At 37.9% G+C, this 144,179-nt stretch overlaps 1 pseudogene; it reads right to left on the bottom strand.

Moving 5' to 3' along the window:
• Positions 1 to 48,757: 48,757 nt before the first annotated feature.
• On the bottom strand, positions 48,758 to 140,534 carry LOC122428653 (annotated as a pseudogene).
• Between the last annotated feature and the right edge of the window lie 3,645 nt (positions 140,535 to 144,179).

Genomic DNA, 144,179 nt, shown 5'->3' with positions numbered 1-144,179 from the left:
ATCACAACAATGTATTTAAAATTTACATCAAACCTGCACAGTAGTTATTATCCTCATTTTACATAGGAGTGAATGAGACACAAGGGTTAACTCACTTGTGTGGGACTACATAAGTACTGTGTTCACACTTGGATTGGAATCTTACATATTTAGAAGGCAGAGATCATTGTCAAAATTCTGGTAGATCTCCTGGGCCATTTTTATAGTGCTTTACCTACAGTAGCTACTAAAACACTATTTTCTGATTGATTGGTTTTAAGCACTGACTTAAAACTGTCCAGGTTATCACAAGTAATGTTCTACAGTATCAACCAAAATTAATATTTAATGCTGTCTAACTGGGCATGCAGTAGACTGGCACTAGACCAATGCAATCAGTGATGATAAGGAAAATAATTCCTGAGGCAGAAGATAAATACTTGTATGGATGCATGATCAGGTATATGTACTTTAGAAATAAGCAATGATTTTGGCCAAGACAGTGTCTTTCTTTGAAATGCTAATGAGCTGGGGAGAAGAGACATTAAGTAAAGAAACATGCAAGAATATAAGAGCATTCTCTTCAGATCTCAAGAGCCAGATCCAAGCACATATGAAATAAAGGAGTTAGACAAAATAGTTATGAGCATGAATAATGTAAAAATATTTTAAAAGTAGGAGAACATGGACATGCACCAATCAGTACTGACAAAAAAAGCTTTAAAATGGAAAATAATGATTTACAACACCCATGGACAACTGGTCCAGCCATCCACATTCATGTTGCCTGAGCATTGGTCCTGGTTATGTGGTACGAACTAGCTAAAACACTTTTTCAATATATGCCTCTCTCATCCTCAGAATGGTTCAACTCTAGTCTCCTGAGATTTTCAGGTTTCTGGAATTATCATACTCTGCAACCAGGCTGTGTAGACCATGGTGATTCATTCAGTAGACATTTATTGATTACCTACTCTGTGATGTGCATTGTACTGGGCACTAAATAGAGAAAGACACATTAGACATCATCTTGCCAGGGAATGAACATTCTCACTGACTCTTTACCAAAAGTTGTCCCTGGTGAAATTCAAGGAACTGTTTTACCATGAAAGGATGAAGATAACATGCTTTCCTATGAAGTCTATGTCTCATTTGGCTTCTCTCCAGAAGCAGATCCTAAGGCAAGGATTATGTACAAACTTAGCTTGCTTGATTAACAGGTACCTCTGTTGCTCAGATGGTAAAGAATCTGTCTGCAATGCAGGAGACCTGGGTTTGATTCCTGGGTTGGGAAGATCCCCTGGAGAAGGAAATGGCAACCCACTCCAGAATTCTTACCTAGAAAATTCCATGGACAGAGGAGCCTGGTGGGCTACAGTCAATGCGGTCTCGAAGAGTCGGACACAACTTAGCAACTAAACCATCACCACCACCTGTTGGCAATGTAAGGAGTCAAAACTAGTAGCCTAGCAGTAAACCCCTCTTAGACACTGCAGGCAAAATCGACTTCTATTACCTGCAAACAAAAAATTTTAACTAATTTATGGCCATTCTCAGACATGTTTGAGGAACATCATTTTTGTATATAACTTTCCTCATACAGGGTTTCATAGCTGGCACCAGTGGTAAAGACCCTGCCTGCCAATGCAGGAAACACAAGAGAAACAGGTTTGATCCCTGGGTTGAGAAGATCCTCTGGAGGAGGAAATGGCAACCCACTCTAGTATTCTTGCCTGGAGAATCCCATGGACAGAGTAGCCTGGAGGGCTATGATCCATGGGGTCAGAGTCAAACATGACTGAAGTGACTTAGCATGCATGCATGCACACATTCTTCATACAAGAAGGGGATGGAGAAGAGATAGCGGGAAGGCAACCAATGAAAGTGCATTATTAATATTGGATGACTAAAATTTAACACCTTAACAAACTTGGAATCACCCTGGCCAGTTATGCCTCCATGTTCATCAGTTATTAGTTAAGGGCTGCCTCTGCAACAAATTCCCAAGGGCAGACCTGCACCAAGATGCTAATGACATTACTTAGGAATCATAGGCTGTCTTCTATTGAAATGTAAAGAGGATTCAAATAGGTGATACCACAACAACATTTATTGCAGGATTTTATCTAAAAGTTATGGACCTCATGAAATTAGCATGACGACCACTGTCAAAAAATAAATATTGGAGATTCACTTTTATTAAGACAATATGCTAGTAACTGAGAGACAAGAGATGGCTCAAAGTAGTAATTCTATTTCCTTCTATTCTACATTATTTAATGTTAGCCCCCATATGACATTTTTTTGCCCTCCAGAAATTTATTCCATGAGAATTTATTATACTGCATTATACAGTTTATAATTTTTAATTTCAGGCAGCAGAAATTAATTCTATTCTATTATATCCAGAAAGTAATAAAGGGTTTATTGATTGTTTAGTAGTGTTGAATTTTGCCTTCCCAAAAGATCACCAGAAAAATGTGTTGATCAAGCAAAGCTAAGTTTATTAGACTACTGCACTAGAGGAGGTCAATATTTACAGGTTTTTTAAAAAATTGAACTTAATTTCAATTAACTTATCAAGATTCACTTCAAGACCCTGCCCTTTTAAGTCCACCAAAGTTAAACTTTTATGTCATAAATGTTAGCAGGGACCCAACAGTTCCCCACCATGTATCACCTACCCTAAGACCCAGACTCCAAACCCTGTAAATATCTTATCCTAGAATTTGACTTCTTAAGATGCTTCAAAGACTCAGTAAGGTATTGCTCTCCCTTCGTTTGTGCTCTGCTTAGTCACTCAGTTATGTCTGACTCTTTGCGATCCCACAGACTATAGCCCGCCAGCTTCCTCTATCCGTTGGGATTCTCCAGACAAAAATACTGGAGTGGATTGCCACGCCCTCTTCCAGGAGATCTTCCCAACCCAAGGATCGGACGCTGGTCTCCTGCATTGCAGGAGGATTCTTTACCATCTGAGCCACCAGGAAAGACTTTAGCCTAGTAGGTTAATAAACTTAGCTTCATTTGTCAGCATATTTGTTGTTGTTGTTGTTGTTTTTTTTTTTTTTTGCTTGTTTGTTTTTTAGAGTGTGTTACTTGATAGTTGATTTAAGGGGTACCACAAAACAACAGGGACACTTTCATGAAATTGAGAACCCTTGGTTGAGAGCTGAGTTGTATATATCTTATTCTTCAAAGACATATAATTTCAACAGATACTTTTTAAAGCAGCATGACATTTTTGCACTTCTACAACACAAGAAAAAGAAGACCATCAGCCTTAGATACTGTGACTGTCAGGCACACAAGTCCAGCTGATTCAAGAAGCCAATCATACAGAGGTTTTCAGACCACGATGTATATAATAATATCAGAGGGGCTTGTTTAAAATGCTGATAAAAGCCCAATTCCAAAGGCTTATTCAAAGGTCTTATTCAAAGGCTTATTCAGCTGGAATCAGACATCTCCATATCAAATGAGCTGGCAAGTGATTCTAAGTCAAGAAGATTTTGACCTAATTCTTAGAATCCACAGTAATATTCAAAATTCAGTCACCTAAAATCATTATTATCACTGGTCAGTTCCCTCAACAGATAATTCTTGGAAAATTCAACTTTCTTTTGACTATTTTGTATTTGTCTGGTTTTCTTTTTGTTTCTCATCTTTTTGATACCTTAAGGATTTCAAATACAATGGAGGAAGGAAGGGAGGGAAAGAGAGACAGAAACAAAAAGAAAGAATTAGAGGTGGAGAAAGATTCATCTTCAGTTCAGTTTAATTCAGTCACTCAGTTGTGTCCAACTCTCTGCGGCCCCATGGACTCCAGTACACCAGGCGTTTCTGTCCATCACCAACTCCTGAAGCCTGCTCAAACTCAAGTCCATTGAGTCGGTGATGGACTCCAACCATCTCATCCTCTGTCATCCCCTTCTCCTCCTGCCTTCAATCTTTCCCAGCATCAGGGTCTTTTCTAATGAGTCAGTTCTTTGCATCAGATGGCCAAAGAATTGGAGCTTCAGGTTCAGCATCAGTCCTTCCAACGAATATTCAGGGTTGATTTCCTTTAGGATTGATGGGTTTGACCTCCTTGCAGTCTAAGGGACTCTCAAGAGTCTTCTCCAACACCATAGTTCAAAAGCATCAATTCTTTGGCAGTCAGTTTTCTCTCACATCAACTCTCACATCCATACATGACTACTGGAAAAACTATAGCTTTGACTATACGGACTTTTGTTGTCAAAGTAATATCTCTGTTTTTTAATATGCTGTGTAGGTTTGTCACCGATTTTCTTCCAAGGAGAAAGTGTCTTTTAATTTCATGGTTGCAGTCACCATCTGCAGTGATTTTGGAGCCCAAGAAATTAAAGTCTGCCACTCTTTCCATTGTTTCCCCATCTATTTGCCATGAAGTGATGGGGCTGGATGCCATGATCTTCATTTTTTAAATGCTGAGTTTTAAGCCAGCTTTTTCATTCTTCTGTTTCACTTTCATCAAGAGGCTCTTCAGTTCCTCTTCGTTTTCTGCCATTAAGGTGGTGTCATCTGCATATCTGAGATTACTGATATTTCTCCCAGCAATCTTGATCCCAGCTTGTGCTTCATCCCCAGGCCAGCATTTTGCATGATGTAGTCTGAATACAAGTTAAATAAACAGGGTGACAATATACAGCCTTGACCTACTCCTTTCCCAACTTGGAACCAGTCCACTGCTCCTTGTCCGATTCTAGCTATTGTTTCTTGACCTGCATACAGATCTCTCAGGAGGCAGGTAAGGTGGTCTGATTTTCCCATCTCTTGAAGAATTTTTCAGTTTTGCGATCCACACAGTCAAAGACTTTGGCATAGTCAATAAAGCAGAAGTGATGTTTTTCTGAAACTCTCTTGCTTTCCTGATGATCCAATGGATGTTGGCAATTTGATCTCTGGTTCCTCTGCCTTTTCTAGATACAGCTTGAACATCTGGAAGTTCACAGTTCACATACTATTGAAGCCTTGCTTGAACAATTTTGAGCATTAATTTGCTAGCATGTGAGATGAGTGCAGTTGTGTGGTAGTTTGAATATTCTTTGGTATTGCCTTTCTTTGGGATTGGAATGGAAGCTGGCCTTTTCCAGTCCTGTGGCCAGTGTTGAGATTTCCAATTTGCTGGCATATTGAGTGCAGCACTTTCACAGCATCATCTTTCAGGATTTGAAATAGCTCAACTGGAATTCAATCACCTCCACTAGGTTTGTTCGTAGTGATGCTTTCTAAGGCCCACTTGACTTCACATTCCGGGATATTTGGCTCTAGGCAAATGATCACACCATCGTGGTTATATGTGTCATTAATATCTTGTTTGTATAGATCTTCTGTGCATTTTTGCCACCTTTTCTTAATATCTTCTGCTTTTGTTAGGTCCACACTGTTTCTGTCCTTTATTGTGCCCACCTTTGCATAAAAAGTTCCCTTGGTATCTCTAATTTTCTTGAAGAGATCTCTAGTCTTTCCCATTCTATTGTTTTCCTCTATTTCTTTGCATCAATCACTGAGATTCATCTTACCTAATTTTACTTTTCTGTTATCACATATTCTGTATTTTACAAATTATAGTGACTTATTTTCATCTTGTATATTGAACTTTTGTGTTTGTATTGAAAACATTTAAACCAGACTTTGAAAAACACTTCCTTAAAATTATAGTTTTTCTAGCAATATAAATTTACTAGTAATATGTAAAAAATGAATTGTAATCAATTGTCCAGAAATGATACTCAATTATATTTGAAAGATGTAGTAAATTTATTAGGTATTTATTTGGTTTTAGGAAATGTATTCTGTTAACTAGCTTATTATTAAGGATGTCAGCAATCACTTTTCCTTTTGCATCACAAAACTTCTGATTTTGTTCAAGAAATAAAGAAAAATTGATTCCCTATCCTAGACATACACTGAGGGCTAAAAAGATAGTACAGAGGAGAGAAAACATGAAGAAGCATTGCAAGTTATTGAACAGGAATCCTTCCTTCTTGAATCTGCCTGAGGCTAACTCTGAAAGCCCTGTTTGAACTCGACTTTTCAAAGGAGTTCTTCTGGACAAATGATAAGAGATGGTGAAATAACTCCAGGAACATTGTAATCAATGTTTTATTTATATCTATATGACTAAAGCATCTGTTAACAACTTTTTTCTTGCAGAGCCAGTGCCTTATGTAGCTCATCCAATGCAAAGAAGAAAAATGAAAATATTTATACATCAAAGATAACACCTTTCTTGCAAAGCAACATGCTTCCCCAAACAGTTTTTAACCCCCGTGGATGAGATTTTATTGTTAAATTTATTGGACACCAGTTTTTCTGGGAGCATGTTCTATTTTATTCATTTAGCAGGAACTGTACTAAACTTGCAACGCAACTTTTTGCATTTTGGTTGTATTAGGTGATTGGTTTAAAATATATATACTTTCTAGCTTTTATAATGTGTAAGCCAGATAAACTGTTAATGCTTTAGAACTCTCTAGGCTGTATAAATGATGGCGATTTCTGTGTTATCCCTGATAAAGTTGAGGATACAAAAAACAGTTTTAATCCTTTTTATACCTTGACTGTCTGTCTGTGAAACAAGTTCAGAGAATGGCTATATGGCAGGAACAGCCACTGGACTAATTTTCAAAGCCAGGTCACATTACTTGGTCACATATTTTGTATTTATTTAAAATGTAAAATAACTAAATAAGCTGATACAGATTAAGTGACTGTTACACATAATGAAAAGGAGCTTTTTTATAGCCTGAATTCAAGCCAGGTAAAACTTCCGTTTGTTAGCATTGTGGCTGTTCAGTGTCAACATTTAGGAAAATTCTAATCTTTCATTAAAAATAAACCAGTACTTTTTATGCTAGAAGTGACAATGATAAATATAGCTAGAGACAATATTTTAATTGCACCTTTAAGTGTTCTGTCACCTAGATCTAATGTCTTCACTTCAGCTTTATGCTTTGGATTATATTCACCAGATGCATTTCTTCTTCTAATTACAATCAGGATGTGTCTATATGAAGTGGAAAATGTGAGCAATTATTTAGATTGTCCAAAAAAATAAAAGCAAGTTCAGCTGAAGATATGCAGTAAGTGGTGTAGAATATTTGAGATGAGGATTCTATTAAATCACTCCCAGCTCTCTGTCTTACTTCTATAAATAGTTTCTCTCCATTTTTATTTTCTTCCAGTTTATGGATTTGTCAATCTGGCTGCAGATCCTCTTTAAATCATCTTGAGGCATTTTTCTTATAAACTAATGATAGCAGGATTATCTGTTTTCAGACCCTACCCTCAGAAAAGTGAAGACTTCTATGAGTGTTTGGTGGCAAGAATGCCCTGTATAACTTGTTAGCAATGTTTATAGAAATAAAGCATCACTCAAAGGAACCAGCTTCTCTTTGCAATATGAAAATATTAGTCAGTCAGTCGTGTCTGACTCTGCAACCCTATGGACTGTATATGGGATTCTCCAGGCAAGAATACTCGAGTAGGTAGCCATTCCCTTCTCCAGGGATCTTCCCAACCCAGAGATCGAACCCAAGTCTCCTGCATTGAAGGAAGATTCTTTATGTCTGAGCCACCAGGGAATATAAATGAACAGTATTTAGAGGTATTCTTTATGAGAAGGCAGTATGAAGGCAAATAACTCCTTCTACCCACACCACCCTCACCACATTCCAGATTACCCACCCAGTGTCTCATTCCTTCAGGGCTCGGGGAGGTAATTGATTTGTTAACTTCAGTCAGCTTTACTCCTCACTTCCTGGTGTTTTGTTTTAAGCCAGTGTTTGCAACATAATATCACTGGGAGCTTTTAGAAAACACGTCTCTTGTTGAGATAGATCCCATCTCAAACTTACTGAATCAGAGTCTGCATTTTAATAAGATTCTCAGACCTTTGGAAGGACATTAACACTTGAGAAAATCTGAGTTAGATCTCGTTAAGCCATAGTCTGACTCAGTTCAGTTCAGTCGCTCAGTCGTGTCTGACTCTTTGCAACCCCATGAACCCCAGCACGCCAGGCCTCCCTGTCTATCACCAACTCCCAGAGTTTACCCAAACTCATGTCCATTGAGTCAGTGATGCCATCTAACCATTTCATCCTCTGTTGCCCCCTTCTCCTCCTGCCTTTAATCTTTCTCAACATCAGGGTCTTTTCATGAGTCAACTCTTCACATCAGGTGGCCAAAATATTGGAGTCTCAGCTTCAACATCAGTCCTACCAATGAACACCCAGGACCGATTTCCTTTAGGATGGACTGGTTGGATCTCCTTGCAGTCCAAGGTACTCTCAAGAGTCTTCTCCAACACCTCAGTTCAAAAGCATCAATTCTTCTGTGTGCAGCTTTCCTTATAGTCCAACTCTCATATCCACACATGACTACTGGAAAAACCATAGCCTTGACTAGACGGACCCTTGTGGACAAAGTAATGTCTCTGCTTTTTAATATGCTGTCTAGGTTGGTCATAACTTTCCTTCCAAGGAGTAAGTGTCTTTTAATTTCATGGTTGCAATCACCATCTGCAGTCATTGTGGAGTCCAGAAAAATAAAGTCAGCCACTGTTTCCCCATCTATTTGCCATGAAGTGATGGGAGGATGCCATGATCTTAGTTTTCTAAATGTTGAGCTTTAAGCCAACTTTTTTCACTGTCCTCTTTCACTTTCATCAAGAGGCTCTTTAGTTCTTCTTTGCTTTCTGCCATAAGCATGGTGTCATATGCATATTTAAGGTTATTGATATTTCTCCCAGCAATCTTGATTGCAGCTTGTGTTTCATCCAGCCCAGCATTTCTCATGATGTACTCTACTGTCCTCTATTTAAAACACACTGTAACTGGAAATACAGAGAAAGGACCTCTGTTACTCAGGTACATTTCTGTAATTCCACATGAAATCTGGGTTCACGTTTCCTGATCCACTACTGTGTTGCAACAGCATGTGGATATTTTAAGTGTTTTCCACTGACATGGACAACTTCTTACTCCAAATACCTGGTTCTACAATGATGAGAATTTGAGATGCAAGTAAGGACACAGGCAGGCAAGGCTTTTGAAGTTGTTCCTTAAATCATATCATATAAGCAATAACAGAATCTACCTACATTTGAGGAAAATCTTGTTCATATTTGCGTTTTGTGCAAAGGAAATAAATCAATCATAACAGCCAATGTTCTACTATTGTGGACTGGTCTTGACAGTGCATGCCAAGATAATTTCTCTGCCTAGATTTTAATAAAAAGTACCCTAGGTTTCCCCATTTTCCGTTGATTCTGAAATTCTTGATATTATCCTCTGAGTTCCTGCTGCTGCTGCTGCTAAGTCGCTTCAGTTGTGTCCGACTCTGTGCGACCCCATAGACAGCTGCCCACCAGGCTCTGCCATGACCACACATAAATTTGATCCTCAGAAGACCATTAGTTCTTTTTACTTTATGAAAATGATGAGGAATTACTCATTCCAGCAATGAAAATAATTCTTCCAAGAGCAATTCACTTTGACTTTGCCAAAGTTGAATAAAGACAGGCAACTCTATAGTCCTCTTCACCATTATTCTGCCTGAGAGAAGTTCTTTTCCTTCCCTTTCTCTCTTTTCATTGTCACAGTCCATGTTCTTATCTTTTCTAAAGTAGACTATTGCTATTTTCTCCTAATATGTCTCTGTAACTCTGATTGCAAGCCATCCTCTTCACTTCCCACACTTTTTAAAATATACATCTGATCATGTCACATTCTGTTCCAAAATTTTTCAATGGCTCTCACATTGTCTGCTCAGTTATAATCAGACCTGATGGTAAGTCATGCAAGGGTTTGCTTGTCCAGGCCATTGTCTTTCTGTGTAGTCTTGTGTCCCTTCTCACCCTTTCTGCATAAACACCAGAACTAAGTTTATCTTATAATTCTCTTTAACTTGGATTCCTTTGCCTAGAATGCTCTCAAACTTTTTTGATTTTAAGTACTTACTCATTCATCAAGTTTCAATTCAAATACTGTTTCTGCAAAGCCATTCTTTGTATGTTTCAGAAATATTAAATTATCTTCCTATTATACTTTATGTATCTTTATATGAGAGCATATTTCTGTAACTGCCCCCAAACTGGACTATAAACACCCTGAAAGCAAGGAAAATCTTTTTTCATTATTTAGTTCCAGTTTCTGGCAAAAGGAATAATTGTAGAGCTTAATAAATATTACAGACTGATTGCATGGAGGCATTTATATGTAGTCAATAGCATATACTGTGTATAGAGATAACTCTATATTTGATGCTGTGCAGGCCATATAAACTTATTAAACATAAACCTATTTAGTGTCTGTCATCATTGGTCTGGGCATTTAGGAAACAAATATAATCTGAGATACATATAATAATTTCTGGAGAGATATATCCTAAATTGCCTACATTGTTTTGAAAATAAGACTTCATTAAACCATATTCTGATTAATGTGCCCTAATTAATCTGAACCAAAATTAAGAACATATAGCACAGGGAATTCTACTCAATACTCTGTAATAATCTAAGATCCTGAAAATGAATATATTAGAATGTGTATATATGTATAGTTGAATCACTTTGTGGTACACTTGAAGCTAACACATTGTAAATCAAATATATTCCAATAAAAATTAAATTAAAAAAAGAATGTAAAAGAGAGTTCTTTCAATTCTGTTATCTTTTGGTAGTTTATCCATGCTCACACCTCAAGTTGTATGAATGAAGATTCTGATTAATTCCATCTCAGTGCAATCTCAGATACTGCTTTTGTAAGAGGCTTTCAAGTGATGCCCATCCTACTGGTCTATAGACTACATTTTTAAGCAAGGATTTAAGGTTTAAAGACAATCCTGAACCCTCCTAGGAATGAACCCTTCTCATATTTCCAAAGCTCCAGAGTATTCTCACTGTGTTCTTCAGATCCATGGATCAGAGTGCAGTAAAGATGGAACAAAGCTGACTGTATGAGGTGCTGTGTTAGGGAGGTGAAGAGACAGTGCTTTCAAAGAAGTTTTTGGGTCCATCCACCCCTGAGCAGGTGCAAGGAGGCAAAGAAGAAAGGGCAGCTGAATGATAATGAAAGTTGCTTCAGAAAGTTGCAGGAGCAGCATTCTAGAAATTAAAGCTGGATACAACTTAGCCTAAGCAACAGACAAAATAAGTACCTCTGGATAGCAACAAACTTATTTTAAATAGACATGTCATTGCCCACCTTCTGCAGGACAATATTTTACATATATTCTTCTGCATTTCTTGCAACACTGACAATAATGCCCTCCCTAAAATAGAGGTTAAATATACTTTGGCCACCTGATGTGAAGAGCTGACTCTTTAGAAAAGATCCTGATATTGGAAAAGATTCAGGGCAGGAGGAAGAGAGGGCAACAAAGGATGAGATGGTTAGATAGCATCACAGACTCAAAGGACATAACTTTGAGCAAACTTTGGGAGACTGTGAAGGACAGGGAAGCCTGCCGTGCTGCAGTCCGTGGGTTCGCAAAAAGTCGGACTTGACTTAGCAACTGAACAAGAAATATGTGGAATGAATGAGTGAATGGATTTTTTTTCATTTTATAAGATAATCAAAATCTTTCAGGGTTGAAGTGTTTTGATTGACTTATTAGCTGTGGAAGATAGTCTAGACATTATTCAAATGCTGTTGATAAGCACTGTGTTATGCTGGCTTATAAGAAAATTCAAGAAAAGTACACATCACATAAACTGCCTTTTAACTGAGTGGGATGGCTGACATTTAAGCACTGTGGTTTTTATGTTCTGTGCGGTTTGTCTGCCACAGTCTAACTGAAGTTTAACACTTAATAATGGTAAGTACATGAACTGGGGTAGAATTTGCATTTATATTTCATATGGTTTGTTACCCAAATAAAATTGAGTGGCTACATTTTTCTATTTTTTTTGTTGCCTTATTTTGTTAATCATTCCAGACACATTTGTTCCATTCCATAAAAGTGAGCAGCTTACCTTCCACCTTTGTGAAATCACTGTTAATCATTCTGTAATGTCTGCATTATCCCATTTAAACTGTTCCCCTGTGGTTTTACAATTCCTTCTGCTCACTAATCCAGCAGGAGGAATGATGTGCCAACAAGCAAATATACAGAAACAAATAGATTTTCCTTGTGAGTTGTAAGCCTGTCAGCAAGATTAGAGTTTCTCAAATTGTTATTTAAGAGTCAAATTATTGATACAGCATCTGAGCCAATGGACTTGAAATTTGTCCAGGTGGTGATATAAGCCTGATAGAAGATAGATGATCATTTTATATTCATGATTCATACCCACTTCCTGCACCCAACCTTAATCTTGACTAATAAGATATTAATATTAAAACTTGATCATGGTTAAAGAATAATTGCAAACATATCAGACATATAATGGAAAGAGAAAATGCATATAATTTTCTAAGGCCTACATCCCTCTAACTACCCAAACTCATCTCAGATGACAAAGGATTGCACACCTCTGTGTAACTGCTTCATGAACAAATGCATCAATAAATATTGCCAAATAGCTGCATGGAGTATAGAAATACCTAATCAGTTAGCTGGATATTTCTGAAATGATGCATCTGGATGTTTGGTATCACATAAGCAAAATAGCTGGTTATTTAACTAGAATTTATGATTCTATGTGAGTGTTTCATATTTTGTTCACAAAAATCTGAATATGTATTGTGGACCAAAATATGATCTGGTTTTTGGAATGATATAGCTGTAACAATATGTATCATGCCACTTTTATTTTATAAATAAATGTGACAATTTACTCAATTAGTAAATTAAAGATAAGAGCATTCAGGTCTACACTGACACATAGATGCTAATACAGTAATTCAGTTCAGTTCAGTTCAGTTGCTCAGTCGTGTCCGACTCTTTGTGACCCCATGAACAGCAGCATGCCAGGCCTCCCTGTCCATCACCAACTCCTGGAGTTTACTCAAACTCATGTCCATTGAGTCAGTGATGCCATCCAGCCATCTCATCCTCTGTTGTCCCCTCTCCTCTCACCTTTAATCTTTCCCAACATCAGGGTCTTTTCCAGTCAGTCAACTCTTGGTGTCAGGTGGCCAAAGTATTGGAGCTTCAGCTTCAATATCAGTCCTTCCAATGAATATTCAGGACTGATTTCCTTTAGGATGGACTGGTTGGATCTCCTTGCAGTCCAAGGGACTCTCAAGAGTCTTCTGCAACACCACAGTTCAAAAGCATCAATTCTTCAGCGCTCAGCTTTCTTTATAGTCCAGCTCTCACATCCATACATGACTACTGGAAAAACCATAGCCTTGACTAGATCAGTAATGTCTGATAACAATTCCCTGGGGCTAGGGAAGAAGGAAGAACAAGAACCCTGAATAGGGATATATCCCATTTGTTCAGTTTCTTCCTAATAATCATCTGAGATATAAAAAATATGAAAAAAGTGTTCAAGGATAGTAATAAGAAGCTGACTAAATTCCAAGAGTATCAATACTATACTTAAATTCTGAAATGAAACCTGTCTCCGTCAGTTAAGACAAATTTTTCATCTCAATAAAGCTTACTTTCTTTTTGCCACAATTTCAAACTCTCCTTTTCTGTTTTGTGTGTCTATGGTCCTTACAGTGATGTCATGCTATAATTATCCTCAAGTGTGGGTATGAAAGGAAAATATTCCCCTACCTTCTTCTCAATGCTTTGTGGAAAGTCACAGGAGGATGTCAAAGATTATCATGTATATTATGCCATGCCTCTGTCATTTACAATCATCGGAGATATTGATCCAAACATGAAATATGCCACTGTTAATTTTCACTGCCAGTGTATATTGAATATGGAGATAGGATACACACGTAAACTGAAGTTCTCTCAATCTCTGATGGTATCCTGAATTCTCATGTTCCTTTTCAGCCTACAGCACCACTGGCATATTCATACACCTGTTCTTATATCTGTTGAAGTCTTTTATAGACAACCCTTTTCTAGGATTTACACCTCATTATAAAAATCAAATTTCTTGACTGTCAGAAAGAAATGGAGTGTGGCAAGCTGGGAACTAGTTCTCTGACATACTGAGATGGCAGATCAGCCTGGAGGTGGAACTCCCAAAACAGAAAGTTGGAATTATAGATACCACCTACATTCATTCATAAATAGAAGAAATAATGACAGTACAGTACAGTGATTTTTCAAGTCATGGTGCAAAAGATCCTAAGTAGTATTTTAATTTTAAAAAATGATGTATGATTAAAGATATCAAAATTCACTAGGATTCATTTCCCTCTTGAAACATAAATTAATTTCACATTTACCTTATTGGGAAAAAAAGTATTAATGAGTTAATAAAATGAGATACCATGGTTCAACTCTTCAGGAGAATCTGCCAAGTTTCTTTAAAGCTCTACTTCTAATCATGATAACACAGTTAGTTTCATTATATAAACTTTAATCTGCCCTTTTGTCAATTTGAAAAGATATGTAACATAGGCATAACATGTAACTGTGATTTTTAACTAATTATGAATTAAAGTTTCTAAGAACATTTACATAAATTGGGCTCAGTTAAAAGAACTACAAATTTGACTTACACCTTCATAAATCATGTCCTCTGCATTCATTATTTATTAAGGTGCTCATTTTTTAAAAGAACCGACGGATTCTACTGTTATTCATCTCCTTCCACTCTCCATTCTCTCACCATGAGCATTTAACATGCTGCTTTCTCATGAACAGTAAATGTATGTAATGAATTTCTGTGTCGATTAGAGTATGTGTGTGTGTTTCTTTCTTATTAATGAGAAAGAGTATGGAGTGTCCATTCCTGGAGAGCTTCAAGAAGCAGCTTGTTATCTATGATGCATTATTCCCCTCAGGATCCTGGGCCAGATGATCTCTTGAAGTCAGGTTTTGATCTATAATTAAATGATCAGTGAGCCAGCTTCAGGTCACCCTATACTATTTAGTACATACAACCACTGCTCAAGAGTACTAAATGGTGTCCCTGGGCTCTGAAAAAAATTAATGTACAACCCGTAGGGTCCAAATTACTGCCAGGGAGTGATTTAGGTAATGGGAAATAAATTCCATTAATATCTAGTTAGGTGGTTAATCAGAAAGTAAAATAAAAATAATAAAAAGTAAGGAGCTAAATATGTTTTCTCATTTTGTCCTCCATGAACAGAAAATAATAACTGTTAGGTGTGCTCCTTGTAAAATCTTTAATAAATTTTAAAGTAGTACTCAAGACTTCCCTTGGGTTCTTCATCTCTAAACTAAATATGCCCTATTCCTTTAATATTTACACATAAGATCTGTTTTCACACCTTTAATAGCCTTTATTGCTCTTTTCAATTTCATTTCAGTTTACCCACATCTTTATCAATGTGATGACCCATAATATTAATCCAATGAAGAATTAGAAGGTGCTATAAGAAGTGCTTGTTTTTGCTTATATTTTTAAATATTACCTTAATCTCAGGGAAAACACCAATGTTATAAAAGCAGATCTGTAGTTTTTGCAATGACCTATTGCAACCATGAGTAGCAGTTATGATAATCAGTTATGACAGTCCTAAAATATCCCTGGTTTTTGTGTCAAGCTTATGAACCAAAACTGTTTAAAGACAATAGTTTTGGCAACAGAACACTTCATTAACCACAGGAAGGTAAGAAGATGTATGCAGGCATATTAGATAACCTACTGTAGTATAAATACATATAACAAGCATACACTCTTCCAGACCAATAGCAACTATTGATGCCCAGATAAGCTCAAAGTCTTATGCCCCTGGCTTACTGTGTTCAATCTTTTTCCAAATGAGAGCATTAAAGTTGAATGTATCACTTGATACAGCTACTTTGAAAGATAGTTCACCAAAATATGGACTCTAGGAACTCTGTCATCGGTAAGAAGAGAGAGAAGGAAGAACAGTTAGTGAAGAACAAAAGCAGATGGCCCTGTCCTTCTTCCTAGTTCATGTCTCTTTACTACTGCGGTACACTGTCACCTATTTCACAATGTGATTATATCCTATTGAGACCCCATACTTCCAATCACTTCAATAGTTCCTTTAGGTTTTGAAGTTACCATCTTCCTCCAAGTGAGAAAGGATTTGAAGAAAGGTGGTCAGTGAGGAGAAAACGACAAATTATCAGGCCTACCTCCATAATTCTGTGCAGATCAACAGCTTTGTGCACGTGAGGACAGTTCATTCTTCTTAGAATACTATTAGAGAACACTTTGGATTTCCCTGATGACTCAGTTGGTAAAGAATCTGCCTGCAATGCAGGAGATCCGGGTTCAGTCCTTGGGTCAGGAAGATCTCCTGGAGAAGGGAATGGCAACCCACTTCACTATTCTTGCCTGGGAAATTCCATGGACAGAGGAGCCTGGTATGTTACAGTCCATGGGGTTGCAAGAGTTGGACATGACTTAGCGACTAAATCACCATCAGAGAACACTTTGGAGAACATCTTATTGTAAAAAAAAAGAGCAGATAAAATCAGTCCTAACCCTATGAAGAAGGTGACTCAGGTGATAGGTGAAAAATCAGAGGGATTGATCTTCATTCAGGGGCAAGAGTTGTGGTCAGTGCATTGTGGTTAGATGTCATTGAGGAAAGATTCAAATGTACATATGTACTTAGGTCAAATAGAATACAAGGTTAATATTTGAGAGACTTATAAAAAGAATTGGGACTGTTGGTAACAGGCTTAATTTCCACAGTAAAATCAGTAAAGTCAACATAAGTATCATTGACAATATTAGACATATACACCGAGATATAGAATAATCAAATTGTTGAAGAAAAAGAGATTTTTGAAGCAACAAGAAAGAAATAACTCAATGTGTATAAGAGATCTTCATTAGATTAGCAGCTAACTTCTTCTCAGAAGCCATTAAGGCCAGAAAGCCATGAATTGACATATTCAAAGTGCAAAAGAAAAATACTATCAACCAAGAATTCTATATCCAACAAAACTACCCTTTAAAAGTAAGACATTCCCACTTTCTGTTTGATGCAGGGAGCTCAACTCAGTGCTCTGTAACAACCTGGAGGTATGGGGTGGAGTGAGGGTGGGAGGGAGGCTCAAGAGGGAGGTGACATATGTTTACCTATGACTGATCCATGTTGATGTATGGCATGTAAAGCAATTATCCTCCAGTTAGAAATAATTTTAAAAACAAGACATTCCCAATAACTAAAACCTGAGATAATTTACAACTGCCAGAGGAAATACCACAGGGAATGCTTCAGACTGAAATCAAAGCATGCTAGACAGTAACTTTGATCCATGTAAAACAATAGAGGAAAAAAAAAAGCTCATAAAAGCTCATTTTAAAAACTCATACAAAGGGATAGGAAGGCTGTGGATTGAAGTTCTTTATATATTCCCTTTTTTGTTAATAACCATAAAGAAATTAAACTGGATTAAAATGGCAAAATGTTCTTAGAACAATTCCCACAAATGCCAATTTGGATTCTTGGGGCTCTAACGAAGAGTTGACTCATTGGAAAAGACCCTGATGCTGGGAGGGATTGGAGGCAGGAGGAGAAGGGGACGACAGAGGATGAGATGGCTGGATGGCATCACCGACTCAATGGGCATGAGTCTGAGCAAACTGCGGGAGTTTGTGATGGACAGGGAGGCATGGCGTGCTGCAGTTCATGGGGTCGCAAAGAGTCGGACACGACTGAGCGACTGAACTGAACTGCACTGTCTGAACCTTTAGTAGCTTGTTACAATGCATAACAGGTTTCCCTGGTAGCTCAGCTGATAAAAAAATCTGCCTGCAATGCAGGAGACCACGGTTCGATTCCCGGCTTGGGAAGATCCCCTGGAGAATGGATAGGCTGCCCACTCCAGTATTCTTGAACTTCCCTGGTGGCTCAGACAGTAGAGAATCCACTTGCAGCGTGAGAGACCTGGGTTCAATCCCTGGGTTGGCAAGATTCCCCAGAGGAGGGCAGTATTCTTGCCCGGAGAATCCTCATGGACAGAGGAGCCTGGTGGGCCAGAGTCCATGGGGTTGCAAAGAGTCAGACAGGACTGAGCAACTAAGCATGCACACACAGTGTACAACACAGCAGTCTACAAGAGATATACTTTAGGTTCCAAGACAAAAATATATCAAAATGAAAGGATGGAAAAAGATGTACTATGTGAACAGCGTTGGCTGTTTTTTTTTTTTTTTTTTACTTTATTTTTTTGGGCTCCAAAATCACTGCAGATGGTGACTGCAGCCATGAAATTAAAATACACTTACTCCTTGGAAGGAAAGTTATGACCAACCTAGATAGCATATTAAAAAGCAGAGACATTACTTTGCCAACAAAGGTCTGTCTGGTCAAGGCTATGGTTTTTCCAGTGGTCATGTATGGATGTGAGAGTTGGACTGTGAAGAAAGCTGAGCGCTGAAGAATTGATGCTTTTGAACTGTGGTGTTGGAGAAGACTCTTGAGAGTCCCTTGGACTGCAAGGAGATCCAACAAGTCCATCCTGAAGGAGATCAGTCCTGGGTGTTCATTGGAAGGACTGATGCTGAAGCTGAAACTCCAGTACTTTGGCCACCTCATGCGAAGAGTTGACTCATTGGAAAAGACCCTGATGCTTGGAGGGATTGGGGGCAGGAGGAGAAGGGGATGACGGAGGATGAGATGGCTGGCTGGCATCACCGACTCGATGGGCATGAGTTTGAGTAGACTCCGGGAGTTTGTGATGGACAGGGAGGCCTGGCAAGCTGCATTCATGGGATCACAGAGAGTTGGACATGACTGAGCGACTGAACTGAACTGATGTGAACAGCAAGCAAAAGAAAGTCAGAGTAGCTATACTAATAGATTCTTTTTATCTTGTCTATCAGACAAGATAGACTTTATTTTGAGACCATTCAAAGTAAAGGAGAAGAAGCATGAGATATGTTTCCTAAGTCACTGACTGTCTCACACCAGGGTAGTGGCTAAGAGAGTGAAGAGCATCTGTCACCAGTTTCTACCTCTTCATTATTGTCCCCTCTGTTTCTGTGGCTTGGGGAAGCAAGAATTTCATAAAAAGCTAAAATTGATTACAAATCCTATCTAACATATAGGTGTTTTATTTGGGTTTATCTTTATTAAAATTCTATTATATGTGAAAATAGAGTCATACTTTTATTAAATAACATATACAAAAAAGAACACAAAATGCAAATGTAAGCTCAACTGATTTTCATAAATTTAAGCACCCTTATATAACCAGAATCTAAATCAATAAATGGAACATTAATAACATCTCAGAGCAACCACTTTTGTTTCCTCTTCTAGGTACATTCTCCTTCAAAGGATCACCATCCAAACTTCTGACACTATAGATAAGTTTGTTCTGTTTGCAAACATTACCGAATGTAATCAGACAGTGTATACATTTTTGTGTATGGCTTCTTACACTTAACGCCATATTTATGCAGGACATCAATACTGTGGTTATAATTGTAGTTTACTCAGTCATTCTGTAGTATTGGATTTCACTGGATGCCACTGGGATAGGATATATCCATGTTCAACTTTAATAAGAATAGTCAAATATTTTCCAAACTTGTTGTATGAATGGACTCTCCCTCCAGCAATATATGAGAGTTTATTAACTCTATATTCACATCAATATTTGATATTGTGTGTTTTTTACTTTAGCTATTCTGGTGAGCATGCAATTGTATTAATTGTGATTTTAATTTTCATTTTTCTAAAAACTAAAAATGCTTAATATTTTACCATACATTTATTGGTCATTTTGACATCCTCTTTTCTGGATACCTGCTTATTTTTTTTGTTTGGCTTTTCTGTATTTTTCTTATTGATTCACAAGTATTTTCTCCCAATCTACAGATTGATATTCTCTAAATGGTATTGTTTGATGGACATTCTTAAGAGTTTAATAATTTTTCTTTTATGATTATTGATTCTGAAGCCGTATTTAGGAAATATTTCCCTATTTTAGGAAAATGAAGATATTTTTCTATGCTTCTTCCAAAAGATTTATTATTTTCCCTTTTACATGCAGATCTGTAGTTATTCTAGAGTTGACTTTTATGTGTAGTGAGAGATATGAGTTGAGATATGTGCATTTTCCTATGGAAGGATAGTCAATTGACCCAGGACCATTTATTAAAATAACCACCCTTTCCCACTGCCCTCTGGGACTACCTTCATTGTGATTTTAGAGGACTATTATCTTTTTGAACTGTTAATGAGAATTCTGATGATGTTATCCAGTATGTATGGATGCACAGAAAGCCATGAATCCAGTTCCTAGACATAAAAGATGTTGATACTATTATTTCTACTATTCTTTAGTGACTTATAGTCTAGCCATGCTTAATACATGTCTTGTTCTCATGCTTCTTTTTTCTTCTTTGATCAATAACAGTTCCTTAATAAATAATATCATTCATAGATTTAAGAAAGTAGAAAATACAAAAAATAATAGAGAAGAAAACAAGAATGACCCATAACCCTATCAACCAAAAGAAAATCACTACACATTTTTGATGTTTTCTTCTTATTTTTTTCTAATAAATTTATTCTTCATATTTAATAAAGTTACTAAGTACATGAAGAACCCTAGGTTCAAATGGTAAAGAATCTGCCTGCAGTGTGGGAGATCTGGGTTTGGTCCCTGGATCAGGAAGATCCCCTGGAGAAAGATTTGGCAACCCACTCTGGTGTTCTTGCCAGGAGAATTCCATGGATAGAGGAATTTGGTGGGCCACAGTCCAGGGGGTCTCAAAGAGTTGGACATGACTGAACAACAATCACACAAAAGTGTATAAAAGCACAGGGATTTATACTAACAACATAGAAGATTACATCTTACTTATCAAAATATATTTTCATTGTTTGCTGTTGTTATCCCTAAGTCATGTCTGACTCTTTTGCAACCCCATGGACTGTAGCCCATCAGGCTCCTATGTCTGTGGGATTTCCCAGGCAAGAATACTGGCGTGGGTTGCCATTTCTTTCTCCAGGGAATCTTCCCAACCCAGGGATCAAGCTTGTGTCTCCTGCATTTTCAGGCGTGTTCTTTACTGATGAGCCCCCAGGGAAGTCCTCAAAATATATATTCACTTAAAAATGCAAAACGGAAACAAGATGATGTAAGACTCATCATTCTTTCTTCCTCCCTTACTAAATACAGGTTAAAACTCTGAAAATAATCCAACAGGGAACCCTGAAAGGTAAAAAGAAGCTAGACTAGCTAGAGACCCCAGGAATGAATAGACAACACAGAGGCCTAGGATTTTCTCACATCCTCCTGCTCCTTACTGCTCCAGCAGAAGGTAAACTAGATCTAGCTTCTGCTGATCCCTAACCTAAGAGATGAATATGGTTCAGGTAAGTTGATTCCTTCTCCAGATTGAAAAAGTGTACCACCAAAAACAATTCACCTGGAGAATTGTTCTCTGCCCCTATAGCTAAGACTCTCCTCTACCCTCAAGCTCAAAGTTGCAAGGCAATCTTCTCAAGCAAGGATTGAGTGGGATTCCTGCCAACAATAGGAGACACATGGAACTTTCTCAATCCCATGAGCAAGAGTCTCTCTTCTCTCCCCTAAAGACTGTGGGTGGTTGATATGGCAGCTGGTATCAAAAGGAATCATGAGGATACCAAATGGCACTTAGCAAATCAAAGAGATTAAATAGACTAAAAACACTCTGAAAACTAAATTGCAGTGCAACTATAACCCACAAAATGTAGGTCTTGAGCTACATGGTAAATCTGAGAATAAGACATAAGATAAAGAAAACCACATATGACAGCAGACATGATAAGGATGGCTGATAAAGCAGAAAACTTCATTAGGACCCAGAATACCCCAAAATAATAGTCAAAATGTCCAGGATACATTTGAAAATCACTTGCCATAACAAAAAACAGAAAAATCACAACTTGAATGAGAAAAGACATCAGATGACAACACTAAGATAAATAGGATCCTGGAATTATCTGACATGGATTTTACCATAACCATCATAAAAATGCTTCTATGAGCAATTATGAATGCCCTCGAAACAGCAGGAAAAAAGCAAAATTTCATCAAAAATTAAAAAGACCAAATGGAAATTGTGGAAATGAAAAATACAATAACAAATTAAAAATTCAGTGGAGGGGCTCAACAACAGAATGAATATGACAAAGGAAAAATTCAGTAAACTTGAGGATAGAATAAGTTAACCTGAACAACAGACAAAACAGACCACACACATACACACATGTATAAATCCTCATAAATTTGTGGGAAAATAATAAAAGATCAAATATTTATGTCATCAGAGTCCCAGAAGAAGAGGAGAAAGAGAATGGAGCTGAAGAAATATTTGAAGAAATAATGGTTAAAATCTTCCTAAATTTGGTGGAAGAAATAAACTATACATTCAAGAAGCTGAGCAAATTTCAAATATTAAGAGAATAAACTCGAAAAGGTCTATACCAAGATACATTAAAATTAAAGTTATATTTATTTTTGACAAAACCTTGAAAGCAAACACAGAAAAAGTAGCCAAACAACATATTATTTATGGGGAGACTACAGATATTTTTATCATTTGAAACCATAGAAGCTAGGAGGAAGTTAAATGACATTTTTCAATTACTTAAAGAAAGGAACTGTTAACCTCAACTATGTCCCTTCAGTATGAAGAGAAAATAAAGTCATTTTCAGACAAAGGAGATTTAAGAGAATTTGTTAATTAGCAGAAGTACCTTTAAAGGATGTCTAAAGAGATTTCTAAATAGAATGAAAATGACAAGATGAGATTAGGAATTCCAGAAGAGAAAGATAAACAAAGCAAAGGGCAAAAATATGGTAAGACTATTTTCCTCAGCATAATTTTTAAAAATAACCTTTGATCACTGAGGCAAAGAACCTATATTCAATATATAAAGAGAAAATATTCAAGATACTTGTATTTTCAAAGTTGGAGGATTAAGAGACTGAAATGAAAACAATATTTCTACACCTCACTGGAAGTAGTAAAACGTGAAGACTAGTACACTCTTGATAGCTTATATATGTATATTATAACATCTAGAACAACCATTAAGGAAACTATATAAAGACATACGCTCAAAGTCATTAAAAATCAAAGTGATATCCTAAAAAATGGTCAAGTAACTCACAGAAGGCAAGAAAAGAGAGAGAGATGGAAAACAGAGAGAAACAAAAACAGCAAACAAGTAATATGGAAGGCTTAAGCCTTATCATATCAAAAATTACCTGTTGTATAATTGATCCCAATATAGCAATTAGAAGAAAGAGTTGGCGGAGCAGAGAGAAAAGCATGACCCCAAAAATGTTGTCTATAAGAAATTCACTCCTGAAACAACCTAGGTAGGTTGAAAGTAAAAGGATAGAAAAGATATGCCATGCAGACATGAGTTTAAAATAAAGATTTAGGGAGAGTTCTTTATGTGCTTATTAACATACTCAACAGTGTTCAAATAATCTAATATATTGTGGGGCTCAGACTTTGTGTAACTGATTGATGATTACAGATTTGCAGACTTTTTTTTAGTTCTTCCTGAACCAAATTACTCAAGTAGTAAGTCCAGATCTTATCAATATTAAACAGAAGAGTAATAACTAGAAAATCATCTAGATGAACATACTGATAAGAAATTGCTGGCAGGGGGTTACTGGTCCAAAGAGCAGCCAAAGCTAAAGGAAACACGTATGCAAGATCAGTTAGGTAAATAAGAGCTCAGCTTCATATTTTGCATTTGAAAAAGAGCTTTGATGCATTACAAAACTAGCAAGAGAGGAGAGACAAGCAGGAAGATAATTTTCATCCTCAGTTCTGTGGTGCGGCTTGTGGCTCTACTCTTTTCAATATCTGTTCGTTTCCATCAACATATGCCTGCATAAAAATTCAGGACATTATCATTTGAAAGGCTATAAAGTTGTCCACACAATGAAATTCACCTTCCCACTTGTAGTTTGACAGCTAGGTTGGTAAGTTAGATCCAAATAAAATTAGCCTTCAGTAAGATGCTTTCGGGCTTTCCAGGTGGCGCTAGTGGTCAAGAACCCGCCTGCCAATGCAGGAGACCTAAGAGACGTGGGTTGGATCCCTGGGTTGGGAAGATTCCCCTGGAGGAAGGCATAGCAACCCACTTCAGTGTTCTTGCTGGGAGAATCCCATGGACAGAGGAGTCTGGCGGGGTACAGTCTATAGGGTGGCAAAGAGTTGGACAGCACTGAAGTGACTTAGCTCCACATGTACACGTGCAAGATGCTTTCACATTACTGTAATAAACTTCCTGGTACATAAGATGGGCTTCCCTGGTGGCTCAGACGGTAAAGCATCTGCCTGCAATGCGGGAGACCTGGGTTTGATCCCTGGGTTGGGAAGATCCCGTGCAGAAGGAAATGGCAACCCACTCCAGTACTCTTGTCTGGAAAATTCCATGGAGAGAGGAGCGGGGTAGGCTACAGTTCATGGGATTGCAAAGAGTTGGACATGACTGAGCAATTTCAATTCACATAAGATATCCTTTGGAGGACAAGAAGCTTCACCCAAATGGACCTGCAAAAACTGTTGACTGAATTTTCCAGCATGCAATCCACTGAAGTGCTGGAAATCTTGGAGAGAAAAATAAATGTGTCCCTTACCTTCTCCTTTTCTCCCCTAGACCACTGTAGAAAAATGAAGCTTTTCTCTAAGCATAAGTGGAAATATTCTAGACTTTCTATATTTCAGTCCATTCTAGGATGTCCTATGGGATCTAGAACTCATGACAGATACATTGAACCTACAGAGAAATCCAGGGATTGCCCCCAATTCACTCATAAACTCCTATATGAAAACTGCCATAGATCAAATGGATCAGGACTAAGCCTTCCATAATTTTATAAGAGGAGGCACAAGAAAGCTTGACATGACATCAAAGTGGAAGTACGACCCTCCCACAACCCTCCTGTAATCTTTCATGACCAATCATCAATCTCACTGGAAATAACTAATTTAGACATTTAGTCTGAGAGCAATCTTTTTTCTCTCACTTATATTCTTTCCCTAATCAATGCAGTAAAGGGACAAGCTCTTTGAACAGGGTGATAAGCTAAACTGATTTCATATGTCTAACTCTGGATTGTGCTATGACCTTGTGGGGGGGATGGGAGAGAGGATGATGGAGTTGGATCATCTTTCCCAGTACTTAAAATTTTCTTCTTTCAATTCTGTACAGCTCAATTCAATTTTATAAACATTAATTGGGCATTTGACATGCCAATTCACAGTCAATAAACTAGAAGACAGAAGTAGGTGTCAGTCTCATAAAGGAGTATATTGAAAACAATATCACAAGATATATCCCTCTCTCCTCTTCCTTCCTTGTTTTCTTTTTCCCTTCCTTTCCTTCCTTCCTTCTTTCTTTTTTTCCAGACCCCCCAGCTTTACTGAGATATGATGGACATTGTGTAAGTTTAAGATATACAGTGTAATTTGATACTGGTAGCTCAGATGGTAAAGAATCTGCCTGCAATGCACAAGATCTGGGTTTGATCCCTGGGTCAGGAAGATCCCTTGGAGAAGGGATAGGCTACCCACTCCAGTATTCTTGCCTGGAGAATTACATGGACAGAGGAGCCTGGTGGGCTACAGTCTATGGGATCCCAAAGAGTCAGGCACGACTGAGTGACTTAACACACCCACACACATATATGTGAAAGACTTACCCCAACAGGGTTGGTAAATACATACACTATCTCTCAAAACTACCATTATGTGTGTGTGAGTTTGGTGAGAACATTTCTTCCTGAGGCATGGTCTTCTCAAAGAGACATTAGCAAATTCAAGTAAATGTTGATTTCCACCAATATCTTTTCTCTAGCATCTTCTCTAGCACTCACCAGTTGACACCAATGCCCTCTTACAATAGGCATCATAAAAGCAGCCACTCCCTTTGCAGAGATCTGGAGAGCAAGGAGGACTTTTCTCAAGGTCACCTTGTACTTTCCTGATGCAGACAAAGCAAACACTAGCACCTCTGTTCTTGGATAAAGGCATCTCTCATACTGCAGTTTTCTGTCACCAACTATAATGCACTACTGGTGATTTTCATCTACTTCTATATGAAAACATGATAGAATGCCCCTCTTCCCTGGGTTATTTCCATAGCTGCTGTATTTATTATATTAATGTTTATCACTTGGATGTCATTTAATGAATGTCGGCAGAGGAGAGGGAGGAGACAGAATGTTCACTGAAAGAAGCTGTGCCATTAATTCAAATGGATGGTAAAGACAAGCACACAGATTCACATGGCCATATGGGGGCTGTTTTAGAGCATTGAAGCAGTTAATTTTGTTTTAAAGACACAAGCTTAGATAAAATAGATCTTTTGGACTTTGTTGAGAATTGAAATTATAAAGCATGCAAGGCTTCAGATCAAAACGCTGTATTATTCTCCCTCCCCACTTTATCTGAGGAGCGTAATGTCCTTACAATGGGCCACTTCTTGAACTCTTTCCAATTTCAGATATTTCCTATCTCTTTTAATACCTCATTGCTTTTGCATCAATTACAGCCTGACCTAAAAGCTGCACTGGAAGTGGAAGTGATATATAGTGGAATCCATTTAAATGAATTTCTGATGAAAGAATAAAACTGTTAAAAGAATAAATTTACTGCACACAAATTTATACAAATCCCATATATGCTGTGAAATCCTCTTAAATGAAAAACTGATGAAAGATTAAAACGTTAAATGAATTAAAATCCACCATGCTGGTGAAATATAATGATGATTTGACCTACTAAATGAATGGTTGAAATGAAGATATAAATTTGAAGTGCTCCAATGTATGTCAATTTTAAATGTGTAGTGAGCCAGTATAAGACAAAAATATGGCTCTCACTATTAAAGGAACACATTCTTTGTTGAACTAGACATCATTTAGAAACACCTGTGTTGGTTCTTTGCATGACTAAAAAAAAAAACAGGGTAAATATCCTATTTCTTGCAGAAGGTAACATTATACATTAAACTCTCTCTCTCTTTCCTAATATCTTATCACTTTATCTCAAGTTATATTTCAGTTTACATAAAGTATGTAAGGGGTCAATAAGAATTGGACCCTCCCATGGCCTTGTCTACCATTCAGTATGGGCCCTTACAAAAACAGAACTTATATCTCACTCATAGAATAAACATTAGCCAAAAGCTAATATTAGGATATAAATTTTCAGTGAGACACAGAGTTAGCCAAGCAATTCCTACTAAGAATTGCTACTCTACCCATCTAATTCCAAATTTGATACTAAAAAAGCTTTTTTGTAAAGTTCCTAGCAGTTAAAATAAGTTTGCAAACTTATTTCTTGCCTGGAAGAATTATAGGTCCCAACTCAGTTTAGGTCACAGGTGATATATGTTTTGTTGGTAATAATCTTAAAACTTACTCAAACCTTGATCACTCAAAAATCATATTCTCTAGTTAGGTACAATTGGAAAGTTTTGATTATTGCCGGGAAAAAAATAAATTACCCTATGAAAAATTCACCCAGAAGTCTTTTGACCTACGTTCAGATTATGTTACAGACACTTGCAGTTAGAATCCATGGCCAGGAAGGGGTCATTATGGCAACAGGCATCTCTGGTAGTGCCCAAATTTCTGGGCATACAGCCAAATACATGTGACCATTATTTCAAATGCAGCTCCTGACCATCAAATGATATATAACCTGTCTTAAAGGATTAAAAGGAATAGTGCTTTTATATCAATTAGGTCTGGCCAATCCTGAACCTACATCTAGGGAGAATAGAAAGTTGCTTGTAGGAAGGTTTTGAATTTTTCGCCAACTCTAGATATTCTTGAGTAGGGAATTATCCCAAGCTTTGGTAGAATGCCTAAGGAGGACAGAATCCCGGGTATGGTTGCAAATGATCTGGGATGGTCTGTGGTGGCAGTTCAAACAGGCTTGAAGTAAATGTCGTGGCCACTGCAGCATCATTTAATTTACTGCATCTAAATGGCCAGGTATTTTCCCTTAGTAGATAATCTTGATGTAATTTTCTGCTGCATTAGTTACTACACCAGCTTGTAAAATACCTCAAGAGAGGGAGCAAGTCTCGGTTATCTTTGCAATTCTATGGAAACCCAAAACTCTCCATAAATGTCTGTTTACTTAAATGGAAACTATACAGAACAAGTTTACTCTGGTTGAAGTCATAAGTAAACAAGACTTGGGGCTTTAGCACCCCCTGGGGGATGCCATAGTTGACTCCCCTTTATATTTTCTCATTATTTCCTGAATATTTATGGATGGTCTCTTATGAGGTGCTCCATACAGTACTAGAAATGGAATACCTGTCCTCAAGGAGCTTTCTGTCAGAAATGCTGACAGGCCCTGACTAACTATTGTCCAGGAACTGTTTAGACAGCAGCAGTTACTACCAGGGCCTGTAGGAGGCACATAGATCAGTAGTCAGTTCAGTTCAGTCCTTCAGCTGTGTCCTACTCTGCCACCCCATTGACTGCTGCACTCCAGGCTTCCCTGCCCATCACCAACTCCCGGAGCTTGCTCAAACTCATGCCCATCGAGATCTTCCAACTCCAGGGATCAAAACTGTCTCCTGCATCACCTGCATTGGTAGGGAGATTCTTTACCACTGAGTCACTTGCGAAGCACCCATAAAGGGGTGTTTAAAATGGGTGACCTAACCTACCAACCTACTTTATTTTGTGGTTTCATATGTTCTAACATTTAGGTTTGTTGGTCCATTAACAATCATTTTCATTTTTCAGGTAAATAATTAGAATATTTAGTTTTACCAAGTGTTTGATACCTTTTGAAAGGCTGACACCTTTTGAATAGCTGAAGAATATCCATAACTTTGGATTTCCCTGGTGGCTCAGTGTTAGAGAAGTGTTCTACCGAAGTGAACCAGATATTCGTAACTTCCATCACTTCACATCGTACCAAGTAGAGAGTCCACCTACCAAGCAGGAGGTGCAGGTTCTATCCCTGGGTCGGGAAGATCCCCTGGAGAAGGAAATGGCAGCCCATTCCGACATTCTTGCCCGGGAAAATCCCATGGGCAGAGGAGCCTGGAGTGCTACAGTCCCCAGAATTGTGAAAGAATTGGACATGACTTAGTAACTAAACAACAACAATGCATAGCTTATTCTTATGATTTCTTTTTGTCCATGTGTCTACCACATAGGTCAGGTGTTTCATATAAAAATTCAATACTTGATATTATCATAATGTCATCTGAGGACTTAAAGACTTCAAGTACTTATTACAGTCAAAGTGAAAAAGTATTGACTTAATTAAACTAAATAAAGCATAGTGGAAGTGTATTAAATTACTAAAGATAAAAAAATCTATATTATTTACATTGTAAGTAAATATATTTAAAAAACCGTTGTTTTTTAGGTCTTCATTGAAATGAGTATTTATTTTCACTCAATTTTATTGAAAATCTAGAAGTTAATTAGAACTATAGGCTAATAAAATAACATATAAGAGACATGAAAATCAACATAAAAGACAATTAGGAAAATCATTTTTTATTATTTTGAAGACTTCCTTTTCTTAAGTCATTCTTTCTTTACTTCTACTTTGAATATACTGGGAATTGGAAAACCATGCAAATCTTAATTCCACATTACAGATCGAACTGTCAAACTTCCATTTGTGTATGCGCTTCATCCTTTCTACACTGAGACTTGGTATAAAGTGAAGTGATAGAAGTTCCAAATACCTGGTTCACTTGATGGCGACTCAGACTTCTCTGTTTCTGTGAGCTCTCTGCTGATCCATCTTGGAACCATTTACTGTGAAGTCCCTAAAAGGCAGAGTTTCCTAAGGAGTTAATCTTTGACCACCTTTGTCAGAATCACCTGGAGGGCTTCAGTTCAGTTCAGTTCAGTTGCTCAGTTGTGTCCAACTCTCTGCGACCTCATGGACTGCAGCACGCCAGGCTTCCCTGTCCATCACCACCTCCCTGAGCCTGTTCAAACTCATAACCATCGTGTCAGTGATGCCATCCAACCATCTCATCCTGTGTCATCCCCTTCTCCTCCTGCCTTCCATCTTTCCCAGCATCAGGGTCTCTTCCAATGAGTGGGTTCTTCAAATGAGTCAGTTCTTCATATTAGGTGGCCAAAGTATTGGAGTTTCAGCTTCAGCATCAGTCCTTCCAATGAATATTCAGGACTAATTTCCTTTAGGATTGACTGGCTGGATCTCCTAGCAGTGCAAGGGACTCTCAAGAGTCTTCTCCAACATCACAGTTCAGAAGCACTGATTCTTCGGCACTCAGCTTTCTTCATAGTCCAACTCTCACATCCATACATGACTACTAGAAAAACCATAGCTTTGACTAGATGGATCTTTGTTGGTAAAGTAATGCCTCTGCTTTTTAATATGCTATCTAGGTTGGTCATAGCTTTTCTTCTGAGGACAAAGCATCTTTTAATTTCATGGCTGCAGTCACCATATGCAGTGATTTTGGAGCCCAAAAAAATTAAGTCTCTCTGTGTTTCCATTGTTTCCCTATTTGTCATGAAATGATGGGACCAGATGCCATGATCTTACTTTTCTGAATGTTGAGTTTTAAGCCAACTTTTTCACTCTCCTCTTTCACTTTCATCAAGAAGCTCTTTAGTTCTTCCTCACTTTCTGCCATAAGTGTGGTGTCATCTGCATATCTGAGGTTATTGATATTTCTCCCAGCAATCTTGATTCCAGCTTGTGCTTCATCCAGCCCAGTGTTTTTCATGATGTACTCTGCATATAAGTTAAGTAAGCAGGGTGACAATATACAGCCTTGACGTACTCCTTTTCCTATTTGGAACCAGTCTGTTGTTCCATGTCCAGTTCTAACTGTTGCTTCTTGATCTAAATACAGATTGCTCAGGAGGCAGATCAGGTGGCTTGGTATTCCCATCTCTTGAAGAATTTTCCACAGTTTATTGTGACCCACACAGCCAAAGGCTTTGGCGTAGTCAATAAAGCAGAAATTGATATTTTTCTGGAACTCTCTTGCTTTCTTGATGATCCAACAGATGTTGGCAATTTGATCTCTGGTTCCTCTGACTTTTCTAAAACCAGCTTGAACATCTGGAAGTTCATGGTTCACATACTGTTAAAGCCTCGCTTGGAGAATTTTGAGCTTTATTTTGCTAGCATGTGAGAAGAGTGCAATTGTGTGGTAATTTGAGCATTCTTTGGCATTGCCTTTCTCTAGCATTGGAATGAAAACTGACATTTTCTAGTCCTGTGGCCACTGCTGAGTTTTCCAAATTTGCTGGCATAATGACTGCAGCACTTTCACAGCATCATCTTTTAGGATTTGCAATAGCTCAACTGGAATTCCATCACCTCCACTAGCTTTGTTCATAGTGATGCTTCCTAAGGCCCACTTGACTTCACATTCCAGGATGTTTGGCTCTAGGTGAGTGATCACACCATCATGGTAGCTTTACAAAATGTGTCATCCGTGTCCCATACCAGGTCTATCAGGTCAGCACTGGGGAAACACCTGGAAAACTAAGTCTTAACAGCAGCAACAAAAATGTTATTTTTGTGTACACTTCAGTTTTCAATGGCAAAACTTGATAGAAGGTAAATCTCCAAATCACAGAGCCTGGAAGAAGAGTCCAGAAATTCAATTCCCTTGTTGGTCAGGATTGTGACTGGGAATAATAGAAAGATGGAAAAAGGAAAAAAAAAAATATATATATATATATATAAAATATATATATATCTCTGATAGCAGAGAAGCCTAGTGTGCTGCAGTCCTTGGGGTCACAAAGAGTCAGGCACGACTTAGCAACTGAACCATGAAAACAACAATCCCTGGTAGCATCTAGAGAGATTGGAAGGGATTATAATGGTGATCAGAAAGAAGATTCTTTCCCAACTAAGATGCAGCTGCACGCAGGAAGAATTACAGTTCTTTAAAATACAAGACAGAGTCAACATCCTGTGAGAAATCATTAGCAGAAAATAGAACAGGGACTGGAGTTCTGAAATCACACATGCGCTGGGTCAGATACAGTGTAGGAAGTGAAAGTGTTGATCTTTCAGTAGTGTCTGACTCTTTGTGACCCCATGGACTGGAGCCTGTCAGGCTCCTCTGTCCGTGGGATTCTCCAGGCAAGAATACTGGGATGGGTTGCCATTCCCTTCTCCAGGGGATCTTCCCAACCCAGGGACTGAACCCAGGTCTCCCGCATTGCAAGCAGATTCTTTACCATCTGAAATACCTGGGGGAAGCCCATACAATGTAGGGTACAATGTAGGTCCTCAATAAATTTTTGTTAGATGGATGGATGGAAATTCTGTCTCCTTTTTAGTGTCTCCCACACTGGGAATGACAACTGTAGAGATTTCAGGAAAATGGGACTTGATGTGTTTCCATCACAAAGATATCCTGCAAGTTGAATTGCAAATTCCTATTAGATTATAGTTATCAATATGACAACCACACTGACTCATAAGATGTTTTCCTAGATACCTATAGGAAACAGATAAAGTAATATGGATGCTCTGTGCCAGGACCAATCTAAAGCAGGTTTTCCCAGTATAAATAGACAATTGTGATTAATTCCTGCTTTATTTGACAGTAAATATTGACAGAATTGATCAGATAGGCATCCTTTCACCTGTGGCTTCATCCTGAACTTGATACATAGGTCAAGAGTTTGGGGATTTAAAACAAGCAGCAGATAATTTCCCTGACAAAGTGTTAAAAGTTAAAAGCTCTTGGCCTAAGATTCAGAGGACAAGATTGTAGTACTAATTCTGCTATTAATTCACTGTGAGAACTTGAACAGGTTATTGTATGCTGATTTGCAAAAAAAGAAAATTAGACTATTATTCCAAAGGCTTATGCCAGTCATAATTGGTAATATGGTGAAGAGTAGTTAACAATTGGATTTCTATGGGGGAAAGGGTCCTTATATTAGCATTTTCAAATTTATACGGAATGAATACTCCCATTGTAACTGATTTCAGTCTATCAATATGATGCCACAAAATGCAGAGTTGGAAATAGATGCACACAATATTACAAGCAGAAAGGAGGCAATATTATATTGTAACATCATAATATTTTATACTGTTATCTTTCAATCTGGACATTTATTTTTTAAGCTTTTTTGCTCTTCTTCAAAAACTTGAGATTCCCAGAAGTGAATTTCAAAGGATTTGTGTCAACACTTTAAGGCTCTTGATTGTTGTTCTATTCCCTAAGTTGTATCTGACTTTTTGCAACCCCATGGACTGCAGCACACCAGGCTTGCCTGTCCTTCGCTATCTCCCAGAGTTTGCTCAACTCATGGGTTTGCTCCTGGAGTTTTCTCAAACTCATGACAATATTTATTAAGGCTCTTGATAAATATTGCTGAATTATGTTTAGAAATATTGTAACAATTTATATATCCACAAGCTGTGAGGAATGAATATTTTGCCATATGATTGCCAACTTGTTGTTTAGTTGCAAAGTCACGTCCAACTCTTGTATGATCCCAAGAGACCATAACCTACCAGGCTCCTCTGTCCATGGCATTTTTCAGGCAAGAGTACTGGAGTGGGTTGCCATTTCCATCTCCAGGGGAATCTTCCTGACCAGGGATCAAACCTGCATCTTCTGCATTGGCAGGATAATTCTTTTACCACTGAGCTACCTGAAAGTGAAAATGAAAGTGAAGTTGCTCAGTCGTGTCTGACTCTTTGAGATCCCACGGACTGTAGCCCACCAGGCTGCTCCATCCATGGGATACTCCAGGAAAGAATACTGGAGTGGATTGTCATTCCCTTCTCCAGGGGATCTTCTGGATCCAGGGCTTGAACCCAGGTTGACCGCATTACAGGCAGACTCTTTACCATCTGAGCCACCTGGGAAATCCCATATTACATATATTTGTTGTATTTCAATTGCTCAGTCATGTCTGACTCTTTGTGACTCCATGAACTGCAGCACGCCAGGCTTCCCTATCCTCACCATCTCCCAGAGCTTGCTCAAACTCATGTCCATTGAGTCGGTGATGCTATCCAATCATTTAGTCCTCTATATATTAATATATATTTGGTCTCTAAGTTGTGTCCAACTCTTTGCAACCCCTGCAGCACATCAGGTTTGCTCAAAATCATGTATATTGAGTCAGTGATGCTATATATATAAACTCCAATACTTTGGTCACCTGATGCAAAGAGCCAACTCATCAGAAAAGAACCTCATGCTGGGAAAGACTGAAGGCAAAAGCAGAAGAGGTGGCAGAGGATGAAATGCTTAGATAGGATCACCAACTCAATGGACATGAATTTGGGCAGACTCCAGGAGATAGACAGAGGAGCCTGGCAAGCTGTAGTCCATGGGGTGGCAAAGATTCAGACATGACTTAGCGGCTGAACAACAATTGTACATACCACATCTTCTTTATCCATTGATCCATTAGTGGACACAGGTTATTTCTATATCTTGGCTGTTAAAAATAGTACTGCAGGAAGCAGAAAAAGAGACACAGAAGTACAGAACAGACTTTTGAACTCTGTGGGAGAAGGTGAGGGTGGGATGTTTCGAAAGAACAGCATGTATGTTATCTGTGGTGGAACAGATCACCAGCCCAGGTGGGATGCATGAGACAAGTGCTCGGGCCTGGTGCACTGGGAAGACCCAGAGGAGTCGGGTGGAGAGGGAGGTTGGAGGGGGGATCGGGATGGGGAATACGTGTAAATCTATGGCTGATTCATATCAATGTATGACAAAACCCACTGAAAAAATAAATAAATAAATAAAGGGAAAAAAAAATAGTACTGCAGGGAGCACGGGGGTGCATATATCTTTTGACTTAATGTTTTTTTTTCTTCAGATCAATAACCAGAGATGTAATTGCTGGATCATATAGTAGTTCTTTTTTTAAAAAAATTTTGAGGAAACTACACACTGTTTTCCATAGTGGTTGCACCAATTTAAATTCCCACCAATAGTGTCCAAGATTTGTCTTTTTCCCATGCCCTGGCTAAAATGTGTTATTTCTTGTTTTTTGATAAAACTGTAATTTGTATTATACTTTTTAAAATTTACTCTGTGGACAATTTTCCCTTGTATTTGCCAACTTTTCTGGGTTTTATTTTACATTTAATTATTTAAACCACTTGAATTTACTTTGACACATAGTGTATGAAAATGTACCCCCAAATTTTGCCAATTTCTACCTATCTCTTTTGAAATATCTCTCTCCTCCCAAACTAATTTATGACATCATCTTCAGCAAATGTTAAATTTTAATATATTTAGGCATCTGTTTTTGTCCATATAGGCTTTTCTATTAAACTGTCTACTCTCACATCAGTACTTTCTTATTGTAATATATGCCATATTATAAACAATTTCAATATCTATTAGGTAAGTTCTAGAGTTAAAAGGTCCATAGTTAAAAGGAGATTTCAAAGAACTAAACTTCTTAAGGAGTAATTGATCCTGAAATGTATTTACAAAACTCGCTTATTCCATTGGGGACGTGGTGGTACTGATGTGGTGGTGATGGTGATGATGGTAGGTAATCAATTTTATTTTCATTAGACAAATGTCTATATTCCACAGTCTTCTGCTTGGTAGCAGTTATCTGCAATTTACAGAGTTGTTAGAACTCAATGAAACTCAATGAAACCTACAAAAATGCTATAGAATCGAGTGACCCGAAAGAATGTGTTTAGGCAACACTTAGTTTTCAGCCCATTTCAGTCTTTCATACTTTTTCCTATAGTCTCTATGGTAGGCAGAATAATGGCCTACTCCCCAGAGCTAATGAATATGTTGCTTTGCATGGTAAAAGAGACTATGCAGATAAGACTACAATGTGGATCTTGAGATTGGGAGATTGTCCTGGATTCTACCGGCAGGTTCAATGTAAACACAAGGATCTTTATAATAAAAGAGAGAGGTAGGAGAATCTGAATCAGAGAAGGAGATGTGATGGTGGAAGCAGAGGTCCAATCGATGCAGTTGTTGGCTCTAAAAATGATAGAAGGAGGCCATGAGCTAACAAATGAAAGAGGCCTCTGGTTGTTGTTTGGTTGCTCAGTCATGCCTGACTTTTTGTGATTCCATGGACTGTAGCCTGCCAGGTTCCTCCGTCCATGGGAATCTCAGGCAAGAACACTGGAGTGTGTTGCCACTTCTTTCTCTGGGGATCTTCCAGACCCAGGGGTTTAACTCATATCTCCTACATTATAGGCGGACACTTGACCTCTGAGCTTCCAGGGAAGGTAGTTCTAGAGACCCAAAGAAGGCCTCTAGAAGCTGGAAGGGGGAAGAAACAGATTCTCCCCCAGGACATCCAGTAGAAAGGCTGTCTGCTGACATCTTGCTTTTAGTTTTATGAGACCCATTTCTGACTTTCAATCTTAGAACTATAGGATAATAAATTTGTGTTATTTTAAGCCACTAAGTTTATGATAGTATTTTTATAGAAGCAATAAGACATTGATACACTCTCCAATCATCTTCCACTTTAAGATCACAATAATCTCAAAGAAGGATTATTCTTCATCACAAAAAAGACTGGTCCCACTATTTTTGACCTGATAATTTACGTAGGTGCAGCAAGAATGTTAATGAACCTCTGAGATTATTTTGCAAATCTACAGTTACACAATATCAAACAACAGTACCTTATAAAGTTGAGAGAATTCTTCTACTCTGAGGGTCTCCAAATTTTTAAGACACCTGCCCTGTAAGGAAGAGACCATCATATCACCTATAAGACCAAAACTTTGTGAGCCCATATTCCTGGGAGAGTTTTGTAGTCAAGGGTTCTATAGTAAAATCAAGTTCTGAAAAATGACTTGTCATTTTTGACTAAACTACATTATTTTTTAAAATGACAGTTTGGACAAGGTATTTGTTACAAAGTTGGTTTATCCAATTGTAATCTGGTAAAATAAAGGGCAAAGTCTTACTGAACTTAGACATATAACTATATCACCATCAGAAGTGAAGACACTTCAGAGCTTTGGAATTCTAGAAAGTCGGTGAGAATCAACTATCATTTAAAAATGTTTCATTTTACTTTATAAAAACAGCATTTACTAAATTGTTGTGGGTTACAAAATAGCTTTTAAAAAAGAATGGACTTCTTCATCTACCCAGAAAATAGAAAAATAAAACAACAATATTGCAAAAAATTACTACAATAAAAATTCCATATTGGTTCACCTTGATCTATTTAATTAATTCTTGATACACTGGATCCTGGGCTACCAGTTTCATGAAGCCATCTACTTTTCAGCTAAAAACCGTCATGAAAAGCCACAGCAGTCCTCTGATAGATTCTGAGAGCAAACTTTTTCTGTAAGATCTCAGATAGTAAATATTTTAAGATTTGCAAGCCAGATGTTCTCTGTTGCAACTGTTTAGTTCCACAGTTGTAGCACAAAATTGGCCAGAGGGAACACGTAAATAACTGGGCATGACTATGTTTCAATAAAATTTTATTTACAAAAGCAAGCAGTGGGTATTTTTGGTGAGCAGGTCATAGATCACTGACTCTTGCTATAAAAAATGTAAGATCATCCTTGATATGTGAACACTTTGAAGTACAGGCCTTTTCCTTGAGGCTCTGAAACTCTCTTTTGTTGAAGACACAAGCTCTTCCTTGTTTTTTTTAATAGCAAAGCCCCCATGCGTGCATCAGAATAAAATAAGTACTACCTAAAGATGACAGAGAATTGAAGTCTGAGAATTACTAATAATTTCCAAATGTGAAAATTTGATGAGGTTTCTGATATAAATAATGCAATTGAGAGCAGTAGATGATTGTTTCTGTGACATGAAAAATAAAGATAATAAAGCCATTCCAAAAAACACTTCGAGTAATGATTAAGTCTATTTTCAAAGATGTCTTTGAATGTTGTATCTGCTTTATAAAAATGGAAGAGCAATTTTAAGAGAAGAAATCTTGAGATACAGTATACAACAATTCTGAGAGATAATATACATGATATACCAAGAATATGGGCTTCCCTAGGGGCCCAGACAGTAAACAATCTGCCTGCCAATGCAGGAGACCCAGGTTCGATCCCTGAGTCAGGAAGATGCCCTGGAGAAGGGAATGGCTACCCACTCCAGTATTCTTGCCTGGAGAATTCCATGGACAGAGGAGCCTGGTGGGCTACAGTCCATGGAATTGAAAAGAGTTGGATATGACTGAGTGACAAACACTTTCACCTTTCACCAAGAATACAGCAAGAATATAAAGTAAGGAGATTCAGCAAGTCTGGAATAGGGCCTCAACATGTGTGATACCCCTTGGCCATGTCTTATGTTCATCTACAGTTGAGAACAGCTGGCCTAGAAGATGCTAACTTTTGTTGGGTGTGGGATTTGATTTTCAAGCTGCTGAGATATCCTGTGAATGGTTTAATGGATTCTGGCAGAAGACGCGAGACTCCTTGGTCAGAGACACAAGACTTTATTACTCATGTCACAGAAAACAGCATGAGCATAAAAAGTCACATGAGTCTCCTTTGTCCCAACGTCCCACAGCGGTGACAGAAAGAGCCCAGAGGGATGCTATACATGCAGAGGATTTATGTCACAGCCAGAAGAACACTGAATTTGGGGAAATCCATTTTCTTCAGAGCAAGTAGTAAGCAGGCTAATCTTGTCTCAGAGAAGAGGAACTCATTCCTCAATGTTACTCATGAGAGCACAGCCCCAAGGAGGACCCAAGTGACAGAGCAGTCAAGGCCTTGAAAGCTTTATGTTTACAGAAACCCACACAAGACCACAAGCGACCTATGTCTCTTTCAACAGATTTAAATGGAAAAAGGAAGGCTGTGGGGCAATAGCTAAAATTGTGACAGATGATGTTGTATTGTGGCTTAACATGATCACAGAAAACATTCTAGGACTCATAAATATACAAGACAAATTATTCCATAAGATTTTTGATCAGTGTTTCACCAGAGGTAAAACTATATTATGGTAATCAAGGCATTGACAAATCTCTAGGGATTTGATATAAAGCACACAATGTCTGTAATATGTATATAAGCAACATTTACCTTTACAAAGTTAACCTAGTATCTCTTCTAATCTGAAAACTTTCCCCATGCAGCTCTTAGTAATAGCATATCAAACAGAACTAATTAGTTCTAGCATCTTTTTCTATAAGCTGAAGAACAAATCTGTGTGATTTTTCAGGGACCTGGGAAATTCCAAAGATAGTTTTGGAGTAAAAGGAATGCTGAAAATTTCATTTTGCTTTTTTCTGTATTTAAGACATGAATTTGGGAAGGTTAAAATCAAAACATTTTAAGAGGAGACTTGGAGCATGATTAAAATAAGATCATGAATGCCTGAGAAATAATACTTAGTTACCTATTTAAGTAAAGCAACAATAAAATATTTAAATATACATGTGGAAAGTAACATGATTGTAGAAACCTTAATTCTTTCATAGATGAGGAACCTTTGTTCTTTTTTTTTGTTTTGCATAATAAGGAAATTGAGTCAACAAAAAGCAAATTATTCTGATAAAATATAGAATTTTTTCTATCAAGTGGATTACTGAGAGGAAGATCAATTGTATTTCCACCGGGAAAAATTCATTTGTATGTCTGTGGACAAGAATCATTTACATTGCTATTAGTTATCTGTAGTGAAAAGAATTGTAAATAGCTCAAGGACAACAAAAGGACAGAGAATTGGTGGAATCATAGAATAAGATAACCCAGGAGGATATACTTATATACAATCTTCTTAGCCCATTGTAAAGTCTTTCATAATTTCTTCTTATATCCATAAGAGGAAGTTTTAAAATGATTATTATAACTTTGCTGCATTTTAAAGGACAAGATGATCTAGAAACTATAAAAAAAATATTTACAAAGGAGTATCTGAGTAAGAAACTATGACATTTCTGAGAAACAGAAATCAAAACTCTCAGTGAGTGATAAGGTCCCATTTCTGCAAGTGAAATTCATCTTGTACTCTTCTCAAAATGCATTATACTTATGATTTGTTTCAATTTAGCTTTAGGAAGAATAATTAAAGTTATATTACCTAAAGAAACCTAAAACTGTAGATCACACAAATAATCTAAACATGTGAGTTTGAATGAAACATATTTGATTATCATATCATGATAGAAATGCTAGCTGCTCTAACAAACACTCGTATCTCAGTGTTAGTAAGTTTTATTTCCTGCTCATAGAAAATTCCTGTGCATTGGACAACTTTCCTGACAGTCTTTTTCAACCGATGATCCAGACATCTGAGTTCCTTCCACTGTGTGGTTCTGTCATTTGGGATCTTTCACTTTCAGACACACACAGCAAGTAAATGAAGAATGTCATTGGAGATTTTAGGCACTAAACCTGGGGTTGACTCTCAACACTTTCACTCATATTGTCTTTGTCTGAACTAGGCACCCAGCCCTAACTCAATGGCAGAGAATGCAGAAAAATGGATTCATACTGTGTGCATAGAAAAAGAAACAGGTGCAGAGGAATCGGGTGGAGAGGGAGGTGGGAGGGGGGATCGGGATGGGGAATACGTGTAAATCTATGGCTGATTCATATCAATGTATGACAAAACCCACTGAAATAATTAGCCTCAATAATTGTGAAGTAATTAGCCTCCAACTAATAAAAAAAAAGAAAAGAAAAAAAAGAAAAAGAAAAAGAAACAGGTTTCTGAGCAGTTACCACTCACTTCCACAGTCACTGAGACTGATTTAATTAATTTTCAGCTAGAAACAATTCCTTACAAACTACAGTAGTTCATTTGTCATTTTTTAATTCTTTTAATTTTTTATCTCTATTATTTTAGAGTCAGGGGAAAATTGCCCAACTCCCTGACCCCCCTGTTACTCTGAAGATCCCGTCTAGAAGACTATTAACAGAACCAAAGTTACATGGCATTCAGAAGAGGACAGTCACATGAAAATAAACAAGCAATGGAGCCTATAGGGGTATCAACGTGTTTTTCAATGCTTCGTGCATCATCAGCTATTTATGTCAATATTTTGCATTTCATCAGCACTTTGTCTGACAGCTCCATTTGTTCCTTTTTCATACTTCTTCGGGGGTAAACAGCACATGTAATAGTTCCGTTTTAGAACAGCACATTAATCTTCCCTTGTTAAGGGAAGACTTGTCCTCACACTTATCATCACACCTCTCCTGTGATGTGACATCATCTCCTCATTTGCTGAGATAAATTCCAAAGAGCAAAAAATCACACAGGCCTTTGAATTTCTACATTGGTCTACTTGATTTGCAGCACAACTTAGAAATAGATGGGGAGGGAAACTACTCATCGATTTTTTTTCTTGGGGCTTTTACATTTTCTACAGAGTCTGTACTCAATGTTGAGAGATGCTAAGAGACTTAAGCTAAGTTTTGTGGATTGCCCAAAAGGTTAAATCAAGCTGTGCAAGGAAAGCTAAACATTCACCTATCTATAACACATAGACTGATGTAAGTTTTATTTTCCCATCAGCATCCGTAGAGCGTCTGTCCTCTGGAGCACTGAGTAATAACATCCATAAGCTGATGACTGCGTTCAAAACAAGTCTGGAAGCTTTCTTTACAGAGAACAAATCATAAAAGTTGTGATTCGTTTGTAAAATAACATGAGAAAAGTCCTGTCCAAAAGATAATGCAGAGAGACTGCACATTAATAGTGTTTGTGGTCCAGAAGGGGCATTCAGCAGCCATGCTTCACTCTAAGTTAAGCACTATCATTAATTTCCTACCAGATTCTATTCGGACCTTTAATTTGCTATGGTGACTCTGAAAATTTCAGCTCTGTTCCACCTCTCACCCTTCCTGTTTGTGAGCTCAGCTTGGAATCTGACTACTCTAAAATGTAGGGGGAAGTTGCTAGGTTTGGTGTTGTAATGAATCATTATGAAAGATACTGCAACTGAAAAATATATAGTGAATTAAATCAAGTGATATGGTTTCCAAATAAGACGGCAATATAATGGTGACATAAGATAGAATAAAAATCATTTATGTATTTACTGACTACCTTTTACCAATAAAACATTATGAGGTATAAAGATTTATAAGAATAGAAAGTTAGAAAAAAACCCCTAAATGTCCACAAATAGGAGAATAAATAAATTGCACTGTGTTCAAACTGTGAAGTATTATATAACACAGAAAAGGAGTAAGCTATAACCACACCTATCAACATGAAGGATTCTCATAAACATAAATGTTGAGAGAAAAGACCAGTGAACAAAGAATACACTGGTGTGAGATTATTTACATAAATTTGTAAAAGGTACAAAAGAGAATATATATTGCCTAGGAGTATATGTGTTGGACTTGAGAGTTTCTTGGACAGCAAAGAGATCAAACAAGTCAATCCTAAAGGAAATCAATCCTGAATATTCATTGGAAGGACTGATGCTGAAACTGAAGCTCCAACACTTTGGCCACCTGATACAAAGAGCCAACTCATTGGAAAAGACCCTGATGCTGGGAAAGATAGAAGGCCAAAAGGAGAAGGGGGCAGCAGAGCATGGGATGGTTGGATGGCATCACTGACTCATTGGACATGAGTTTGAGCAAGCTCCAGGAGATAATGAAGAACAGGGAAGCTTCGTGTGCTGCAGTCCACGGGGTTGCAAAGAGTTGGACACAACTTAGGGACTGAACAATATATGTTGGAAGCACATTGAAAGATAAACACCAGTGGTTCCCTCTAGAGTCGGGAAAGAAGTGAATCATGATCAGAGAAGGGGACACAGAGGACTGCAGACACACAGGTAGTGTTGCATTTGTTAAGCTATGTGACTGGCAAACGTGCTCATTTTATTTTCCTTTATACTTTTCTGTGTAGTAAAATTTGCAAAATAAAATTTAATAAAAACATGTGAAGTGATTCTTCTCCTGAAAAATCTAGTGTGATAATAAGAAACGTTTATTAATCCCCCAGTTCTTGACACAGATTTTCTAAAACCCTTGGAATTTCCTGAGTGATAGAGATAATACGATCATATTTTGTTATTCACAAAGGCGTTTTTCAAGCATATGTGAGCTTGTGCTAATAAGGTGACTCTTGGATGGGGGCTGGTTGCCAGAGGGACCAACTATGTGATTAGAGGAATGGAACTTTCAACCCCATCACACCCCTCTCATCCACACAGGACATAAGGAGATTGGATTCAAACACCTATGGCCAGTGATTTAGTCTATCATGCCTAGATAATGGAACCTCCATAAGACTCTTAAATCATGGGGGTCAAAGAAACTTCAAGTGGGGTCCTAGGAGTGGAGCACCCTCAGAGAGGGCAGAGAGGTTCTGTTCCTCTTCCCCTCTTCCTATCCTACACATTTCTCCCATTTGATTCTTCCTGAGTTGTATCCTTTATAACAAACTGTTAATAGTAATTGGCTGTTTTCCTGAGTTCTGTGAGGCTGGCAAGTAAATTATTGAACTTGAAGAGGGAGTTGTGGGAACTCCCTGGTCTTATACCTGATTGATTGTTGGTCAGAATTATAGATGGAAACCTGAGACTTACTAGCCCAGTCACGAGGGACTGAGCCCTTAACCAATGGGACCTGTGCTAACTCTGTGCGGTTAGTGTCCGAACTGAGCTGAATTCTAAGACACTCAGTTGTATTCAGGGAATCAGAGAATTGTTTTGGGGGTAAAAGAAAAAACCCCATATATTTGGTGTCAGAAGTTTTGTGAGTAGAAATGCCATCACATCTAGCTATGGAGAATAAACTTGCACATAAAAAAGCAGATGGTGATACGATAATCACAAATGTATATACTCCAAGTGAGTTTTAGCAATAGCATTTCTGAATTCTTCAGGGAAATTTTCATGAAGAGGGTAGAAAGTCTTATTATCAAAGAGAAAGAATGAAGTCGGAAGAGAACTAAAAAGAATGGGATACATGTCCATACAGCCATAATGTATATCCTCCCACTAGGATGCCATCCCCATGAGTGTAGGACTGTCTGTTGTATTTGGTGCTGAATGCCCAGTCCCAAATATATCCTATGTCATCTCCATATGGAATGGCTTTTATGGAAGGAAGACTGGCATTTCCTAACACACAGGACACTAGACATAGAGAACACACACACATATTGACCAGTTAGTCATGCACTTTATACAGTGGCCATCAACCCCATAGAACTCTTTCCTCCAGAGAAGACATACAGTAGATATTTTTGGGTATAACATGTAAAGCTGATATATCAACAGTGCATTAGAAAAGACACTTGAGCGTATATCTAAGAAAGCAAATATTTTGATCATTTAAAATGAACTTTGAGGGACTTCCTTGGTGGCCTATTGGTAAAGAATCTACCTTCCCATGTGGGTTCAACCCCTGGTTGAGGAATTGAGGTTTCAGATGCTGAGGAACAACAAAGCCCATTGTCACAACTAGAGAAACCTGTACGCTGCAACCAAGACCCTGTACACCACAGCAAAGACCTAGAATAGCCCAAAGGAAAAAAAGAACTTTGATTCTAGGACACTCAGTTGTGTCCATGGAATCAGAGAATTGGTTTTGGGGTAAAAGAAAAAACCACACATATGTAGTCAGAAGTTTTGTGAGTAGATACACTATCGTATCTAGCTATAGAGAAAACACATTTGCACATAAAAAAGTAGATGACAATATAATATTACAAATGTTTATGTTCCAAATGAGTCTGCTACAGGAAACAAAAATTATTCAGAATGACAAAATAGACATAGCAAAATCTAGACCATTGATGTCAAAAGTACTGAATTGAGAAATAGTGAGCCTAAAATAAGTATTTCTTTATAGTTCACATTTACTTTTAAATTTAAAATTTTTTATTTTATTTTAAAATAAATTCATTTTATTTTAAATAAATGATTTATAAATTAAAGATTTATAAATCTTAAGATTTGTAAATTAAGATTATTTTAAATTTAAACTATTAAATAAATAATTTAAATAAAATTTTATTCTAAAATATTTATTTTACTTTCAGTATTATATTAGTTTCAGGTGTATTGTTTACATATGTTCCTAGGGAGGAGTGGAGAGACAACAGAAACAGAAAATATTGATATATTTCTATGTAATGTAAAGAAATAAGCAGGCCTCAGAGTCATTTGAAGGCTCTACATCACAAAATGAAATAAAAGGCAAGAGGTCTAAAGTGATTTGGTCAAGATATGTGTCTATAGGGGGCCTAGGAAACCAGAAGGTTTGAGTCATTAAATCAAAAACTGCAAATTTAATAAAACTTATTTGTGGACTGTCTTTTCCATCTCATCTAGCTATTACTCTGGCAATAAACAGCCTCAAAACCACGTACACTTTAGAATTAAATGTATAAGATGTATCAAAGCACCTAGAACAGTCTACCATATACTAAACTTAATAAATACCAATGACTGATAAAATAGTAAGTACATTAATACTTTTGGTTTTAGATATCTAAAAATTTTTATTCTATTCATGAAAGCTCCTTCAGTGTTACCATCTGTTCTAACCATGACTTCATATTCCCTATCATGAAATCCTACCCACTTACCCAGTATCCCAGCAATGGTTTCTTGTACCAGAATGCTAATACCAAAGAAATTGAAGCATGCACAATGAAGGCCATTTCTACAGTGATGAGTAAACAGTATTTATGCAATTTGCCCAATGCTCAGCTCCCCAGGGTATATTCCTTGGCCTCTGTTGGTCCCACTATCTGCTGCCCTACTCCTGCTTACATCATCTCCATCAGTTGGAGTTGGGATGGAGGATGGTGAAGGAAGAAACACAATTGTAAGAAACCTTCAGCCTACCACTATGGCTTCACATTACCAGTCTGAGTAGTTGACTTCTGTTTATTTGCTTCAGTCATTGTTAAGAAATACTCATAAAAGAATCCAGGAGATCTAAGGCATAGTTCAAATTCTGCCACTTTCTGAATAACCTTAGGACTAGTTACTTAACTTCTGTGGCTGCAATAATATGTTCTAAATAGAAAATCTTTCATATCTCTTCCAGTTCTAAATTCTGATTAATCCCGTATTTCCCAAGATACTCAAGAATAAGCTATAAATAGGAAGGGGCAGGTCTCCCCACCACCATTATCCCATTGCTATTTCCAACATGCACTATTGCCTTGTATTTTTTTAATGAAATCTTCCTACAAAGCCAATGATTCCTCCATCTTCATGTCCCCAACCTCTAGAAATATTTGAATAAGCATATGGTATAACAAGAATTTTGGTGCTGGAGAAGACTCTTGCAAGTCCCTTGGACTGCAAGGAGATCAAAGCAGTCAATCCTAAAAGAAATCAACCTTAAATATACTTTGGCCAGCTGATGCAAAGAGCTGACTCATTGGAAAGTGAATCTTACCCTGATCCTGGGAAAGACTGAGGGCAATAGGAGAAGGAGCAACAGAGGATGAATGGTTAGATAGCATCACTGACTCAGGGCACATGAATTTGAGCCAACTCTGGGAGATGGTGAGGGACAGAGGAGCCTGGCATGCTGCAGTCCATGGGGGTCACAAAGAGTTGGACATGACTTAGCAACTGAACAACAGGATAACAAGATTCGTGGACCTGAAAGATCTGGATCCAACCTCTGATTTTACCACTTATTACCAGTTTTACTCTCAAAATAATAGCAGTTAATGGATTGCAGTTATATTGGAGACTTTCGTCTTTAATTTCACTAACTTTAGAGAAGAACAAACACATTCTGAGAGATTAATGATGGGAATCTTGTGGATTTTTTTCAATACTTCAAAACCAATGGTTAAGAAAAAAATTTTAGTACCAAAAGATACTCTTTAAATAAAAGCCAACACGCAACTTCAATATATGACCAGATCACAATGACACCAGAAGCTCAAGTATCACACTAGACCTCTCTATACCTTCCAGCCTAGCCCCAAGGCTTACCGACTCAGTCCGAGAACTTGCAAAGACCCTCCTCAAAGTGGCCATCAGCATCACTTGGGATCAGAGTTGAAGAGCAGAATCTCAGATCCCACCCCAGGCTTACTGAATAGAAGCTACCACGTGATGTGTGTGGTCTGTGTGTGTAATAAATGTGATAAATACTGATCTAGAATACAATTTAGAAAACACTGAATTACCCCATGGTATCCCCCTAATTAAAGTCTCTGGCTTAGCTTTCTTATTGCCTACCTCATTGTTGAGACCCTGAGTGTGAACTCATTTTGAGAGTACACAATTTGTAAACAGAAAGTACTTTCATTAGTTCAAGATCCTAGAAGTTTCTGCTACCTCCCTGTTTGTGTTCCAGCTAAAATCTCCTCAAAATTCCCATTGAAAAGAATAAGTTTACATGATAAACCTATACCCATACCTTAATAGATATCCCACAGGGAAAAGCCCTTATTTGATTGAATTACAGAAATGAAGTGAAGTGTAAAGGCGCTCTCCTGTCCAACTCTTTGCAACCCCATAGACTATAGTGGAGTGGATAGCCTATCCCTTCTGCAGCGGATCTTCCTGACCCAGGAATTGAACCGGGGTCTCCAACTTCTGCTGACCTAAGCCACATTCATTGATTGAAATATTTTATTGCATACTGTTTTCACTGTATACCAGCTGGGCTGAATTTGATAAGTTAACAAGTACACTATCTAGTTAACGTACCTAAATTCCCTTTCCAATTAGTATGTCCTACCTCAAATATTTAAAGTCATGAAGTAAAACCATTTTTTAAAACTCAATATAGCTAAACAAAGGTCTTCCCTTGTGGCCCAGCTGGTAAAGAATCACCTGCAATGTGGGAGACCTGGATTTGATTCCTGGGTTGTGAAGATCCCCTGGAGAAGGGAAAGGCTATCCGCTCCAGTATTCTGACCTAGAAAATTCCATGGACTGTATAGTTCATGGGGTCGCAAACAGCTGGAATGACTAAGCGACTTTCACTTCACTTCACTTCATAGCTAAACAAAATATAGAAAAAGAGGTGATTAATAACTAAGGGACACAAATAAATACATTGAACGACTGAATATAAAACTAAAGAAATAGACTACAAATAGGTTGACTATATCCATTTCTTAATATCATTCTCTTATCTCTTGTATTTAAATACTTGTTTTTATCTGAAAATTCACTTCAAAAAGGTTACTCCTTAATGTTAGACTTTTCCAGCTGATAATGTGATATGCAGCAATATTGTTATTTTGACATTTCCAAAAAGCTCAAAAATCATGCAGTTAACTTGGCTTATCACAAGGAGATTTGACCCATTATGCTATTCTTGAATGTATTTTCCCCAGTCAATTAATTTAAGGAGAGAACCCACTTATATAACTGAGTTATGAAATGGTCGAATGATTTCATGATTCCCGTTTCATTCTCTGATTTTTTTTTAACTTTATGTAAGCTTCATCATTAGAATACTTAAAAACAAAGAGCATTAGAAGGTGGATGGCTTTCTGTCTCTTTTGCTTTCTCTCCCTCTTTTGCTGTCTCTATCAATAAAACCCTCCAGATATATGCACCTACTGGGAGGAAAAGGAAGAGAGGATAACTGATCCCCTATCAGTATTGAATTTTCCTGGTTAATACAAAATACATGATTTCCAATCACCTGTACGTATTATATTGAATCATGTAGTTACAGAACTAGATCATTGCACTTACACATCCCATAATCACACCCTGTTTTCTCTCAAACCTATTTTCATTTCCTTCCTCTTTTTTATATTATTATTATTAATATTAGTTTTGAGCAGTTCAGCCTTTATTAAGGTCGGGCCCCGGGTCACGTGGAGCTGGTGTACTTGGTCACAGCCTTGGCACCCTTGGACATGGCACACTTGGCCGGCTCCCCAAGCAGCCGCAGATGCACGGCTGTCTGGACTCCCGGGACGTGAGTGTGGTTCGGCCGAGTACTGGGCCAGCCCGGCGCTCTCGCCCGCCAGCCGCTCAAACACATCATTCACGAACGAGTTCATGATGCTCATGGCCTTGAAGGAGATGCCGATTTGGGGTGCACCTGCTTCAGCCCCTTGTAGATGTACATCTAGTAGGTTTCTTTGCACCGGCTGGGCCTTCTGGACTTCTTGTCCCCAGGACTCCTGCCCCGGGCCCCCTGCTACAGCTGTCCATGTCCGCTTATCCTCCTGCTCCTCCTGGCGGCCTATATTTTTATTATTGTTGTTTGCTTAATGTTTCTTACTCTCTCTTTTACAGTACTCTATAGCAAACACCTCTTCCAACAACACAAGAGAAGACTCTACACATGGACATCACCAGATGGTCAACACCAAAATCAGATTGATTATATTCTTTGCAGCCAAACATGGAGAAGCTCTATACAGTCAGCAAAAACAAGACCTGGAGCTGACTGTGGCCCAGATCATGAACTCCTTATTGCCAAATTCAGACTTAAATTGAAGAAAGTGGGGAAAACCACTAGACCATTCAGGTATGACCTAAATCAAATCCCTTATGAATATACAGTGGAAGTGAGAAATAGATTTAAGGGACTAGATCTGACAGACAGAGAGCCTGATGAACTATGGACGGAGGTCCGTGACATTGTACAGGAGACAGGGATCGAGACCATCCCCATGGAAAAGAAATGCAAAAAAGGCAAAATGGTTGTCTGAGGAGGCCTTACAAATAGCTGTGAAAAGAAGAGAAGTGAAAAGCAAAAGAGAAAAGGAAAGATATTCCCATTTGAATGCAGAGTTCCAAAGAATAGCCAGGAGAGATAAGAAAGCCTTCCTCAGTGATCATGCAAAAAAATAGAGGAAAAACAACAGAATGGGTAAAAGAGTAGAGATCTTCTTCAAGAAAATTAGAGATACCAAGGGAATATTTCATGCAAAGATGGGCTCAATAAAGGACAGAAATGGTATGGACCTAACAGAAGCAGAAGATATTAAGAAGAGGTGGCAAGAATACACAGAAGAACTGTACAAAAAAGATCTTCACAACCCAGATAATCACGAAGGTGTGATCACTCACCTAGAGCCAGACATCCTGGAATGTGAAGTCAAGTGGGCCTTAGAAAGCACCACTATGAACAAAGCTAGTGGATGTGATGGAATTCCAGTTGAGCTATTTCAAATCCTGAAAGATGATGCTGTGAAAGTGCTGCACTCAATATGCCAGCAAATTTGGAAAACTCAGCTGTGGCCACAGGACCGGAAAAAGTCAGTTTTCCTTTCAATCCCTAAGAAAGGCAATCCCAAAGAATGTTCAAACTACCGCACAATTGCACTCATCTCACACGCTAGTAAGTTAATGCTCAAAATTCTCCAAGCCAGGCTTCAGCAATACGTGAACCAAGAACTTCCAGATGTTCAAGCTGGTTTTAGAAAAGACAGAGGAACCAGAGATCAAATTGCCAATATCCACTGGATCATCGAAAAAGCAAGTGAGTTTCAGAAAAACATCTATTTCTGCTTTATTGACTATGCCAAAGCCTTCGACTGTGTGGATCACAATAAACTCTGGAAAATTCTGAAAGAGATGGGAATACCAGACCACCTGACCTGCCTCTTGAGAAACTTGTATGCAGGTCAGGAAGCAACAGTTAGAACTGGACATGGAACAATAGACTGGTTCCAAATAGGAAAAAAGAGTAGGTCAAGGCTGTATATTGTCTCCCTGCTTATTTAACTTATATGCAGAGTACATCATGAGAAACGCTGGGCTGGAAGAAGCACAAGCTGGAATCAAGATTGCCAGGAGAAACATCAATAACCTCAGATATGCAGATGACACCACCCTTATGGCAGAAAGTGAAGAGGAACTAAAGAGCCTCTTGACGAAAGTGAAAGAGGAGAGTGAAAAAGTTGGCTTAAAGCTCAACATTCAGAAAACTAAGATCATGGCATCTGGTCCCATCACCTCATGGGAAATAGATGGGGAGACAGTGGAAACAGTGTCAGACTTTATTTTTCTGGGCTCCAAAATCACTGCAGATGATGACTGCAGCCATGAAATTAAAAGACACTTACTCCTTGGAGGGAAAGTTATGACCAACCTAGATAGCATATTAAAAAGCAGAGACATTACTTTGCCAACAAAGGTCCATCTAGTCAAGGCTATGGTTTTTCCAGTGGTCATGTATGGATGTGAGAGTTGGACTGTGAAGAAAGCTGAACGCCGAAAAATTGATGCTTTTGAACTGTGGTGTTGGAGAAGACTCTTGAGAGTCCCTTGGACTGCAAGGACATCCAACCAGTCTATCCTAAAGGAGATAAGTCCTGGGTGTTCATTGGAAGGACTGATGCTGAAGCTGAAACTCCAGTACTTTGGCCACCTCATGTGAAGAGTTGACTCATTGGGAAAGACCCTGATGCTGGGAGGGATTGGAGGCAGGAGGAGAAGGGGACGACAGAGGATGAGTTGGCTGGATGGCATCACCGACTCGATGGGCATGAGTTTGAGTAAACTCCGGGAGTTTGTGATGGACAGGGAGGCCTGGCATGCTGCGGTTCATGGGGTCGCAAAGAATCAGACACGACTGAGCAACTGAACTGAACTGAGAATTAAAAAAAAAAAAATTTCAGTAAAGTAGCATTAAAGGTTGTGAATTTAAAATGCTGGAGGTGAGCAGAGACAAAGGTAAGTTGTTCGAGCAATATTGTGTAGAACTAACTTTAAATACCTATATACTTATACATACGCATTGTACAGAAGAAGCAAGGAATGAAATATTCACTTTTATTTTGTCCTTAAAGTTCATATTAATCAAAACTGCACAAAACTTCTTTTCTATAATTAAGAACCATGAAAAGAGAATTTATTCTTAAAATCTTAAGTGCAATATCTTTTTTCTTCTTCTATAGATACTTTATCCAAATAATTAACCCAATACCCAAATTTAATCCAAAATATCCAAATAATAGATATTTAGTCTATTATGTTAAATGGCTAACATCATCAAACTCAGAGGGAACAAGACCAAAAAATAAATAAATAAAAGAAAACAGACCTTCATAGGCATCCATAATTTAAGTTCCTCTTGGCCTCAGGGTATCAAAATGCCCTTCCAAGTAGATAACACTGGGTGACTCTGCCACCTATAGTCAGCACAGCTTGAAGAAAAAAATAATGCTGAAGTGTTCCATTTGCTTGAGTTTTAAAAAGTCTTAATTGGAGATATTAAGGATCTATCTGTGCTCCAGAACTTGAAACCTAGAGCAACTTGAGGCTGTTTGAAACTAAACTGAGTGGTCTAGTTGGAGGAATGCAAAATCAGCTCAAGAAAGCTGCTGAATTTGTCATTAATGGTTTCCTAATCATATTACTTGAAATTTTGAGGAAAAAAAATAGACATGCTATGTCTATGTTCAATGAGAAATACAAAATGTATATAAAGAACAAAAATAAAAATCACCCATAATCCACCACCAGAGATAACCACTGTTAATATGTTGGTATATTTCCATCATTCTTTTTACTATGCATCTATTTATGGATATATGGGTACATGTACATACTTATGCATAGTATATGTGTGTTAGAATTAATATGCATAGGTACTAATGTAAGTATCTAACTTAACAAAGTTGGGATGATTCTATGTACATAATACTACAACCTTTTATATTCAAAATTGTAAACATCTCTCATATCATAAAATAGTCTCCAAAATTGGTTCTTAATAGTTACATTATATCACTGTATATATATTTTTAACTATTTAGGCAATTAAACATTCTTTTTTTCCCAAACTTTTTGATTACCTTTTAAGGATTTAATTTTAAATGTAAGATCAAAGAGTATATACATTCTTAGGTTAGAAGGGCATGGATATCTTTTTAAGAACTTCATAAATCATCCAAAATTCTAAGAAACATTAAATAATTATTGAAGAGAAAATGTTCATGAAGTTAAGCAACTAAGTATATTAACAAATAGTTATTATATACATTCTTTAATTGAACTAGGAGTCAAGGCAAATTCATAAATCAGTGTAATAGTTGAGAATGGGCTTGAAGCCATCTTGTATGGGTTTAATTTCACTCTGCTACTTGTAGTTGGACATTATATTCGACTGCATACCTGCTGTAACAGCATACCACAGGATATTCTGGGTGTTTTAAGCAACAGAAATGTATTTTCTCACAATTCTAGTGGCCGGAAGCCCAGGATCATGCTGCCAGCAGGGGTGGTTTCTGGTGAGCTCTCTCCATGGCTTGCTGTGTTCTCACAGATCTTTTTTCTGTGCACATACATCCCCTGGGCTCTCCTCCTCATCTTATAAGGACATCAGTCCTATTGGATGAGGCACCCGCCCTTGTGACCTCATCTAGCCTTATTTATCTCCTTAAAGAAACTATCTCCAAATACAGTCATGTTGAGGTTTAGGCACCAACATGCGAATTTAGGGGGAATACAATTCAGTCCGTGACAGGTATGTTTGGCCAATTTACTTGGTGGTTGCATATATGGATTACCTCACTTGTAAAATAAAGATAGTAACACTTTATTGTCTATGATCAAATGAAAAGCATTATTAGAGATAAAACTAAGATCATGGCATCCAGTCCAATCACTTCATGGCAAATAGATTGGGAACAATGGAAACAGTGAGAGACTTTATTCTCCTGGGCTCCAAAATCACTGCAGATGGTGACTGCAGCCATGAAATTAAAAGACGCTTGCTCCTTGAAAGAAAAGCTATGACCAACCTTGACAGCATATTAAAAAGCAGAGATATTACTTGGCTGACAAAGGTCTGTCTACTCAAAGCTATGGTTTTTCCAGTAGTAATGTATGGATGTGAGATCTGAATCATAAAGACAGCTGAAAGTCAACGAATTATGATTTTGAACTGTGGTGTTGGAGAAGACCCTTGAGAGTCCTTTGGATAGCAAGGGGATCCTACCAGTCCATCCTAAAGGACATCAGTCCTGAATATTCATTGGAAGGATTGATGCTGAAGCTGAAGCTCCAATACTTTGGCCACCTGATACAAAGTACTGACTCATTAGAAAAGACCTTGATGCTGTGAAAGATTGAAGGCAGGAGGAGAAGGGGACGACAGAGGATGAGATGGCTGGATGGCATCACTGACATGATAGACATGAGTTTGAGCAAGCTCCAGGAGTTGATGATGGTCAGCGAAGCCTGCCGTGCTGCGGTCCATGGGGTTGCAAAGAGTCAGACATGACTGAGTGACTGAACTGAACTAATAGATAAAACATTCAAGGACAGTGCTTTGAAAACAATATTTAACAAATAAATAGTATCACATTAAAAATTTAGGGCTTACATACTCACTGAATACATTAATCATGTATTCTTAAAAATAGCTTCTATTACAGAATGTCTAAGTTGGATGTCCTATTAGCCTTAATAATTATTAGGAGGAATTAGTAGTTAATAGAAAAGAAATACAAACATTAAGAAAAATCCAAGATCAGGATTATACAATGAATTGGCAGCGTGATTAATAGTAAAAATAAATATTTCAAGAAAAGGTATATCCTGTCAACTCCTTTGAAATTAAGATAATTTTCAAAAAGAAGATTGTCATCTTTTTGATGAATATTTATTAAGTATAGTTGGTGAAAACACAAACTTAAGAAAAGAAACAAGATATATCATTTGAAAGATTTTGTTTTTATTTAAAAATTTTTAAACTGTCTTCCATAACAAAATAAATCTCCAATACAACCATTCCCAAAATATTTAGTAAGCTGCTAAATTAAGTAAAGTTAGTAAAGAATTTAGAAAATTCTAAATTTTCTAAAGAATTTTCTAAAGAACTAATAAAGAATGGGAAAAACTAATGCCAAGAGAGTAACAGCATTCATCTTGCCTCTTTAAAAGAGTTTACTTGAAAATTGAGCAACACATAAGAATTTACTGAGTTATGTTTTGTGATTGGTAAGCCAGGTACCATTGAAAATGCAAAATAAGTTATGACACATAAGCAGAAAATTAAGACAATACAGATATGCACACAGTACCTTGGAGTGTAGCTGAAGGACATATAATTCAGAATGGCAGGAGGAGGCTGACCAAGAATGCCAGTGTCAGAGTGGTTATGTAGAAGAAATGACATTAAACTGAAGATTAATAGCAGATGGCTGTCCATGAAGGCAGATAAAAGGGGAAAACCAGCCAGGGAAGGGAAGTCTCCAAGTAAATAGACCACAGGACCAAAGACACAAACATGAGGAAAATGTTGTAGAAAATTACAAGTAATTCAGTGTTGCTGAACCAGAATTCCAGGAAATGATTGTAAGTAATGAAGCTGGATAGGTAAGATCATGAATAACTTGTATATATTATCAAAGGAGTTTGAAATTTAGTCTGTAGATAATGAAGAACAGCCTTATTTAGTGTTATTGACATCTTAAATAGTTTTCCATCAGTTCTTTAGAGGATGGGCTTGAAGGTGAAAAATTAGAGTCAGGAAGACGAGTAAGGAGATCATTTCAATCCCTGGGTTGTGAAGATCCTCTGGAGGAGGAAACGGCAACCCACTCCAATATTCTTGCCTAGAGAATCCCATGGACAGAGGAGCCTGGTGGGCTACAGTCCATGGGATCACAAAGAGTCAGACACGACTGAGCGACTAACACTTACCACTTTCTTTCCACTTTGATGGTCTAGTCAGAATTGAGGTAGTAGAGAAAAAAGGAAGGAGCAGAAAATGGCAAGAAGTACTTAGGCATTAAAATTATCAGAACCTATGACTGTGTAGATACAGAACTGTGGAAGAGGATGGTGATTAAACAGGAAGTTTAGAAAAAGGAGGAATTTTGAGAGAAGCTGACACATTCAGTTTCTGAAATAGTAGCATCAAGAAGATGATGAGTGGTTGACAGAAAACTGAATATATGAATCTACAGCATGAGGATTAAGGCTGGGGTGTATGGGTTGAAATAAGAGAGAGGACAAGGTTTCCCACTGAGTATTTGAAATGACGAATGATTCAGGGATAGAATCCTGAGAAACACTGACTTTAAAAGATGAGTCATATGGAAGAAGTCCATGGAAGACGGGAAAAGAGGAGAACCAGCAAAATACTGGGTTAGAAAAGACAAGTATGCAAAAGAATCAGAACAGCCTGGGACCCCTGAGGAATGCCCATGGAATATGCCAAATAGAAAGTTATTTGTGATCTTAGAAATGCCAGTGTGTATATTGTGTGTGCACGTGTGTGTGCTAAGTTGCTTCAGTCATGTGAGACTCTTTGTGACCCTATGGATTGTAGCCCACCAGGATCCTCTGTCCATGGGATTCTCCAGGCCAGAATATTGGAGTGGGTTGCCATGCCCTTCTCCGGGGGATCTTCCTGACCCAGGAATCAAACTTGCATGTCTTATGTCTCCTGCATTGGCAAGTGAGTATTTTACCACTAGCGCCACCTGGAGGGACTGGAAAACCAGCGGATTGTAGTGAGTTCTTTGAGTTAAGTGACAGATCACAGAAAAGATGTTAGAATCTCTCTTGGGTTACATAGGCAGGAAGTACCGTCCCAACATCTGAATGATACCCTATGGGATGAAGTGAACGCAAGACAGAAGTGCCCGAAGTAAGGAATGTGCAGAGAAGTCTGACCCAGATGTGGAATTATGGTTCAAGGGTAGGATTCTAATGAGAAGAAAGGATTTCAAGTGCAGAACCAGTGACTGGAAGAAGCATTATCATTACAACTTGAAAACAAAGGAATCACAAGCAGAACTCGCTGTAAGATTGACATTTAACATTGTGTTCTTCCCTGGTGATTCAGTTGGTAAAGAGCCTGCTTGCAATGTGGGAGACTCAAGTTCAATCCCTGGGTCGGGAAGATCCTTTGGAGAAGGGAATGGCAACCCACTCCACTATTCTTGCCTAGATAAATCCATGGACAGAGGAGCCTGGTGGGCTACAGTCCATGGGGTCACAAAGAGTCGGACATGACTGATAGTTCCTGCATGTTACTCAAAAAAGACCCCTTACATATCCCGATTAAAGGTAGATCAAGTTACTGAGATTGTGTGGGACTAGAATATGAAGGCAAGATCAAGCGGCTGTAACAGAAGAAGCGTGTGGGGGATAAGGACTCAGAGAAGCATTAGAAAGGAATTGACAGGAGAGAAACATGATGAAAATCTTCACTCTGGCAAAGATATGCAAGAACACCGTAACTAAATTGCAAGAATACATAAGTCAAAAAAGTAACTTATCCAGAAAAATAAGAAATGGACAAACTAAGAAAGATTAGCACTTCAGAAGTCAAAGATAGGTGACAGCTTTCATCTCTAGCACACACAAATGACCCCATAAAGATTTGCTGAATGAAGAACTAAATGGATAAACAAAATAAGGGGGGAAATTAATTTTTTTACTGTGGATATTGGCAGCAGTTTTGTTTTGTTCTACTTTAAATTAAGGTGGCTACATGATATCTATTTTTCATCTGAAATTTTCACTTTTTAAACTATACATGTATTATGCCACATTCCTCTAGACAAGTTATTTTATAAAAGTAATTATTTTCCCCCAGAAAAATTAAATAGAATCAGTGGATGCCATTGATATAGAGCACTTGTAAGCACTAAAAATTAGTGTTTCCCTATGATTTCCCTATTTTTCAGTGTCCTCTATTAGCAGGAAGAGTATTAATCTGTTCAGTTTTATCCTAGAACCATATTTTTACATTTAATTAAAGATACAACACATGCACAAAACATACCCTCACCACAGGGCATGCCTTAATAGAAACAGTATACCATGCTTCTGTCATTAGGCAAGGTCAAGAAAAATAAAGGATAATTGAGTAACTGCCAGAAGAGTTGAGAGGAAAGAAGATCTTGTCTGGAGGACAATAGAAAAATAAGTATAAAATGATGCAGTCATAAGGTAATAAAATGATACAGAGTCAGGAGGAAAAAGTTCTAGTTCTATGATTCACTTTGTAGTCTAGGACAAAGCATGTCAGTGTTCCCAGTTCTTGCTTTCATTCTTTGCCCTTCTCATTTGGTATGCAGCGGCCATAAGGGTCTTCTTAAGATGCAAGTCAAACCATATCACTTTCCTGCCTAAAACTTTCCAATAGTTTCCTGGTAAAGTTGAAAGAAAATCTAACCCATTCCCCATGACCTTCATCACCGTATGTGAACGGAACTCTGCCTACCTCTCTGAACTCATGTCTTTCTACTTTTCCCTCAGTAACTGTTCCTGGATTGTTTTATCTTCCTTACACCCTACAAAAGCTCACAGATGCTGTTTGTATAGAATACCAAGCTCCCAGTCACACTGCAGTTGGCTGGTTTTTATCATTTAGATGTCAACTCAAATGCCACCTCCTTAGAGGTATCTTATTTGACTTTCTATAGGAAAATAATTATCCCAGTATCATCCATCTATCTCTATCATACTACGACTTTTCTTTATAAAATTTACTACTCTTAAAAATCATCTTTCATTATGCATGTGCTTTTATACGTGTATCCCATCTATAAAACATTTCCTCGACTATTGTATTCATCATAGAAATTTCTGGGTCACAGTTGATGTTCAGTAAATATTCGTAAATGAAGGAGAATAGGAAGGAAAAATGAAAGGAAGGAGGCAGAGAAACAAATAAACAATTGACAGCAAAATGAGGCAAAATTGTGGAAAAGAACATTGGAAACAACCACCCAGATATTATTTAGATAACATTCTATGCTTGAATATATTTAAATACCATACACTTGCTATGACTTAAATTCCATATACTATTGTTTTCATTTTCTTGACATTTCAGTGAAACCTAAACAATGCAAACATTTTTATGCATATGTACGGGAGTGGATATGGATATGTATACTAATTTTCATGCTTTATTTGGGTGAATCTAGGGTATACAGAAACATAAGAGACACCCTCAGAACACACTCAAGATGTCATCATTCACATATCCATGTGCTACCCCTCTAAATTACACTTCTCCAGCTGGTATGGTTAATTTCGAAGTGGATAAGCTAACAGTGCCATATCACACCCAAGTAGTAGAAAACTGTATAAAAACAAGATAAAACAGTGACAAACAATGGATTATTTCAATGGCATATGGCAGATACACCGTCGGACCAGCCTCAAATACAACTCTTGGATTCTGTTTAAAAATCAGTGCTTGAATTATAGATTTAGTGTTCAAGGCATTCTTTGTAAGCAGTGAGCAATTATTCCAAAAAGAAGAAAGAGAGGGTCAGATAAAGGAGAAAAGGAAAACACACTGGTCATTGGAGAAGAAAGATAAACTAGAATTAGTGGGTAGTAAATGCTTGACAATCTATAGGGAGTAAGATAAAATGCATGAAGCATTCAACAGGAAGAGATGGCAACAAATAGACTGCAGTGGGTTGCCATGTCCTCTTCCAGGGGATCTTCCCAACCCAGGGATCAAACCCAGGTCTTCCGCATTACAGGTGGATTCTTTACCAGCTGAGTCACAAGGGAAGCCCAAGAATACTGGAGTGGGTAGCCTAGCCCTTCTCTATTGGATCTTTCCAACCCAGGAATCAAACTGGGTGCTCCTGCATTGCAGGTGAATTCTTTACCAAGGAGTCACTTATATGACTATCCAAATTAGTCAAACTCACAGAAACAGAAAGAAGAATGGTGGTTGCCATGGGCTGGTGGCAGGGGAAAATGGGAATTGCTATTTAATGGATTTAAAGATCCACTATATAATATCATGGGCTTCCTTGATAGCTCAGTTGGTAAGGAATCCGCCCACAATGCAGGAGCACCCAGTTCGATTCCTGGGTTGGAAATATCCAAAACCCACCCCAATAGGATTCCCTTGTGGCTCAGCTGGTAAAGAATCTGCCTGCAATGCTAGAGACCTAGGTTCAATTCCAGGGTTGGGAATATCCCCTGGAGAAGGGAAAGGCTACCCACTCCAGTATTCTGGCCTGGAGAATTCCATGGACTATATAGTCCATGGGGTCACAAAGAGTCAGACACAACTGAGTGATTTTCACTTTCATATAATATCAAGCTTATAGTTAAAATCCTGTGTTATACACTTAAAAGTCTGTAAAAAGAATAGATCTCAAATTATGTGTTTTTATCACAATTTAAAAAATAATTTGTAACATTTTCCAGAAAAGAATTTACTTACTTCATTTATAAATATGAAAGGACCTTTTAGTCTATAGCTTATTTTTATTTGTACACATAATTCAGTGACAAAAAGTAAATATTGTAAACTTAAATTATCTTGGCAAATATGGCTTCTTACAGTAGGAAATATTAACCATCACACGGTGACTGAAAAATAAAGATTCCCTCATCTCAACTCACTGCTCTCTAATAATAAAATTATAAATTAAAACTTTCAACTCCTATCTGAAGCATGAAATTCCAGAGCCACTCTATATCAAGGGGAAAAATAAGTGCTTAAAGCTAAGATTCATATATTATCTCCCTGGAGGAGCTTCTGCCCTTAAAAAGAGAACCCACCACAATACAAATCCTAATAAAATGATAATGAAAGGGATTTCCACAGATAATGGCCTTTATTGCTTTACCTCTGAATTGCCCCAGCCTAATGGAGAGTAGCCCCAAAGTTTATGTATACTGCAGATCATTGTATTTAAAAAGTCAAATATGAGGATTCCTTGGTGGTCCAGTGGTCAAGACTCCATGTTTCCATTGCAGGCAGTATGAATTTGATCCCTGGTCCTGCAAGCCATACAGCATTGTCCAAAAAAACAGTCACACATATGATCATGACAAAATGAGATAACACACAATTAACTGGTGAGCCCAATTCAGCAGGGACCCTTAACAAAATTGTGAAGAGGGAGGAGTCTGTGATTCCTGGAGAAAATTTGGGATGAGCTCATGGTAAGGCTAAAGAACATATTCATTTATTCAACTCTTTGAAGTCAGGAAAAGTATGCCATCCTGGTCTTCACTATGTCCCCAGTGCTCTAAAAGTGTTCAATAAAAGTTCCTTGGAGGAATGAGGGAAGGCATGTCCAAGGTTATATCTGGAAAAGGATGATTAAGCAAAAGTAGATACCTGGACAGCATATTAAAAACCAAGCAAACAGCTTGTATTGCCATACGAGTCTTCTTTATGTTCAACATTATGAAATCTACATATTCAGAGTCTTTCAGTCTATAAAATCTACTTAAGTATTCACATAGGATTTATTCACTTATGTTTTCTTCATAAAAATGCATTATTTAAGACTTGTTAGCTGAATCAAAGAATTAAGGACAGTTTCTTTTTCCATAATTTTACACAAATCATGAAGTACATTTTAAACATACACAGTAGTGCTGTGTGTCAATAAAACTGGAAGGGAAAAAGAGTTCATGGAGAAAGACAGCTGTAATATCTGAAACTTTTTAATATACTTGCATTAATTTTAGAGCAGATAGCCAATTTTGCTGTAAATAATCTGACAACATATTCATATGCAGGTTTTAAGTTTAAATCTTAGTCTTATTAAAGATTGAATGTATCCAGTGGTCCAGTGGTTTATGTTTTGCAAATTTTTCTGTAAGATTCAAATGAATAACTTTATTCATTTATTGTTGTTGTTCAGTCATTAATTTGTGTCTGACTCTTTGTGACCCAAGGATTGCAGCACACCAGGCTCTTCTGTCCTCCACTATCTCCCAGAATTTGCTCAAATTGATGTCCATTGTGTTGGTGATACTGTCTAACCGTCTCATCTTCTGCTGCCCCCTTCTCCTTTTGCTTTCAGTCTTTCCCAGCATCAGGGTCTTTTCCAATGAGTTGGCTCTCATTAATCTCAAATGAATTAATTTATTCTCACAATTTGTGCAGTGTTAAAATTGTCCAGTAATCTCATCTTAAGCAAATAACCATATTTATTTATGCAGTAACTGTTACAAACCTTTATCATTCTTCCTGAAATCACTTAGCTGGACTTATCCACTCATTTTTAACAGATGGCCTAGCCTCCTACCTTACAGAGAAAATAGCTACCATCAGTCACAAACTCTACCCCCTACATTATCTGCATGTTCTTCATCTTCCCCCTTCTGATTCCATCCCAAAGGATGACTTGCCTAATTTCTTCCAAAGAAAACACCGCTATCTGTATCCTTGATTTCATCTTCCCCTCCCTTCCCTTTTCCTTTCATCATGGGTTCCTTCAATAAATGTTTATTGAGTGCCTTCCAGTGCCAGAATAAGCCTGGGGTTACAGTGTCAAGCAAACAGACGAAGCCCCTCTCCTCCTGGATTTTTCCATTCTATTGTGTCCTCCAAGCCCTTTTTTAACATTCACTTCCTTTTTTATCTTCAATATATCCTCTCTCAGTGGCTCTTCTCATTCACAAGCTTGTTTAACTCACCCTCACTCCAAAGATGCATCTGCTCACTCTGCTGACCTTGGAGGCATGTGCCTCCTTCCTTGCTGCTACAATTCTAGAATAAGCTGCAGTGCCTGTTTCTACTTGCCCTACCTTTTATTTCACTCCTCACTGCACAGCGTTTTTACTTTGGTTCTCTTAACTCTAGGGAAACATTATTTATCTGCAGCCTTTGACACAATCTTCCTTCCTTTGAATTCTCATGAATTCTAGGACAAAGTGTAGTTGATTCTCTTTTTGCTGCCACTTGTTCCTCTGCCTGCCCCCTAACTGCTAGACTCTGCAAGATTCCTACTTTGGCTCTCTTTTCTCATTCTATCCATTCCCGAAGCATCCTACCTCTGGTTTCAGCTTCTACCTATGTGCGAATGTCTCCAAATCCCTGTATATTCAGACCCTCCTAAATTCCTTATCCACAATTTCATGTACCCAAAAGACATTGTCTCTTAAATGTCCACCAGCATCACATGCTAAAGAGATGGTACGTGCTGTTACAAACTACCATAAAGAAGCCTGGAGTGCTACAGTCCACAGAGTCTCAAAAAGCTGGACATGACTTGGCAACTGGACAATAACAACAAAACATAAAGAAAGGGGGCTTCCCTGGTGGCTCAGAGGTAAAGAATCCACCTGCAGTGCAGGAGACATGGGTTCAGTCCCTGGGTCAGGAAGATTCCCTGGAGGAGGAAATGGCAACCCACTCCAGTATTCTTGCCTGGGAAATCCCATGGACAGAGGAGCCTGGTGGGCTACAGTTCATGAGATCACAAAAGAGTCGGACACAACTTAGTGACTACACAGTAACACTGCCAACAAGCAGAAAGAAAAGTATTACCAGCTATAGTAACAGAAAAGCTACAAAATATCAGTGATTTACTGAAATAAAAGTATTTTTTCTTGCTTATATAAGATTCAGTTGGAAGTGGTGATGGCAGGATGGTGTGGGGGTCAAGTTGGTCCTCAGACCTAAGGTCCTTGAGATTCTTTTTTAGTATGTGACTTCCAAGCTCATTTAGTAGGACTTTATCTGGCCAGTAGTTGGGAAAAGAGTTCATTGGATGGGGTGGAAAGTTTTTCTACACCAGTTCTGGACATGGTATATTTCACCTTTGAGTACTGTTCCATGGAACAGAATTCACTAACGTGGTCCCATGTAGGTGCAAATGGCTTGGGAATGAGAGTCCAGAGCCAAGCGGCCACTTCTGAGCTGTCCAAGGGGCATCAGTTTCCAGTAGACAGCCAGCATACTCTGCCACGGAAGTCACGGGTGACCTTTACAGAGACAGACTTTTGCCTCCAGTCAGTTGAATAAGGACTGAGAAGTACAAAGTGGAGACGCTCTGGGCACTTTCTTTCTGGAAGCACAATGGTGATGTCAAGATGTTAATTTAATGTTTACAGAACTAAGACTTGGTCGTTAAGGTAATGAAAGAGCTTGGAAAGCACCTGGCCTCTCCGCCTTTTACCTTTATTCCTTTAATCCAAACTGCACATAATTCCCAAAATACCATAGGCTTCTTTCCTAAATTTCTCCTGTTTAAATTTATAGAATTTAAATTTAAATTTATAGAATTAAATTTATAGATTTCTGGCAATAATTTCTGGTAAGTAATTAGAAATAGTTAGAAATCTGGTGATAATTTCTGGTAAAAAATTATAACAGATTAATGTTTGTAAAAGCAGTTAATCATTTCCCTCTCTGTGTTAAAACATTTAACAATTCTCCCAATGATTCTAAGATAAAGTACAAACACATACTGTGTCGTGAAAGCCTTACAACAGGACACCAATCTCACCTATCTCACTGAACTGACTTGTCTCCCATCAACTCAGCAGTATTCTAGTCTCCCTAAGATCAGAAGACACCAAGAACAAAGAGGATGCTGGGAATATCCTTCTCATGATGCTCAATTCTGAATTAGAATCGACCATTAAGAGGCATCACACAAGATTTGGAAGGTAAAGAGAAAAACAGGGTGTTATTCCTCTTTGCAATATTTTCTTATTTCTTATTTGCTTGAGTGGTTCTGAGATTTGAAGCACCTTCTGAGCAGGCCCTTGAGAATCATTCCATAGAAATTCCACATCATGATAGTCCATCTCCCCAAGGCCTTTCAATGAGTGTAAGCTTCTAATGCCCTGAATTAAACATTTCAACCCTGCGATACAGAAAGTGCTGGTATTTTCCTGAACAAACATTGATAGATATACTCACCCAAGTGGAGCATATATACACACACACACACCTTATGCACCAGCCAAATCAAAATTCTTGCCATTACTAAAATTCAATTTACTGTTTTGATATTTGCTGCCCTTTTTGCACAGTATGAACATTCCCTGACATTTCTTCCTGAAAAATTCCCAGTCATCTTTCAAATATACACATCATCTTCTAATGGAAACCTTCTCTGTTTCCCCCAATTATTGACTCTCCGTGGAGAGCCCATAATAGCTTGTTCATACCTCTCAATAGGGTAGTTAAAACATTGTTTACATGTCCTCAGCTTGTGGAGAGGAATCATGTTTTGTTATATTGATACTTGGTGGCCTCGGTTTCTAATGCAGACTGTCATAGAGTAGGCATTCAATAGCATGGGTTATAGAAGCTATTAAAAAAAGATTCAATTTTGAAATAAGATGTCATTGATATAAATGAGGGCTTCTCAGGTGGCGCAGTGGTAAAGAATCTGCCTGCCAATGCAGGAGATGCAGGTTTGATCCCTGGGTCATGAAGATGCCCGGGAATAGGAAAAGGCAACCCACTCCAGTATGCTTGCCTGGAGAATCCCATGGACAGACTGGTGGGCATGGGATGGCAAAGACTCAGACCTGACTGAGAAACTGAGCGTGCATGCACAAGATAAATGAAAATTTTCTGCACAGCATACTCTCAACACTGAGAGAGTAAACCTGTATGTGAGGAAAGAATCTAAGGCTCATGGGAACATCCCAGGAGTGGATAAATGTGAACAGACAGATAAGCAAGTTAGCCTGCCCCGATTGCCTGTCTGCTTTCAAATTGTAACTTACAGATGTAGTTACTCCATCTACTGACATCCTAGAAAGCAAGTTTTATCCCAGTTCCTGACTCTGAGATCCTCATACAGTTCACTTCCCCAAGACCTGTGGTGGAGGAAAGGGCTCCTCCGTGTTGTAGCCTGAATGACACTGCGAGGCTGACCCTCCCACTGCAGATGCCCTGGTTGCCCAGACCAGCGGCATCACCTGCTGTCTCAGCGGCAGCCTGGGGGCAGGGGGCCATGCGCCAGCCACCCAAGCAAGGCAGCAGGACAGCCAGGAAAGGAGCCCCAGCTGCGGGGTTGGTTTTCCCTCATTAACACTGGGTCAAAGTGACTGCTATTTCAAATGGCTCCTCTTTAATTAAATGGATGCCAGCTTCTGCGTCTTGCTCTGTTCTAGGAATTTTCAATCTGCTACCAAAGGCAAAGAAAGAGAGAAAAAAATTAATCTGATGAGCCCTTTTGCTTGGTTTTAACTTCCAAGGGAAGCTTTATTCAGACGAAACACTTCAACATTTTAAACAAAAGTTAAAACCATGCATTCAATTGATTCAGCAAATATGGAATTTATTGGGCCTTGGCCTGATGAAGGTTGTCTTAGCGGCTGGTGGAGACTGGTAAAACAAGATGAGCATGTTCCTTGCCCTCTTGGAGTTTATAGTCTGGGATTTTATTGGGGGGTGGGAGAATAAATAAAAAATAAATGTGCAATATAAGAACAAGTGCTAGGGAGTCCAGCCTGGCACTCTGAGATGACCTAGAGGAATGAGATGGGGGGAGGGGAGGGAAGCTCAAGAGGGAAGGGATATATTAATACGTATAATTATGGCTGATTTGCATTGTTGTACGGCAGAAACTAGGGCTTCCCCGGTGGCTCAGTGGTAAAGAAATCACCTGCTAATGCAGGAAACTTGGGTTTGATCCCTGGGTTGGGAGATCCCCTGGAGAAGGGAATAGCAACCCACTCCAGTATTCTTGCCTGGAGAATTTCATGGACAGAGGAGCCTGGCAGGCTTCAGTCCATGGGGTCCCAAAGTGTCGGACACTACTAAGAGACTAAGCATAGCACAGCACAGCAGAAATTAACATAACATTCTAAAGCAATTTTCCTGATTAAAAATAAATTTAGACACCAAAAACCTTTTATACTGGGCTTTAGCCAATTAACAATGTTGTGATAGTTCCAAGTGAACAGTGAAGGGACACAGCTTTAAAAATGAAAGATGAATAAAATGTTTAAAAAGAATTAAAACTTGGGGGATTTAGTCTCAAAAAATAAATTTAGAAAAAAAGACGAAGTGTTATGAAGGAAAATAGAGCAGAGGAAATGCATAGAGAGCCCACAGAGGTAGATGGAAGACGCTCTTTAAGCCAGCGTGGTCCAACAACTCCACTGCGATGAAAAGCCCTTTGTGTCAAGATCAAATAAAGCAAGGGAATAAGCCAGGAAAGTCTCTGTGAGCATTCCAGGCAATGAGAAGAGAAAGGCCTGGGGAAGTGGAGCCTGGAGTGTTCAAGGAACAGTGAGAGGGCCAATGTGGCTTAATCTGAGACGGAGGAGATGAACTGGAGAGGCGGGCAGGGGCCAGGTCACTTAAAGATTTGCGGCTGGAGTCAAGGCTTTAGCGAGGGTCTAAATTACTATGACACTTGTGACAGGGCTTTAATTAGGGCCATGCTCAACATTCCTTCCTTCTCTTGAGGCAAGAAAATAAATTAGCCAATCTAGAAGGAATAAAACCAAGAAAGTTATTCCTGGTGCCAATTGTTCTGTTATTTGTTATGCTATCTGTTTTTTAAAAGTAATTACCTTGTTAAAACAACTCATTCATTTACACCCAAAGGACTTTGAAAAAACTGAAGTTAAATGGGTATGAGTGTTTTTACAAAGCTGGGGGGAAATTACTTAGCCTGTGGTAGAAGAGATTTTGCCAATGCCCTTGTGAAATCCTTTGAATTTCCAGGGAATGCAGTCATGTTTTTAGATTTTTTGATTAAACCTTAGAAGATGATCTATTGTTTTACATATGAGAACATTGTGACTTTTGCAAAAGTCATTCAGGTCATGGTGGCTGTTCCAATCAGATTTTGGCAACACTTCAGTATGTGGAGTGGACCTGGGAGCCAGATATACCCAGACTGACAATCGAGTCATATTCCTTCTGCCACTCTGAGTCTCAATTTCCCCAAATTGTTTGATATTAGAATCAAATGTCTAGTGCCTAGAACACCGCATGCACTTTAATCTAGCATCTGCATTTCTTTAGTAGCAATCATTATACCTCATGAAGTTGGGCAAAGAAAACATTGCTGTACTTCTCCTCTGCAGAATATTCCCCAAGGCCACAGCACATTTTGTTTTTTCCATTAATTTTTTGCTTTCTGGCACCATCCCTCTTGGAAGCCAAGTCAGTGGAGGAAAACCTCACCTTTCTCCCCGAATATAACAACCTTCACACTGGAATAGTCCATTGATGTTATCAGGACCTCTGTCACACCATGTATACAACAAACAAGTGGATCCCAAACCTATTTGGCAAGATTTTAATACGTATTCTGGGTCCTCCTATTTCATCCCACAAGGCAGCATGCTGCTACATTTTGATTTGAAAGATGCTTCTACATATGTAAATTCACTCCTATTGATGGATCAGCCACTTAATCTCAAAATATGTCACGTAAGTGCTCTCTGGTTCCAGGATCCATAGTAGCAATTTATAACTCGAAGAAAGAAAATAGTACCACCTAGCAGATATTTGTCTCTGGCTTTTTATGTGACAAAATCCTCTGGGATCTTTATTGTTGCTTCAAGTTTCTAAGCTCCCAAGGAAGCATCTTTGAACAGCCACAAACTTGCTGATGTAAGGAAGTATTCTTGAGGTTGTTCTTCCAGATTTCACGAATCATTAAAGATCTGAGATAAACCCAACAGACAATTTTATTCACTTGCTTCAATTCATTGTTGCCATTATGTAAAAATGGCCCATCTTACAAAGGATACAGAGCTATCTGCCTCTTTGGTCATGAGCTTCTCCAAACTAGAGCCTCAGCCCTGAACTGGGCTGTAATATTAAATTTTGGCATTGCTCCTAGGTCTATTCTTGTCACAACTCATAAATCATTTTTAGTTTATTAAAATTTAAAACACATATATAAAGAATTGAGTATAAAAATTTCACATAGACACTAGAAATTTCTTAACAATGTCATTGTGTAAAACCCATTTGCTCTGTGGTGATTCAGAAGAATGGGATGGATGGGGCGGGAGGGAAGACCAAGAGGGAGGAGATATATGTCAACATATGTCTGATGCCTGATGGCTCAGTGGTAAAGAATCTCCCTGCCAATGCAGGAGACATGAGTCTGATCCCTGGGTCAGGAAGATCCCTTGGAGAAATTAACGGCCACCCAACCCACCATTCTTGCCTGCAAAATCCCATGAACAAAGGAGCGTGGTGGGTTACAATCCATGGGGTCCCAAAAGAGTAGAATATGACTTAGTGTTTAAACAACAGCAACAATGACTAATTCACTTTGTTGGACAGCAGAAAACAACACAATATTGTAAAGCATCTATGCCTCAATTTTTTAAAAATGTGACAAGTGCAAAAACAGACAAACAAAAAAGATCAGTTGCTATCTCCTATGGACTTTGGTGCTTTATTTCTAAGCAGGGTTGCTCAGAGGGAATTTATTTCAGAATCAAATTTTCTGGACTTCAAAAGACTCCATGTAGAATGTTGGAGGTATTGAGGAATATATTTTCCTGCCTTCCCCAATGGGTTCTAAGAAACTAGCAGACTGGCTACAGCTGTATGGAAGGAAACAGGTCAGAAAAAAGAGTTAGAAATTCACTGTGACATCACTGAGAAATAGGGAAGTAACCCTTTTCATTATCATCTTTTTCCCTCTTCTTTGATTAGAATTCTTTTCATCTCCTCTGAAACTTCCACTTGCTTCTATGCTTTCAAAACTCATGTCTACTGTATCTTACGTGTAACTTCACCACATTTCTCACTGTTACTAAATTGAACAGAGAATGTTTTTTCCAATGTCTCCATTTACAGATTCAAGCTTTGACCTTTCTCTTTTATAGCAATATCTGGTATTATATACTAGATATTAATAGTAGCCACTGTTATGATTCATCTATAAGAAACAATAGCCTACTTGGCTGAAAAATTTCCCACCTTCATGATGAAATATTTTATATTTCTCTTTTCCCATGAAAAGGAGATAGTAAATATGTTTGAATAGACATATGCCTATTCAATGTGGACAATTATACCACTGACAAAAGTACTTGAATACATTTTGAGATAAAGTTTTAGCAAGTATTTCCTGTTTGGTCCAGTAGATGAAGCATGAGATTTAAATCAGGATTTAAAGAAATTTTTCCCAGACGTTTTACTTCCAAAAGAAATATTTGAATATTAACAATTCACTTTCTTCTTTGGCTCTCCATTGTCACCAAACCCTCTTAGTGTCTTATGCTTAATATTTATAGATCTATATCTAGATAAAGCTAGAAAATAAATGAGATTTAAAACAAACATATCATTGCATTGTACACATAAGGAAATGTCCTAAATATCATTAATGACCAGGCTCCTTTCTTCCCATGCCACTTTTTTTCCCATCAGCTTCCTATTCCATGCTCATTATTTGATGGGGTAATTATAAAATACTTATAGTAATATGTATGTTACAGGTATCCCAAGAGACATGAAGCAGCAAATCTGTGCTTTTTCATAAATGAAAAAAAAAAAAAAATTAAAAAATCTAAAAAAGTGGTTTCCAAAGAACGAACCCTGAACTGGTAGTATTAACATTACTAGAAACTTATCAAAATGCAAATTATCAACTCTCCATTTCATAGAAACTAAATCAGAAACTCAACAGTTGGCCCAGCAATTTACGTTTTAACGAGCTCTCCAGGTGATTCTGATGCAGCTGAAAATTTGAGAACCACTGACAAAGCATTGTTTGTTTGTTTTTTCTTTCAATTAGAATTAGGGTATTTTTCCTTACCTTTATTCATACCTGGAAGTCTTTAAAAAGTCCTATTTCATGAGTAAGACCAAAGTAATAGACTTGCTATGCAAGTGGTCCAGAGATAAGTATGGGAGTCATCTATCAGTATAAAAAATTTCAGCTGAGCCTGGGTTTGTAAGTCAGAGAGGAAAATGAAGATTTCATCATTAAAAAAAAGAAAAAAATGCAAAAACAAGTGCATTTGTAGAAGTCAAAATGCCATTATTTAGATACTACTTAAAGGGCCAACTGGGCTTCCCCAGTGGTTCAGCAGTAAAGAATCTACCTGCCATTCAGGAGACATGGGTTCAGTCCCTGGGTCAGGAAGATCCCCTGGAGGAGGAAATGACAACCCACTCCAGTATTCTTGTCGAGAAAATCTCATGGACAGAGAAACATGGTGGGGTCACATGGGGTCACAAAGAGTCAGATAGGACTTAGTGACTAAACAACAGCAACAAAGAGCTGGTTACTCAGTGGTTAGAGCATGGAGCTGATAAATGCTACTTACATTTTCATAACTATTCCAAAATGAAACAAAAATTTCACTTAGGCAAATAAAGAGAATATCATTTAAAAGATGGATGGTTAGCAGAATTCAGGCTCCTGTAATATTTGTTCATGACTCCAAAGAATAGATTAGACTATATAGTAAAAGGAACTTGGAAGAAGTAATTAAAATCACTAACCAGCTGACATGAAAATAGGGAGATATCCAGGTGGATCTAACCTAATCATATGAGCCCTTAAAATTACAGATCTTTCTCCATTTGGTAGCAGAAGAGGAAGTCAGAGAGTCAAAGTAGGAGAAAGATTTGACCTACTACTGTTGGCTTAAAAACCAAAAGGGCTATAGAAATGGGCAGAATTGAGGGCAGAGGGAGAAGAGGGTGTCAGAGGATGAGATGACTGGATGGCATCATTGACACAATGGACATGAACTTGGGCAAACTTTGGGAGGTAGGGAGGGACAGAAAGGCCTGGCATGCTGCATTCCATGGGGTCACAAAGAGTTGTACATGACTGAGTTACTGAAAGACAATATAGAAATGGGGACCTCAGTCCTACAACGGGATTCTGAAAACCACTGAGTGAAGTTGGAAGCAGATTATTCCCCATAGGGCCTCCAGGTAAGGGCCCAGGGTAGCTGGCACTTTGATTTCAGCACTTGGAAGATGCTGAGCTGATAGAACCTAGCTAAGCCATGCTGCACCCAGATTCTGATTTCTTGGACTAGAAAATAATGAATGGATGTTGACTTAAGCTGCTAAATTTGTGATAATTTGTTATGGCAGCAACAGCAAACAAATACTGCTGGTTAACTTAAAGTGCTGTCACAAGTCACCCACACTTTGCAATAACCCTTCTTCCTTTTTTGTTGGCAAAAGAACCACTTGGCAATTTAGCATTCAGAACATGAGGTCTTCACTAGTGAGCTTTTGTAATATTCAGAATATCTGAACTATCCCTTTGGCTTCCTAAAGGCAGTCACACCTTCAGTACATTTGTCTTGAGGGCACACTCACTCCCCTTGTAGACTAGACAGCAGCATCTAATATTCATACATCAATCTCTAGAAACTAGAAAGATGTGCCTCTCTTTTTTCTTTGCTCTCCTCCTTCAGAGGAATCTTTCTATGTAAAGGAAACTTTGTTCATGGGTTCAGAGAAAGGCTACAGCTAGCCCCATTGCCATTTCTCGATGGGCTTTAATCTGTGACATGTTGTCAAGCCCTAGCATTTAAAGCAAAGTAGAGTCTTTCAAATGTGAGTTCAGTTCAGGGTGACCCATGTCGCGAAGTCCCTAAGCCCTTGGAGAAGTCAGAGTCACAAGGAGAATTGGAACAAAAGTGACAAGTGGTGTTCTGGTTGTTAGGGCTGCTATATGGGACTTCCCAGGTGGTGCTAGTGGTAAAGAACCTGCCTGCCAATGCAGGAGACATAAGAGATGTAGGTTCAATCCCTGGGTCGGGAAGATCCTCTGGAGGAGGGCACAACAATCCACTCCAGTATTCTGACCTGGAGAATCTGGTTGCAGAGTCGGACATGGCTGAAGCAACTTGGCACACACAGGCTGCTATAACAAAGCACCACAGACTGCGTGGATTAAACTATAGGAATTTGTTTCCTCATGGTTCTGGAGGCTAGGAGTCTAAAATCGGTGTGGCAGCAGGGTTAGTATTTTCTGAAGGTCTTGCAGGTGGCCATCTTCCCCTATGTCTTCCCCTAATTTTCCTCTTCTCATAAAAACATCAGTCATATAGGATTAGGGCTCACTCCAAAGATGTCATTTATTCTTCACTATTTTCTTAAATACCCTGGCTCAAAATATAGTCACATTCCATGGTATTGGGAGCTAGGACTTCAATTCATAATCTGTGGGTGAGGTGGAGACAGGGACACAATTCATCCCGTAACAGGTGGCATTCAGTTATCACTCCAGGAGCGTAGCCTCTTCTGTTCATGGCTACTGGTGATCCTTCCAGACATAGCACCAGAAACTTTCTCAGTTTTTTCAAGGGGCTCCAGAAGAGGTTTGTTTTTTTTGTACAAAGAGGGTAATCACCATATTTGCAAAACTTAGATAATAGGAAGTTATAGACCGTATTAAAGCAAAGTCTACTGATACAAAGTCCAGTGACCTTTCTATTCTGTTGTATCATTAGTACTGTTTACCATGGAAGGTTTCTCAAGAAACCATTTGCATTCTGTTTATATCATAGTTACTGAGACATTCATTAAATTAGAAAAACATTAGCATTTATCCATTTGACTGTTTCTCTTGTGTTCTCTCTATGCTTCCTGAAGTATCCATACAATGGAGACGATCCAATTTTATTTCATTTCATGTATTTCACTGAACATAAAAGCTAATTAAATAATCCCTGACATCAACTGCTTTTCTGTGGCAGACATTGTAACTGAGTGGTCTGCATGAGTTATATCATTTAACTGTGATCCTGTGATCCTGTGAGCTAAATGCTATGGTTATTCCAATGTCACCCGTGGGTACTGAGGCTTAGTGATTCCAAATATTGCCAAAAGTCACACACCAGTATGTAACAGAGCAGGTTCTATCAAGATGTATCCAACTGCCTTTCTGATGGTTGGTTTCAAAAAGGCAACAGGCAAAACTTGTGTCATCACAGAATGAAGAAAAGTGGCATCATCATTCCTAAGTTCCAATATATAATGAAAAAAATGCATGGGCAAGAGAGAACTCGTGAATCGTATTGCTGTAAATATAAACTCTGGCCGTTAACCTGTCCTTACAAAGTTTGAATGTTTCTGCATGTTAAACAGTTTATGGACTTGTAGAGCTCTTTCTATTTCATACCAAATTATAAGATTCCCTATACATAACGTATATATAACTTAAATATAATTATATAACTCATGTAACTCATATAGCTCACATAACTAAAATGAAAGTAAGATTAAAATATAATTTTCGGACAAGTGTCAAACTACACTAGTACTCAGGTCAACATCAGTACCATAACGGAATTCCTACTTCTTTGTGCTCGAGCATGCTCAGTCCTGTTCAACTCTTTGCGACCCCATGGACTGTAGCCCTGTCTCCTCTGTCCACGGAATTCTCCAGGCAAGAATACTGGAGTGGGTTGCCATTTCCTCCTCCAGAGGATATTCCTGACCCAGGGAATGAACCCACATCTCCTGCGTTTCCTGCATTGCTGGTGGATTCTTTACTACCGAGCCATTGGGGAAGCCCCTACCTACTTCTGAAAAAACATTAAAAAGGAACGGGCATTTTCAAGAAGAAAAACGTAAACAAGCACTACCTTGAAGAAAACAAACAGACATACGTTGAAAGCAAACCTAGACCAGCTCTTCCCCGGGAATGAAAGTTAATCAGTAATGCACACTTATAAGTTTCTTGCTAGGAAAAACAAAAAATTCATATTTGAATGACTCTACAAATTTCTGTTGATCTATCCAAGTAAACTATTACCACTTCCTAGTAACATTTTTAGTTTTCCAGCAGACTGTTAAGAGCAGCTATTCTCTTTCTTGTCAAGCCTTGAATTGAAACAACTTCATCTACAACTTCAGTGCCATGACCAGGACGCCAGCTTCACTTCTGGACGGACTGTGGAGAGACACAGTGCCCTCTGCTGGTTAAAACCCCAAGTCACAGCATAAATAAATACCCTTTGTAAAAAGTGAAATAAAGAATCCACTATCCCACATGCAGGCCAGCAAAGACACAGAGGTAAAGAACAGACTTTTGGACTCAGTAGGAGAAGGAGAGGGTGGGATGATTTGAGAGAATAGCATTGAAACATATACATTACTCTATGCAAAATAGATAATGAGTGCGCATTTGATAGATGATGCAAGGCACCCAAAGTCTGTGTACTGTAACAACCTGGAGGGAAAGGATGGGGAGGGAGGTGAGAGGGGGGTTCAGGATGGAGGGGACACATGCATACCTGTAACCCATTTATACTGATATATAGCAAAAACCATCACAATATTGTAAAGTAATTAACCTGCAATTCAAATAAATTAATTAATTTTTAAAAAAAGAATCCAGATAAACATGTGCTTCAAAAATTTTCCACTGGTAGATCTGCACTAAAGGACTGTTCAGGGCAATTTTTGGGAGCACAGAAAAATTATACCAGATTGAAACTTGAATCTATACGAAAGAATGAAGAACACCAAAAATGGTAAACGAGAATAAATATAAAAGTGTCCTCATTTTTAACTTGAAGATAGTCTTAAACATAGACCACAGGCACATGAAAAGATGTTCAGCATCAATAATCATCAGGGAAATGAAATTCAAAGCCACAGTGAAATACCGCTTCACACTCATCAGAATGGCTATGATCAAAAGAATACAATGGAAACATATACACTACAATGTGTAAAATAGGCAGCCAGTGGGAATCTGCCCTATGACTCAGGAAACTCAAACCAAGGCCCTGTAACAGCCTAGAAGGGGGGCATGGAGTGGGAGGTGGGAGGGAGTTTCAAGAGGGAGGAGACATGTATGCCTGTGGCTGATTCATGCTGATGGATGGCAGAAACCAACACAATATTGTAAAGCAATTATCCTTCAATTAAAAAGGAAAAAAAAGAACACAACAAATCTTGGCAAGGATATGGAGAAAAGGGAATCCTCGTATACTGTTGGTAGGAATGTAAATTGGTACAGCTACTGTGAAAAACAGTATGAAATTTTCTCAAAAAACTAAAAGTAGTAGAACTACCACAAAACACGGCAAGTTCACTCCTGGGTATATATCCAAAACAAAAAACAAAAACACTAATTTGAAAAGATATATGCATCCCAATGTTCATAGCAGCATTATTTACAATTGTCCTGGCATGGAAGCAATCTAAATGAACACTGACAGATAAATGGACAAAGATGCGGCATACATACACACACACACAATGGAATATGACACAGTCATAAAAAGAATGAAATACAACGTAATAGGAGAAAAAGCACCTGAATAGATGCAGAAACACTATTTGACAAAATCCAACACACATACATAATAATGATAATAAACTCTCAGCAAACAAGGAATTTACCCAACCCAATAACAGGATTCTAAAAAGCTTATAGCAAACATCGTATTAATGGCGAAAACAATGTGCTTTTCCCATGAGACCAGAAGAAGGGAAGGATATTTTTTAAGGAATTTATATTTTGTACCCTCTGACTACTTCAACATTGTACTGTAAGTTCTAATAAGTACAAAAATGTAAGACATATAGCTGTCCATTTACAAACAACATATTCATCTGTGCAGAAAGTCTTGAGGAATAACCTAAAAAGATAATAAGTAAATTTAACAAGGATTCAGGATAAAAGGACAAAATATATAAATACAAATATAAACTGTATTTATGTAGCTAGAAATGAACAACTAGGAAAATAAAAAATTATACCAATACACTATCCAAAAATATGAAATAATTAGGGAAAAATCTTCCACAAGAAATATAAGACCTGCACACTGGAAACTATAAAACATTGCCAGAAAAATTAAAGGACACAAACATGAATTATAATCAAATGTTGATATATGTGGATACATTGACCATTAAAAATAAAAACTTCTATTCAATAAAAGCTGCTAAGAAATGAAAAGAGATGCTACAAAATAAATACAAAGTTCTTAAAAATAGCAACACATACACACACACACAACATTTACACCGTCCAAAAGGTTTGAAAAACACTTTACAAAAGAAGATAAATGGCCAATAAGCACACAAAAAAGATGTTTAATGTTGACTCACGTTACATAAACTGACTGCTGCAGCTGCTCCTAAGTCGCTTCAGTCGTGTCCGACTCTGTGCGACCCCATAGACGGCAGCCCACCAGGCTCCTCTGTCCCTGAGATTCTCCAGGCAAGAACACTGGAGTGGGTTGCCATTTCCCTCTCCAGTGCATGAAAGTGAAAAGTGAAAGTGAAGTTGCTCAGTCGTGTCTGACTCTTCGCGACCCCATGGACTGCAGCCTACCAGGCTCCTCTGCCCATGGGATTTTCCAGGCAAGAGTACTGGAGTGGGGTGTTATTGCCTTTTCCAGACATAAGCTGACTAAAAATGTCTTAATTAAAAAGACAATGTGTGTTAGTCACTCAGTCGTTTTCAACTCTTTGTGACTCCATGGAGGGTGGACCATCAGGCTCTTCTGTCCATTGACTTCTCCAAGCAAGAATACAGAAGGGAGTTGCCATTTCCTTCCCCACGGGATCTCCCCAACCCAGGGATCGAACCTGGGTCTCCTGCATCGCAGACAGATTGTTTACTATCTGAGCCACCACGGAAGCCCAAAAAGACAATACCAAGTGATAAAGAAGATGCAGAGCAACCGGAATTCGTCTACACTGCTGGTAGGAACATAAAATGATACAGATAGTTTGGAAAACAGTTTGAGAACTTCTTAAAAAGGTAAAGATAGTCCTATTATGTGACCCAGAAATCCCACTCTGAGGTTTTTATCTAACAGAAATGAAAATATATGTCCATAAGGACTTGTTCCTGAATGTTCATAAGCAGCTTTATTTTCAAAGTTTCCAAAAACGATAAACAATCAAGATGTCTGCTGCTGCTGTCTAATCACAGGTAAATATACACACAGATGGTAGTATATCATGCAATAAAATATAAGTCTATAGCAAAATAAAGAATCAGCTGTGAATGTAGCAAACACGTAGAATTATTTCAAAAATATTATGCTGAGCAAAAGATAAGCACAGAAGATTACATATAATTTCATTTATATGAATTCTAGAAAAGGCAAAGCTACTTTACTGCAAGAAATAAGTCATTGGCTGCCTGGAGCAAGGGATAAGAGAAATTGAATGAAAAGGATACATGGCTACTTTGAGGGGCGTGATGGAAGTATTCTTTGTCTTGACTTCGGTGGTGTATATGATTTATACATTTGTTCAAACTCATTGTACTGTACACTTAAAATGAGTGCATTTTACCATGTGTAAAGTATATTTCAATAAAACTTGAAGGGGGAAAATAAACAAACCTGGAGGTCTTTCTCCAAACTCTGTGATCATCTCATACATACCCTTTACTCATCTCAATTCCCAGGAAAGCCCTACTCTTATCTCATGTGTTCCTGGTATAATATTTGCCCTTAGACCTTCTTCCCCGAGAAGTCACTCCCTATCTCTAACCTGGCATCTCCTTGTTACCACCACTACTCTTGAGCCCAGATCATTCTGGAAAGCAGGATATAGACTGCTCAACTTTGACCTCTCAAAGTCTGAAATAGACTAAATAACAATTTTCTTATCTCGTTTTGACTAGACTTAACTCCAATTAAATGCTGAGTTCCAAAAAATAGCTAGAAGAGACAAGGCCTTCTTCAGTGAACAATGCTCAATAATAGAAGAAAACAACCAAAGGGGAAAGACTAGAGATCTCTTCAGGAAAACTGGAAACATCAAGGGACCATTTTGCCCAAAGATGGGCATAATAAAGGATAAAAATGGTAGAGGCCTAGTAGACACTGAAGAGATCAAGAAGAGATGGAAAGAATACATGGAAGAACTGTGTAAAAAAGATCTTAATGATCTGGATTACTATGAAGGTGTGGTTAGTCGCCCAGAGCCAGACATTCTGGAGTGTGAAGTCAGGTGAGCCTTAAGAAGCACTGTTGTTAATAAAGCTAGTGAATATGATGAAATTCCAGCAGAACTATTCAAATCCCTAAAGGATGATGCCACTGAGGTTTTGCATTCATTATGTCAGCAAATCTGGAAGGCCCAGCAGTGGCCACAGAACTGGAAAAGGTCAATCCTCATCCCAGTCCCCAAGAACAGAAGGGTGGTACTACAGAATGTGCTAATCAGAGGACAGTTGAATCCACCTCCCATGCTAGTAAGGTCATGCTTACAATCTTGCATGCTGGGCTTCAACATTATGTGAACCAAGAACTTCCAGATGTCCAATCTGGGTTTATAAAAGGAAGAGGAACTAGAGATCAAATTGCCAACATTTGCTGGATCATAGAGAAAGCAAGGGAATTTCAGAAAAAAACATCTATCTGGGTTTCATCAACTACACTAAAGCCTTTGACTGTGTGGATCATGACAAACTGTGGAAAGCTCTTAGAGAGATGGGAATACCAGACCATCTTACCTGTCTTCTGAGAAACCTGTATGTGGGTCAAAAAGCAACAGTTAGAACCTTGTATGGAACAACTCATTGCTTCGAGACTGAGAAATGAGCTTGACAGAGCAGTCTGCTGTCACCCTGTTTGTTTAACCTACATGCTAAGCACATGATAAGAAATGCCAGGCTGGATGAGTTACAAGTTGGAAACAAGAGAGGCAGGAGAAACATCAAAAACCTCAGATATGTGAATGATACCACCCTAATTGCAGAGAATGAAGAGAAACTAAATAGCCTCTTGATGAGGGTGAAGGAGGAGCGTGAAAGAGCCAGCTTAAGACTAAATATTAAAAAATCTAAGATCATGGCATCTGGCCCTATTACTGTATGGCAAATAGAAGGGGAAAAGGTGGAAGTCGTGACAGATTTCCTCTTCTCGGGCTCCAAAATCACTGAGGACGTTGACTGTAGCCCTGAAATCAGAAGACAATTGCTTCTTGGCAGGAAAGTGATGACAAACCTGGTCAGTGTGTTGAAAAGCAGAATCATTACTCTGACAACAAAGGTGCATATAGTCAAGGCTGTGGTCTTCCCAGTGGTCATGTACGGTTGTGAGAGCTATACCATAAAGAAGGCAGAATGCCAAGGAATTGATGCCTTTGAACTGTGGTGCTGGAGAAGACTCCTGAAAGTCCTTTGACAGCAAGATCAAGCCAGTTAATCTTAAGGGAGATCAACCCTGAATATTCACTGGAAGGACTGATGCTAAAGCTAATGCTCCAGTATTTTGGTCATCTGATGCAAACAGACAACTCCTTGGAAAAGGCTCTGATGCTGGGAAGACTGAGGGCAGAAGGAGAAGAGGGTGTCAGAGGATGAGATGCCTAGATGGATCACTGACGCAATGAACATGAACTTGGGCAAACTCCAGGAGATGACGAGGGACAGGGAGGGCCGGTGTGTTGCAGTCCACGGGGCTGCAAAGAGTTGGACATAGCTGGGCGACTGAACAACAACACATCTACAGGGCAAGAGACATAATGATAATAACCAAGAATGGAGAAAATTAGGTAACTATCAGAATTTTCACATACTACTAGAATATCCATTCTAAGGTTTATCTCAAATGATTCAAGTAAGCAGGATACTGAATATCTGCCTTTGGAATCAGCCTACAAAACTAACAGTGCTCTAGATCAGTAGCTTGGAGTTTGCAGGATATCTGGTATGTTGCCAAGTATGGTAAACTCTTGTTCTCTCCAATATCAGGTAATAGTAAAGGCTTTAAATTACTTTAAGGTAAGGCATATCTGAAGTTAACGTCAGTTCTGTCACTTATGTGTATGACCTATAGGCAAGTAGCTTTGGATGTAAAATGACTGGGTTGCCTCCTTAAAAAAGAGCAAGATTACCACTAGCAAGATTATGGCCACTAGAATTCAGATTCTCTCTTATGTTCTTCCTATCACCTCCTATTCATCTATTCATTGGAGACTTCCATGTCTTCACCCTGGAAGTCCTAACATAAACCTTGAAATCACATTAAAGAAAAGCTGGCAACTATGCAATAGATGTTGAATTGATGAACAGGAGGTAAGGAAAGACAGAGTTTCTAAACAGGTGAATGATGAAAGCAAAACTTGATAAGATTTCCTTGCCAGAAATCAGAACTCTCTAAGAAGCACTCAATTTGATAAGGCTTCTAAGTATTTCTTTTCACATTTTGTTATTTAGAAAGGGGGAAGATAGAGAAGAACAATAGATGAGTCAAATTTATTGCTACTATATCTATCTATCTATATATCTGAGAAATAACAATAGTCATGGGACTTTCCTGGAGATCCAGTGCTTAAGAATCTGCCTTTCCACTGCAGGGGACACAGGTTTGATCCGTGGTTGGGGAACTAGGGTCTTATATACCACAGGGGAACTGAGCCCGAGCACCACAACAAGAGAAGCCTATCCATGCTGCAACTAGAGAAAGCCTACAGTAACTAAGACCTGTGTGAGCATGCCAAGTCCCTTCAGTCATGTCTGACTCTGCAACTCTATGGATTGTAGCCTGAAGTCTCCTCTGTCATGGGATTCTCCAAGCAAGAATACTGGGGTGGGTTTACATGCCCTCCTCCAGGGGATCTTCCCAACCCAGGAACCTAACCCATGTCTCTCATGCCTCCTGCATTGGCAGGTGGTTTTTGTTTTTGTTTTTTTTACCACTCATGGCACTTGGGAAGCCCCAACTAAGACCTAGTACAGCCAAAAAATTAAAAGAAAAAAAAAAAAAAGAAATAACAGTAGTCATATAATCCCTTATTTGAAAATCTTTGGGCCTTCCCCAGTTTTTAAAAATCAAAGCCTGAATTCCATTGTCTAACATTCAAGTCTTTTCACACTCTCATCTGAGCCTGTTTTCCTCGACGACGTGCCTTGTACTCTATTAAAGTTAAAATGCTCATTGTGTCTCATAAATATCCCATGGTTTTCCATCTCTGACATCATAACATTCTAAGATGAATCTTATCTTTTCAAATGTGTTTTTCCTCCATCAAACCTTGTAAAGTAAATCCTTCCCTTCTTCCAGGTGCAATTCAAATGTCGGTTCCTCCCTAAGTCTTCCCACCACCTCCTAAAACCAAAAGTCTCTACTTTTCCCTTAGGATTTCCACCACCTTTTGCACATTTCTCGTTCTAGTCCAGGGATCTGTCTCTTCCTTGTTACTATCCTCTCAGTCCTTATGCAAATAATAATTGGTGGATGAATGGATGAATAAAGATCTCATACTTCTAAATAGTCATTTTGCTGCGAACCTTCTGATGTCAAACCTTTATAACATGTACCCCACTTCTCTTTTTTTAACTTAAGTTGCTCACCACCATCCAGCCTATTGATCATCCATTATGTAGAGATGGTGGTGGTTTAGTCACTAAGTCGTGTCTGACTCTTTGACCCCATGGACTGTAGCCCACCAGGGTCCTCTGTCCATGAGATTCTCCAGACAAGAATACTGGAGTGGGTAGCCATTTCCTTCTCCAGGGGATCTTCCCAACCCAGAAATCGAACCCAGGTCCCTGCATTGCAGGCAGATTCTTTCCCAACTGAGCTCTAAGGGAAGCCCTTATGTAGAGATAGAAAGCATATAAACTTATGGATAGTCTTCATGTTTGAAAGTTATGTTCCACATTACTTTCATATGTGTAAAATGGTGGATGCCACCCACCCTTTTTTAGTAGGAAGTTCAAGGGGACAGCCTGTCCTATGGTTGGGAGTCATGACATATTTTTTACATGACCATTTCACAGTTTATATAGTGTACTAATCAGCTTGAGTCGAAGAGCTGACCCACTGGAAAGCACCCTGATTCTGGGAAAGACTGAGGACAGGAGAAGGGGATGACAGAGAATGAGACAGTTGGATGGCATCACCAAATCAAAGGATATGAGTGTAAGCAGACTCCAGCAGACAGTGAAGGACAGGTACACCTGCCATGCTGCAGTCCATGGGGTCACGAAGAGTCAGACATAACAGTGAGTGAACAACAACAACATCAATCAGCTATGATTATAGGAAGAAAACAATTCTAAATCTAAACAGTTTGCAACAATAAACACACATTTCTCATTCACAGGTCTGAGTTACTACAACTCTGCTCAGCTCTCTTCCATGCATCTTATTCTAGGATTCAGGTTGATGAAAAGTTATTTCTACAAGTGTGCAAAGTCACCTGGTCAAGCTTACCAGTGACGTGGGAAGTATATTCTGCCTAGTAGAAGGCACTGACAGTCACAAGGCAAAAGGAATGGATGTATACCTTTTCAGGATGGAGCACATGGTTGGAAACAGTAATAAAGCCCACCCCATATGATTAATGAAGCTGAAAGTGTGTCCCTACTCTTCAGAGCAAGGCTACACTCTCTCCTGCTACTCTCCTCAAGCCATCCACAGCTTATGGCAGTGGATAAAGAAATCATCGCTCCATTCATATCTTTGTATTAACACTTAAGCTCAACTTCAAAATGCAGGCTAAAAAAATATGGAAAGAGAAAATAAGGCAGTTCCTGGAAAGAGACCTTGGGGTTGTGGCTTGCCCGCCATTCATCAGATGCCCAGAATGAACCATACAAAAAAAAAAAAAAAAATCTGGTCAAAACAGGAGTAAAGCCTAAATACTCTTTCATTCATCTGTCTGAGTGAAAAATATATGCAATTTAAATGAAACAAAATTCCTCCAGCCAAGGATGACTGTTTAATAAGCCACTAATTGATATGTTAAGCTTTCTATTTTCATCAAGTCTTCAAATCTTATTATGCATGTCAGCTGGTCACAGAGATAATCCAGCTGTGATCTTCCTTTAACAGTCTATTGGAAATGATCCCAGTTTTAGCCAATTCCTCTTTTGTTCACAAAAGAGAGGTGAGGAGTCCTAAACTGTGAAATAATTGTTTTCCATCCAGCCTTGGATGCAGATGAATAGCTCTGTAAGCATGAACTCTAGAGGTGAGATGATATAAAATGACTTCTACAATCTTATATGAATTTCCTCCTCATTTCCTTATATAAATGAGGCCTCCTTTCAACCTGCTTTGTAGAGAGATTCAGAACCTGAAAGGGTTGTCTAAGCAGACTAAAGGGACCTGTGGAGAAAGCCATGGGAAAAAATAAGCAAATGTCTGCTAAGACCAGAACATTTGCTGTTTTACCAAGTAATCAATAAGGTAAGGACTTATTGAATTTACAGGCTAGTCTCACAGACATCACCATCTAGGGCAGGGGATATAGGCCCAAAAGCCTTAGGTAAAACAGGGTAGCGACTCTCTCTGTCAGCAAGTAAGGGGGATAACTTTTCCTTGTTCTGCAAAATGGCTCCCCATGGTTCCTGCCTCCTGCTACTCACAATCCTGTAATGTCTCCCCTCACTTCATACCAGAGTTGGTGAAAGTGAAAGTGAAAGTGAAGTCACTCAGTCGTGTCTGACTCTTTGCGACCCGTGGATCCACCAGGCTCCTCCGTCCATGGAATTCTCCAGGCAAGAAAACTGGAGTGGGTTGCCATTTCCTTCTCCAGGGGATCTTCCCGATCCAGGGATCAAACCCAGGTCTCCTGCCTTGCAGGCAGACACTTTAACCTCTGAGCCACTAGAGTTGGTATGTATAAGCAATCGGATACAGTAAAAATGATGGTTTGTCCTTGGCAAGACTGAGTTATAAAACCCTGTGGCCCTCTCTCTCTCTTGCATTACCCTCTACAGGGAAAGCCAGATTTTATGTTGTGAGCTGCCCCTTAGAGAAGCTAATATGACTGGGAACTGAGGAGGCCACTGGCCAACAGCCAGAGAAGAAGTTGCAACAGCCTATGAGCAAGTGAGGCCTCTCGGCAGCATGTGAGTGATATCAGAAGCAGACTTCATGCCAGTCAAGCCTTTGGATGAGACGGCAGCCCTAGCCAACAGCTTGACTGCGAGTACATGAGAGACTGAAGCCAGAACCACTCACTAAGTCACTCCCCAAATCTGTGAAATAATAAATGTGTGTTCTTCTAAGCTACTAAGTTTTGGAGTCGTTGTTATGTAGCAGTAGATAATAACATTTAATATGCCCTAACTTTTGAAGCATGTCTGTTGGATCTTTAAAGGACAAAGAAAAAAAATGAACCTATTATTTTGTTCCTTACTTGTTTCTATTTTTTCCTTACCGTTAAATTAATATCAATATATTATGATACATGCCTTCTAATTTCTAAAAGCCCTAGAAATCTTAAATTATACATATATATCTCTCTCAAAGTTAACATCTGTCAGTACAGAATTCCCTTTTGTACAGTGGGAGGTTAGGATTCTTTTTCCAGTTGTAATTCACTTTGCTGGCAGTGAGCAATACAATACGAAATGATAAGATGCTGTCCTCATTGCTTGTTAGATTAACACAACAGACACCAAGCTTTTCCAATCTTTTAATAATTGTAATAGAGAAAAATCTAGTGTAATATTTATATAATCACTGTATGTTACTTATCAGCATTATTTCAACACTAATTATGTTAACTTTTTAAAGTAAAATTTTCTCATTAAATACATTTCATTGAGAGATCCTTATTTTAAAAAAAGACAACAAAACTGAAAGTAAAATGGAAAAGAAACAGAAAATAAAATATTTTTAGTTGTTACTAAGACAACTTAAAATTTCACTTATAGCCTTGGCACAATCCAACCTTAATATTAACTAAAATTTGAGGATTAAACTTTATGTGTATAGTACAAGATAATTTGAATATATATTTTCTCTGACTATACTGACCTAACTAGCCACTTGCCAGATTTTATTTTATTTTTTTTCTTCATTTATTTTTACTAGTTGGAGGCTAATTACTTTACAATATTGTAGTGGTTTTTGCCATACATTGACATGAATCAGCCATGGATTTACATGTGTTCCCCATCCCGATCACCCCTCCCACTTCCCTCCTCATCCCATCCCTCTGGGTCTTCCCAGTGCACCAGCCCCTAGCACTTGTCTCATGCATCCAACCTGGGCTGGTGATCTGCTTCACCCTTGATAGTATACCTGTTTCAATGCTGTTCTCTCAGAACATCCCACCCTCGCCTTCTCCCACAGAGTCCCAAATTCTGTTCTGTACATCTGTGTTTCTTTTTCTGTTTTGCATATAGGGTTATCATCACCATCTTTTTAAATTCCATATATATGCATTAGTATACTGCATTGGTCTTTATCTTTCTGGCTTACTTCACTCTGTATGATGGGCTCCAGTTTCATCCATCTCATTAGAACTGATTCAAATGAATTCTTTTTAATGGCTGAGTAATATTCCATTGTGTATATGTACCATAGCTTCCTTATCCATTTGTCTGCTGATGGGCATCTAGGTTGCTTCTATGTCCTCACTTGCCAGATTTTATTAAATTGTTTGAGCAATAGTAAAGTAAAAGCTAACATACACTGCATATTAATAACACACCAATTCCCTGCACCTGACATACTTGGGCAAAGGTTTTATTATTATAAACTGAAAAAAGCGGAAGCTTTTAAAATTAAAACTAAATTTTCCATAATTCTTATGTTAGTGAGTGGCAGAAAATTAACACCCAAGCTGTTTTTCTCTAGAAGCCTAGTTTTACAAGGGTGTAGTGTGGTTTTCTACCACCTGACTGAGAATCTGCTTTCTTTATTCTTCATTATCATTCTTTCATTTAGCCTACTGTAACACTAAGTACAATCTTTGCTGGATAACAGAGAACCAATGCTGCTGCTGATAGTTTCACATACTGAGTCCTTAATCTGTTCCTTAATATGTTCCTGGTACTTAATATTTGCTCTACAAGTATTTCTTCTGTTAATCCTTACAGTGATTATGATAAAATATATAAGGCATGATAACAATGCCCATTTTACAGAAGGAGAAAATGAGGCACAGCCATCTTTTATTGTTTAATGTAAAAAGGAAAAAAAAAAATCCCTGTAATGAAGCCCCAAATCTGCCCCCCAAATCCTATAATTCTATGAATAGCTAAAGTCACATAATTTCCTTGTTTATAAAGCAGTTAAATGAGAAACTTTAAAAAAAATTGTATTAGCCCATACAAATATGTCTTATTGAGAGGGTAACAGGCAGGAAGGCCAGGGGTCTCCAAACGGAGGAAAGAGGCTGCAAGTGTCAGACATTTTTATCTCTCTTAAGAGGCAGGAGGAAACAAACCAGCGATATTTTTTTCTTCTCTGTACGAATTTAAAAGCAGGTTTCTCTTAAAATGCTGTGTTGCCATGACACCTGCTTTCACCTGAAGCTAGCTACTCTCAAACCTTGAGTTAACCAACACATTTCTTTTTCTTATGGAAATGTTGTCTTAAGCTATGTTAATGTACCCCAGACTCTATCTTCAAGTTGGTTCCGCCAAATGGCCCAACCCACTTACTCAGGTATTGTTCCCCTAATCTATGTAAATGAAACTATTTGTTGGTAATCTGCCCTTCTACAAGATTCAAGTCAATCATTTTATGGCCAGGGATGAATTATCTGGTACCCTAAGTTTTATGACATTCCTTTCTTTTCATTAACAGATTGTGAGAGACTAGATAACAATAATGTATCCTGCCTGAGGACAGTCTTTGGATTAAACCCTCTGGCTAATTCTGTTATCTTAAAACATAAATTATGGGAGTAGGTCTGGTCTTTACAAGGATGTATCCTGCCCGAGGACAATCTTTGGATTAAACCTTCTGGCCAACTCTGTTATCTTAAAATGTAAATTATGGGAGTAGGTCTGGTGAGGTCTTTACAACCTCTAGACATTCTTTGGATTCATTGGAGAGTATATAACTCCATTCCTAACACTAGCAAAGGGGTACTCTTTTGCCCCCTTCTGATGCTTATGTCAGAAGCTTTCTCTATCTCCTTTATACTTTAATAAAACTTTATTACATAAAAGCTCTGAGCCATCCAGCCGGATTGAATTCGTCTCCTCCGGAGGCCAAGAATCCCGCATCTTATCATTCAGCAACAACCTTTCATTATCTAACTGTAAGAATCTTGAAGTCTAGAGCTATATTGGATTATCTGTTTTCTCATTAACTGCAAAAATAGAAGCAGCTCAAAAAATGCTATAGAATGCCTATGAGCTCTCAGTTAAAAGGAAATAAAAATGCTTGCCTCCATATCAAAAGCTTGCATCAGTCACAAGCCCTCTTTTCTGATGTTCTTGAACATATAGATGTCTACTATGATATCCTGACTCCTATGAACAATATTAGGAGACTTCTCTGGTGGCTCAGACAGTAAAGCGTCTGCCTACAATGCAGGAGACCTGGGTAGGATCCCTGGGTCGGAAAGATGCCCTGCCGAAGGAAATGGCAACCCACTCCAATATTCTTGCCTGGAAAATCCCATGGGCGGAGGAGCCATGGGGCTGCAAAGAGTTGGACATGATGGAGCGACCTCACTTCATGAAAAATATTGAGTTAGACAAGGTTGTGATCCATGTGATCTATTTGATTAGCTTTTGTGATTGAGGTTTTCATTCTGTCTGCCCTCTGGTGGATAAAGATAAGACATTTCTGGAAGCTTCCTGATGGGAGAGACTGTGTGGGGGATTCTGGGTCTTGTTCTGATGGGCCAGGCCATGCTCAGTAAATCTTTAATTCAATTTTCTGTTGATGGATGGGGCTGTGTTCCCTCCCTGTTGTTTGGCCTGAGGCCAAACCATGATAGGGGTAATGGCAGTACCCCTTCAAAAGGATGTAGGCACACGCTGTTGTAGTCAGTGCCCTTGACCCCACAGCAGGTCACTGTTGACCCACGCCTCTGCCGGAGACTCCTGCACACACACAGGCAAGTCTGGATCAGTTTCTTGTGGGGATATTGCTCTTTCCTCCTGGCTCCCGGTGCACACAAGGTTTTGTCTGTGCTCTTCAGGAGTCTGTTTCCCCACTCCTATGGAAGTTCTGTAATCAAGACCATCCCTGAGAAAAAGAAATGCAAAAAGGCAAAATGGTTATCAGAGGAGGCCTCACAACTAGCTGTGAAAAGAAGAGAAGCTAAAGGCAAAGGAGAAAAGGAAAGACATACCCATCTGAATGCAGAGTTTCAGAGAATAGCCAGGAGAGAAAAGAAAGCCTTCCTCAGTGATCAATGCAAAGAAATAGAGGAAAAACATAGAATGGGAAAGACTAGAGATCTCTTCAAGAAAATTAGAGATACCAAGGGGACATTTCCTGCAAGGATGGGCACAATAAATTGTTGGGACAGAAAAGATGGGACAGAAATGATATGGATCTTACAGAAGCAGAAAATATTAAGAAGAGGTGACAAGAGTATACAGAAGAACTATATAAAAAAGATCCTCATAACCCAGATAACCATGATGGTGTTATCACTCACCTAGGGCCAGACATCCTAGAATGGGAAGTCAAATGGGCCTTAGGAAGCATCACTACAAACAAAGCTAGTGGAGGTGATGAAATTCCAGTTGAGCTTTTGCAAATTTTTAAAAGATGATGCTGTGAAAGTGCTGCATTCAATATGCAAGCAAATTTGGAAAACTCAGCAGTGGCCACAGGACTGCAAAAGGTCAGTTTTCATTCCAATGCCAAAGAAAGGCAGTGCCAAAGAATGTTCAAACTACTGCAAAATTGCACGCATCTCACACACTAGCAAAGTAATGCTCAAAATTCTCCAAGTGAGGCTTCAACTGTACATGAACTGAGAACTTCCAGAGATCAAATTGCCAACATCTGTTGGATCACCGAAAAAGCAAGAAAGTTCGGGAAAAACATCTACTTCTGCTTTATTGATTACACTAAAACCTTTGTGTCTATCACAACAAATTGTGAAAAATTATTCAAGAGATAGGAATACCAGAACACCTTACCTACCTTCTGAGAAATTTGTATGCAGGTCAAGAAGCAACCAGACATGGAGCAACAGATGGGTTCCAAATTGGGAAAGGAGTACGTAAAGGCTATATATTGTCACTCTGCTTATGTAACTTATATGCAGAGTATATCATGAGAAATGCTGGGCTGGAGGAAGCACAAGCTGGAATCAAGATTGCCAGGAGAAATATCAGTAACCTCAGATACGCAATGACACCACCCTTTTGGCAGAAAGCTAAGAGGAGCTAAAGAGCTTCTTGATGAAAGTGAAAGAGGAGAGTGAAAAAGTTGGCTTAAAACTCAGCATTCAAAAAATGAAAATCATGGCATCTGGTCCCACCACTTCATGGCAAATAGATGGGAAAACAGTGGAAACAGTGAGAGACTTTATTTTTGGGGGCTCCAAAATCACTGCAGATGATGACTGCAGCCATGATATTAAAAGACGCTTGCTCCTTGGAAGAAAAGCTATAACCAATCTAGATAGCATATTAAAAAGGAGAGACATAAATTTGCCGACAAAGTTCCGTCTAGTCAAAGCTATGGTTTTTCCAGTAGTTGTGTATGAATGTGAGAGTTGGACCATAAAGAAAGCTAAGCACTGAAGAATTGATGCTTTTGAACTGTGGTTTTGGAGAAGACTCTTGAGAGTCCCTTGGACTGCAAGGAGATCCAACCAGTCCATCCTAAAGGAGATCAGTCCTGGGTGTTCATTGGAAGGACTGACGCTGAAGCTGAAACTCCAATACTTTGGCCATCTGATGGCTATCTGACTCATTGGAAAAGACCCTGATGCTGAGAAAGATTGAAGGCAGGAGGAGAAGGGGATGACAGAGGATGAGATGGTTGGATGGCATCACCGACTGGATGGACACGAGTTTGAGTAAGCTCTGGAAGTTGGTGATGGTCAGGGAAGCCTGACCTGCTGCAGTCCATGGATTCACAGAGTTGGACATGACTGATCAACTGAACTAAACTGATGGACAATGTTTCTTTCAACATAGTAATGCATCTTCTTACTGCTTTATTGCTATGTATAATTAAAATCCAAGAAATTTGTGTAATTTTCTATTAAAAGTCAGAATGCCTTTTAAATGGGTTTTTGGCTCCTGGGTGCTAAATATTTTCATTATTATTTATCTAATTTTGTGTTTAAATCTATTTTTTTAACTATCAAAGCCAAATTCTACAGAGCAATCTATTATCTTACAGGTTATTAGGTTAAATATTTAAATGTTTTTCTAAACATTGAATAAACAACATTGTAAAATAAACTGCCAGTGTCAATCTGCCATATAATTTCTTCATAACAGTTAGGGTTAATTAGCAAGAATCCCATTCTTCTAAATCCAAATAGGTTTAACCTAATAAAGAATGGATCAATTACTAGATGTAACACAAGAACATGAATCTAAATGATACATTTTAATGTTTGGCAAGATGTCAAAAAATCAAGGTCACCAAACATGACAAAGACCAATTACAAGTTTCAAATGTAAAATATGTATAACTGAAGAAGTGAAAAAGTTCTGTTTGTATAATTGTTCAGATATTTGATCCAAACCTTTCAGAGCCAGTTCAAAGAATATTTCTCTATTTTGACATGTATTTCTGAGTAATAACCAGGATTAAAATGGAATATTAAAATGTCTATCTTTATAGAAGGTCCTCAATAAATGATGACTAATCTCAAAAATATAATAATAAATACTTAATAATTTCAATGACAAAAATAGCAACAGTGTTAAGTATCTGTTAAAGATAATGAGATATACATACTTAATATTTTAATGATATATAAGCTTTTGCATCTGTTTAAAAAATGCTCCCAAAATCTGAAAAATAACAATATTTATTATATAACTCATGCAAAATTCCAAGCAATTTAATGCATTATTTCCCTAATTTATATGTACAAAAACTATGTACAGTATAACTATTCCCATCAAATATATCTGACAACTTGATTTTTACTGATTCTCCAAAATTGTTTATATGCCTTAGCTATGCCTGGAACATCTTTACCTCCATCAAACCTCATGATGTAAATCCTTCAATATCCAATTCAAATGTCACTCTTTCCATGAATCTGACTTCCCATCACCTCCTGAAACCAGAAGTATCTACTCTTTCCTCAGAATTCCCAACATCCTTTGTACATTACCCACTGTAAAACCCAAGAATCTGCTTTTTGTATATTAATATCATTTTCATTCTCATGGGAAAAGAATTGATGGGTGAATGAATGAGTGAAGAGAAATGGTTCTTCTAAATAAGGCATCTGACTGTGCATGTCAATGTCTAATGTCAGATCCTTATAATAGGTTATCATGTACCACACTTCTCTTCTTGAACTTAAGCTGAGCATATATTAAAATTAAGAAAAAACATACATGAGATTTAGATAATAAAGCATTACAAAAAATCCCACCATAAAAATTTCCCAATAAAGCTTAAACCCTCAAAATGATCAATCACATGCTCTAGAAAATTAGCTGTCTACTTGAACATAATTTATCATTTTATTAACAAAGATCATAAAATCTAGACACTCAAGAATGTTAGCTCAATAATGCCCACCATATAATTAAAAATTACTAGATATTGTAAAGAAGATGAATCTGGAGAAGCAAATGGCAATCCACTCCAGAATTCTTGCCTAGAGACCCACAGACAGAGGACTGCAAGCTACACTCCATAGGGTCACATGAATTCAGACATGACTGAAGCAATTTAGCATGCACACAAAGAAGACAAAAACAAGAAAAATAAGTAAATAGGGCCAGATGCCAAAAAGGAAAAAAAATGTTGTAATACCAGAGGTTGTAAAGCAGTGATTCAAAATATATTGACATATTTAAAGTAAAGCATACACATAATAAGGAAATAGAGAATCTCAATAGAGAATAGGAAATATGCTATAGAATCTGTTTAGCAGATTAGATACTGGGAAAGAAAAGATTGGTTAACTTAAAATCAGAACACTAGAAAATATCTAAATAAAAGCAGCAGAATTATTAGGTTGGTGCAATTATTAGGCAACATAATTGCAGTTTTGGGCAGTGAATATTAAATCATTATAACTAGATTCAAAAACATCTTTATTAATCAAAATATAAACCATTATAATCAACACATTTTTTCCAAGGAGAAGTAAGTTGATTTATTCTTGTAGCATAAAAATCTATGCTTCAGGATTTGACAAACTCTTGGAAAGCATTTTCTGCCTCCTGCTGGTTGTAGAAGCATTTTCCCTGCAAAAAGTTGTTGTTTAGATGCTTCAAGAAGTGGTGGTTGGTGTGAGGTCAGGTGAATAAGGTGAATGAGACAAAACTTTATAGCTCAATTCATTCAACTACGGAAGCATTTGTTGTGCCACACAATTGGGTGTTGTCCTGGAGAAGAGCTGGCCTTTCTGTTGACCAGGGCAGGCGGCAGGCAGTTGCAGTGCATCTCATCAATTTACTACTGAGCATACTTCTCAGATGTTAGTGGTTTTGCTGGGATTCAGAAAGCTATAGTGGATCAGATGGGCAGCAGACCACCAAACAGTGACCATGACCTTTTTCTGGCGCAAGTTTGGCTTTGGGAAGTGCTTTGAAGTTTCTTCATGGTCTAACCACTAAGCAGGTCATCTCCGGTTGTTGTAGAAAATCTACTTTTCATTGCATGTCACAATCTTATCAAGAAATAGATCACTCTGGTTGTGTAGGATGAGAGAAGACAACACTTCAAAATGATGACTTTTTTGATCTGTGTTCAGCTCATGAGGCACCTACTTATTGAACTTTCTAATTTGCTTCAAATGCCGAAGGACTGTAGAATGGTCAAATGTTGAGTTCTTCAGCAACTTCTTGCATAGTTGTAAGAGGATCAGTTTTGATGTCCTCTCAACTGTTCATTGTCAACTTCCAATGGCCACCCTCTACACTCCTCACCTTCAAGGCTCTCATGTCCTTTGCAAAATTTCTTGAATCACCACTACACTGTATGTTCATTAGCAGTTTCCTGGGCCAAATGCATTGATGAGTTGCGAGTTGCTTTCTGCTGCTTTACAACCCATTTTGAACAGGAATAAGAAAATTGCTCAAATTTGCTTTTTGTCTAACATCATTTCCCTAGTCTAAAATAAATATAAAATAAACAGCAAGTAATAAGTCATTGACTTCCCAGGTTGTGCTAGTGGTAAAGAACCTGTCTGCCGATGCAGGAGACATAAGAGACACACGTTAGATCCCTGGGTCAAGAAGATCCCCTGGAGGAGGGCACGACAACCCATTCCAGTATTCTTGCCTGAAAAATCCCCATGGAAGATCCTGGTGGGCTACAGCCCATAGGGTCACAAAGATATTAGGGAAAAAAAAGGGGAAAAATGTACCTTAAAATGATATATAACATAACCACATTTATTTAAGAATGTATTCTAATATCAAAGGGCAAAATTCAGCAATGCAAAATCACAGTTACTTTTACACCAATCTAATATTAGAACAATTGCACAGGGAATTCTTTTAAACCATGATTAATATGTTAGGAGATCTGGTGTAAAAGGCAGAAAACATTAACAAACAGATAGGAATTTCAGCATAAAAATAGAAAATATAAAAGTTTGAAAGAATTCTAAAAATAAATCAATGATAGTAATAAGAAAAAATAACTTATTAGTAGATTTGACATAGTCAAGAAAAGAATCATTGAGTCTACAGATGAGTGAATAGAAATTATACAAGTTAAAACACAAAGACTTTGTTTAAAAAGAGGGAAAAAGAAAAAAAAAAACAGAATAGAATATCAAAAAGCAGAGATTAAAACATCAAATAATCTACCATAAGCGTAACTGGAATTCCAGAAGGAGAATACAGAGAAAAAGGAGCAAGGAAAAATAAATGCCCAAACATAGGCATATCAAATTCAAATGGCTGAACATTAAAGACAAAGAGAAGATACTGAAGACAGCCAGAAAATGAAATACAAATTATATACAAAGGAAAGTAAGAAAGTAGAGCGGAAGATTTAATAGAAACTAGGCAAGCCAGACTAGAGTGACTGAAGGAAAATAACTGTGATGCCAGAAAAAAGATTAATCCAAAGCATTCATCAAATTTATTTTCAGGACAGCAATGGAGAAACAGACACAGAAGCAGACCTAAGGACGTGGAGGGAGGGAGGAGCGAGAGAGTGAGATGTACAGAGAGAGTACCATGGAAATGTATGATATCATACGTGAACCAGACAGTCAGTGGGAACTTGCTGTGTGACTCAAGGAACTCAAACACGGGCTCTGTGACAGCCTAGAGGGGTGGGACGGGAAGGGAGACGGAGGGAGCTTCAGGAAGGAGGAGTCACGGGTCTACTTATGGCTGGTTGTTGATGCATGACAGAAAACCACGAAATCCTGTAAAGCAAACATCCTTCAACTAAAAAAACTAAGTGGCAAAAAAATTCATCAAAAATACCCTGATTTCAAAAATACCCTTATTTCAAAAATATGGATAAGTATCTTCTTCAAATTAAACAGAATTGAGAGAATTCATTACTAACAGACCTGAACTGAACTACAAGAAATGTTAAAAGAAGTTCTTCAGCAAAAAAAAAAAAAAAAATTTAAAAAGTGACAAAAGAAAAATTGGCGTCTATAGAAAGAAAAAAATAAAGATTGCTGGATATGGTTGAAATAAAGGTAAATAGAAAATATATTTTAATTTCACTAAAAATATTAACTGATTATCTAAAGCACAAATTATCAAACTTTTTCTTTAAAGCATCATATACTAAATACTTACTATTTTCATCTTTGTGGGTCATAAGGTCTCTCTTGTAATTACTCAGCTATGTCCTTGTAGCATAAAATTTCTGTAAATTATACAAAAATGAATGAATGTGACTGGGTTTGGCCAAAGGGTTGTATTTTTCTCGTGCCTAAAAGATATTTGGGCAATAATAGCAAAGGAAAGTGAGAGGGGTGATTTGGAAGTATACTGTTATAAGTTTCTGACTTTATACATGAAAAGTGTGAAAGTGTTAGGCACTCAGTCGTGTCTGACTCTTTGTGACCCCAGGGACTGTAATCCATCAGGCTCCCCTGTCCATGGAATTCTCCAGGAAAGAATACTGGAGTGGATTGCCATTCCCTTCTCCAGGGGATTTTCCCAATCCAGGGATTGAACCCTGGTGTTCTGCATTGCAGGAAGATTCTTTATCTCCTTAAGCTGTGATTAATCATAGATGTATTTGTAAATCTTAAGTAAACACTAAAAATAATTTAGTAAGATGTATAAAAATGGTGACTCAGCAGTGAAGAATCCACCTGCCAATGCAGGAGACGTGGGCTCGATCCCCAGGTGGGGAAGATCCTCTGGAGAAGGAAATAGCAACCTACTCCAGTATTCTTGCTTGGGAAATCTCAAGGACAGAGGAGACAGGCCGGCTATAATTCATGGGGTCACAAAGAGTTGGACACAACTTAGCAACTAAAACAAATAAATAATAAGCCAACAGTGAAGTTAAAATGGAATCATAATGCCAATAACTCAAAACCAGGCAAAAAAGGAAAAGTAGGAATGAAAAGCAAGTGGAACACACAGAAAACAACTAGCAAGTTGAGTGGATTTTAATCAAATCACACATACAGTTACATATATAACTATAAATGATCTAAACATATTAATTAAACTGTGGAGATGGTCAAATTGAATAATAAAGTGAGGTATAAATATTTATGGTCTACAAGAAACCCACTTGCATATGAAGACATAGGTTAAAACGTAAAGGATAAGAAAAACCATGCACATAGAAATCAAAAGAAAACTGTAGTGGCTATATTAATAACAAACTAAACTTCAGAAGATGTCACATTACCTGGGATGAAAGGGGAAATTTCGTAATGATAAACAGATTCACGAAGAAGAAATAAAAGTCCTGAATATGTATGGATTTAGCAACAGAACTTCAAAATACATGAAGCAAAAAATGATAAAATTTAAAGGAAAATATACAAATCCATAATTGTTGATGGAGATTTCAACACAACTCTCTCAGAAACTGAGGTTCAAATTACTCTCAGAAACTGTTAGTGAAGTAACAATGTCCACGGATTTAAACCAACAGCAGCAGATTAAGCATTCCTTTATCTGTGCCACAGAGCCAACCTCAACCAGCTGAAAATGACTGATACTCACACAGAGTCTTCTCTGGTCATAAACTAGACATCAATACCAGGAAATGATTCATAAAACCACCAAATATTTGGAGATTAAACAACATACTTATAAGTATCTCATGGGTCAATGAGCAAGTTGAAAGGAAAACTAAAATATATTTTGAATTGTAGTAAAATAAAAGTAGAATGTATCAGACTAAATGGTAAGGTGCTAAAGCAAAGCATGGAGGGAAATGTACAGTGCAAAATGCTCATATTACAGAAAAATGAACAGTTCTAAATCATCTAAGAACAATAACGCTAACACCTGTTCTCTTTTCCTTTCCATCAGACTGGATTATCTTAGGAGGCTACGTGAGTCAACCAGATAGGTTTTCCAAACCCATGCATGTGTGTTTTGAAGTCAGACATTATAATCAATTAAGATGAATTCCTAGAACATCTGGTAGCCAGGCAGGCATCCAACTTAGGAAATACACTTTAAGCATTAAATGCAACTGCTTTCAATAATATGTTGCTCCCTTCTTCCTTTGAAAGCAAAAATGTCTGCTTCAAAACAATAGTTTTATAATTTGAATAAGAGGTTATTGTTTACTGCTTATTATTCTTTAAAGATAAAGATCAAAAGGGGGCAAAACATATGATAGGAAAATATAATTAACATGTATATAATAATGTGATAAAGGTATGATTATAAATGATGTGTCTTGAACCTTGGGTGGCCAACCATCACTGATTGCTTGAGTTCAAAATGATGATGTTAAAGTGCTGCACTCAATATGCCAGTGAATTAAAAAACTCAGCAGTGGTCACAGGACTGGAAAAGGTCAATTTTCATTCCGATTCCAAAGAAAGGCAGTGCCAAAGAACATTCAAACTACTGCACAATTGTACTCATTTCACATGCTAGCAAAATTATGCAACAGTCCTTCAAACTAGGTTTCAGTAGTACATGAACCAAGAACTTCCATATGTACAAGCTGGATTTAGAAAACACAGAGGAACCAGAGATCAAATTGTCAACATTCATTAAATCATGGAAAAAGCAAGGGAATTTCAAAAAACCGTCTAATTCTTCTTCACTGACTATATTAAAGCCTTTGCGTGGATCACAGCAAACTGGAAAGTTCTTAGAGATGGAAATGCCAGGCTACCTTACCCGCCTTTTGAGAAAGCTGTATAAGGTCAAGAAGCAACAGTTACAGCTGGACACAGAAAACAGATGGGTTCAAAATTGAGAAAGGAATACATCAAGACTTTCTATTGTCATCCTGCTTATTTAACTTATGTCCAGAATCAGTTCAGTTCAGATCAGTTGCTCAGTCGTGTCTGACTCTTTACGATCCCGTGGACTGCAGCACACCAGGCCTCCCTGTCCATCACCAACTCCCAGAGCTTACTCAAACTCATGTCCATTGAGTCAGTGATGCCATCCAACCATTTCATCCTCTGTTGTCCCCTTCTCCTCCCGCCTTGAATCTTTCCCAGCATCAACATCTTTTAAAATGAGTCAGTTCTTCGCATCATGTGGCCAAAATATAGGAGCTTCAGCTTCAGCATCAGTCCTTTCAATGAATAGTCAGAGCTGATTTCCTTTAGGATGGACTGGTTGGATCTCCTTGCAGTCCAAGGGACTCTCAAGAGTCTTCTCCAACACAGTTCAAAAGCATCAATTCTTCAGCACTCAGCTTTCTCTATAGTCCAACTCTCATATCTATACATTACTACCAGAAAAACCATAGCTTTGACTAGATGGGCTTTGCTGGTAAAGTCGTGTCTCTACTTTTCGATGTGCTGTCTAGGTTGGTCATAGCTTTTCTTCCAAAATACACCATGTGCAGAATACATCATGCAAAATACATGTATGTGTATGTGCAGAATACATCATGTGAAATGCCGTGCTGGATGAAGCACAAGCTGGAATCGAGATTGCTGGCAGAAATATCTACAATCTCAGATATGCAAATATTACCACCCTAATAACAGAAACACCACTACGAACAAAGCTAGTGGAGGTGATGGAATTCCAGTTGAGCTATTTCAAATCCTAAAAGATGATGCTGTGAAAGTGTTGCACTCAATATGTCAGCAAATTTGGAAAACTCTGCAGTGGTCACAGGACTGGAAAAGGTCAGTTTTCATTCCAATGCCAAAGAAAGGCAATGCCAAAGAATGCTCAAACTACCTCACAGTTGCACTCATCTCACATGCTAGTAAAGTAATGCTCAACATTCTCCAAGCCGGGCTTCAGCAATACAAAAACTGTGAAATTTCAGATGTTTAAGCTGGTTTTAGAAAAGGCAGAGGAACCAGAGATCAAATTGTCAACATCCACTGGATTATCAAAAAAGCAAGAGAGTTCTAGAAAAACATCTATTTCTGCTTTATTGACTATGCCAAAGCCTTTAACTTTGGATCACAATAAACTCTGGAAAATTCTGAAAGAGATGGGAATACCAGACCACCTGACCTGCCTCTTGAGAAACCTGTATGTAGGTCAGGAAGCAACGTTAGAACTGGACATGGAACAACAAACTGGTTCCAAATAGGAAAAGAAGTGCATTAGGGCTGTATATTGTCACCCTGCTTATTTAACTTATATGCAGAGTACATCATGAGAAACCCTAGGATGGAAGAAGCACAAGCTGGAATCAAGACTGCCGGGAGAAATATCAATAACCTCAGATACGCAGATGACACCACCTCTATGGCAGAAGAAAAACTAAAGAGCCTCTTGATGAAATGAAAGAGAAGAGTGAAAAAGTTGTCTTAAAGCTCAACATTCTGAAAACTAAGATCATGGCATCCAGTCCCATCACTTCATGGGAAATAGATGGAGAAACAGTGGAAACAGTGGCTGACTTTATTTTTTTGGGCTCCAAAATCACTGCAGATGGTGATTGCAGCCATGAAATTAAAAGACACTTTTTCCTTGGAAGGAAAGTTATGACCAACCTAGACAGCATATTAAAAAGCAGAGACATTACTTTGCCAACAAAGGTCTGTTTGGTCAAGACAATGGTTTTTCCAGTAGTCACGCATGGATGGGAGACTTGGACTATAAAGAAAGCTGAGCACAGAAGAATTGATGCTTTTGAACTGTGGTGTTGGAGAAGACTCTTGAGAGTCCTCTGGACTGCTAGGAGATCAAGCCAGTCCATTCTAAAGGAGATAAGTCCTGGGTTTTCATTGGAAGGACTGAAGTTGAAGCTGAAACTCCAATACTCTGGCCACCTGATGTGAAGAGCTGACTTATTTGAGAAGACCCTGGTGCTGGGAGGGCATGAGGAAAAGGGGATGACAGAGGATGCAATGGTTGGATGGCATCACTCTCTCAATGGACATGAGTTTGGGTAAACTCCGGGAGTTTGGAGATGGACAGGGAGGCCTGGCATCTGTGGTTCATGGGGTCGCAAAGAGTCTGACATGACCGAGCGACTGAACTCAATGACAGAAAGCAGAGTGGAACTAAAGAGCCTCTTGAAGGTGAAAGAGGAGACTGATAAAGCTGATTTAAAACTCAACATTCAAAAAAGACTAGTATCATGGCATCTGGTCCTATCACTTCATGAGAAATAGATGGGGAAAAAGTGGAAACAGTGACAGACTTTATTTTCTTGGGCTCCAAAATCACTGTGGACAGTGACTGCAGCAAAGAAATGAAAAGACACTTGCTCCTTGGAATAAAAGCTGTGACAAACCTAGACAGCATATTAAAAAACAGAGATATCACTTTGCCCACCAATGTCTGTCTAGTCAAAGCTATGGCTTTTCCAGTAGTCATATATGGATGTGACAGTTGAACTGTAAAGAAGGCTGAGTGCTGAAGAACTGATGCTTTCAAACTGTGGTGCTGGAGAAGACTCTTAAGAGTCCCTTGGACTTCAAGGAGATCAAGACGATCAATTCTAAAGGAAAACAAACCTGAATTTTAATTGAAAGTACTGAGCATGGAGCTGAAGTTCCAGTACTTTGGTCCTGAATCAAAGGGCCAACTTATTGGAAAAAATCTTGATGCTAGGAAAGATTGAAGGCGAAAGAAGGAGGCCACAGAGGATGAGATGGTTAGTTAGCATCGCTGACTCGATAGATGTGAGTTTGAGCAAACCCTGAGAGATAGTGAAGGACAGGGAAGTCTGGCATGTTGCAGTTCATGGGGTTGCAAATGGTCAAAGACAATTTAGTGACAGTAATAACGAAGGGATTCTGGAATAATACGAAGGGAATATGGAACTTGAAATGCTATTAATACAACTGGGAAAGTCCTGGGGAAATCAATACAAGTTAGAGATCCTACCTCATCTATACTCAGGACATGCTTATTTTTAAGACATTGAAAAGAATAATTGAATGAGGCATACCTCTGTAATGAACCATAGAGGTCTATTTTAACAATCTAAAATACAAACTTATCAAATCTCTAAAAACAAAGTAATTCAATGTCTTGAAGTATGTGTTAAATTAACTTTTTGCTTATTTTCAGGAAATCTAACTATATATTTGTTGATGAATCCACAGATGATGTCGCATGACCTCAGTCCTGGGCCCGCTGATCATTCCTAGACTGGCTCTCTGTATTTGCCACCTTTTCAGTTTGTTTTCTCTCTCTTTCTCTTTTTCATAGTTACCCCTTTTATTTCTTGGAATTATTATCCAAGATTCTTGGTCAAAATATAGCCAGAATTCCTAGTTTTGCTTGCCTCACTTTCTCAAATGTGTAACGGAATAACCGAAGAGAGGAGAACTACTGACTATTTCCTTTTTTCTCCTTTTAGGTGCAGAGTCAGTGCAGTGAGCCTCAATCATCTCTGTTGTCATGGGTAATGCTGTTTGAGGGTGAGCTGGGGGGTTTACCACAACCAGCAAAGGACTTCTACAAATGAGCAGACTCCCACCCCAAAGATTCTACTAATTCCTAGAGAACTGGGCTTGGAAGTAGCAAAGAATAATTTGAAAAACTATAATTGATTCAGATAGATCTAACTCCTCCAATTCCCCAAGTTCTACCAACATACGTACATACACATTGTGAGTGCACACACACATACATACACATACCCATCATTGGAGTTCTGATATAAGCTAATTATCTGTTAATATTTCATTCCTGATAGTAGGTTCCCAAAACTTCATTTTCATCCTAACTCCCTCACACCCATTGTCTACACACATACACACACACACACCCCATAAGGGCATTTCTCTTTGAGCAGAAAAACAATAGTGAAATAGTAGGCAACTCACATGATGGAAGGTTGATCTTTGAAGAGTTCTACCATCCACCTGCAGTCTAATAGCTCTGAAGAAAGACTCTGCTATGTAAAATAAAGCCTATTATTAACTCACAATAATTCTAAGAGAGAATTACTGTTCTCAGCATCACTTTATAGAAGGGAAAAGTGAGATACAGAGACAGAAAGAAGAACAGTGCTAAGGGGAAGGGAGAGTGGGAAGTTATTGCTTAAAGGGTATAGAGTTTTAGTTTGGGTGGTGGAATAATTCCATAAATGTATAAATGGTAATGGCTGCATAGAAATGTGGATGTATTAATGCCACTGAACTGTACACTTGAAATGGTATCAAATAATAATAACTGTTGAATATAAATTATTTAAAATCTTAGTTTGGCTATCATATTTTCATAGCAACATGTATATACTTTATACTTTTTATTCTTATTTCATGTTTTGATTTGGATTCCTTTAATTTTTTTCTATTTAAATTTTTTTTTCCTAGAGTATAGTTGATTTACAATTTTGGGTTAGTTTCAGGTGTACATAAAAGTGAATCAGTTATATGTATACATATATCCAATCTATTTTTCCTACATAGGCCGTTACAAAGTATTGAGTAGAGTCACCTGCACTATATAGCAGGGTGTTATTAGTTATTTATTTTATATATAGTATGTGTATATGTCAGTCCCAATATCCCAATTTATCCTCTGCCTACTTATCACCTGGTAACCATAAGTTTGCTTTCTATATCCATGACTCTACTTCTGCTCTGTAAATAAGTTTATTTATACCCTTTTTAAAAGATTCCACATATAAGCAATATCATATGATATTTGTCTTTCTATATCTGACTGACTTCACTCAGTGTACCAATGTCAAGGTCCGCTCATGTTCCTGGGCAAGTACCCAGAGAAAACCATAATTCAGAAAGATACATGCACCCTAATGTTCACTGAAGCACTATTTAAAATAGCCAGGACTTAGAAACAACCTAAATGTCCATCAGCAGAGGAAAGGATAAAGAAGATTTGGTACATATTTATGATGAAATATTACTCAGCCATAAAAAGAAACAAAATAATGCCATTTTTTGCAAAACATATACACTCTTAAAAATATCTACTCATTTTAAAACATGATACAATTCAATTCTACCCACTACAAGCATTTATTCCCAGGTGATCTGAAAAAAGTAGTGTACGTAACTGACTTTGTAGTCAGACTACCCAGATTGACTCTTTCACCACTTTCCAGCTACGAGGTTGGACAAGCCTTCTAATTTCTCAGTATCTCACTTTGCCCTTCTATAAATAGATGCTGAAAACAGTAATTACTTATTAGATTTATTGTGAAGTAATACATACAAACACTTTGAGCAGTTCCTGGTGCATAGCAAGCATTCAATAAATCTTGGGCAGTATGTTTTGTAATGGTGTAACAGAAAAGTTAAACTTTTTTGTTTTACTATGTAAAACATTTATATACTGATATAAGATTAATTTTTAAAATAATATGCAAGAAAAAACTTTAATAACAAGGTGAATATACTAAAGAATTTGCAAAATATTAAATAAAGCTATTCTAGTTGTACATGTTTAAAGTTTTATAGATGATTTATTTTTCCATTGTATAATGATTCTACAACTCAGGAATAATGTTTATATATGTATGTCCTGTACATAGAAGACCATGTGCAATAAGAAACAGCCTTCAATACTTTTCACTTGCAGACTATTAATGGGCAACAACTTTAATTGCTATTTATTTATGTTTAAAATTTAATGAAGATGTGAATAAATTTAAATTTTTGCTATATGTACAAAAGGAATATTAGATTTGCAATGCTATCTAGCCATTTATTTCCTAAAAGTATATAAAAAATAATTTATCACAAAAACATTTAATAAAACATGAATGAACTTGAATATTAGGAGTGGCCATTACATATTAAAGCCATCACTTACCACAAAAAAGGAAATACCATACTAGAATCCCTATTTCTCTTTTCACAAATCTTATTCAGGGGTCCAGCCTTCTGATGAACTGACACTACTTGTTTACTGTCTATCTCAAAATTTTTGGAACTGTTGACAAATCAATCACAAGGGTACACAGCAGGGGATGGGACCATTTCTTCTATTAATAATTTAGACAATTTCTCCTACATATCTTGGCAGGAAGCCTGTAACAGTTTGAGCAGAGTTGTGCACAATATGGGCAGTGCAGCCAAAACTCATTAAGTGCCTTTGTCTCATGCATCTTGTGAAATACAATATTACACCCCTGATGAGCAATGCTTCCAAATGTTATGTTAACATTAAGATCACCAGAAACCATTAATTTACTAGTCCAATTACATGTCTCAGAAGCATTTAGACAATGTTCTAGGGAATGATCTGCCTATTACCAAATATAAATGAAAATTTAATGATTGTCTTCCAGGTGCCTTAGACACAGAATAAGAAAGTGTTCTAGAATATACTTAATGACGTTTGCTGTGGCATTAGACTTGATTTTAAACTTTAATTTAAATGAAATACATTTTATATATCTTTTCCAGGACTGAACAGAGTCTTCACAGCACTCTGAATTCATTAAAATACTACTTTTCTACTTTCCTTCAGAGAATTAAGGAAAGCCTTCAAGCTTTATAGTTCCATATTCTATTTTTTTAAATTTAAGTATAATTGGCTTACAATATTATATCAGTTTTAGGCATACAATATAGCAATTTGAAATTTTCAAAAATTACAAAATGATCACCACAGTGTCTACTTATAGTCTGCCATCATAAAAAATTATTATAATATTATTGTCTATATTTCTATGCTTTACATAACATTCCCATGGCTTATTTTATAACTTGAAGTATGTATCTCTTTATTCCCTTCCACTATTTCACCCACCTTACAATAACCTCTCCGCTGGAAACCACTATTTTGTTCTCTGTATCTATGCATCTGTTCCTGTTTTGTTGTTTGTTCATTTGTTTTGTTTTTTAGATAGCAAATGTAAGTGAAATCGGACAGTATTTGTCTTTCCCTGTCGTCAGGGAAGCATCACACTTTCTATGTCCATCCACATCTGTCACAAATAATAAGATTCAATCTTTGCTAGAACTGAGTAATATTACACAATAGCGTATGTCTGTACATGTGTATGTATGTAAACTACATATTCTTTATTCATTGATCGATCAATAACCATTTCAGTGTCCATCTTGACTATTTACAACATTGCAGAAAATAATGCTGCAATGAACACTGATGTGTATATATCTTTTCTAATTAATGTTTTCATTTTTTTGGGTAAATACCCAAAGTGGACTTATTTTATTGGATTGTATGGTAGTTCCATTTTTAACTTTTTAAGGAAACTTCACATTGTTTCCATAGTGGCTGAAAAACTTACATCCCACCAATACTGCACAAGGATTATCGTTTCTCCACATGCTTGCCAATATGTGCTACTCAGTTCAGTTCAGTTCAGTCACTCAGTCGTGTCCGACTCTTTTCAACCCCATGGATTGCAGCACACCAGGTCTCCTTGTCCATCACCAACTCCCGGAGTTTACTCAAACTCATGTCCATTGAGTCAGTGATGCCGTCCAACCATCTCATCCTCTGTTGTCCCCTTCTCCTGCCTTCAATCTTTCCCAGCATCAGGGTCTTTTCAAATGAGTCAGTTCTTCACATCAGGTGGCCAAAGTATTGGAGTTTCAGCTTCAACATCAGTCCTTCCAATGAATATTCAGGACTGATTTCCTTTAGGATTAACTGGTTGGATCTCCTTGCAGTGCAAGGGAGTGACAAGAGTCTTCTCCAACACCACAGTTCAAAAGCACTTCAGCTCAGCTTTCTTTATGGTTCAACTCTCATATCCATACATGACTGCTGGAAAAACCAAAGCTTTGACTAGACAGACCTTTGTTGGCAAAGTAATGTCTCTGCTTTTTAATATGCTGTTTAGGTTGGTCAAAACGTTTCATCCAAGGAGTAAGCGTCTTTTAATTTCATGGCTGCAATCAATATCTGCAGTGATTTTGGAGCCCAAAACATAAAGTCAGCCACTGTTTCCACTGTTTCCCCATCTATTTGCCATGAAGTGATGGGACCAGATGCCATGATCTTAGTTTTCTGAATGTTGAGCTTTAAGCCAGCTTTTCCACTCTCCTCTTTCACTTTCATCAAGAGGCTCTTTAGTTCTTCTTCACTTTCTGCCAAAAGGGTGGTGTCATCTGCGTATCTGAGGTTATTGATATTTCTCCTGGCAATCTTGATTCCAGCTTGTGCTTCATCCAGTCCAGCGTTTCTGGTGATTTACTCTGCATATAAGTTAAATAATATGTGTTACTATCTATTTGATAATCATCATTCTGACAGATATGAGGTGATAATCATTGTGTTTTGATTTGTATTTCCCAGATGATTAGTAGTATTGAGCATCTTTGTATGTGCCTGTTGGCTTTATTGTATATCTTCCTTGGAAAAGCAACTATTCATGTTCTCTGCCCACTTTTAATTGAATTTTTGATGTTGAGTTGTATGAGTTTATAGATTTTAGATATGAGCTCCTTATCAAGCATAGCATTTGAAAATATCTTCTCCCATTCAATAGGTTGCTTTTTTGTTCTGTTGATAGTTTCCTTCACTTTGTAAAATATTTTATAAATGGTTTAATGTTATCACATTTGTTTTTTGTTTTTGTTTTCCTTGCCTAGGAAGATAGATAAAAAAAATTATTGGTAAGATTGATGTCAAAAAGTGGACTACTTTTGTATCCTTCTAAAATTGGTATGGTTTCAGACCTTATATTTCAGACTTTAACATTTTGAGTTTATTTTGTATATGATGTGAAAAAGCAGTTCAGTTTTACCATTTTCCATCTAGCTGTCCAGTTTTCCCAACATCATTTATTGAAAGGACTATCCTTTCCCCAATGTATATTCTCGCCTTCTTTGACATAGATTGATTGACCATATGTGTGTGGATTTATTTGGGGACCCTCTATTCAATTCTTCTGTGTGTCTGTTTTTATGCCAGTAGCATGCTGTTTTGATCATTATAACTTTGTAGTATAATTTGAAACCAAGGAGCTTGATATCTTCACCTTTGTTGCTCTTTCTCAAAGCATTTTGGAATATTCAGTGTGTTTTGTGGTTCAATTCAAATTTTAGGATTATTTGTTCTAGTTCTTTGGAAGATTCTGTGAGCATTTTGATAGATATTGCATTGAATCTGTATATTGCTTTGGGTAATTTGGACACTTTAACAATAATAATTCTTATAGTCCATAACAGTTTTATCTTTCCATTTAACTGTGCCATTTTCAATTTATTTTATCAATAGCTTATACTTTTTAGAATATAGATCTCTCACATCCTTGGTATATTTATTCCTAGGTATCCTTTTTGATGGAATTAGAAATGAGATTTTCCTCATTTACTTTTTTGATAGTCTAATATGAGTGTATAGAAATGCAACAAATTTCTGCATATTAATTTAATATCATATAATTTACTGAATTCATTTATGAATTCTAATAATTTTTTGGTGGTGTCTCTAGGGTCCTCTATATAAGGATCGTGTCATCTTCAAACAGTGATTGTTTTACTACTTTCTTTCCAATTTAGATGCATTTTATTTATTTTTCTTTTTTGTATTGCTGTAGCTAGGACTTCCAAAACTATGTTAAATAAAAGTGGTGAGAGTAAGCATCCTTTTTTTGTTCCTAACCTTACTTGAAAAGCTTTTAACATTTTACTATTGAGTATGATGTTAAAAGGTTAAAAGACAAAAATAGTAAAATCAACTACAGCTACAATTAGTAGTTAAGGAATACAAAAAGCCAAAAGATGTATATATGATATAAAAAACATAAAATATACTGGAGGACTAAGAATGTAGTGTTGTTAGGATGCATTTGAACTTGAACAACTATTGGTTTAAAGTAAATTGCTCTCTTAATCAGTAGATATATATGAACCTTCGGCTTCCCTGGTGGCTCAGATGGTAAAGAATTCACTTGCAATGCAGAAGACCCAGGTTCAGTCCCTGAGTTGGGAAGATCCCTTGGAGAAGGGAATGGCTACTCACTCCAGTATTCTTGCCTGGAGAATACCATGGACAGAGGAGCCTGGGGGGCTACAGTCCATGGGGTTGCAAAGAGTGGGGCACAACTGAGCAACTAACACTTTCACTTTTGTATAAACCTCATGGTAACCACAAGGCAAAAACTTATACAGATACACAAAAAATGGGGAAAGGAAACAACAAAACATCACCCTTCCCAAACTTCGAAGGAAGAGACAAAGAAAAGACAAGAATTCAAAGGAACTACAAAAGCAAGCAGGAAACAGCTAAATGGCAATAAATGTATATTGACTAAAAACTACTTTAAGTGTAAATGGATGAAATATTCCAATCAAAAGATATATGGTGACTGAATGGATGAAAGAACAAGGCCCATACATATACTTCCTACAAGAGACTCCTTTCAGCTATAAAGACACATTCAGACTGAAAGTGAAGTGAGAGAAAGATTTTTCCATGAAAGTGGACATGAACAGAAAGCTGGTAGCATTACTCATATCAGACAAAATATACCTTAAAACAAAGACTGTAAAAAAAAATAAAGACAAAGAAGAGCAATGCATAATGATAAAGGGGTCAATTCAGGAAGAGGGTATAATATTCATAAATATTTATGTGCCCAACATAGGATCACCTTAATATGTAAAGCAAATATTAACAGACATAAAGGAAAAAATTGATAGTAGTAATACAATAATTGTAGGGAACTTTAATAACCCCATTTATATCAAATGGATAGATCATCCATATAAGAATCAGTAAAGAAACACTGGCTTTAGACAATACATTATACCAGATAAACGTAATAGATATATACAGAGCATTCAACACAAAAACTGCAGAATTTACATTTTTTTCAAGTGCACATGGAACATTTTCCAGATGAGAGCACGTTAGGCCACAAAACAATCTCAATACATTTAGGATGAATGAAATATCAAGCATCTTTTCCAACCAGCACAGTATGAAATTAGAAATCAACTAAAAGAAAATAAGTGAAAAAACACAAACATGTGATGGCTAAACAACATGCTACTAAACAGCCAAAGAGAAAATTAAAAAATACATTGAGACAAATGAAAATTAAATCACAAGCTTCCAGTCTATGGGATGCAGCAAAATCAGTTCTAAAAGAGAAGTTCATAGAGATACAGTCCTGCCTCAAGAAATCTCTCAATAGTCAGTCTAACTTTATATTTAAAGGGACTAGAATAAGAAGAACAAACAAGTTTACAGTTATAGAAGGAAGGAAATAATGCCAGACTGGAAAGAAATGAAATAGAGTTCCCCTTCTATTAATTTATGTCTATTGCTGAGTCCACATTTTATTGTGCCTCCTGTGATATTATTTCCATATGTCTTCCATGTTAAAATCTAGTCCTAGAATATATTTATTATCCCAAATAAAGCCTACTAATAGCTATTTCCCTCTCTTTCCAACTTCTATAAAAACATGCCCCATTGGTGAATTATCTCTGACAAGAAAGAAGGCAAAGTGGCCTCTCTAACCCCCTTTGTTAAATATTATCAATTGATTTTTGATACCACAAAATACAGTTATACTTTCTTGTTCCACATAAATAAATATGTTCATTATTTAAACTTACATTTTAAAATTATGCTTATTTTTTGGTCCTACATTATAAACCTAAAGCTATCAGGTTCTTTTCCTGACTTGGCATTGGCATGGAATCTAGATCATCACTGTATACTGAGGCATTTAACAAGTGCAAACCTACAAAATTTTGCTGGGGTCCAGCCTCAGCAGGATCCAGGGGTACTCTCAGGATGAACGGCGTCAGCAAGAAAAGGAGAGAGAGAGAGAGACCAGACTGGGCGGGGTGGGGGTGGGGGGCGCGGGTGTAGTAGAGTCTGGCAGAGTCTGGCAATGCTTTATTTTTTACTATGGCTTTTATACCCTAAATTAGTACATTTCTAAGGGGAAGATAGTTTAACATTACATCAGCTTGTTCTTCACGAAACCAGGGTGTTTTCTGCATACTTCTTTGTTTATGAGGGTCTTGTACATTATCTTCTGGCCTTGGGGCCTATTAACATTTTATGCAAGTCAGGTGAATGGAAACCTATTTTCTGTTTCTCTGGTGACCTTAACTGAAAGGTAGCAGTCTCACAGGGCAACAGTACAGAGTAGAAGTATAACCTTGTTAACACAAAAATTAATCCTTCTGCAGAAGTTGTCAGTTGCGTTTATCTAAGAAGTTTACCCTACACTGACTCTGCAACTTTGGTGAGGCAGCGTCTGCCTAGCACTCCTGGCTGACAATTAACAACCATCTCATTGTTACCACACTAGAGCTAAGCTCTTATTTTTCTAGATCTATAACTATATTAACAATGGTTTCCATAGCACAGTCAGCTGTGCTAAAGCAAAAACACAGCAAGCAAACGTTAACCCAATAACCACTTTTATAATAATTTTTTCTTATATTTTCTAATAAAATTCCTTCACCCCTCAAAAATGCTCTATGTCTATTAGGGCTTTTACATAATCAGATTCTTTATGATATTTTATGATTAAAATATTATAAGCAATCATGCATATTAGTACCAAGGGCATAAATGCATTTGGCTAACCAACTACCAACAAAGGAGTTTAAATTAAAACACTCCTTTCGCCCTAAATAATCTCATAAAATACCACCACCCAAGAAACTTATAGATTAAAGTTCTAAATTGATTCTTATTTGGAAAGAAATCTGGGAAGGCCTTCTGCCTATGTTACAGAAATTAGGGAGTAGTCTAATATAGCAAGCATCAGAAAGACAGAGATCATCTTTAAGGTGAGCGCTGGGGCAGCTTTTCGAAATTCCTGAAGTCCTGATCTGCCTTGCTTGTCAGGTCTTCTCCTCATCACCTTGTCATGGGTGGGATCTCGTGTGCTGGCTCCCGGCAAAATTTTATAAATATAAGCAGCCAATCTGATTAAACAAAATATTAAAGTATTATGTTCTTCAATATCAATGAGTTCTTTAACTCAATGTTCTAACTTTCTTATTGTTTATCTGAGACATATCCCTGATTGATAGTTGAACAATCCTTTATCTTTCAGTGACAATATCAAGTAAACTACATGACAACCTGAACAATAAGGCAAAAATTGATCTTTAAAACTGCAAAAAAAAAAACAAAAAAAAAACCCATATCAACAAGAAATAGATCAATTTACTCATTAACAGTGGACAAGGCCATCACACCTAGGTCAAAAATTCAACTGCATTTGATCTAATGATCAGAGGTCATTTTTTCCTTTTGCTTCTTGCTAAATTCTATCATTCAGCCTCTCTTAACTTAAATTTTTAAAATATTTTAAGAACAAAGTTAACACAACACTTATTGATTTGGAAGGTAGTTCCAATTTATAAAATAGCTATAACACAAGCACATCTCATAGGCTTTTTTTTAATAGACAGTGGGCTAAAATTCAAAAGTACATTTTACAAGTATGAAGTCCTAATATTTGCACAATACACAAAGGAAAATTCTGCCTCCTTATTTACTGGTAGGCAATATTAAAAGAGAAGGCAAATAAAATGGTTTGAACAAGTATAAAGCTCATCATTCAGTAGAATCCATTAAAAAGGTAGATCATGTGCTATGATGGTTATTTCTAGAAAGCTGAACATGGCAATAGTATAAGATGAGCCTTATTCAGATCTTGTGACTGGTGATTCAGAAAAAGTTAGGCCAGAAACAAATGTAGGCTTGATACAACTTTTCAAGAGATAATGTGCTGAGAATTTTGTAGCAACTGCAACTTTTTATTATTTAAAATTTCTTCAAGGCCCCCATAAAAGTTTGAAAACAATATCAAAGTTGAAATGAATGTTTGCTGTCCAAAAAGCAAAATTAGACAAAACAATCAAATAGAAACTTAATCGAAGTACAAAGCTAAAACATGACAATTAAAGGTTGATTCTGAAGCCAGACTGCTTGTGATCAAATTAGAGTTCTAGCACCTGCTCTCTGAGTAGTTAGAAAAGTTTCTTAACCGATAGTGCCTGCTTTCTCTCAAGTGAAAAACAGAGATGATAATATTACTTACTTCAAAGGCTTCTTTCTGTGTGGATACAGGTACAGCTATTTGAACAGAGCTGGGTACCTAGGAAGTGCTACATGTAATGATGATGATAATGATAACAACGATGGTGACCTATACAATTTTCTGTCATTAGCACATTTTCTAAAAGCATCACTAGACTAGTTTCTATTTATTTCTTTCATTGAGTTTCTTTGTGAGTAAGCCAAAAGAGATAAGTAGCTGCTTGTTTTCTGACATTCCTTAGAAGATGAGACTTATTCCAGTGAAGCTTTTTTTTTTTTTTTTTCAGAACAGGTGAAACTCCCCAGCATGAGTCCTCCAGGGGAAAATTATAGTCTTAAAATTTAAGTAGAAAAAGACTTTTCAAGATAGTAAAAGTACTAGGATAATGTCTAAACATTAAAATGATTGCAAAAAATAAAGCCATTTCTAATATGGTAATTATTGTCTGGAATGAGTGCCCGTGAGAGGTCAGAGAAACCTATGTGTGTTCTACTATACATTACTAATTTGGTTACATGAGAATGGCAATATTTGTATTCATATTATGCAAAGCAAACATACTGCAAATATATTTCTATAGCTATGCTACCCATTTTACTGCTGCATATCTAATGAACAAAGGAATTCTACTCCTTATTATTAGCCTGCAGGACTGGCATTTGCTTTACAAAGAATTTCAGTACAGGGAAGGGGAGATCTCAGAATTTATCCACTCTTCTATTCAGCTCTTCTACTACTGCCACATGGATTAAAAAAATTACCCAACATAAAATCATAAGCCACACGTGTGCCTAGTCACACAGATATGTCTGACTCTTTGGGTCCCCATAAACTGAAGGCCACCAGACTCCTCTGTTCATGAGGTTCTCCAGGCAAGAATATTGGGGTGGGTTGCCATTTCTTTCTCCTGAGGATCTCCCCGACCCAGGGGTCAAATCTGCATCTCTTATATCTCCTGAATTGGTGGGCTCTTTACCATCTAAGGCACCAGGGAACACTGCAGGCATGAGATATAAGATGGTTGATTAAGTTTTCTGATAAATGTATTTTGAAGAAGAAAACATTTCAAAACCATTTTGCTGTGTCCTAATGTTTCAAGCTCTTTACTCAAATACTCTCACCATATAAGCTCTCTCCACTGGGATGCATTGGTTCAGGATATTTCAAAATATCATTTAAGAAGCACAGTCTTGTTTTTCCCTTATCTTACAAGCTTTAATTTCAAAGATCTTTGATAACAGATGCTAATAAAGTAGTTATTATCACAATTGGCTTATATGTTTATATATATTTAACACTAAGTATTAGAGAATATAATGATGATGGAACATACTATCATCATTATTTATTTTCCATTATGTTCTGGAGTGTCTATTGCCTTTAGGAAACATTACTTGGCAAAAAGCACAGTACTTTCTCGCACCACTTTTGCTGTAGTTTTCTAAAAATGCTAAGTGCTGCAAGCCTCCTGGGGATGAAAATGGTTTTGCAAACATGGATGAGTGCTTCATTTGGTGGCTTTTCACTTAATAGTCCTCAACAGAGCCACTTCTGCACTGATTATTTCTGATGCTCTTCTATTTTGAAATGATTTCACTATAAGATTTGTCATGGAAAAATCACAAAGACAAGGAAAATGTCTGTACCCATAATGTATTATTAATAGCATTTTCTCTGAGGGACATGCCAATTATTTTTCCTTCAGGAATATTCTTCTCATAAAGAACTATTTTAGAAATGTAGATATATATTTTACAAATAAATTATGATGGGGTTTCTATGGAGATGGTAAGTTACTTATATGAGAACCACTGTTTCAGACTTTGTAGAGATCTGGAAATCTTACTTGGAAGAGAAAATCAAAAGAAGAGAACATTATAGCCAGGATCACTCTAGTTAACTGGAAACTAAAGCAATTATCTTCTATTTGCATGTGTACTCAATCGTTTAGTCATGTCAGACTCTTTGTGATCCTGTGGATCCTATAGCCCGCCAGGCTCCTCTGTCTATGGGTTTCTCCAGGCAAGAATACTGGAGTTGGCTGTCAGTATCACCTCCATGGGATCTTCCAGACCCAGAGATCAGAACCCACATCTCCTGCATCTCCTGCGTTACCAGACAGATGCTTTTGCCACTGAACCACCTGGGAAACACAGAGCACCTTATACTCAATTCTCTAGAGAACTTAACTAAATATGATGTTTGGAGTTTTGTTCACTGAGAAAGCCCTCACCTTTTCTTCAGCTCTTTCACTATATAGGCTTGACCTTACATATCACAGAAGAAATACAGACTTCAGGTAAATGAAACAAAATTAACACACGAACCTCTAGTGTTTCCAATTCCAATGATTTCTTGGACAACTAGCTTTTACTTCATTTTACCTCTCTGTAGATAAGAAAAATAATTATCAGTGATATATTAATAAAATAGCTTTAAAATCATGTATCTGACAGTTTAAGGTACAGTTTATGCTATGTGAGTTCAAATTTTACTGCCTTTTTAATAATTTGTAAATCATGTTGACACCTTTAAGAAAAATGTCCATATTATCTAAGTCTACATTTTATTGCTTTATTATTTCTCTTATGTATTTTGGAAATGGAAATCTTTTGACCTTAAATAACCAAGTAATAAAATAAAGTAGTAAAAGAAATTGAAAAGCCATGCATCTGACTCTTTATTTTAAACCATTAAGATAAAAGTCAGAAAAAAATTGATTACTTAATTCATAACCAACAGAACAATGAAAAAAATCCCTCTTTATACTGAAGTGTATAGCTATATCAGTATGAATAAAAATGAGTAACTTCTGGTTGGTCAAGATAATGGGTAGTTATTGTTGTGATGATATTTTTGATAGCTTAACCCAGATAACACTACCTTTCTTTGTTTTATGTGAGAAATTACTTGGCTATTTACTAAACTTATTTCCCCAAAGAATGCTTATTATTCTGGGAATGCTACTTTACAAACACTGTATCATAAAGAAATATAGGAAAAAAATGTCCTCTCTCTTTGAAATCTCAATAACATTTTAATGTTTAAAATGATTCGCTTTTTCTTGTATCAGTGGTAACACAAATACAGGCATACTTCAGAGATATTGTGGGTTTGGGTCCAGATCACTGTAATCAAATGAATATTGCATTAAGCGAATCACACAAATTTTGTGGTTTCCTGGTACATATAAAAGTCAAGTTTAAAAAAAAAGTCACGTTTATATTATACATTAAGTGTATAATAGTATTATGTATAAAAATATGCATACTTTAAAAATACTTTATTAATAAAAAATGCTAACCATCATCTGAGCCTTTATAGAGTCTCAATATTTTTGCTGATGGAGGTCTTGCCTTAATGCTGATGGCTGCTGACTGATTAGGGTGGTGATTGTTGAAGGCTGAGATAGCCATGGAAATTTCTTAAAATAACATGACAGTGAAGTTTGCTACATCGACTGACTTCCTTTCATGAATGACTTCTCTGTAGTATGCAATGCTATTTGGTAGCATTTTACCCACAGTAGACCTTCTTTCAAAATTGGAGGCAACCCTCTTATGCCCTACTGCTTTATCAACTAGGTTTATGTAATATCCTATATCTTTTGTTGTCTTTTCGGCTATCCTCACAGCATCATCACCAGCAGTAGATCCATATCAAGAAACAACTATTTTTTTTGTTCATGCATAAGAAACAACCCATCATCCATTAAAGTTTAATCGTGAGATTGTAGCAATTCAGTGACATCTTCAGGTTCCACTTCTCGTTCCAGTTCTCTTGTTATTTCTACCACAACTGCGGTCACTTCTCCCACTGAAGTCTTGAACCCCTCAAAGTCATCCATGAGAGTTGGAATCAACTTCTTCCAAATTCCTGTTAATGTTGATATTTGACCTCTTCCAATGAATCACAAATGCACTTAATGGTATCTAGAATGATAAATCCTTTCCAAAAGTTTATTCAATTTACTTTGCTCAGATTCATCAGAAGAATCAATAGTGTGTCTGTGTGTAATTATAGTGTGTGTGTGTGTGTGTATCTATAGTGTGTGTGTAGTAAGTCGCTTCAGTCATTCCAACTCTTTGCAACCCTATGGACTGTAGCTCTCCAGGGTCCTCTGTCCATGGGATTTCCAGGCAAGAATACTGGAGTGGATTGCCATTTCCTTCCCCAGGGGATCGTCCCGATCCAGGGATCAAACCCACATCTCTTATGTCTCCTTTGTTGGCAGGAAGGTTGTTTTTTTTTTTTTTTTAAACCAATAGTGCTATAGCCTTATAAAATTTACTTCTTAAATAATAAGATATAAAAGTCAAAATCACTTCTTGGTGCATGGCTGCAGAATGGATTTCGTGTTAGCAGATATGAAAACATTAATCTCATTGTACATTTCCATCTGAACTCTTGATGATCAGGTGCATTGTCAATGGGCCGTCATGTTTTGAAAGGAATCCTTTTATTCTGAGCAGTAGGTTTCGACAGGAAGCATAAAATACTCAACAAGCCATGTTGTAAATAAGTGTGCCACCATCCACAACTTATTGTTTCATTAACAGAGGATAAGCAGAATAGATTCAGCATAATTCTTAAAGGCTTTGGGAGTTTCAAAATGGTAAATGAGCTGTGACTTCAACTCAAAGTCTCAAGTTGCATTAGCCCCAAACAAGGGAGTCATCCTGTCTTTTGAAGAGTTGAAGTCAGGCATTGGTCTCCTTCTTTAGCTATGAAAGTCCTAGACGTGGCATCTGATTCCAACAGAAGTCTCTTTCATCTACATGGAAAATCTGTTGCTTAGTATAACCACTTTCATTAATTATCTTAGCTAGATCTTCTGGAGAGCCTGCTGCAGTTTCTCCATCAGCACTTGCTGCTTCACCTTTGACTCTTATGTTATGGACATGGCTTCTTTCAGGGAGACCACTTCCTCCCCTACAAATTAATCAAAAAATCATTTGAATGTTGAGCAACTTCCAGAAAACAACTTTTCAACATTGGCAGGGGACACCAGGCACCCAGAAATGCAGTCCAATCTTTTCAAAAGGAGGTAGGACAAAATATAAAAAACAGAAACAAAGGATTTAGGGATGGAGATCCATCCCAGGGAGGGTGTCGTGAAGGAGGAGACGTTTCCATACCATAGGAAACCCTCCAACAGGCAAGTCTGTGGGGAGCTTTGGAATCTCAGAGAGCAACAGAACTGGGGAAAAGAAAGAAACAACACAGAACGCACCCAACCGCAACTACCAGAAGATAAGCAGCTCAGACACTTGCAACCACCAGCAGCAAGTGGGGGCTGGGCTAGGAGGCGCGGGCTGCATCATTGGTCCTTATGGTAGGGACTGGGCTTGAATGCCCTGCTGACAATCTGAGGGCGCTAATGTGACATAGCAACCCAAACTGTGGGGTTGCCAGAGAGACAAATAAATAAATAAATAAAAGGACCTCTCCCGTGAAACGCTCTAAAGCCAGGCAGTGACCCCTGGTGCATACACAGAACAAAGTTTTGTGCCCTATCAAATACCAGAGGAGAAGCAGCTGGCTGCCATTTGGGGCCCTCCCTCCCCAGAGGCAGAGAAGCAGGTGTGAAATAGCCAAAAGTGGAAGGCAAGGGGCTGCTGCAATCTCAGACCCAGAGACCACATCTTCCACCAAACTGTGAGCAGGCTGCCAGTTGCTAATCACATCTTCCTGGGATCCTGGATGGTTCACACTGGCCAGGAGTGGCACAGCCTGAGATCAGCTCCCCAGAGGAGACACATGGTACACCCAGGAAACAGAGTGGCTGGGACCAGGAAGGTGAATAAGATGCACGGCCCACCTGGGAAAGTGTGCTCGCCAAGCATCCAGTCATCTGAGCCCTTGGACCTGGGAAGGGCACAAAACGCACAGCCCTCCTGGGTCTGTGCTCTTGCGAAGCACCAGAGAACCCGAGCAGCTTAGAACTGGGAGGTGAACTAAACCCTGGGTCTACCTGGGACAGTGCTCTTGTGGAGCACCCTGGAGCCGAGCAGTATGGACCCGGGAAGTACACGCCACCTTGGACCATGGCAATCCCAGTGTGGTCCATCCACTGTGAGCACTACCCACGCATGCCAGCAGGATTTGTTCACAGAGTCGCTCCCTCTCCTCAGCACAACTGAGCAAGTGAGCCTAAATAAGTGGCCACCTTCACCCCCTCGTGTCAGTGGCAGAAATTCGACACTAAAGAGACTTGCAAACATAGGAAGTCAAAATAAACAAAGAAGGGGGAACCATCCCAGAAGTGACAGGTGCAACAGATTAAAACCCTGCATTTAATACTGGAGACATTTGGGGGGCACCTATAGACCTTGAGAACAAGTTCAAGCTGGAACAAGGGACTATCTGACACTGATCTGACCCCACACTGCCCACAGAAACTCCAGAGAAATTCCAAGATATATTTTTACTATTATCACTTTTTAATTTTTTTAAATTTAATTCTTTATTACCCCTTCAACTTTCATTGTTATACCCTACTATTACCTTTCTTTAAAAAACTCCTATTTTTTATAAATGAATTCCATATGTATTTTTTAATTTTTGTGATTGATTTTGTTTTACCTTTTTATATTGTATTCTTGAAAGTCTAACCTCTATTCTAGGTTTTTAATCTTTGCTTTTTGATATTTGTTATCAATTTTGTACCTTTAAGAATCTCATCTTCAGTATCCACTTTCACTTATGGGTTTGACTACTGGCTTGATTTCTCTCTCCTCTTTTGACCCTCTCTTTTCTCTTCCTGGTCACCTCTATTTCCCTCTTCCCTCTTCTCTTCTCCATGTAACTCTGTGAATCTCTCTGGATGTTCCTGGCTCTGTAGAGTTGTTTCACCATTAACCTAGGGGTTTTGCCTTCTGAGCTGTATGGGTGGAGAAGTCTTGAGGCTACTGTAAGATACAACTGAAACCCAGAGGCAGAAGGCTTAATTCCAGAACTTTAGAATGTCAGGGAACTCCTGACTCCAAGGAATATTAATAGACAAGAGCCCACCCAAAAGTCTCCATACCTACACTGAAACCAAGTTCCACCAACTGAAGCTTGAAACCAAGCTCCAAGCCAAAAAGTTCCAGTGCAAGATGCACCACACTTATTCTCCAGAAAAACAGGAACACAACCCTGAACAGTAAAAGATGGGCTGCCAAAATCCATACCAAACCCATAGACACCTCCAAATTCACTACTTCATTGCACTCCAGAGAGAAGAGATCCAGCTCTACCCACCAGAAGACAGACACAAGTTCCCCCAACCTGGAAACCTTGACAAGTCACTGGTCCAACCCCACCCACAGGGAGCAGACTCCACAATTAAGAGAAACTATGACCTTCCAGCCTGCAGAAAGGGCACCACAAACACAGCAATCTAAACAAAATGAAAAGGTAGAGAAATATTAAGCAGATGAAGGAACATGATAAAAAAACCTACCAAACCAAACAGAAAAGGAGATAAGGAGTCTACCTAAAAAAGAATTCAGAATGACAGAAAAGATTATCCAAAATCTTGAGGAAAAAAAATGGAGTTTTGTTAGATAAATAGACTAGAGACAAGGATTGAGAAGATGCAAGAAATGTTTAACAAGGACCTAGAGAAAATAAAGAAGAGTCAATCAATAATGAACAATGTAATAACTGAGATTGAAAACACTCTGGAGGGAACCAAGAGTAGAATAACTGAGGCAGAAGAAAGGCTAAGTGAGGTGGAAGATAGAATGGTGGAAATAAATGAAGCAGAGAGGAAAAAAGAATAAAAAGAACTGAGTACAACCTCAGAGACATCTGGGACAATGTTAAATGCCCCAATATTCAAATCATAGGTGTCTCAGAAGATGAAAAGATAAAGAAAGGGCATGAGAAACTACTTGAGGAGATAATAGTCAAAAACTTCCTTAAAATGGAGAAGGAAATAGCCACCCAAGTCCCAGAAACCCAGAGAGTCCCAAGCAGGATAAATTCAAGGTGAAACACCACAAGACACATATTAATCATACTAACAAAAATTAAACACAGAGAAAATATTAAAAGCAGCAAGGGAAAAGCAACAAATAACACACATAAGGATATCCATAAGGATAACAGCTGATCTTTCAATAGAAACTCATCAGATCAGAAGGGAATGACAGTACAATCTTAAAGTGATGAAAGGGAAGAGCCTACAATCAGGATTACACTACCCAGGAAGGGTCTCATTCAGATATGAAGGAGAAATCAAAAGCTCTACAGACAAGCAAAAGCTGAGAAAATTCAGTACCACCAAACCAGCTCTTCAAGAAATGCTAAAGGATCTTCTCTAGACAGGAATTACAGAAAAGGTTTATAAAAATGAACCCAAAACAACAAAGTAAATGGTAATGGGGTCATACTTATCAATAATAACCTTAAATGTAAATAGTTAAATGTTCCAACCAAAACTCAAAGACTGGCCAGATGGATACAAAAACAAAACCTATATATATGCTGTCTACGAGACACCCACCTCAAACCTAGGGACACATACAGACTGAAAGTGAAGGGCTGGAAAAAGATATTTCATGGAAATGGAGATCAGAATAAAGCAAGAGTGGTAACACTTGTATCAGACAAAATAGACTTTGAAAAAAAGACCATAATAAGAGATAAAGAAGGACCCTACATAACGATCAGGGGATCAACCCAACAAGAAGCTACACCGATTACAAATATATATGCACCCAACATAGGAGCACCTCAAAAATACATAAAGCAAGGAGAAATTAACAGTAGCACAATAATAGTGGGGGGCTTTAATACCCCACTCACACCTATGGATAGATCAACCAAACAGCAAGATAGCATAAGCTGTAATGATACAATGGGCCAGTTTAGACCTAAGTGATATCTTCAGGGCATTTCATCCCTAAACAATGGATTTCACCTTTTTCTCAGGTGCACACGGGACATTCTCCAGGATAGATTACATCCTGGACCACAAATCTAGCCTTGGTAAATTTTTTAAAACTTGTAATCACTTCAAGCATCTTTTCTGATCACAATGAAGTAAGATTAGAGATCCAATACAGGAAAAAAGCTATGAAAAGCACAAACATATGGAGGCTAAACAATACACTTCTGAATAGCTGACAGATCACAGAATAACTCAAAAAGGAAATCAAAATATGCGTGAAGACAAATGAAAATGAAACAGCAACACAATACCTATGGGATCCAGTAAAAGCAGTGTTAAGAGGGAGGTTAATAGCAATACTAGCCTACCTCAAGAAATAAGAGAACCATCACATAAACAACCTAACTTTATGTCTAAAGTAACTAGAAAAAAGGATCAGAAAACCCCCAAAATTAGCAGAAGGAACAAAAATCATAAAAATCAGAGCAGAAATAAAAGAAAAAGAAATGAAAGAGACTATGGCAAACAACAAAATTAAAAGTTGGTTCTTTGAGAAGATAAATAAAATAGACAAACTATTAGCCAGATTCATCAAGAAAAGAAAAGAAAAAAAAAGGAGAAGAATCAAATCAGTAATATTAGAAATGAAAATGGAGAAATCACAACAGAGAACACAGAAATACAAAAGGTCATAAGAGCATATGAGCAACTATATGTCAATAAAATGGACAACTTGGAAGAAATGGACAATTCTTAGAAAAGTATAACCTTCCAAAACTGAACCAGGAAGAAATAGAAAATCTGAACAGACCAATTACAAGCAGAGAAATCAAAACTGTAATAAAAAATCTTCCAACCAACAAAAGCCCAGGGCCAGATGGTTTCACAGGTGAATTCTACCAAAAATTTAGAGATGAGCTAACACCTATCCTACTCAAACTCCTCACGAAAATTTCAGGGGAAGGCAAATTCCCAAACTCTTTCTATGAGGCCACCATCGTGCTGATACCAAAACCAGACAAAATGCCACCAAAAAAAGAAAGCTACACACCAATATCACTGATGGACCTAGATACGAAAATACTCAACAAAATTCTAGCAAGCAGAATCCAACAGCATATTAAAAAGATCATACATCATGACCAAGTGGGATTTATTCCAGGGATGCAAGGCTTCTTCAATATTCACAAATCACTTAATGTGATACATCATATTAACGAATTGAAAGATAAAACCATATGAGTATCTCAAGAGATGCAGACAAAGCCTTTGACAAAATTCAATACTCATTTATTATAAAAACTCTCCAAAAAGCAGGCATAGAAGGAACTTACCTCAACATAATAAAAGCCATAAATGGCAAAACCACAGCAGACATTATCCTCAATGGCAAAAATTTGAAAGCCTTTCCTCTTAAATTAGGAACAAGACAAGGGTGCCCACTCTTACCATTACTATTCAACATAGTTTTGGAAATCCTAGCCACAGCAATCAGAGAAGAATATGAAATAAAAGGAATCTAGATTGGAAAAGAAGAGGAAAAACTCTCATTGTTTGCAGATGACATGATGTTCTACATAGAAAATCCTAAAGATACCACCAGAAAATTACTAGAGCTGAACAATGAATATAGTAAAGTTGCAGGATATAAAATTAATACACAAAAATCCCTTGCATTCCTATACACTACAAATGAAAAAGCAGAAAGAGAAATTAAGGAAACAATCCTATTCACCATTACAATAAAAATAATAAAAATACTTAGGAATAAATTTACCTAAAGAAACAAAGGCCTTATATAAAGAAAACTTTAAAACACTGATGAAAGAAATCAAAGACGACACAAATAGATGGAGAAATATATCATGTTCATGGATTGGAAGAATCAATATAGTGAAAATGAGTATACTATCCAAAGCAATCCACAGATTCAATGCAATTCCTATCACACTACCAATGGTATTTTTCACAGAACTAGAACAAATAATTTCACAATTTGCATGGAAACACAAAAAACATTGAATAGCCAAAAACAACCTTGAGAAAGAAGAATGGAATTGGAGGAATCAACCTTCCTGACTTCAGAATATACTACAAAGCTACAGTCATCAAAACAGTATGGTACTGGCACAAAGACAGATATAGATCAATGGAATAAAACAGGAAGCACAGAGGTAAATTCATGCACCTATGGACACTTTATCATTGACAAAGGAGGCAAAAATATACAGTGGAGAAAAGACAATCTCTTTAACAAATATTGCTGGGAAAACTGGTCAACCACAAGTAAAAGACTGAAACTAAAACACTTTTTAACACCACACACAAAAATAAACTCAAAATGGATTAAAGATCTAAAGGTAAGACCAGAAACTATAAAACTCTTAGGGGAAAACATAGGCAGAACACTCTGACATAAATCACAGCAAAATCCTCTATAACCTACGTCCCAGAGTAATGGAAATAAAAACAAAAATAAGCAAATAAGAGTTAATTTAACTTAAAACCTTTTACACAACAAAGGAAACTATAAGCAAGGTGAAAAGGCAGGCTTCAGAATGGGAGAAGATAATAGCAAATGAAACAACTGACAAAGAGTCCATCTCCAAAATATATAAGCAGCTCATGCAGCTCAATACCAGAAAAACGAACAACCCACTCAAAATTGGGCCAAAGGACTAAACAGATATTTCTCCAAAGAAGACATATAGATGGCTAATAAAGACATGAAAAGATGCTCAGTATCACTCATTATTAGAGAAATGCAAATAAAAAACACAATGAGGTATCATTTCACTCCAGTCAGAATGGCTGTCATCAAAAAGTCTACAAACAATAAATGCTGGAGAGGGTATGGAGAAAAGGGAACCCTCTTACATTGTTGGTGGGAATGCAATCTAGTACAGCCACTGTGGAGAACAGTGTGGAGATTCCTTAAAAATGTAGAAATAGAACTGTCATATGACCCAGCAATCCCACTGCTGGGCATACACACCAAAGAAACCAGAATTGAAAGAGACACACCTACCACAATATTCACTGCAGCACTGTTTACAATAGCTAGGACATGGAAGCAACCTAGATGTCCATTGGCCGATGAATGGATAAGGAAGTTGTGGTACATGTACACAATGGAATATTACTCAGTTATCAGAAGGAATGCATTTGAGTCAGTTCTAATGAGATGGATGAAACTGGAGCGTATAATATAATACAGAGTGAAGTAAGTCAGAAAGAGAAATACCAATACAATATGCTAACACATATATATGGAATTTAGAAAGATGGTAACAACAATCCTATATGCAGGGCAGCAAAAGACACAGATATAAAGGACAGCAAAAAAGAAAAAAAACAGACTTTTGGACTATGTGGGATAAGGCAAGGGTTGGAAGCTTTGAGGGAATAACATTGAAACATGTATATTACCATATGTAAAATAGATGAACAGTGCAAGTTCGATACATGAATCAGGGCACTCAAATTCGGTGCTTTGGGACAACCCAGAGGGATGGGGTTGGGAGGGAAAAGGAGGGGGATTCAGGATGGGGGGACACAGGATGGGGAGACAAATGTGCACCTGTGGCTGGTTCATGTAGATGTGTGGCAAAAACCACCAAAATATTATAAAGTAATTATCCTCCAATTAAAATAAATAAATTAAAAAAAAAAAACCTCATGAACCAACCTATGCTAGCTTCAAACTTTTCTTCTGCAGCCTTGTCACTTCTCTCAGCCTTCACAGAACTGAAAATTTAGGACCTTCCTCTGGATTAGGCTTTGGCTTATGGGAATGCTGTAGCTGGTTAGGTTTTCTATTTTTCATCAGCAATAAGCCTGTCTTGCTTTCTTACCAGTAGTGTGTTTACTAGAGTAGCACTTTTAATTTTCTTCAAGAACTTTCCTTTGCATTCATTACTTGACTAACTGTTTGGCACAAGAGGTCAAGTTTTCAGCATAACTCAGCTTTCAACATGCCTTCATCTCAAAGCTTATTCATCACTAGCTTTGGATTTAAAGAAAAGACCCTGATGCTGGGAAAGATTGAAGGTGGGAGGAGAAGGGGACGACAGAGGATGAGATGGTTGGATGGCATCACTGACTCAATGGACATGAGTTTGAGTAAACTCTGGGAGTTGGTGATGGACAAGGAGGCCTGGCGTGCTGCAGTCCATGGGGTCGCAAAGAGTAGGACACGACTGAGTGACTGAACTTAACTAATTCCAATATTACTGTGTCTCAGGAAATAGGGAGGCCTGAAAAAAAGGAGAGAGACAGGGAACAGCCAGCTAGTGATGCAGTCAGAACACATATAACTCTTATCGATCAAGTTCATCTTAAATAGGAGTGGTTGGTGATGCCCCTAAACAATTACAATAATAGTATCAAGGATCACTGAAAACAGATCACCATACATATATTATAATAATGAAAAAGTTTGCAATATTGTGAGGATAACCAAAATGCAACACAGAGACTTGAAGTAAGCAAATGCTTTTGGAAAAATGCTGCCAATACTTTCTCAACACAAGGTTGCCACAAACCTTCAATCTGTAGAACTGTGATTATTTGTGATGTGCAATAGAGTGCAATAAAGTGAAGTAAGCCTGTATTGAAAAAATCCTGTTTTACAGAAATCCAACAAGAAGCTGAAGTAACATGCAAGAATGTGTCAAAAACACTGTAAGGGGAAAAAAAATGACAATAAAAAATGCAGGAACCCTTTATTCAATAAATTCTTAGAATTTTAACAGAAGGTTTTGTTATTGGCACTCACACATTATTTCAACAATTACCATACTGTCTGCCAGTCTTTGCTTACTAAAATTGGTAAGGACAAAAATGATGCCCATTCCTGTGAAAATATAGTTGACCCTTGAACAACATGGGTTTGAACTGCATGAGTTCACTTATACATGGGTTTTTTTCCAATAAATACATACTACAGTACTGTACAAGTCAAGGATGGGTGAATCCAAGGGTATAAAACCACAGATATGGAGGTTAGTGCCGTTAACCTCCACATTGTTCAAGAGTCACCTGTAATCAGTTAAGTTCAAAAGTCTGATACCTTTGTTAATATTACTTATTACATATTAAATCAAATGAAAAGTAAAACTAATCCTAAGAAGTATCCCCTTAAAATATAATAATATCTCACCCAAATCTATTTCTGCTCTGTGCTCTTATTCCTCAAACTTGGCTCCCTGTACAAGTCTAATCTATGCTCAAGCTTATTAAAGCATATCAAAGTTTTCAGAGTTTAAATATGAAACTCATCCTGTTACTCAAGCTTTTCTTACTAACATGCCTGGCTTCAAAAGTAAGGAGACCCCAAAGGAAAACCTTTTCAGAGAGATTCTTCAGGCCTACCTACTTCCTTCCAAATTCATCTCATTGGAGTAAACAAGCCACAAAAGAAATGTCCCATTCTGCTAGTTTTGGAGTAAGATTATAGGGTATTATTGATATTCAGACAGACTTGCAGTCAGATTTCGCCTGTGTTGGTTTCCACTACTACCTCTATTATATGCTATTCTTCTCAAGCTTGTTAATAGAGGAAATATGAACTACTCAACCACTGAGAAGACGAAACTCCTAAGCTCAAAATATTTTTATCTTCTATGCATTTATGGTCCAAGATTGGCTTTTAATTTAAAATTAAAAGAATAAAATAGGCAAAGCATCAAAAAATGTATTGCAACTCAGTTTAGGGTTTAGTCTAGAAGACCAAGGAGATTGTCACTTAAGAGAGAACTTTAGCCTCTCAACAAATCAAAATTAATTTCCTCTGACTAGTTCCTTAACTGAAATGAAAAGAAAATCTGGATCATTTCTTGAACACACTGAAGGAACTAGCAAATTGAGTCAATCAGCCATGAGATATTGATAAAAACAAGCATTAATGCAATGGATATTAATCATAGCCACTGTAATTATGTAAATATAGCTTGGAATGTCATGTGTCATTTTAGCATGTTACCACTGCTTTTAGAAAATGTATGAATTTCTAAACTCAAAGCCACTAAGAATGCCTGAAAAGTGTTGACATTGTCATTGCTATGTTCCAGTTGACTTCAGTATTAATGTTCTTCACTTAAAATGGATTACATCCTGATAAATCCATCAAAATTGAAAATATCCGAAGTCAAAAATGCACTTAATACACCTAATCTACCAAAGAACACTGCTTAGCTTAACCTACCTTAAATGTGTTAAGAACATTTTCATTAACCTAAGTTAGGCAAAATCATCTAAACAAACGGTTCTATGAAGACCTAGAAGACCTTTTAGAACTAACACCCAAAAAAGATGTCCTTTCATTATAGGGGACTGGAATGCAAAAGTAGGAAGTCAAGAAACACCTGGAATAACAGGGAAATTTGGCCTTGGAATACAGAATGAAGCAGGGCAAAGGCTAATAGAGTTCTGCCAAGAGAACACACAGGTCATAGCAAACACCCTCTTCCAACAACACAAGAGAAGACTCTATACCTGGACATCACCAGATGGTCAACACCGAAATCAGATTGATTATATTCTTTGCAGCCAAAGAAGGAGAAGCTCTATACAGTCAGCAAAAACAAGACTGGGAGCTGACTGTGGCTCAGATCATGAACTCCTTATTGACAAATTCAGACTTAAAATGAAGAGAGTAGGGATAACCACTAGACCATTCAGGTATTACCTAATTCAAATCCCTTATGACTATACAGTGGAAGTGAGAAATAGATTTAAGGGACTAGATCTGACAGACAGAGAGCCTGATGAACTATGGACGGAGGTCCGTGACATTGTACAGGAGACAGGGATCAAGACCATCCCCATGGAAAAGAAATGCAAAAAGGCAAAATGGTTGTCTGAGGAGGCCTTACAAAGAGCTGTGAAAGGAAGAGAAGTGAAAAGCAAAGGAGAAAAGGAAAGATATTTCCACTTGAATGCAGAGTTCCAAAGAATAGCAAAGAGAGATAAGAAAGCCTTCCTCAGCGATCAATGCAAGGAAATAGAGGAAAACAACAGAATGGGAAAGACTAGAGATCTCTTCAAGAAAATTAGAGATACCAAGGAAACATTTCATGCAAAGATAGGCTCAATAAAGGACAGAAATGGTATGGACCTAACAGAAGCAGAAGATATTAAGAAGAGGTGGCAAAAATACACAGAAGGACTGTACAAAAAAGATCTTCATGACCCAGATAATCACAATGGTGTGATCACTCACCTAGAGCCAGACATCCTGGAATGTGAAGTCAAGTGGGCCTTAGAAAGCATTACTACGAACAAAGCTAGTGGAGGTGATGGAATTCTGGTTGAGCTATTTCAAATCCTGAAAGATGATGCTGTGAAAGTGCTGCACTCAATATGCCAGCACATTTGGAAAACTCAGCAGTGGCCACAGAACTGGAAAAGGTCAGTTTTCCTTCCAATCCCTAAGAAAGGCAATCCCAAAGAATGCTCAAATTACCGCACAATTGCACTCATCTCACACGCTAGTAAGGTAATGCTCAAAATTCTCCAAGCCAGGCTTCAGCAATACGTGAACCGTGAGCTTCCAGATGTTCAAGCTGGTTTCAGAAAAGGCAAAGGAACCAGAGATCAAATTGCCAATATCCGCTGGATCATCAAAAAAGCAAGAGTTCCAGAAAAACATCTATTTCTGTTTTACTGACTATGCCAAAGCCTTCGACTGTGTGGATCACAATAAACTGTGGAAGATTCTGAAGGAGATGGGAATAGCAGACCACCTGACCTGCCTCTTGAGAAACCTGTATGCAGGTCAGGAAGCAACAGTTAGAACTGGACATGGAACAACAGACTGGTTCCAAATAGGAAAAGGAGTACGTCAAGGCTATATATGGTCACCCTGCTTATTTAACTTGTATGCAGAGTACATCATGAGAAACACTGGACTGGATGAAGCACAAGCTGGAATCAAGATTGCCGGGAGAAATATCAATAATCTCAGATATGCAGATGACACCACCCTTATAGCAGAGAGTGAAGAGGAACTAAAGAGCCTCTTGATGAAAGTGAAAGATGAGAGTGAAAAAGTTGGCTTAAAGCACAACATTCAGAAAACTAAGATTATGACATCTGGTCCCATATCCTCATGGGAAATAGATGGGGAAATAGTGGAACCAGTGTCAGACTTTATTTTTTGGGGCCCCAAAATCACTGTGGATGTTGACTGCAGCCATGAAATTAAAAGACGCTTACTCCTTGGAAGGAAAGTTATGACCAACCTAGATAGCATATTAAAAAGCAGAGACATTACTTTGCCAACAAAGGTCCGTCTGGTCAAAGTTATGGTTTTTCCAGTGGTCATGTATGGATGTGAGAGTCGGACTGTGAAGAAAGCTGAGCACCGAAGAATTGATGCTTTAGAACTATGGTGTTGGAGAAGACTCTTGAGAGTCCCTTCCTTGGACTGCAAGGAGATCCAACCAGTCCATCCTAAAGGAGATCAGTCCTGGGTGTTCATTGGAAGGACTGATGCTGAAGCTGAAACTCCAATACTTTACCTCATGCGAAGAGTTGACTCATTGGAAAAAACCCTGAGGCTGGGAGGGATTGGGGGCAGGAGGCGAAGGGGATGACAGAGGATGAGATGGCTGGATGGCATCACCAACTCGATGGGCATGAGTTTGAGTAAACTCCGGGAATTTGTGATGGACAGGGAGGCCTGGTGTGCTGCGATTCATGGGGTCACAAAGAGTTGGACACAACTGAGCGACTGAACTGAACTGAAGAGGCTTCCCAGGTGGCGCTAGTGATAATCTGTCTGCCAATGTAGGAGATTTGAGACACAAGTTTGACCCCTAAAATCACCTAACACAAAGCCTATTTTATAGTAAAGTGTTGAATATATCCTGAGACGTATATAAAGAATGACTATATGGCAGTGAAGTAAATCAGAAAGGGAAAAACAAATATCATATATTAATGTATATATATATACAATCTAGAATGTTGGTACGGATGAACCTATTTGCAGGGAAGCAATGAAGACACATACATAGAGACCAGACTTACGAATAAGGGTGGGGGTGGGGAAGGAAAACATATAATATAAGTGGAGAGAGTAGCATAGAAGCATATACACTACCATATGTAAAATAGATAGCCAATAGAAATTTGCTGTCTTACTCAGGGAACTCAAACTGGAGCTTTTTAATAACCTAGAGGGGTGGTATAGGGTCGGAGGAGAGAGGGAATTTCAAGAGGAAGAGGACATATGTGCACCTATGGCTAATTCATGTTGATGTATGGCAGAAATCAAATCAATATTGCAATGCAATTATCCTTCAATTAAAAATAAGTAAATTAAAAAAATAAAAGAATGACTATATGGGTACAGAATGGCTGAAGTGCAGTGATTGTTTACCTTCCTGATACAGCTGACTGGGAGGTGTGGCTTGCCACCACTGCCCAGGATCATGTGAAAATATCATTGTACATTGTTAGCCTGGGAAAAGACCAAAATTCAAGCTTTGAAGTACAGTTTCTACTGAATATTTTTATCAGTTTCACATTATTGTAAAGTAAAAAATCTGTAAACTGAACCACCATAGGTTGGGAACCATCTGAATAGGCTAAAATCTACTCTTGCCCCATCTCACAAATAAAACTATGAGCGAGTCCATCCTAGCCTACTGGTGAAGCACAATTAGATGAACTAGATGAACTTTTGTGCCTTTTATTACATTAACAACTGATGAATTGAGGCTCTTCATTTGGACACAGGGGCGTGAGAGGAAAGGAAGGACTGAACTGCCCTTCAGAATGTGTGGCCCTGAAATCTATTTTTGTAGATGAGCCCTTTGACATGCCTTCTGAATAAGGGCTCAAATGATCAAACCAAATGATTCCTTGTCTATGGAAAGGAAAGAGTTTGATTATGTATTTGAGTGAGACAAAACAGAATCCCCTGGGTATTAAAAGAATACTTTAATATTAGGATGGACTTCTCTGGTGGCTCAGAGGGTAAGGAGTCTGCCTGCAATGCGGGAGATCTGGGTTCAGTCACTGGGTTGGGAGGATCCCCTGGAAAAAGAAATGGCAACCCACTCCAGTATTCTTTCCTGGAAAATCCCATGGGTAGAGGAGGCTGGCAGTTTACAATCCATGGGGTCGCAGAGTCAGATGTGACTGAGTGACTTCACTTTAATATTAGGATAAAAAAAATTTTGTGTCTGTCACATTTTACAAAAATGTAACTACAGGAGTATCCATCTCAGTTTCAGGTTTTGCAATTTTAAGTTTCAGTCAAAAAACATCACTCAGTTGTATCTTTCTTTCCTCCTATTGCAGAGATATGTCTCATTTGATGTCACAAAATGAAGGCTATTAAGGCAGCTGCTCAAAATAAAAGGTCTCTAAAAAGCAATAAATTCAGCTCTATCAAACCTTCCCTGTGGAACCTATTCAAACACATGAGCCAAAGTCATATCATGCATCTTATTTCTCTCATATAAATGAAAAGCAAAACACTGGGCAGATACGGGAGAGACAATACAATAAAATCAACATTAGGCCTATCAAGTCAGCTTAATTATTTCAACACAAATTATTGAGTTTTATGTAATGGATTCACCCCAAATTATGTACTCCTATAAAACAATCATCTTTGATAACAGAGATTGTTATTTAACTTATGGCTCATTTTCAATTAACAATCTATGGGTATTTAATGTCATATGCTTTAGACAATAAATGAACTCTACAATATGAATACAAAGCCTCAAAAGTGTAACCTGACTGCTCTTCTAATCAGAGACAGCTCTATTGTGAAGAGATCTAGGAAGTCATCAAGGACTCCATAGATGAAGTTTCAAGTAATACAGTTGATTTTACTCCCACCTCACAGAATTAAGAATAAAGTTTAGTTCTCCCAGTGTCTGATAAAATAAGTATTTTGTTCATTCTATTAGAATTTTAAATAACAAGATAAACAAGTGTATCACACACATACAAACAAGAATATTATGAACTTACAACATGGCTTTGGTTGAAAGTCTTGCTAACTCTAGGCCTATCTTTATTTCAAAAGAATAATATTTGAGATAAATGATTAGCCTCACATGACTGAGCATGTACCACATACACAAATGACATATATCTGGCCATATTCATCAGAGCTATGCATTTCAGTTAAGAATGTTGTCATTTTATTTTACTCATCAAATTCTTTAGAACTGAATCAATTCACTTATATCATATGTATAAATGGCGATCAATGGCTTAGAAAAACCGAAAAGCTGAAGACACTTGTATTCCTCAACCTAATGGCTCAATTCTTGAAAATGTATCCCATGGAGAAATAACATAAAATTACATTAAAAATAAATAACATAAAAAATAGAAAAGTAGGTACATGCTCAATGCATTGCTATTTCAGAAAGAAAATATTTCTGTATGTTTAATTAAATTATTCTATGTTCACTATATGACATGTTGTATAGTCATTAGAATTATGGAAAGCTGTATATTTTACATGCAAGAAGCAAGAGATAATATATGAAAGTGCTGTTCATATTTTCTTACCTTTACTGTTACCCTGTATCCTCCCTCATCTTTCTTGTGAACTCCTCACACCCTGGTTACCAATCATTTCCTAATTGTTAAATTCTGGGCCACCATCAACCTGTTTGGCTGACAAGGAGCAAAAGGAACTCAATCTTTCTCCACCACCACATTCTGCTCCTCTGTTCCCTCCCTACGACGTAGACTTTGCTCCTCTTCCTGTATGCTCTAGTGGAAAATTTGGGCTTCGTTCCCTTTTCCCCTGGAATTCTCTTAAGCATCTATTAGAATCCTGGGTTCCTCTGTCTCGTGTCCCACGTTGCCCCAGTTCAGGTCCTCACGACCTCTTTCCTAAAGGACTGCAATCGGCTCCCTGCCCATCTCTCAGCGCCCAGTGCCTCCCCAGTCTACTTCATTCTCTACCTCCCTACCAGGTGCTCTTTACAAAAATATATTTTTCACCATGTCACTTTCCCTTTAAAACCAATGATGTCTTCAAATTAAGATAAGCTTGAATGATTTGCAGGGCATGCAAGGACTTGTATCTCTCCCTTTCTCAACGGCCTTATTTCACAGGGCTGGGTGCTGCCACTGGCACTGAACCACTTGCATCTCCCCTCGGTTCTGCACTCACTGGAATCCACGCTTGCAGTGTCTTTTCTTACCTCATCCCCCCACTGACTCACTCGTATCTCCTTTGATTATTTCAGGGCACTCTCCACATACCCTTCTTTTTTAATTAATTTTTACTGGAGTATAGTTACAATGCTGTGTAAGTTTCTACTTTACAAAAAAATGAGCCAGCCATACATATACACATATCCTGCCCTTTTGGACCTCTCTACCATTCAGGTCAACACAGTGTATTAAGTAGAGTTCTCTGTGCTAGGGAGTATGTTCTTATTAGTTATCTATTTCACACATAGTAACAATAGTGGGTATGTATCAATCCCAGTCTTCTAACTCCTACCACACCCCCTTACCCCCTTGATATCCATACATTTGTTCCTACTTCTGTGTCTATATCCATACATTTATTCCCTACTTCTGTGTCTATATCCATACATTTGTTCCCTACTTCTGTGTCTCTATTTCTGCTTTGCAGACAAGATCATATATACTTCAAATTTAACTGTCAACATGTGCATCCCTTCCACTACATCTTGACTTCCTCTGGTTAGGCATTGCACCATATTCATTTTTTATTCCCAACTATGTTATAGCCCCTGGTATTTGGCATAGGCCTAAGAAATATTTATTGAATGGATGAATGAGTGAAATGGGTAAATGAAGGGCCTACAACTATGTAAAATATGCATGCATGTAGCAAAGATTGGAAATAAATGTGGGAAAATAAAATCTTTAATTTCTAATAACTGATTTGGAAGTATTTTTCTAGTTTTAGTTATTTTATGAAAATATTACAATAATAAAGATCTTTAAATCCATAGTAAATGTCTACTTTAGAAATTTCCATTGATGAGTAAATGCAGATTAGCAATATGCTCATTGCTTATAGGACTGGTAACTTCATATGTACTAGTACAGTATAAATAGAATTTTTTGACAAAACTTTCAGGCCATAGAATTCCTATATTAAGCAAATGATTGGTCCAAAGTCACAATATTCAAAGTCATTCAAGATATTAGGCTCTTGGGAACTTATTCTTATTTAAAATGGACAGGCAATTTCCAAAAGGTTAGCTTAAGGTTTCCATCCTAAGTAGTAACCTTTGCAAGTTCATATATGCAGTTCTGTCCATACGCAGAATATGAAATTGCAAATGGGAATGAAATGCTCATCAATCAAACATCAAATACTAACAGAATTCCAGAAACACTTTGCATTTCCAATTATACTATATCACTTTACATATCCCATGCTCCCTAACAGATAAAACAACTTCTTGTGAGAAAGAATAAAATATCATACTTGCTTAGAACATTTATATATATATATGTGCGTGCTTAAGTCACTTCAGTCATGTCTGAATCTTTGTGACCTCACAGACTATAGCCCGTCAAGCTCCACTGTGCACGGGGATTCTCCAGGCAAGAATACCAGAGTGGGTTGCCATGTCCACCTCTAGGGGATCTTCTCGACCCAGGGTTGGAACCTGTGATCCCTGCATTGCAGGTGAACTCTTTACCGCTGAGCCACAAGGGAAGCCCCATTGAGATACACACACACACACGCACATGAAGTAGAGAAGAAGAGCAAGAATGTGCAGAGATCATCTCTTTTTAATCTGCCATGATTAGTCATTTATCTCAAGTGATACTGCTTTCTGTAAGAATCATTTGCCCTTTATTATTAGCTGAAGGTACAGTGAAAAAAAAATAAATCTATGACTACTGATACATAAAACTGTATAGAAGCACAATCCTAAATAGTTCCTATATGTTTTACTACTTACTAGAAAAACCACATGATATTAATAAGTTCCCTGTATGCTGGCTGAAATTCTCCCATAGTAGCCTAAGGAGTTTAGAACTATAAAAGACTATAGAGATCACCTAGTGCTTCTAACTCTTGCACATCCTGCTACATAGAAAATGATAATATTTAAGCTAAATACTTTGAGAGGGGATTACTATATGGTGGACCCCTACAGAGCACTACTCAAATCTTAGGCATCAAAACTTCAGGAGTTCAACAAAGGAGCCATACAAATCTGGTTATGTAGTTTCAACCTTTGTAAAATTTTGAACGGTTGTAAGAAAACAAAGTAAAACCAAAACAGATGCTCAAATATTTAAAGAAATTCTGCCCCAGAAATTGTATAAAGTTAATAGCAAGCTCCAGCTCCAGAGCATTTTAAATACAACCTTTCATTTCAAAATCTGAGGATCTAAGTAGGTTGCAACCTTGGCCTGGACTGTGGTTACTGGGATTGGAGAATGTGTGTGGCTATTCCTTCAGATCAGCTAAAATCTATCTGAGCTTCCCCTCTGTCACTTTCTGACTCTCTTTCTCTCTGGCCTCTGATCAAGGGCACAATTCGGAACCTGAATTCTCCTTCCTCAGCCCCCTCTCCAGGTCCCTCTGAACCCTGCAGGACTCTGTCATCTGCAGCAGCCATGCTGGCCTCAGGGTGGTTGGTTGTTAGGGCTCTGTCCTTTCTAGACTCTCTGACTTCACCTTGGTATGTTTATGAGAGCCTGAGCATCCTTCTCTTTTTAAATCTGGCCTCTGGTTGGCAGCAACAATGGCTTCTTCATCTGTCCATACCCATCTTTACCTCCAACAGCAGTATTCACTATGATCTTCTTTGTTCTCTGTATTTTTTCTGTTCATGCCCTCCTGAGAGTGCCTCATCATCTGAGCTATTGGATCAACTAGATGCGGGTGTCTGAGCCCCACAGCCTTTCTCTCAGAGCTTTCTGGTGGCATCACCCACATCCTCTAGGGCCTGAGGGGCATGGTGGCTGGATACATGGTCGACTCAGATAGTCTGTCCCTTTATCTTGATTCCATTAAAATTGTCAAGGGCAAAAATTGTACTCCTCTGGTCCTCATAGCAGATTAAGCAGAATATTTTAGATTTCCCTGTCTTTCTGCCCCACATGAGACTAATGCTAACAATCTTCCACGCGGGGAGAATTACACAGAGCATGCCTCCTTCGGTCAGCTCATAAGGAAGCCTTCCCAGGAAGATCCGGGAGCCATCTTTGTAATCAGAGTGTCATGATGCCTAGCTACCACTGCCGTAGGGGCCCCCTATTCTCTCAGCTTGTTAACCACTTGTGCCCTGGGTGACAAGTTCGTCTCTTTGGCCTGGGTCACCATACAAGAGCATCCCTGTACCTGGACAAAGCCCACTTCCAGTGAACACTGGAGAATGTTACTTCTGCTATAGACTTTCAGAGCAGGTGCCCCATCCTGCTGGGCTCTCCGCACAAGCCTTCAGCTGCCATTTAAGCTTCAACTTTTCATGGTACCTCATCCACCATGAAGAAATGTGTTATTGCTCAACTAGTTTGAAAGCGCTAATCCAGTCCAGTGTAAAATAGATGATTAGGTTGAAACAATGATATCTGCTCTGAAAAGATGTCTGATCATGGAAATTGCAATATCTTTCATTTTATTTCCTTATAATAAGTCCTTTCGAGAGCCTACAATAAGCTAGTTCCACTTTGGGTAAATTATTAAAAGTAAATACGAAAAAGCAAATATGTTACAAGAAAGAAACTTAGACTGAGCTTTACTTAGTATATACTCATTGTATTAGGGTTCTCCAAAGAAACAGAACCAGTAGCAGATAGGTAGGTAGACAGACAATTAGATATATGTCTATGTATAAAAAGATTTATTATAAGAAATTAGATTATGTGGTTATAGAAGCTAAGTCCAAAGATCTGCAGATGGCAAGCTGGAGACCCAGAAGAGGTGATAGTGTAGTTGGTATAGTTCCAGTTGTTTTAAAGCTGAAAGTTTCAAGACCCAAGAAAAGATGCTCTCAAAGATGGCAGTTCTCAGGGTGAATGCAATGTGCATTTGTGTGCATAGCCTAAAATGACAATGAATAACCAATAGCTAATAACTTCCTAATGCAAAGAGCTGACTCATTTGAAAAGACCCTGATGCTGGGAAAGATTGAGGGCAGGAGGAGAAAGGGATGACAGAGGATGAGATGGTTGGATGGCATCACTGACTCAATGGACATGGGTTTGGGTGGACTCTGGGAGTCAGTGATGGACAGGGAGGCCTGGTGTGCTGCTGTTCATGGGGTCGCAAAGAGTCAGACACAACTGAGTGACTGAACTGAACTGAACTGAATAGCTTCCGAGGTGGCATGCATAGTGGTAAAGAATCTGCCTGCTAATACAGGAGGTGCAGGTGGATCCCTGGGTCAGGAAGATCCCCTAGAGTAGAAAATGGCAACCCACTTCAGTGCTCTTGACTGGAAAATTCCATGGACAGATGAACCAGGCAGTCTACAGTCCTTGTGGTCACAAAGCGTCAGACACAACTGAGCACATGCAAATTAACATATGGAATGACTCCATCGAGCAACTTGTGGCATTCTACTAGGTCTTAGCTTGATTTGATTTCTCAAAATTGGCCACCCAATTTCTTTGACGCTACTGCTACTTCTGTAACCCACATGGTTGTAAGAACTGTGAATTGCCCCAAAGCTATGCTTCACTGGATATTTCAGTCATTTGATAGCAGTCCAGCTTGAAAGTTCCTTGAAATAGTCACTTAGGTGTAATGGTCATACTCAACCTCTGTCCAGCCTATTAGATTTGTCCAACCTATTAGATTGAAACTCGGAAGATAATTGCACACTTGTCTTTGTTATTTCATTTCTATTGTCATTGTCAGTGCAGATGAAAGAGCTCAAAAGTGGCATATAATAGAGAATTCGAACAAGCCTTCAAAACCCCTTCAGGCATCTAGCACAGAAAATACACCTCTACAGTTGTTCAATTTGACCCATAATTAAATGTCATCTAAAAGTCAAGATATATATTTTTAGTGAATCAATGGACTTCTTGATTTATTTTACTTATGAAAGATGGACTAATGACATATGCTTCAGTGAGATGTTATCATGGATATAGCTGATAAAATATAACCCTATGTCCTAGAGAAGAGATTTGAAAATACTTAGCTCTGTCCAGGAACTTAAATAATTTAACCCCAAGTGTTTTCTATCAGAAGCATCGTGGTTATTCTACACCCTTGAGACCATATGGGAATCAGGAGGTGGAAGTCAACAACTGTCAGTTATAAATCTGAAAGGTATTAGATGGAGGAACACACAGGGAAAAATACCCTCTCCGGCACTGATATTACTTGTATTAACAAGAACACAAGTTACTTGTGTCTCATTGGAAAAGTGATGAGAAAAGACTTTGAAAAACCTACCTAAACAGGAATGTGTAGCTATACATACATAGCCCATCTTTGCCTAAAAAGTTCACTTCATGAAAAATAGTCATATTAGGCACAGCAGGCACACTATAGGACAATAGATTTTGAGGCCCATGAAACTGTCTTAATTATTTAAAATCAGGAGAGAAGTTAATTTCATGTCAAAGAGAGGTTTTAATGTATAATAAAGTCTTTAAATCAATGTAATCATAATGTAATTTTTAAAAAGATTTTTTATACAAGCATTTAACATTTTGATATTATTTATTTATTTATTTGGGCTTCCCTGGCGGCTCAGTGGTAAAAGAATCTGCCTGAGACTCAGGTTCAATCCCCGGCTCAGGAAGGTCCCGTGGAGAAGAAATGGCAACCAGCTCCAACATTCTCACCTGGAAAATTCCCATGGACAGAGGAATCTGTGGGGCGACAATCCATGGGTTTTAAGAGTCGGACATGACTTAGTGACTAAACCACCACTACCATTTATTTATTTATCTGCATCGGTTCTTAGCTGCAGCACGCAGGGTCTTCAGTGCATCATGTGGTATCTATAGTTGCAGCGTGGGGACTCTCTGGTTGTGGCAGGCAGGATCTCCAGGGCACAGGCTCCAGAGTGTGCAGGCTCAGTAGTTGCTGCACAGAGTTTATTTGCTCCACAGAATGCAGGATCCTAGTTCCCAAACCAGGGGTTGAGCCTATGTCCCCTGCTTTGCAAGATGGACTGTTAACCCCTGGACGACCCAGGAAGTCCCAAACATAAATTTTAATAATTTTGCTTAAGGATGATGGGGCCCATGGAGACATACATGCTTAAACCCCATAACAGTGGTAATGTGGTCCTGCTCCCCAAAGCCTTACTTACCTCTGTAGCCCTGCCTCTGGCTGTAGTGGATTGAAATAGGGATAGACACCTGATTTACATCATATCTATCAGATTTATGTCTCCTATGGGATTGGAATTGAGATTTAAGATTCATATTAATAAGTATTTGTTAGTGTATGGGACGTGTACCTTTTGTAGGCTTTCTCAAAGTTGTGTTCAAAAACGTGATTTGTCTGCAGGAAAGAAAAAGGAACGAGAGATGATATGGTCTGTGAGACAGAGAGAAAGAGACGGGAAGATGCGGCCCAAGTTCCTGGTGCTCCCTATTCTCTGTAGGTCAGGTCTTGGATGTCCAAACTTGCCTTGAATCTATGAGGGATCCCAGTCTCCTTCCTTAAATTCTAATTTTTGGGCAAGCTGTTTGAAATTTTTTTTTTTTTTTTTTTTGCTCATTTTAATCTAAGAGGACTGTATTAGTTTGCTAGGGCTGCTACAACAAAACATCACAAACTGGGTAGCTTAAACAGAATATACAGACAATGCAGAAATGTATTGTCTCACAGTTCTGGGGATGACAAGTCTGAGGTAATATATCATCAGCAAGGGTGGTTTCTTCTGAGGGCATTGAGGGAAAGCTATGTTCCACACGCTTTCTTGGGCTTGGTAACGACTACCTTCTCTCTGTATCTCTCCCTATTGTCTTCCAGCAGTGTGTGTCTGTATCCAAATTTCTTGCAACAGTAATATTGGATTAGGGCCCACCTTCATAAGCTCATTGCAACTTGATTATTGTCTGTTGCAGATAGTATCTGCAACAGATAATAATCTGTTATTAGTGATTATCTTGATTATCTCTGTTAAGTCTCTAAATCTCTCTAATAGGTCACATTCTGATGTACTCAGGGTTAGGATTTCAAGATATGAATTTGTAGGGGACACAATTTAACCTATAACAAGTATTAAAACAAAGGGTAAAGTACATTAAATTGTAGAGCGCCATGTATTATTGCTAACATTTTTGACGTATTTCTTCCATTTTATTGAATTTTGATTTTTTATATATTTACTTAATTTATTTATTTGGCTGCATGGGGTCTTAGCGTGCCGTACGTGGTTGGGTGAGGTCTTCATTTTGTTATGTGGGATCTTTCTTGTTGCTGCACACAGACTCTCCGGCTGTGGCACACAGGCGTAAATCTCCTCAGCATGAGGGATCTTAGTTCCTCAACCAGAGACTGAACCTACATTCCCTGCACTGCAAGGTCAATTCTTAACCACTGGACCACCAGGGAAGTCCTTGAATCTGAATTTTAAAAGACAGTTTTAAAAGAGAGGAAATACCTCTGTAGAAGCAGTCGAGGGGAAGGGATAGTAGCACAGGCAGTGGTGATGGCTAGAAGGTACAAAGGTGAAGACAACGCATCCAAAATGGCGTGAAGCAGTTGTTTAGGGATGAATCTCATTTTCATGGTAAGAGCTGCCTGTGTAAAGTTTATTCTAGTATAAACCATGTTTGGAAAAATAATTCTCATCTACAGACAGAACCTTCAGGGAAGGTAACAAACGTTCCTGAGTACAATGGTTAGAATTTCTAGACTGTATTATATAGCACAATATATCATGTAATGTGGGCTTCCCTGGTGGCCCCGATATTAAGAATCTGCCTGCCATGTGGGAGGCTGGGGGTTTGATCCCTGGGTCCGGAAGATGCCCTGGAGAAGGAAATGGCAACCCACCCAACCAAGTTTTCTTGCCTAGAGAATCTCATGGATAGATGAGCCTGTTGGGCTACACACACACACACACACACACACACACACACACACACCCCGTGTAATGCATAACATGAAGCTGGGAGTCTAAAGATAGCATGAAGTTTTGGGGGGGGTCTCAATTTTTTCACTTTATTTTTAAGGAAGATTAACTGTAGTATGTTAAAATACTTATAATGCATCAGTTGCTTCAAAACTGTTTAGTAGAACTTCCCTGGTGGTTCAATGGTAAAGAATCCACCTGCCAATGCAGGACACACTGGTTCGATCCCTGATCCGGGAGGATCGCATATGCTTTAGAGCAATGAAGCCTGCGAGCCGCAGCTACTGAACCTGGGCTCTAGAGTCTGGGAGCTGCAACTGCTGAGCCCCAGGGCCTCAGCAGCTGAAGCCCCTGCACCCAAGAGCCCAGGCTCCACAGCAAGAAAAACTACCACAGCGAGGAGCCCACACACCGCAACTAGAGGGTAGACGTTGCTCGTCACAACTAGAGAAAAAGCTCTCACGGCAATGAAGACCGGCACAACCAAAAATAAATAAGTAAATAAAATTAGTTTAAAAACCGTTTAATAGGTTAGATGAAAGGGAAATAAATAAATAAGTGACACTTTATATGTTTCCTCCTCCTTTTCCTAAACTTGACTGCCATAAACTCAATATTGTCCATAATTTTCTAAAGGTTTTAAATTTCCAAAACATGATATGGTATCCTGTAACAGCAAAGGAAATGGACTCTAGAATTAAACCACATGACTTCAAAACCTTTCTCTGCCTCTAAAGTGCAGTTATATGCAACCTATTTCATCTTTTTGTGTCTCAGTTTCCACAACTACAAAGTAAAAATGAAACAAGAGCCTTATTCTTAGGATGTTAGAAGCAACAAAAATCCAGCACAGCCAAAAATAAATATATAAATTAAATTACTAAAAAAAAAAAGAGATCATTTTGGAATTCTATGTTTGTATAATTGAGGAAGTCTAATACATAAAATTAAAAACATTTCCCATAATGGTGCTAATTACTGTACAGTATCCATAACCTTTAGAGCACTGAGCTTAATTTAAACAAAAATAGCAGATGGTGTTTCAGGAAAACAAGCCTTTATATTGCTGTTTTTCCCTTTTCATATGTAACTGTAGGGAAAGCAGATTTGGAAGTTTATTGAGACCTAATTCTATTTCATTTTCTACTCTGCATTCTGTATATTTCATTCTAATAACAATGAAATTAAATTAACTTTAACTTAAGAAAGAATATTATAATGATTAAATATCATGTGGAAAACATATTTTATTTATCTTGGCAAAAGTGTCACTCATTTGATAAGATAAAAGAATAAGCTTTTCAAATGTATACTGTATTTCAGATCATGATTTATTATTTCATGCTATTTGCTTTTGGAAGTGGCTCACTTGGAAAGATTCAGATTAGAGCAAATGGAAATATTGGCTAGAGCTTGAAACAAGTGACATCTTGCTACATCAATGTGCAGTTGTTTTTCAGTTACTAAAGTCACATCCAACTCTTTGTGACCCCATGGACTGCAGCACACCAGGCTCCTCAGTCCTCCACTATCTCCTGGAGTTTTGTTCAGATTCATGTCTACTGAGTCAGCAATGCTATCTAACCATCTTATCCTCAGCTGCCCCCTTCTCTTTTTGCCTTCAGTTTTTCCCCCAGCATTAGGATCTTTTCCAATGAGTCGGCTCTTCACATCAGATGGCCAAAGGATTGGAGTTTCAGTTTCAGCACCAGTCCTTCCAATGACTATTCAGGGTTCATTTCCTCTAGGATTGACTGGTTTGGTCTCCTTGCAGTTCAAGGGACCCTCAAGAATCTTCTCCAGCACCACAATTCGAAAGCATCAGTTCTTCCGCACTCAACCTTCTTAATGGTCCAACACACACACTCATACATGACTATTGGAAAAACCTTAGATTTGACTATACAGACCTTTGTAGGCAAACTGATGTGTCTGCTTTTTAATACACTGTCTAGGTTTGTCACAGCTTTCTTCCAAGAATTGTATTTTAGTTTTATGGCTGTAGTCACTGTCCAAAATGGTTTTGGAGCCCAAGAAAATAAAATCTGTCACTGTTTCCACTTTACCCCATTTATTTGCCATGAAGTGATGGGACCAGATGCCATGATCTTAGTTGATGTTGTTGTTGTTGTCATTGTTTTAATTTGAGTGTCAAGCCAAGTTTTCAAAGCCTGGGTAAATCTACAAAAACAATTGAAAAATTTGTAGGCAGAAATGCACAGAGAAGCTCTCTCAATGGGATGACATCATGATTTGTAACAATCTTGTTAAAATATATTCCTCCTGAGTGTGACAACATTACCAACTAAGTTTTGAAGAACCTGTTGACTCAACTGTGGTTTTTAGTCCCTTCCCTCAGATGATAGAGTAGACAACTTTCAAAAGAAACCATGTAGAGGCTGTTGTCACCTAAAACAGTATGAAGCAGTCCCATTGCTGATCTAAATCTCAGCTCCATGACAATCACCATTATGCAGTTTTGCATGTCTGTCTTTACATCTATTCTTCAGCTTCCATTTTTATTTCTCTACTTCTATGAATATTCACTTATTCCTACCAAAAGAACTGGAAATCAATTTATTAGTGACTGAATTAAACAGCCCAACCCCTAAAGCTTTGAAAAAAGACTGAAGTTAATTTTTACTGTATAATATATGGAACCCAATATATAACAGACCAATGTAACATTCATTATTTGTATTAGCTGCTACTGCTAAGCTAACCATCAGAGATACTCCTCATCCTCCCAATAAAGTAGCTGGATTCATTTGAATTATCCATACTCTCAGGCACAAACTGCGTGAACTATGTGAACTATTTGCCCTGATTTTGCTATTATATAGCCAATATTAGAGGAGATGTTCTAATTTGATTCACTTTAACATGGTCAATTAAAAAAAATTGATCAGTGTTAGTTGTTTTTTAAAGTCCAAACCCCAAAACTGATGATATATCTCTGAACTGACTTAAATTTATTTTGGCTTGACCTGAGTAGATTCCCCCCTTGCCTTGCTATTCTGAATATCTGCTAGAACCAATTCATACCTCATAGTCTGACCATCAGGAGTGTGTTATGAGTTAGTTGATATCTTTCTCAGTCATTTGGATGGATTCTAAAGCAGTCTTGAATTAAATAGTCTTTATTCTGTTAATGTCATGTTACATAGAAATTCCAGTCTATAGTATAAGACCTAATACAAATACACCAAGATTTCACTTAAGCTGTGACCACCCTTATTGATATTATTCTTAGAATCTCACAGATATGCACAGGAATTGGTTCATTCTTCATATCAGAATATATGAGGCCAGAAGTTGTCTCATGCTATTAGACTGAAGAT

This window comes from Cervus canadensis, chromosome 27 (assembly GCF_019320065.1).
Source record: "Cervus canadensis isolate Bull #8, Minnesota chromosome 27, ASM1932006v1, whole genome shotgun sequence".
Lineage (NCBI taxonomy): Eukaryota > Metazoa > Chordata > Mammalia > Artiodactyla > Cervidae > Cervus > Cervus canadensis.
This window is presented reverse-complemented; position numbering and strand designations above follow the sequence as displayed.